Raw genomic sequence first — 120,885 nt, 5'->3', positions numbered from 1 at the left:
TGGCGTTGTTGTTGGTATGTATAATTTTAATGTAGTGTTATTTCGGGCAGGACGTCTTCGCGCTCGAAGGACCACTACAAACTCGTTGGCTTTACGGCCTCGCACGCAATGTAATGCAACTTGCGCGATTTTTCTTGCAAGTCTAATCTCGGCTTAAGGTTTTAAGCCACAGCAACATTTTATCTTTGTGTAGTAAAGTAAAAGGAATTAGTTAGTCGATCGCCTATAGTTACATAAGTGCTCATTATACCCACATTTAAAGCATCGCCTATTATGTATGTGTAGCATACTATATGCACAGTACCTACATATGCCACTAAAATGCGGATTGAGAGACGAGATGACAATTTCAAAATCGTTTGAATTCGAACGCTGACTTGAGAATAACTACATACTTAGTTTCATTTCAAACACAAATTCCATCCAATAATATCTCGAGACAATAGTGCCAAGCTAGGAACTGAACAAGGGTTCAGGTATTTTTAGCTCCTAGACAGCTTTGGCGTTTATGATGAGATGACCCTATACCACAGCCTATACCTACCTATTTACTCACATACGAGTAAATAAACGGCGAGCAACATAGCTACTGCAAAAAATATTTAAACTAATTTTTAATTGAAAAATATTTCAAACTATGCGATAAGAATTATCAGAAGCACCGAATTTAAACTTGGCCAAATAATCAACTGAAAAATCTGATCACCAAGTCTCACATCTATGCTCAAGGAATAAGATTTTAAATCCCCCCTTACTATTTTTCCTACATCGAGCGATCTCAAAGATTGCGTACGATGTATTTGGGATCGCAACCCAGACTCGCGCTGGCTTGCCATTTCAGCCGAAAGCAAAGCGGCCTGCCTGGCTAGAGCGCCACTGAGTCTCTCGCCGCGGTCTTTCTCAGAATCCTGAGACCGTGCTCCTTGTAGCCTCAATGCGTTGCGAGACTTTCGCGAAAGATTCGTTTTTTTTCGGGAAGGCATGGTCTTTCTTGGTTTTTTACCCGATTGCGAATTTTGCCAGTGTCTAGTAGGTTTAGCCGTTGTAGATACAGTAAAAAAAAAACGCCGTGTGATGTAACTACCGGTTGCGGTGCACGTGGACGGGCTCGTTTGCCGGAGCTTCATTCTAGTGTTGCTGAAAACGAACGATATTTTGCAATCGATAATTGTAATCAGAAAAAAGCCATACTGTGGCCTATATATGATAGGTGTCGTAAAAGGCAACTAAAGTATTAAAGAGGAAGCATCTAAGATCTCTATATACCAGAAAAGGAAAACTTGAAATTAAACCCTGCAAACTAGCAGTTACTGCATCCGAACTTTCCGCTGGTAGTAGCGGTCCTGTTCCACTGGGTTACGGGGGGGTAAGGACGAGAGAGCGCATTTGTGGTAGCGCGCCCACTTATGTACTAAAAATGTTCCTGCGCAAATGACGGCTTCTGAATTTAGAACTCAGATCAGGTCATTATTGCTGTCTAATAATGCATAAATTACAGATACTATCGATAATATTGAACATAAAATTACGACTATCGATAATTAAAACTATCGATAGTATCGACAGTTTTGTACAGTCAATAGTGACCTATATTTCAATACTATCGGTTAGTAGGTATATCCAAGATTGCAAGATATAAGGGTGAGTGGCAGAATACCATTTAGTATCCAGTTGTGCAGTGATATTTTTAACGAATTTGCATTATGGGTAAGTTCAGCTATCTAAAAAAAACAAATTATTAAAATGGGCAAGTAATATGTGTGTACATGCAACCGATGTAGATGCAATCGATACTATTGAAATAACGGCAACAATCGATTATTCAAAACTATAGATAGTATGGAACCTATCGATAGTACATTCGTCGTCAAGACCGATACTATCGATAGTATAGTTGATTAGTATTGCACGAAAAAATTGTATCGATATTATCGATTACTATCGCTTTTGCTCAAACTATCGATTGTCTATCGAAACACTATCGATAGCGGACTATCGATCGACAACACTACTTCATTCTACTTCGGACTGTAAGGACGACAACACCTGGCTAATGATTCGGTCGGTTCGTCTGTGGATTAGCTCTGGACATATTCTGATTGTTTTTGTGATTAAATTATTATCGGCTGGTGAAATAAAAGAACTCTGTTCCAAAAGAAGTTCTTATTGAAGCTCTCAATCAAGTACCTACGAGTACCTACATCATGAACGCGTCCTGACGGGGAAACGGAAGTACTCTCATTTCATCAAAGTCAAAGTCAAACTATCTTTATTCAATTTATTCTATAACAAGCACTTATTAATGTCAAAAAAAAGCTACCACCGGTTTGGAAAAAACTCTGTTGAGAAAAATCCGGCAAGAAACTCAACGAGGTAATTTTTTATAAACAGATTTACAATATTATTAAATGATATCTATACATCACAAGTATTTAACACAACTTCATTTTCAACACAGTAGACTTATTATTTGAAGTAGCTAAGGGATCGCTAATGTGGATAGGAATTATTTCCACATATCTCTGTCCGTGATATAATAATCATTAATTTTATAATAGGCCTTAGAATATTAATGTCTTCTTGACAATAGATTTGAATTTTGTATCCGTTTCATTGGTACCTAATATTTTTTATGCAATTTCCCATATATTTTTTTACCAGTCTGTATGGTGGCACTTTAAGCTTCCCTGTGTTTCTAGCAAGCCTTTGGCTTATCGACGTTAGTGGGAAAATCACATACTTATGTTCTTCCTAACATACATGATTATTTCAAAAACATAAAGCGACGGCAGGGTTAAGACACCTGTTTCCTTAAAAAAGATCTTAAAGATTCACGCGCCTTCCAATTATAAAAAGCTCTAATTGCTCTTATTTGTAAGATAAAAATTGACTCAATATCTGCAGCAAATCCCCATAAAATAAGGCCGTACGAAATGATGCTATTAAAGTACCTAAGCAAAATACATTAACAGTACCATCGCCACTTCGGTTAGCTGCCGTATTTTCCCAACTGCAAAAACAGCAGAGCTCAATCTACTCGCGATTGCTGTGACGTGAGGTCCCCACTGTAGTTTAGAATCGAGCGTTATTCCTAATAATACTGTTGATATTACAAATTCATTAGTTTGACCATTTAATATTAGAAACTGAATTCGAATTAGATGATTTATCAACGAGAATTTAATACATTTGGTTTTCTTAGGATTTAGTAACAAACTATTGACAGCAAACCATGCGGATATCACGGACAGGGTTTCATTGGGTTCAATGAAGTCGGTGTCTTTTCTACTAACCTTGAAAAGTATCTAAAGACGTGACATCAGCAAACATAACTATGCCCGGCTTTTGGCTGAATCCATCATCGTCATCTCCTATCACCACGTCGACATACTTAAAACTTAATATTAATGATTGGAATTAAAGTGTGTACCGCTTACCATTAAGTAGGTATATAGCTAGTTTTTCCCAGGAAATTTACCAATTGGCTTCTACATACATAGCGATACGCGTGCAAGTCGCGGATCGACTGCCAGTATTCGGCGCAATACTTACAATCATTATTGGAGGATGATAATTTTTGCTTGTCATGCATGTAGGTATATTCACAACCAATTACAACCTCCAGGTGTAATTACGACCATACTTACCCGATTAAAAGCTAGATCTCTCATCTAATCTCTGATTAAAAGCAATCTACATATCTATGTATATTTTCTGACACTATGGTTTCTTTAGCATTTTATGTCGTAAAATAGTGTCTTCTGTTTGTTGAAAAATATTAAATCCCCATTTTGTGGCCACTTGTTGCAAAAAATTAAATTGTCGAAATATACCGGGTGTGGCCTGTAATACGAGCAAATAATTAAAATATAGATCGTACTCGGCAAACTGAACAACATCAATTCAGCGACTTAAAAATAATGGAGTCTTCAGAATTTCCTTTTTTTTTCATATAAATTAAATACACTGTAAGGACCTACTGTAAGCCATCCTGAACACAACTGACGTCGCGTGTCACGCTACAAACATCAAGTATTTTGCTTTACATTGCTTCTTTGAATTATTTATTTATTTATGATATGGCGATTACACACTGGTTAATACATTTTTCAAAAAATTATCTCATGGAATTGATATTGGAACATAAATTAAAAATGTCAATTTCGCAGAAGATACAACTATAAATAAACTAAAGATAAACTTAAGTGTAATAAAAATTAAAAAACTAATTATTTTTAAAAGTCGCTGACCTAATGTTGTTCATTTCGACGAGTATGATCTATGTTTTAATTATTTGCTCATATTACAGGATACACCCGGTATAGAACTGCGACTGTGATGCTTGTTTGAACAAAAAATATTTTTACTCAGAAATGGTATGAAATGTTGCCATTACGTCATCAAAAACGTCGTAGAAAGTAATGCATCCTGGAGACTAGCTGCTAGTGTCCAGGAAGTAATCTCGAACTGTCCAGGAAATAAGTATGAAATTTACTTCTTGGGCAGTAACTAGTTCCTTTAAAAATTTGGAACCAGTCATAAACAGCGCGCGGGCCGAGCGGCAGTGTTGGGTGTACTTAGTATTTTGAAATGGGTCCATGTCATCATTATCTTATCATCATCATCACCATCATCATCACCATCATCATCGTCACCATCACTACAAACCATTATCATCGCCATTAACGACCATCATCATCATCATCACTAACTATCATCATCATCATCATTATCAATCATCATCATCATCACTCATCAACATCAATCATCATCACCATTAATCATCCTCACTATCATCATTATCTTCATCACTATTATCATTATCATCACATCATCACATCACAATCACCGTCATTTCATTATCACAATCATCATCATCAGATCACAATCACCGTCATTTCATTATCACTATCATCATCATTTTTGAGAAAAGCTCTATACAAGCTTCGACTAGTACTCGCTCTCCTGACCTCGTATCATTTATACTCGTTCAGAATGGCTTAGGTACTTACTGGTCTCTGCAGTAATGTACTATTTTTGACCAATTTTATTTTATTTTAATCGAATTTAAACATGTCAAACTATGTTACGACGCGTGTTATGTGTATGCACCAAAAGTGGATCAAGATCTATTTACAAAAACTTGTGGCTAGTTACTTACACGTATCTCTGAAATCAGTTTACTTACGAAATTTAACACACAGTTACATATCCTCATTGAATACGCAATTACTTGACAAGCTTGTAAATGCGTAATGTTATAAATGATTGACAAATGATTATCATAGTTCAAATAAGGATTTTATAAGTAAAGAGCGCTAGATCAAACCTGATCTGTCTAGCGCACAAGCCGCAAGCTTCAATCCGCCTTGAGCTGTCCACAAGTAGTTACGGTTTCATCAATAAAAAATGGGATTCAAAAAAGAAGTTAAAAAGTAAGTAAAATAGTAGTCCCACTTTATATGCGCAATTATTGCACCAGGTGTGTGTAGAATGCGATTCATATATATCGGTAAAAAATAGTAAGAACGAGTTTATGATGAATGTTTAATTTTTACCTATTGACGATGGCGTAGGTATTATGCTTCTTTACGTTTTAATGTTTTATATTCACTATTATAATGTTATACACTATCTAAGTATCTTTAACTATTTTAATAAAAGTCGGAGTAGCCTGTGCCTGTTAGTATCTATCCTTTTTATTAGTAGGTATTTATATGCGGCTTATTTTTGCGAGTGCGGTCATTGCTTTGTTTTAGTATATGTATGTATTGCCTGTATTTGAGGTTACAGAAAAATATCAAAAAATTTAAAAGATCTAGGATTTTTAGAATTTCACCCGTTGGAACCATTTCTTGCGCGAAGTTTTTAGTTTAATTCTGACTACTACAGGTAGTTCTTTGATTTAAAGACTTCGAGAACCAAAGAAAAGTAGCCTTCAATATTGGCATGCATTTATTGTTTAATTTTATTTCCCATTTTCTTACATGCCATGGTCTTTATTTCACTTTCATAAATCTTATTCAATTTTTACACTTTCTGTCTTGAATTGTCGTGGCGGTAGGTAGATAATGTTTAATATGAATAGCGTGATGAATAGCGAATTATTTTTGTAGTCTTCTTAATTATTTTTATCTTCTGAAATGTTTATGAATAAGTACCTACCAGACTAACTAGAACTATAATTGTTTCAGAGAAGCCGAATACCCAGCAGATGTTTCTTACTTCCAAATTGTAAGCATAGTTGCTAAACTGGCAAAATTTTCTCGTTTGTCGCTCGTGATATAGATCTCATCAAAATTGCCAACAATTGACAGCGATGATAATAATAATAATAATAATAAACCGTTTAATTGAGGCAACATGAATAACATTATTATTATATGATCATAATGTTAACGGCTCTGGAGTACTTATGAGAGTAAAGCATTTTACATTTCCCACCATGAGGGCGAGCTGTTGTCGGTGGTTCGGCGACTTCTGCTTATGGACCCTTATGCCAGGGTTTCCTTCATTGGGGTCAATAAACCTCTTAAGGTTATAAAACTATGTATTTATGTAGGTAAAACATAACGCAATAAAATCATTATCTATCTATCTAATATATATATAGATTATACCTTTAAACGAGAAATTCTTGTATACCTATACATATATATTTCGCTGAAATTTGGTACGTAGAAGTTTTCGGGGATGAAAAATCGATCTAGCTTGGTCTTATCCCTGGGAAAACACTTGTTATCGAGTTTTAACCCGAGCGAAACTCGGTCGCCCAGGTACTGTAAATTATATTACGTTACATGAATACATTTTTTGCAATTTGTTTAATAAGCGTCACGAAAAAATCATAAGCTAGAAAAAAAGCATACGTAAATACTTATACTTAGGTATTATAAGTTACTATCATAAAAGTCTGAAATAACCCTTTGAACTAAAAATAAAAATAAACTTATCTTAATGTCCATAGTTTCGTTACGGGACCTGGCTTGAGATCAGTGCAACACTTTTCGGCTTTTTTGTCGGCCTGCTGAGTGGCGGTGGTGTGTGTTTCAACCTTGTTCAGTTCGGAGAGCTCAGCACTGCATTTGTACAACGCACTGTACAAACGGACCGACTGTCCAGCTACTTGCCGTTAACTGCAACCTTTGGTGGAGGAAGGCAGCTGTGAGTTTCAGTACTAAAATTTTCTGAAAGACCATGACAAAACATTTTGAGTCGTATCCCTTCGGGTGTCAGCACCACCTGTAAAAGTAACCATCATGTGCCGCGGCCATTATGCGAATGTTACAAAAATACCACCAAAAATATTTTAATATTAAGTATAATAAACAATACAAGGTGTTCATTAAATAACTGAAAACGAGAAAGTACTCAAAAATAGAATCGATTACCGTTATTTAATTAACACCTTGCCTTATACCTACTGGTGGTTCAGCATAAAATGGAATATCTGATTATTATATAACATTCCATTTCTGTGAATTTTGTTAGTCATGATCAATCGTACCGAAAGTAATAAGGATTTTTTTTATTTTGTACGTTTTCATTTCCATCGTGTAATCATACATATTGTTTATTTGATAGTGTGAATGCATCTTATGAGGAAAATATGGCGGCTCTTATTGAAGATGCTAACGCCATGGCAATTGGGATGTTCGTCAGTACAGCGATATCGCTAATATTTTGTATAGTCTCCGTAGCGTGCATCAACTGGAGCGCATTAAGACAGGTGAGCCACCTAAAGTCGCATATACAGGGTGTAATTTTGTACGTGATACAAAATTAACGTTTCTAGCTCAGTTCATTCTGGACAATATTATGTATAATGCACTAATTTATTTTTAACATTTGTCAAAATTAGTCAGATAAAATTTACGGTTTTATATGTTATTAAAATATAGAATACTTTAGCCATATATTATTCATTTATTATTATTATGTTTGTTTCTATCATATATTATTCTTATGTTTCTAGATAACACGAATACGAAAAAGATTTCTTGAAGCTGTTCTTGGTCAAGATATGGAATGGTTTGATACTGACTCAGATTTCAATCTTGCTTCGAAAATGTCTGAGTGAGTACACCATTACTCACAGCATACCTACTTAAAAAGAATATAATAGCGGTCGTTTTTATTGTAAGCACCTATTAATTATTTAACATTCACTTATTTAGGAACATGACGAAGATAAAGGAAGGAATGAGCGATAAGTTGGCAGTAGTCGCCAATTTACTAGGAACAGCTATAATCGCTATCTGTCAATCGTTTCCTCTTGGTTGGGAACTCACACTCGCATGTCTCACCGTACTACCATTTTCATTAATAGCCTCAATATTACTATCTGAGGTGAGTATTCTGTATTTGATATGATTATTTTAAGGATGTAGTAATTTTCAAGTACTTTATACATACCTATTAAGTCTTCTTCTTTAACTTGCGATAATTTTATGATAATTCTATTTCACGCACTTCTAGTGATCAAGTTGACACGAAATATGGTGATATTAGTTTTATTTATAATCTAAACAATAAAAAGTTTATTATTCCCACACAAAAGACAATACTACCTAACTAATCTTACAGTGCACTACTATTAAGTACATTTTCCAATTCCTTTACCAAACGCTAAACGAAAACTATATTTACCACACAAACACGATCCGCCCATCTCCTATTAGTAATGATTCAGGATGATAATTTTAGAACAGTCAACGAAATTGCATACAATAAAAAAGCTACTTATGTATAAACTGATACCTAAAATATATTTTTAACGGCAGTACCAATCAAAATCGTCAGTGCGTGAGATGATGTCTTACAGTCAAGCCGGGAAGCACGCCGAAGAAGTATTCAAATCCGTCAAAACTATAGTTGCGTTTGCTGGTGAAGAGAAGGAGATACGCAGGTTTGATATTAAACATATATAATAAGTACATGTTTTAGGTGTCTTGTCTAGACGCTGTGTTCACACTGTATACTACGCAGTAAAATTCAGTTTATTTAAAATTTATCTTACTGTGTATTTAAAAAACAAAATCGTTACTGTACACATTACGCGATAATTTTCTGAATCGTCATCTTATGTCACCCATCTGGCAGTACGGAGACATTTTATTTGTCCAAGTGGACTATAGTGTAAGGTAATTTTGTGCTCTTAATTTTGTTTATCTAAGGATTCAGTTTATGCCTCTTATCAGTATCACGTTATATTTTGACTTTGTAATCAGATTTACTATTTATGACTCACTAATTTTGCTAGACAGTGAACAAATGACAATAGGTAAACATTATAAGCCTAAAAATGGTATGCCTTAAATAATTACTTCTTTTAGAGCTACGGCATATTTTTCAATCTATTTATAATCTATATATATATATATATATATATATATATTTCAAAGATTTCTGACTGACTGACTGACGGACTTATATATCAACGCACAGCCCAAACCGCTGAAGCTAAAGACTTGTTATTTGGCACACCTTAAGTACTGGAACTAAATGGCAAGAGTGAGAGTAGAACATGACGAGACCGAGGACATCGAAATCTGTCGTGGAGTACGTCAAGGATGCATTCTGTCGCCTCTGCTCTTCAACCTTTACTCGGAGGCCGTTATGTCGGCAGCGTTGGAGGGGCTTGAAGTTGGAATCAAAATTCATGGCAAGTGATCAATAATCTCAGATATGCTGACGATATCGTGCTGATTGCCTCTACTTAATCAGATTTACAGGTGATCCTTGACCGGGTGAATGAAATGAAATGAATTGTAGAGCCGGGCTACGTATCAACATCAGTAAGAGAAAATTTATGGTAGTCTCCAAAGACAACGGTCTCAACCCAAAGATAGCGATTCATGGACTTGACCTTGAGCGAGTCCAGCAGTACAAATATTTAGGAGCACTAGTAAATGAGGAATGGGATTGCGATCAGGAAATAAAAACCCAGATCGAAATAGCTCGAGCATCCTTCAATCCTTCAAGATGAGATAAATTTTGTGCTGTTGGAAACTAAACATTAAGCTGCTGCAGTGTTACATCTGGCCTGTGGTCTTCTACGGGTGCGAGGCCTGGACCATAAAGGAAGACACGCGCAAGTGTTTAGTTAGAGGCGTTCGAAATGTAAGTGCTACCGACGCATGCTTCGCATCAGTTGGACACAGAAAGTTACCAACGAGACTATATTACAGCGTTCCGGAAAAACCCGAGAACTATTATAAGCCATCAAATTACGAGATTGGAATTATATTTTCACTTCAAAATGGCCCTATTTCGGTAACTATAATTATTATACACTTGAAATTTGGCATGCAAGTAGGTAATACTAACAGTTAAAAATTTTAAGGATTTACCTAAATTCCCACGGGATAAGGAATAAAGAGTGCTATTTTGTACCAGCCGGCCGGCTGATATAAGTAGAGACTTAATATTAAGTACATAAATTCTTAGAGAGTCATAGAAGTGCACTAAAAAGCAATAGGATTGTATAGGGAATAAAAAGGATATTTTTTAAACGAGCTGCCTAGCAAATATAGGTACACTCGTATAATGTTTGGCATTTGTATTCTTTGAGGGTTGTACATAAAGAAGGTAATGTCAGAAATTCCCGCGGGATAGGGAATATTTTTAGGCTTCCGGAGGCAAAATGGCAAAAACGGAACCCTTATAGTTTCGCCATGTCTGTCTGTCTGTCTGTCCGTCCGCGGCTTTGCTCAGGGACTATCAATGCTATAAAGCTGTAATTTTGTACGGATATATATATGTATAAACTATGCCGACAAAATAGTACAATTAAAACACAAAAAAAAAATTTTTTAGGTTACCTCCCATAGACACTTAACTTCGATTTTCGAATTTAGAGTAGTCCCCTGTATTGGCAGGTAGCCATTATTTTATTCAGTTGTTTTCTTAGCGTCTTTCTTTTGCCGAGCTGTGAAGTGTTTGGACACAAAATATTTTTTTTTTCATTATTTTCCTCGCAATGTGATGAAAATCATTGGGCCGTAAGGGGATTACAAACTCGAGCCATTAAAAGCCCTCCGCCTCCGGCGTCGGGCTTCTAACAGACTCTCGTTAGTAATCCCCTTCTTACGCCCCTTAATGCACAATAAACTATTTCACATAAGTTAAGAACTCGTACGTAAACATCTTTTTTTCTTGATTGTTTTGTAACTAGAACATATCAAAAAACTAAAAAAGTATATCTGGGGCTGGGATTAGTGGCCGTTTAGTGGCATTTCCTTAGTTTATTGGCCTTGGGGAAAATGTTTTAAAATCTGTTCATTTTAGGTATAAAAAATTATTAGAGCCGGCAGAGAGGTACGGGCGGCGACGCGGGCTGTTCACGGGGCTTGGTACCGGCTTCAACTGGGTGCTCACCTACACACTGAATGCCATTGCGGTTACCTACGGCACCCGGCTCGTGCTCCAGGATTTAGACAAAGAACCCGAAGAACAACGATACGTCGTTGGGAAAATATTCAGTGTAAATTCTACTAATATTTTTATAATTTTGCAGGTCAATCCTGCCGTGAAGCAGCAGTGCTTGCACTGTTGTGTTTCGGCGTGGAGAGTAAGACAGCCGGTGAAATTACTGGCACGTGAGGTATCCCATCTTAGGCCTCTAGGTTGGCAACGCGTCTGCAATACCCCTGGTGTTGCAGATGCTTATGGGCGGTGGTGATCTCTTACCATCAGGAGACCCATTTGCTCGTTTGCCATCCAGTCAAATAAATAAAAAAAAAATACTCGTATTATAAAATTAAATGTCAAAAATTGTAAGTGTGTAATCTTGAGACTTTAATTTTTGCACGGATGTTCTTCTTACAAAGTAAATGAATACCACGGTATAATATTTGGGAATTTAGTAAAATCCAAAAATTTCTTCACTGGATCTCAATGGTTCGTGCGAAGCCGGGAAAAGCTCGTATTACTATAATTATACTAAATTGAATAATTCCGTTTAAAACCTGACCAATAACTTTCATGTACTCATGCCCGTGAGAGCAATGTATCATTGACAGTGCACGATACCTACTCGTAGTCCAGTGTCTCATGCATGATTGTTAAAACCGGCCAAATTGTAACTTTTGATGAGAGTCGGAGTTCCTCCGTGCTATTTCCAATCTTTTTATTAAATTTAGAAAGACTCCATTGATACTCACTAAACACCACCTTTCAAAGTAATGAAAACAACCATCAGTCTAAATGAGGAATGACTTTTGCCTTTCTAGATCATGTTCAGCGCATACATGGCGGTTCAGTCAATAACATTTATTGTGCCCCACTCGGAAGCGTTCGCCGCGGCGCGGGGTGCCGCTGCTGGGGTGTTTCCACTCATGAACAGGACACCGAAGATAGACAGCTTAAGCCCCCATGGCATCAAGATTCGCAAACTGAAAGGGGAAATATCCATCGAAAACGTGACTTTTAGCTATCCTGCTAGACCTGATGTCAAGGTAGGTAAATAAATAAATATCACAGAACAATTCGTACCAATTCATCTACTAACATTATCAACATCATATCGGTCTTTACAACCCACTGTTCAAAACAAAAAGTCCGAGGGTGTTGGGGTTTTTTGCCTAGAGAAAACTATTTTCACTTCGAATGCAAGAAAACATAATTATAGCATTTATACATACAAGGATTCAACTACAAAGACACAATATATAGGGGAGACCGAGGGGAGTTGAAACATTTTTGATATTTTGTGTCATACATAAAAAAACTATTGGTAAGAATCATACGAGATTGGTACCAATCGACAGCTTATTTATTCATCTTTTATTTAATTCCGATTAACAAAGCCTAACTATGAGTACTTCTTTAAAAAACGAACTTAGACGAGAAAAGTCACTGTGTTTCATTTCCCCTCATACTGAGGTAAGTTGAAACACGCCTCGAGGGGTGTTGAAACACCCACTTATTATGGACAATTAGGCTTGTAAATAAGAAATAAATAGTGTAGTTTAAAGAGTTTCATTATTAAAAGATAAGAAAGATAATTGAACACTTAACTTAAATTAAATCAACATCACTATCGTAATCATCATCAGACAGAAGACGCCCACTGCTGAACAAAGATGCCCCCTTAGATCACCACAATGAACGACAATTCACCAATTGCATCCACCGGTTGCCCGCAACTCTCGCGATGTCGTCAGTCCATCTAGTAGGAAGACTGCTAACATTTCGAGGACCATTCTTCCCCCACGGTTATTCATAAATATTCCTTGAGCTACCTATGTCGGTAACTTTAGTTCTTCAGCTAATTTCCATATTCCGGATTCTATCCCACAAAGAAATTCCGATCATAGCTACCTCCACAGCTCGTTCCGTGACTCCGAGCCTCTCCAGGAGGCCAACAGTCAAAGATCATAGCCATAGGTCATCACTGGCAATACATACTGGTTGAAAATTGTAGTCTTCAGGCACTACTTAACTTAACAAATTTTCGTCAAAGCCAGCACAAACTTCAGTGGCCATATCTTGTTTGAACCGAAGAAAGACACGTTTTGCTAAACTGCATAACCAGTTTTATAAGTGAAACGCCCTGTTCCCTTGGTTGTTAGACCGCAGTTAACAGTTGCACAACCTTAAAGATAGTCTTGGAGTATTTTCTCCTCTGGTGATGAAAATGTAGTTTTTTTATGGATATCCTGCCGGAAGGAGTTGTTATTGCATTAGCTTAAGCGTATTTTCTTACAATGTAGCTGTAAAAAACGTATGGTTGAGGTTGTAACTCGAAGCAAAACACGATTGCACAATGTTAAGTTCTTCTGAATCGAGATCTTATATTTCACGGTTCGTCATGCCTCTATCTGTCTTTCTTTGTTAACCAATAGGCATGTTAAAACCAAGAAAGCAAAAAAAACATATCAACTTAACGTAGGTACTAGCAAATATTCTGTTTCAAATCTCCTTAGTATCAAAAATCTTCCCATCCGTTACAAAATTAACGTCTTTAGGTAATCTATAAGGCGATGACTTGCATGATAACTATTAATTCAATCCTTAGCTGTTGAAGTTTAGAAACACACGTAACACAAGGCAAAACATCAACAGAGTACCAAAATAATGGAAACCAAAAAAAAAAAAAACTTACTTTTCGAGATGTTTTTGACGCGGGTCATAGAACGCCATAACCGCGTGTGACAGGGCACAGACGCTGCCTGAGGTGTGTGCGGCGGTGGAACGCGGCTATACAGTGCTGTTGCCAGCTCGCTAACGGTTTTAGAATTCGTGAAAATGACATTGTTTCAACTCACCTCTGTTTCAAAACCCCTCGGTCTCCATATCGCAGGGGATAGTGCAAATTACTGTGAGTAGCATTGAAATATTCCGCGTATCTGATAGTGATAGCCGAAGTTCAATTTTTTAACTCAAATTCTTTAAAATTAAACAGATATACATAAAACAATATCTGCACGTAGATACGCGATATAAGCGGATTTGCACTATCCCTGACGCCATGCGCCCGGCGACTTGGCGCCTTTATAAAAATCTGGAACAGTAGGCACATACCAATCAATGTGTTTTGTTTGCTCTCGGAACAGGGGTACCTAAATAATATTAAAATTTTAATATTTTTTTTTATTGACAGATATTAAAAAACTTCTCTCTTCGCGTGAAGCCAGGTGAAAACGTTGCATTAGTTGGATCATCGGGGTGTGGTAAATCCACGATTCTTCAACTTTTACAAAGGTTGTATGATCCACACTCTGGTGTGGTCAAAATTGATGGCCATGACCTGAAGACTTTAAACATTGGCCACCTGAGATCCTCTCTAGGTCAGTACTTTAATCTTCATCCTCCAGCTGTCCAACGAAAGGGTTTTGACTCATTTTGTACCCACAGTTATGTATTATGCAATGCTTTATACCTTTTTCATACTTATCGTTTTAGGTGTGGTAGGTCAGGAGCCTGTACTGTTTCGGGGCACTATTCGAGACAACATAGCAATCGGGCGCCCTTTGTCTACTGATGATGAAATAAAAAAAGTAGCGGCAATGGCATTTGCCCATGACTTTATATCTCTTCTACCTAATGTAAGTAGGTAATTTTCAGCTACAATTTTAACTTAGTAACATATACCATTTCGTAGAAATTAAGGGGTTGTTTAGCAATTTGAGTTAGTACTTGAATTGAAGTTTGATCATTGAATCATGGGGTCCATAAGTAAAACACATGAAACAAAATACGAAATAAAATAACTAAGATATTGACCAGCTACATCTACATAAAGCATACTGCCTCATTTCTTATTTCCCCACATGCCACATGCTCCTCAGTTATTTCAAATAGGTAGGCTTTCGGACTACCTACATAATTAAAAACAAACTAACTTAGCTACAAAGTTCTAACCAGCAATTTTTGCATAAACCCTGCTTGTATTTGTAGGGTTATGAGACGGTTATTGGTGAACGTGGTGCATCGCTCTCGGGCGGGCAGAAGCAACGAATCGCTATCGCACGATCGCTGCTGCGTGAGCCGGGGATCTTACTGTTGGATGAAGCCACGTCAGCCTTGGACCCTCAGTCAGAACGGCAAGTGCAAAAGGCATTGGATATCGCGAGTAAAAACAGAACTACTCTCACTGTTTCTCATAGGTAAGACTTTTTCTGCTCGTCAGATATTGATACAAAATTTAAACAAAAAGTGGTAGGTATATTGAATTAATCAGTGCACTAAAACTCTTGAGATTCAACAAAAACACTTCGCTAGAAGGTTCATAATATTAGATTATATACAGTATTTTGACTTAATTTTTCCAGGCTATCGACAATCATAAACGCAGACCGTATAATTTGCATGGACCAAGGCGCTATTATAGAGGCGGGTACACATCATGAGCTTATGAAAGCTAAAGGTAAGTAGCACATATATCATGAACAGAGCAAAGTCACTTTGAAATAAAATTAAGGCCGAAATCATATTGGTTTTTCCAGGATTTTATCACAAGCTTGTTACTGCTGGTAAGGAAGGGAAAGAGGCAGTCATTATCGAAACTTTACCCGAAGAGGCAGGCGAAGTTCCAGAAGAAGTGCAGGTACCTCGAAATGATATTATGAGGCGATCCACAAAGAAAATGATCAGACGTTTCTCTAATAGAAAAGGTAAATACTTCATTATTTACTTCACGAATCCCAATACATTTGCATTCCACCAATTATAATGGCTCTTTACTGTTGCACTATCGTACGAACCACGTAAAGTATTGTGATTCCTCCAAATCGGGCATGAAACAAACTACCGGACTATCTTAACTGGTCCCATTTTGGTGCATTTTCATATCTCTGTCTAACAACATGTGGTTCTAAAATTCCATTTATTTGATAAGCTAAGAGTACAGACTTAAGAACTCTATAATTTCCAATTAGTAGCTTTATTTATTTAGAAGTGAGTGAGTGTAATACTTTCTTGTGTGCACATAGGCTCCAGTGACTGGATGACACCTCGCAGCTCCATCTGCTCTGTGGTTTCGGCAGGACTGCAAAACTTTTCACGTCATTACGATGAAGTGGAAGCTAAAATTGAAGACGAGGTACAACCTTTTGTACTAAGGAGTTTTACCTATTACGTATGCACGCTGAGACAAACAGAATGCAATGAGATTGAACCATGTACTCAAATAATATAAAACATTTTTTCTACGCTAATATTAGGTACTTATTAGGCTGATTTTAGTCTTTCTTACTCACAGCTATGTAGGACCGCTCAGTCTGTGTGTATTTTTTTCATGCATATTTTGATCTTACTTTAATCAAATAGGTACGTGTTGAATAGAGTTTGCCGTAGGATCCTCTCAACAAACCTTGCCACTGCACTCGGCAGAAAATAATAACTTGACCCTTTCGCTCGTAGGGACTATACGATGTCAGTTGTGTGAATAACCAAAATGTCAATATACCAATTAAATTACTGCAAACGAACGGGTTCGTTCGTGCATTTCTCGTGCGTTTAGAGAATCACATTGTACCGCCCGTTCGATTAGGCCGTTACATTCGTTTGCTTTAGGATTTACACGCTTCAATCGTAGTGTTTTTTTTTTGATTATTTTTCCTGGTCACAGGAAGTAAGGCCCGTCAGTGATTGGGAGTTATTGAAGTTGAACGGGCCGGAGTGGCTGCTGTTGGTTATTGGCGCCATTGCAGCGGTCATTCAGGGAGCTTGCTTCCCTTGCTTTGCAACGCTGTATGGCTACACTGTCGCGGTAAGTATTATTCATATCATAACAAATTAAAAATAAATTATTATTATTTTTATAGCGTATTTTAAACGTCCAGGTGCTGGTTACAGTCCCAGTAGTTGCCATCTCTAATTTTATTTCATTAGCAATAGAGATGACACCAGCCAGGGCTTATTAGCATATTAGGTATAAGGACATTTTATCTTAGTTGAATTCTAGGAACGGCGTGTCAGACGTCATCTGATAGAAAACTACCTATCTTTCATTTTCAGATATTCTCATTGTCAGACAATGCCCGCATCATACAGCTGGCGGATTTGTACTCGGGTATGTTTATAATAGTGGCGGCCGCGGCTGGGATCACGATGTGTCTGCAGAGCGTCACCTTCACCAACGCGGGGCTGCGCATGACTACGCGACTACGAGGACAGTACTTCAGCAGCTTGCTCAGACAGGTTAGACATTTGTAAAGAAAATAACTTTAAAAAACTGTAATCTACGAGAAAAATAAATTTTGTTAAATATTCATTATCAAAATAAGATTGCTTGGTGGCTGTTAATCAACCTTCACTATGAGTGCCAAATTCTAAGTCAATCAGACCATTGAAAGTGGGTTAATTTCTACTTCCGATATTTGACTCAAACACACAATATCACGGCAAGTTAGATAAAAGCTTGTTAAAACGCAAAACAAAAGCATGTGTTTAAAAATCGCATTGAAATCGATTCAGTTGGAATTTATTAGGCCATCAGAGGACCATATTTAAGAATTTTCCCTGACTAAAACCTGCAGCGCCTGTAGCGAAACTTGTCGCAAGATTCAGTAGTTTTTGAGACACCTTTAGTCCAAACGAGTTATTTACTTTCTCTGTTTCGTCATTGGTAGAAAAAACCACATCGGATCAACCTACACTAGAATTCAACAATTATTCGGCTCGCTGATAAAAACCGCGATAGAAGCATCAGTGCGCAAACCCTGCATCAGATTATTTTTTTAAACTTCGATGTAGTCGTCAGTAGCTGCACTCACACGCACTCACCAGCATCAGAAAACCGCATGTAGGTACACGCTGGGGCGTGCCTACCCTGTTGCTGAGGCTGGTGGGAACAGCTACTAGCCCTGACTGCCTGAAGTGCACGCAACTCGGTTCAATTATAAGTTCCGAAAGCGTTGTTACAACTTAAAAAAGTAATTTCTCAGGAAATAGGTTACTTCGACCGGGAGAGCAACACTGTGGGCGCGATCTGCGCGCGGCTGAGCGGCGACGCGGCCGAGGTACAGGGCGCCACGGGGCTGCGCATCGGCCTCATCCTGCAGGGCGTCAGCTCTGTCGTCATCGGTTTCATTCTCGCCATGTGCTACAACTGGAAACTTGGTCTAGTCGGGACAGCGTTCGTGCCAGTCGTATGTTTCCATTCCACCGTGCAAATTTATATATCTTTTTTATCTGATTATTTAATTTATCACGCTTTGGCTTTTTCTTTCTTACCTCAAAAAAGGAACCCTTATAGTTTCGGCATGTCTGTCTGTCTGTCTCTTTGCTCAGGGACTATCAATGCTATAATGTTTTTGTTGTTGTTTCTTTAAAAAAATATGGCTCTGTCCATCGGAGGACAATTTTGCCAGTGTCTAGTAGTTTTTGCCGTTGTACGGTAAAAAAATTCTAGAAAACGAAATATGAGACGTAATGGTGGATGAACGATGACAGCGCGAATCTATAATGTTTTTATCTTATGCAACGGATACTATGATGCCGGCTCAGTTTATTGTGATTGATTAAATAATGACCGCGTCATTTATATCTGTCACGTAAAACAGCAGATACAGTCATAAAGTCGATACAGTCTATTGCTTTTACCGCTGCACATTTTTTGTAGACGAAGAGACAACAACAAAAAGCTGTGGTAGACTGTCGTTTAACCTCGAAGCTCGAACTCATACCTTGGAGTTCTTAGAAATTTAGGTGTGAAATTAATTTTGAGATTTACCAGACGGATGACGCATAACATCGCGAAGAAACATAGACATACCTGCAAAAGCAGTTCTGCTATTATGTTCTGTCGTCCATATTACAGCCCAAGCCCGTTTATTCAGACAGGTTTTAACATCACACGCATTTTTAACAAATACTTAAATAATTGTTATTTAAATAGATGGTGGGCAGTATCTGGTTGGAAGGCATCGTGACGCAGCAGTCGCAGCAAGACGAGCGCGAGGCTATGGAAGCGGCCACCGCCATCGCTACCGAGGCGGTTGTTGGGATCAGAACTGTCCAGAGCTTAGGTAAAGTTAATCCAAAAAACGAATGTCTAAGACAATTCTAAGGCAATCCCCATATGGGGATAGCTTATTTAAAGACAAAACTATGTCATACTTTGGTTCAGTTGGTTTAGAGTAACGTAGGGTACTCAGGGTAGTAGGGTAGGGTACTGCATAAACTGAATTTTGACGCTGATCGGAGACAGTTTACGAACATACCTAGAACAAACTGTGCGCAATCTCAAAAACTTTTCGGAGCTGGTTGTCGTGAACGGAGCTCCTCGATGTTATGAGTAAAACAATAATCAGGCAATACTTCCAGAAATAGATTTTCTTTTATTTATGTATTGTGCAGGTATTGAGCTGAACTTTATGAACAAGTTCGACGCGTCACTGAAGGTATCGTGTGCTGCGGTTGTTAAGAAGACAAGATGGCGCGGACTGGTGCTGGGGCTGGGAGTATACATCCCCTTCCTCGCTTTTTGCAGCTGCTGTGTCTACGGCGCTACACTAATAGCCAAGGACGGAATCGAATATGCTACCGTTTTTTTGTAAGAACTTTGCATTGCAACCATTGCCATAATAGGTACAGAAACTATATAGGTTTTCTAATCAAACCTTTGTTCTCTAATTCTAGGGTGGTAGAAGCACTAATGTACGGTGCTTACATGTTAGGCCAGTCGTTAGTTTATGCGCCTGGCTTCAGCGCTGCTAAAGACTGCGGCGCGAGGGTCCTGTCAGTCATCCAACGACAGCCTTGCGTCATCACAGAACCTGGGGTCAAGGATACTCCGCAATGGGTAAATGATTCCATCTTACAATAGATATGAATGCCGAAGAAAATGCTTCAAGATACGCCTCTTTTTGTTTCATAGTGGTTTTCTTTGGTTTTCCCTCTGCTATATTTAAATGTAAAATGCTTTCAAACCAGCCTCACGGACATACCTACTGCCCCTAATCTGATATTGTTTTTACAGTCCGCGACTGGAAACTTTAGTCTCAAAGAGGTTGAATTCAGGTATCCAACGCGTATGCACCAAAAAATCCTTAACGGCATTGACTTACGAGTGGAGGCTGGCAAGACGGTGGCACTGGTGGGCTCCTCAGGCTGCGGCAAGTCCACCGTGCTGCAGCTTCTGCAACGGCTCTATGATCCCATTTCTGGAAATATCGTAAGTCTTCGGCCTCTTTACTGCCTTTTCCTTTTACAATCGACTTGTCCTAATTGTATATCTTTGATAACAAGGACCAAAATAATGAGGATTAATTCTGATTTAGGAACTAGACGGGCGCGATATCCGGAGATCGCTGACCCTGCCGCGCTTGCGCCAGCAGCTAGGGGTGGTGCAGCAAGAACCTGTGCTGTTCGACCGCACGCTCGGCGAGAACATTGCATATGGCGATAACAGTCGAAACGTGTCCAAGGACGAAATAGTCGACGCCGCGAAAGCCGCTAACATTCACAGCTTTATCATAACTCTACCTCAGGTTAGTACACATGGCTCTACAAGGCTTTCAAAAACTTATAATGTATCATATTATAACTGTATGGAGCTACAAAAATTGCCTATGTACCACTAGGGCTACGACACGAACCTGGGCTCGAGCGGCGCGCAGCTGTCGGGCGGTCAGAAGCAGCGCGTGTGCATCGCGCGCGCGCTCATCCGCTCGCCGCGGCTGCTGCTGCTGGACGAAGCCACCTCCGCGCTCGACGCCAACAGCGAGCGGGTAAACAATAGTACATCGTCAGGGCTACGACACGAACCTAGGCTCGAGCGGCGCGCAGCGCAGAGCAGAAGCAGCGCGTACATCGCGCAAGCTCACCCGCCTGCCGCGAATGTTGCTGCTCGAGAAGCCGCCTCCGCATTCGACGCCAACAACGCGCGGGTATACAGTAGTAATAATTTCAGAGCTACAATTACGAGTACGACACGAGTCTGGGCATGAGTTGCGCGCAGCTTTCATATCGTCTGCCGCAAATCTTATTAACGCTATGATTCTATCAGTTAAATAATCTTAATTTTTTCTAGGTTGTAACCGAGGCGTTGGAAACGGCAGCAAAGGGACGAACGTGTATCACAATCGCTCACAGACTCTCAACCATTAAAGATGCCGATATCATCTGCGTACTGGATAAAGGTACAAGAATGATACCTACCTAATTAAAATGTTTGACTATAATGAAACGCTCCGAGTACAAAAAATGACATTTTGTTAGATTCAATACTACGAGTAGGTACTTTCCATCAATCTGATCTGCTAACAGTTTTGCCATACTTTGGCGGCATCCCAATTTATAGTTTAACCCAAAATTAATTGTACCATGCAGGACGGTATCAGCTTGGCTTTTGGCTTTTGGGGGATTAAGTAGTAACTAGGATAATTATAACATAATATATGTTATTTTAGCATGTTTCGCTATCGACGGAAGAATCCCGCTTTTTGTACTTACTCGAAAGGTTTCAAAGTTCCGCCTTTCCTTAAAAAAATCTGGCAACACTAATGTTTTCAGTTGTGAATTTCCAGTGTCACTTCAGCAAAAAGTATACCAAAATAGAAAAGTCAAAAATATTACAAGAAAATTGATTTTTCGCTATTGTTTGCTTGATCTTTAACGTCTCTACCCACTACATCGTATCATACTATGACCGTAATAGGAACGTGTCAGGCAAAAAAATATATATTTCTATTGACAGTATGACACTGTTCCCACTAGCACGTTTCTTAACCATCGTCGCCGTCGTGAGTCGTGTGCCATCCACGGAGCGTCAAAAACAGTGCCGATACACTTCTTATGGGTATGACACGCCGTTAATGACATGTTGTCCTCCGTGTCGCGCGTGCCTGATACGTTCCCATTACGGTCATAGTATGATACGGTGCAGTGGGTAGAGATCTTTAGTGTGGCACATGTACAGTCGAACAAATTGAATCATGACCCAGGATGGAACCTTTTAATAATCAATTTCATTATGATTTCCTTGACAAAAGTATGAGATGTCAACATGACATTAGTACCTACTCGTAGACAAGGGTTCCACCCTGGGTCATGATTCAATTTGTTTGACTGTACAGTTTGCAACCCTTGGTCCAACTCGCATCAAAGCAGTTTTGGTTACGTTTATAAATAGTTATTTATGTGGCTGGTGCATAATGCCTAATTATGTATAGCCGCATACATAACTTTATCTACATGCATATCATAAGTTTTCTATAATATGTTCAGATATGGCCTGTATTTTGACTTTCACTTTGACTTTGACTTTGACTTTGACTTTGAATTGACTGACTTTGACTTTGACTTTGACTGAATAATAATTATTATCTACATGCATGTCATAAATTTTCTACAATATGTACAGATTTGCATTGTTAAAAAAAGTATTACCGATACTTTAATGAAAACATTAAGATGCACTGTACTTTAATGTGAACATTAAGATGCACCCGCAGATACCAGGTTTCTTAATAAAGGCCATTTGATAGGTAGTCGTTTCTGAACATATAATAGGGAAATCATGATATGCATGTAGATAAATATAAATCGAAACCCGTCTAATATATATATATATATATATATATATTATGTTTACTTAGTACGTATATTCGACTCACGTTCTCCTTTTTGTTCAGGTAAAATAATTGAAAAGGGTACACACCAAGAGCTGATCAACATGCAAGGCTTTTACTACCGCATGGGAAAAGGACAACAACTTGCGTAAAACAGATTTAAATATTAATTCATTCTTTACCAACCTATCTAAATATTTGTGGGCAAACTGATGTAAATAAATAATAATAAATCCGCATTTAATTTTTTTTCTTCCGTTTGACTAAGAGATAGGGTCAGGCTGCAAGCTTCTTCACCGCCAGTCATCCAGTCGGCAAGTTGTATGTCGCTGGTTTTACTGTGGCGTACAGAGCACCTTTGTTGGTTAGGTTATGTGGCGTTGAAGTAGTTAGAATTTTCTGAGGCACTTAAATACTCAAGGGAAAAATATGCTCAACGCCTTCACCTGTGGCTTCACGCGTAAACCATTAGGCCTAGCAATTGAATTGAAACTCTAGTAAGTATTTCGCAAAAAATCCCGTGGGAATTTCCAAAAATTACATCCTGGATTTTACTATTTCCCATGTCCAAGGGAAATAGTGATTAATTTTTGTATACATACATAGCTAATAGATATTTTTATATGCTAACTAAGTGTAAGACCATTTTCATGGTATTGATTTCATTACGATCTAAGTATATAAATAAGTTTGACCAACGCCAACAAGCTAAATATACTACATATTATACTAATAATACGTTATTTAGTAAGGCTGATATCGCCAATCCAAACCTACATAACATAGCACGTCACATTATAATGTGTGACATCGAAAACAAAATTGCTGTAAGTATAGTGTCCTCGATAAATTAGTCCAACAATAAAATCAATGATAAAATGTAACGGACAATTCAGTCAATGAATAGAGACATCGCTGGCATTGGCTATAATAAACCTTAATAGATATTTCTGCATTCTTTAGGTACAGTCGAGTTTATAAACTTGATCAAAAATATCAGAACACGACTCTATTGTTAACGGCGTAGAAGCGTGTTCAGATATTTTTAATAAAATTTTTGCTCACAAGTTTATGAACTCGTCTGTATGTTCCTACCAACTCCCTGCCCTGAAGACCCTCCAGTACGTTAGTACTAGGTATTCTATATTCTGTGCCTCCAGTTACGGTATATATTTTTGATGAATATAATAAAGTTCCAAAATGAGCCAAAGTTATCAAATTATCGGTTCTATAGAAATAATGGGGAAGTACGCTAAACAAAATACCTGTACACCTGTACCCATCGCATCCGTAACAAACTAATATGATTTGTAGACAATGTAACGACTTAGAAATAATAAGAATGAAGTGTCATTCGGCGGGATTCTTGCAGCTCAGTAATAGTAATTCCGTCATAGGCTTTTGCTAGCTTTATAAAAGCTCGTAGTACTGAAGTAGTTCAATATCGATAATTTTTCTGAGTGAATTTTATGTAAATTATTTCAAGGGTAAGTTTTGCTGACGCATTGATTTAAGATACGAGATTTTTTCAAAGTTGTGAAGATTTCTACTTTCTCTCTGTTTGTACCAAAAAACCTCATATTATTATTCATATGTATACATAATACAACACAATACACATACTCTTAATAATACAAGCACGCAGAACAGAGAAAAAACCGGCAAACGAGAGTCGGACTCCCGCACCAAGCCCGCACCGAAGGTTCCATACATGTTTGTAGTTATCTACATATCCAGTGTTAGCAGAGCCCCACTCCTAAGCAAAATGTACGTAAGTACATTTTAAATGATTACTGACATATCAGAACTTTTTATAGTTTATCATCTGTCTATTCTTGACTTTGGTCTGAGACCGCATTTTATTTGAGGCTGGCTGTTTTGTTACGACTTCACGTATGACAATACCCCATAGGTGCAGTCAATGTAATATTATGACATTTACAATTGTACCTGGGTAATTAATAACCCTCATCTAATTATCTATAATTATTCATAATCTACAGTAGCAATATCTATTGAAATACTTTAGAAGAATGGGCCAAATATTAGGGTCATTGACTAGTCACCACCTTGACTTACGTCCAAATCAGCCACCAACCTTCCCGCCCGCGGTTGGGTTCAGCTTCACGAGGAAGCCGCGAGTTATGGTAGCGAAAACTGAGGACCTTGTATCTGCCCGAATTCCGCCGAAATACCGCGACTTCTGTGCGCATCATCTCCTGGAATACCAGGTTTGCCGCCACAAGAATATGCCCTTCCTTCTACGGTGTCATCATGAAAAGCATAATTATTTAAATTGTGAACAAGAAGATTACGTCATCAGAATGAAGGAATTTGAAAGAGAGAGAAGATTAAGGGAAAGGGAAATTAGGATAAAAGAGAATGCGGGCAAGCCCCCACCAAAATGCACTTAATGATAAAACTCAATTGAAGTACTTAATAAAAAAGTACGATTCAAATATTATCATGTTTTCTTTAACCACAGCAATTTCTGTAATGTTTTTGAATTATCCTTTCCTATATTACAATTTTGCTACTAAAAATAAGTTTTTGTTAAAAAAAACATTCTTAATACGAGCCTTTTTGCTGACTGTACTTTTTGTTGACTGTAGGTACTTTTAAATTTCATCCAAACTACATTTCCGTATGTAAATACCAAATTTAAGTCGGTGCCATGAACCATTGAGGAGTTCCATCCTGCAGAGACAATCCTGGCAGAACCACGGGGATGTCACTACCAGATTATTGTATTGTCACCAGATTTACATAATTAAGTAGGTATGCCAAATTTCAAATCAATCCGACCTCTGGAAGTGGGTTAAATTCAACTTTCAAGATTTGACCCGCACGTACAGTCGAACCATTTGATTCCTGACCCACCGTAGAACGTTCTCACAGTAAGTGTCATAATAAATCCCCTTGTCAACTAAGCAATGCGATGTCTTTTGTCTATGTCTTTTCCTACAAAATGGTTCCACAGTGGGTCACGATTCAGTTGGTTCGAGTGTACATACATACATAGCAAGTTAAATAAAAGCTTGTAAAAATCTTACTTTTTACCAGGTATAAAGAATACTAAAGTGGTCGTATCATGGCTTACCTAGACCATGTTCGAGAATGTAAAGCTTCCGTCTTGACCATGGTCCTAGAGACATGCTAACATCCAAAGTATATATAGGCCTAATCACTGATGGCAATATTTTCTTGAGTCTCGGTGCCTTATATTGAACTGTGTTTAGATGGTCGCGTTCAGTCCGGAGACGCCTGCGCATGGCTAGTCTCTCCGGGGTGCGTCTTTTTGGTGCCGTACGGTCAATTTCGTTGTGGAAATAAATATCGTTAAAAATGGGAAATAAAAAAGAAAAGAAGGACACTAAAAAGTAAGTACACATATTATTATTTTAGCTATGCGAAATCTTTTGAACTATAGTGAACTATACCTATGACTATACATAGTAACTTAAGATAATTCGCGGAGCGAATTTGATTTTTATTTCATGTTTTATTTGACTGATGGCTTGGCTCAGACGTACTTAGGTACTGTCAAGGACTTTAATTCATGAGCAACTATGTAACGTTTTCTAAGGAAAAGTCATTACGATTTTCCTTGTTAATTAAAGCGATGTCACTATGACGTTTACTGTGAAATGGTTCTATGGTGGCTCATGAACTAAAGTCCTTGACCATACTAGAATTGATTATAAAATCAGAAGTCAACTTTGTGAAAATCAAGACGAAGAAAAATGACGAGTATTGCTAATAAAATCATGAAATTTAATAATAATAATAATAATCCATTTATTTCAAACACAATGTCCATAGATGGTTAGTAATATTAAATCTTACAACTATGTTAGTAGATTTATAAATAATTCTCCAACATTCAATTAAATTAAATTAAATTAAATTATTAAATATTATATGTCACAATCACAATAACATCATTAACCATTAATTACTTATTATTATATAAAACCGGTCTGGAACCCTTATGAAGAAAATTCCAGCGCCGTACAATAGGACAGTCCACCCTGCCCAGAATGGTATTGAGGAGGCTGTTCGGGCTGTTCTTTAAAACTTAACTCGCACGTGTACGTATCTTTTGCTATTATTTTGATAGTTTTATACGGTTAAAGTAAGTTTATTCCTTCCATGAAACAAGATAACAATGTTGTCTAACTTATTAATCTTCACCCATGGCCCATACGTTAAACCCGTCAAGAAATTCTCAGCAAATTAAAGTTAGGCCACCTTAATGAAAACTTATCACTGAACATTGTACCTATTGACCAAGGAATTGGGCAACGAATGTTCCATACAAATTTGTAGGTATCTAGGTATTTGTAGGTAAGCAAAACGTATGCAGTGTCGGGTAATTTTTGATGGTTTCTGATATAGACAGACATAAAACCGGCCAAGAGCGTGTCGGACACGACCAAAATAGGGTTCCGTAGCCATTACGAAAAAATTAAGTAATATTTTAATTTCGTATTTTATATGCAATCTTCCAAGTTTAGGTAGATTTTATACCTTAGGCTGCTGTTTAAGAGTATAAAGGAATTTTTTAACAAAAAAGTAAAACCGACTCCAATAAAAAAAAGTTATAACCAAAAATAGACCAACTACAAAAACCATGAAAATATTTTTCTAGCAGTATGTAGTCGGTGCCTCAGCACGAGACAGCAGGAATGCTGCATGCGCGTTATTTGGCATAGGTACTCGTAATTACTCGTAATTTCAGGTATTGCAAAATATTCACAAAATTATTCTAATTATAAATAAACCCACGTAGCTCACCCAAAACAGTGACTTTTGACATTTCGGAGACCTCGCGCTATACTAGCGCCTCTAGAGCCCTCATAGGATATACCTAGTGCCATCTACGAAGACGCGTGATTTTGTAAAAATTAGACATTAATGATATTGTAATAAGAACCACAGTACGCGTCATCGTGAATGACTTTACCTATAATTATTTAATATACTACGAGCACTTAATGGCCACGAAGTTGGGTACTTTAAATAAAAGATTATAAAAATAATTGAAACGACTACAAAAAACCATGAAAATAATTTTCTACCAGTCTGAAGTCGGTCGTTGCCTCAGCACGAGCCAGCAGGAGTGGGCCTATATAGTCATCTACCTCACCTACGCACTCTATATTGGGCTATTTGGGCGTCAATCACTCCTGCTGGCTCGTGCTGAGGCTCCGACCGACTTCAGAGTGGTAGAAAATTATTTTCATGGTTTTTTTGTAGTCTTTTCAATTTTTTTTATAAAAAAAAATTCCACACTTTTTAGTGTAAATAATCTAAGATACAATAGTTTAATATCAACTGCTCGTCACCTTTTACGAAAGATTGCTTTTTCCGATGCAGAGACGTTCATTATTGAGGAGTCCTGGTGCTTCACCACCCGTTTTACCATATGTATTAAGAGGAGCATAAATTGCTTAGCAACTGTGTCAAAGTAATTGAAATTCAATCCGTGAAATACTTGTTATTGAGTAGTAACTCAGATGGTCAACTGTGGTCTTCATCATCAGTTCCATTTCACCGAATGATGATTTTCATGAGCAAATGCACGAGTTACTACTGAATATGTATACAATACAATACAAAGACTCTGTATTGTACACCAGACATAGTAAGCGATACAGAAAACAGACACACAGAGAAAAAAATTACAAGGTAAGCAATAGGCGGCCTCATCGCTTAAGAGCGATCTCTTCCAGGCAACCTTTTTTTACAGAAAGTAGGAAGGACTAGTTTTCAACAGGTGGTGCATCAAAAGTAGATAAGAAAATTTAAACGTAACAGCAATACATCTACGAATACATACATAATTATATCGTACATATAATATACGTCCAAAATAAATATAGGTAGTGAGATAAACAGCAACAAATAAATAAATAAATTATAATAAGGCTAATAATTACAAGATGACAGATAGTGCTCCTTAAGCATAGATTTAAATACTGACAAAGATTTTGCGCGTCGTAAGTCAATCGGTACGGAGTTCCACAACCGAATAGCCTGGACAGTAGGTATAAGAATATACATAGAAATTGGAGTTAGATAGAGGCACGGTAAGGAGAAAGTTCTGAGAGCATCGAATAGAAGTTACGTAGCTAAATCGCTCTTTGAGGTAGCAAGGAGTTGCAGGGTTAAAGAGAATGCCGTAAAGAAGGTGTAAAATGTGAGAGTTACAGCGAAAGCGGATTGGGAGCCACTTGAGCTGTGATCGAAAATTAGAGACATGATCGAACTTACGTAGACCAAATATAAACCGAATGCATAGATTTTGAATTCGCTCAAGTTTGTTAAGCTGCTCTTCTAAGAGATCGGGATAACAAATGTCAGCATAGTCGAAAATAGGGTGCAGTAAAGTTGTATATCCAATTTACTATAGGTGTCCCTACAACATTTGAAGAGTTCCATCGATTTCCTTAAGATCCAATCATCAGATCCTGATTTAAAACATTATGGGACCTAATGGAAAACATTCCTAGACAAACGCAAAAAAAAAACAAATCGGTTCATAAATGACAGAGTACTGAGGTAACAAACATAAAAAAAATACAACCGAATTGATAACCTCCTTTTTTGACGTCGGTTAAAAAAGGCATTTTTCTCTGACGTTTGCGGAGTAAATGTCAAACTCATTCCTATGGAGTATTGAGTAAATATCAAAATCTACGCAGACGAAGTCGCGGGCAAAAGCTAGTATAAATATATTTCGGGGATCTCGACAACGGCTCCAACGATTTCGATGAAATATGGTATGTAGGGGTTTTTGAGGATGAAAAATCGATTTCGGTTGGTCTTATCTCTGTTATAACTCTTGGTATCAACATAGAATACTATGTATTGAATACACCACCACTGGACAGTGGTACAGACACGAATTTCTCCTAAGCACCACATATCTCAGCTTGTTTGTTTCGTATTTAGTCACTTAAGCAGCGACACTAGCGACATCTATGCTGTAGCTCTCATCGAGAAACTTTCAGCATTCCATTGGAACTAACCGCTCACCCGGACAAAAGATGTCGTTACTAAGCAATCAAATTAAGATTGGTTTTTGGAGTCTGGTCTGGTTTTTGGTACTTGATTTTTTTGTAATGGCTACAAAACCCTATCTTGGGTGAGTCCGACACGCTCTTGGCCGGTTTTTTCCTTTTGAGATACAGCATCCAAAAAAGATACGGACAGGTACTGAAGTTCTACCACGTAAATAATCATGAACGAACACTATATTTGAGGTCAAAGTGTATCAATATTAATTACTTACGAGTACCTAGTTGAAGTCTGTCATAGGTCACAGATCCTTACCAAATACAATTTACCGCTCAATGTACTGATTATGATCCAGGCTTTATGACTACCTACTGTGTGGTCTGCACAGAAATTTTGTGTCAAAAAATATACCCAAGAGATAAGAAGAAGACATCGCTCTTCTCTTAACCGTCCATACATATGCTGGAAAGAAATTTAAAGTAGTTGTTCTTACATTGCAAATATTTAGTATCAGCACTACCTACCCCACCATTACTAGTTAATGGTAATAGCCACAGTATAATATAATTTTTAATATAATACACTCTAAACGACGAGAATTAGGTACTTTTACTTCTATAAAACTACTACTTGTTTGCCCGCGACTCCGTCCGCGTAGATTTCGTTTATCGCTATCTCGTGGGAACTATGCAATTTTCTGGGATAACAACAACTAAATCGGTTCAGCGGTTTAGACGTGAAGAGGTAACAACAAACAAACTGACTTAAAAGTTTCGCATTTATAATATTATAGGGAGTTCTTTCTGATAAACATTCAGATACAGAAAGAGTACAATGAACAGTCAGGAAACTGAATCAGGTACCAGGGTGGAACATTTTTACAATGTCATGTTGACATCCCATCCATCTGCTAAAGAAATCATAGCGAAAATGGTTATGAAAACCACCCTGGTACTTGATTCAGTTTCCTCGGCTGTAAGTACTTACTTACAAACCAAGTTTTCAATAATGAAGATCTACGTTTTAGAGCCAGTTATTGTTTAGTTAGTACCTCGCACTATTAATTACTTTTCTCGTACCTAAGCTAAAAATATTTCCAAAAAATCAAGTCACCAACTTCAAGCAAATAGATATTTAATTTTAAACGGGTTCGTCTCGCACTGGGCAGCTTTATTTTATTTTCTGCTTATTATTTTTTGATTTATACCAATTTAATACCATAAAATATTATAACTGCAAATATTTAGCTGATCGTGGGAATAATTTTGTTTCAGAGAGGAGGAAGTGGAACTGCCCAAAATATCATACTTTCGAATAGTAAGTTCTTTTACCTCAACTAGCTTCATACGACTAAGTACATAGGATATTATTTTTGATTTATACCAACTAACTATCATAAATGATTATAACTGCGAATATTTAGCTGATCATCGTCATCACCATCATCATCAGTTGGAGGAAGTCCACTGATGAACAAAGGCTTCTTCCTAGAACGCCATAAAACATTTGCTACCTGCGTCTACAGATTGCTAACAACTCAACTTTTTGAAATTCATTTTGAAAAACTCTGCTTCACCTATTTTTATTAAAAGCTTTTATTTAGTTCCATTACAAACTTTAATTTAGTTTCACCTGTCCCGTTGTCTGTCTGTCTGTCTGTATGTAGTCAAATCTTGCAAGTTAAATTAGACTGACTTCTAGTAGTCGGATTGACTTGAAATTTGGAATACTTATGTAATTTGCGTAACAATACAATAATCTTGTAGTGACATCCTGGTGGTCCGGCCAGATCGTCTCCGCAGAAAGGAACTCTTTAACGGTTAATGGCATTGACTTGAAATTTGGTATGGAAATGTAGTTTGGGTGACAATGCAAGACAAGTCGACAAAAAGTACAGTCAGCAAAAAAGCTTGTCTTAAAATGTTTTTTTACCAAAAACTTATTTAAGTATAACGTTCTCTATTGTAGTTCCGCTATGCAACATGTACGGAGCGCCTGGCGACAATAGTGGGGGTGCTATTCGGGTTGCTGAGCGGCGGCGGTGTCTGCTACAATCTGGTCCAGTTTGGCGAGCTCAACACAGCCTTTGTAGAGCGAACCGCATACCGCGAGCAAATGACCAGCTACCTTCCGCTAACCCGCCTGTTCGGAGGTGGAATGAGATTGTAAGCACCCATTCTCTTTTAACCACATATTAATCGGCCAATCAACTTTTTGTTGCCATGGTAACGTCTCCTGCGTTACCTATTAAGGCGCTGTTTCACCATCCATTGATTAGTGTTAACTGACGGTCAAATTTGATGCCGTCTCCGTCTATTCGAACAAAACAAATAGAGACGGCATCACATTTAACCGTCAGTTAACACTAATTAATGAATGGTGAAACAGCCCCTAAATGTATGGTTTTATGGGGTTTTAAAATTGATAATCGGAATACTGTACTTCGGGCTAATAACATTTCGTGTTTTTATTCTTCGGAGTTATAAAAATCGGATATTAAAAAAAACAATATTTTGAAATTCGGAAAAATAAATTTCGTGTTTTTAAATAATCGGAATTATATGTCTTAGGAATTGTGAAAATCGGAGTTTTGAAAATCGGAATTAGCAAATTCGGAATAAAATATTTCGGCGTATTTGGGTGTTCCCAAATATTTATCAACTCTCTTAGAACAGACTTTATACTAAACTATTTCACTTACTTCATACAGACAAAATGGATCTCGCGAGGCGAACATGGAGGCGCTGGTGGATGATGCCGAGGCGATGGCCATCGGCATGTTTGTCAGCATCGCGATATCCCTCATCCTTTGCATGAGCTCCGTCGCGCTCATCAATTGGAGCGCATTGAGACAGGTCAGGAACGGACATTAAACACGATGCATATGTTACATTAGATGCAATATAACAAGGCGCTCGTGCTTAAAACCTGTGTGCAATATACTATTTCAATCTCGTAAAATTTCGTCAAAAATGTTTTAAGTTGGAGAACACTCTTCAACGTGTTGGTTTTCAAGGTCTTAAAATTATTTCCTGCTTTGCATTTTCAGAGACGATGGATTTACAAAATTATTTTAAATCCGTAAATTAATTCAGATTGTTACGATTCCACTTTGCTCTTGCCGGCCTACAAGTGTTAAGTAATGTTAATAATGCAATTGCTAGTACGGAACGGGCGCACCGAAGCTCCGAATGATATTTTATTGAAACGCTCACATCGCAATTGATTTAATTGATGTCCTTGCTTCTGGTTCCACTAACTGGTACTTGCTCATCTCTCTAACCAAAACAATGGCATTATTAATTTAATAAACAATACGTATCAAAGTCTCTGTCATGATGCGACAAAAAATATGTAACTACTTAAATATCACGAAAGCATGGCGTGATGTTCGTGGGTGGGAGTACGGTAGAAAAGATGGCACAAACATAGGTTAGGTATTTTACTTGTTAGGTAGTTACCTAACGTTTATAAACTGTTCCGTTTGAAAACTGGATTTAATGCATTTCACTGAGTCAGGGTTTCTCAAACTTATGGTTCCACGTACCCCTGTTAAAGTTTCTAGATGACAGCGAACCTCTACCTCCCTTGCCAAAGAAAATAATAAATTGGCAAATATACATATTATTTATTTTTAATAAAAGGTAACAAATACAGGTAAGAAACATCTTGCCAGTCGGCAGCCACCATTACGTAAATCTTGTCGCGAACCCCCTACCGTCGAATGGCGAACGTACCCTACTTTGAGAAACCCTGCACTAAGTGATTACTCACCGACACGTTATCGACTTCAATGTTTCTTGTCGTTAGATATCGAGGATCCGGAAACTTTTCCTACAGGCTGTTTTAAGACAAGATATGTCGTGGTTCGATACTGACTCCGAATTCAACCTGGCTTCCAAAATGTCCGAGTAAGTAATAATAGTAAAAAAAATGCCATTTAAGACGTATTTGGTTTTTAGGTTTCCTTAGCCAAAATGGCAAAAACGGAACCCTTATAGTTTCGGCATGTCTGTCTGTCTGTCTGTCCGTCCGCGGCTTTGCTCAGGGACTATAAATGCTAGTAAGCCGTAATTTTGCACGAATATATAAGTAAACTATGCTAACAAAATAGTACAATAAAAAATCCAAAAAAAAATTTTTTTAGAGTATATTTTCCTTTCGTACACTATTAATAAGTACCTAAATAATTAGGTATATATTGAGTTAATAGTCATTGTAAAAGATCAAATTGTAAAAACTTCAACAATCGTTGTTTTAAAACATAAGAAAAACATTTAAAAACTCAGCTTTTAAAACTTGTTTCGCCAAATACTTATGTAGTCAAAAAAATAATAACAATTTAATATTGCGTCATAAATTTGGAACCTTTACAGGTTTTACCTCGCTTAGTAATTTAATTTTAATTCTTGATTACCTAGTACCTACCTATCTTTTAATTAAACCGTAAGAGTTAGAGTACATAGGGGTTAGAGAAATGGAATATTATTAATTGCCATTGCAAATTAAATAAATAATTGCCTATCAATTTATTCTCATCATTTATATACTTTTGTACATCAATGATTTAATAGTAGATTATTGTCGTGGCCTGGAAGTAGGCAATTGCTGGCTAAGTATGAGTATTAAACTCGTCCGTTTAACTAATACGAAGCCAGCAATTGCTATTCCAGCCGAGACTAATATAAAGCTTTTATCAAAAATGGTGAATAATTCTGAAATAGAACAAACTTTTTCTTAAAATATATTATAAAATTTTATTTTATTCCAATATTTTTCTTCTGCTTTCCCGCCTTTTTTCATTAAAAATAAACTGCAGGTGTATTTTTCCACCGAAAACACCACAAACTATTTCAGACCCCAATAGAAAAAGACCGGAGTTCCAACAAAATATCTGATACCGGCCATTAGACTTGGCAACATTTCCATGGCCTTTTTTAACCTTTAAAAAAAGTGACTGATTGCAGGCGCACTGATTCATTATTGTCGAGCTAGCGCGCCTGCAATTTTTTTTACTTTTTAATTTTTCGCTGACCATAAACTATGCACTTCACCTTCTGATATGTAAAGAATAATGTCAACTTTTACGGTCATTTTTGAGAAAATACAAATAAACGAAATTTTTAGCAAAACTACTTAGTACTACAGATAATTTAAAAATATACATCAGCACGACATTACTTTTTCCTCTAATGCGAGACAAACAAACTCTTTTAGGTAAGTTTTAAGTACAAAAATACTACAATCACATCAAAAATACTGACCGCGCAGCAAATAACTAGAGCGTGCGTAGATGATACCTACCTACTCATTCTCATAGCAAAATAACTTTTTTTGATGTGCGTTTAAATACTACCCTAGGGAAATTAATTTCACTTGAACTGTTGAATGTGCATAGTTAACGGAAATTAAAAATAACACGTTGTCGAACAAACTTCCATCTGAACTCTGAACTTTTTGTAACTAAATTCTTTCAAGATACATAATTATTCAGAAAGATAGTTGTACTGTACACCTCCTGTATAGGTTGAGCCACGAGAGTTGAAGTGAATGATTGATTACACACACAGCTACAACGTGTCGTTCGTGTAATGACAGCAGGATTTTGACATTTACTCATTCATTTCGTTCAATCTACTTTTGTGCAATCAGTTATTTTTGTAGCTGTGTGTGTAATCATTCACTTCAACTCTCGTGGCACTATATTTTTAATATTTCGGATGTAAAATGATTCTTTAGCTGTCGTATTCAAGGTAAGCAACTACAAATCAACAACGCTGGAAGGAATTAATGAATCGAACCAATGGAAAACTGTGCGTGCCTCGGACAATTTGGGCCGAATACACTTAACGATCAGACTACGACGTGTAGTGTAGGTACATACTGCTTGCTTGATAAAATCAAAATTGTATTCTTATTGCAGGAACATGATGAAGCTGAAAGAAGGAATGGGTGAAAAGCTGGCTGTGGTCTCAAACCTGATTGGAACTGCTATTATTTGTATTTGCCAAGCATTCCCCCTCGGTTGGGAGTTAACCCTCGCTTGCATGACCGTCGTTCCCTTTTCCATTGGAGCTTCTGTAATTTTATCAAATGTAAGTAAAGCAAAAACGGGCTCCTATTCGTCACTTTCCAAATGATATAGCAGGATCTTCACAAGCAAGACTTTCATCTTACTCTTATGCGCGCGACGCGTACTTAGATCAGTCACGTCACGATCCTTAATTTGTGATCCAATTTGAAAAAAATCCTTTGAATCCTTTCGTACGACATGACAGATTTGATACTTATTCGATCTTAAGTAGGTTCCAAATTAAAGGTCGTGACTGCAATGTACTTGGAACAGGTCCATACGGCATAGGCCTTAGTTTCCGCAGTGAAATCTAGTGTTATAATATCAATCATATTGTGATATTTAACGATACGTGTAACTATTTTGATTATGTTCTCAGTATCAAACTAAGTCGTCCATCCGTGAAATGATGTCCTACAGCCAGGCCGGCAAACAAGCGGAAGAAGTATTGAAGTCAGTGCGAACTATCGTTTCTTTTGGTGGCGAAACTAGAGAGGTCGATAGGTGGGTTAAATGCAGTCTAAATTATATACGCACGTCATCATTATCATCTCGGCCTATATATAATACGTCCCACTGCATAATCTATCAGAATCCCACACAGGCCCAGTATTGGGAGGGTGCGAAGTACTAGGTGGGGGTAATTAAATCTATCGCAGCGCTCATAGTGGCCAAAAGAAGAAATAATGTAGGCTCTGTCATCTGTCATACTCATATGAATCTGTCATTAACAAAGCAATTTGTATAGACTTTAACTACCAAATTTTTTATGATGCGAGCTTAATTTATTGAACACTGTCCCTGTTTTGTTCTTAATTCCTCTACTTCTCGGGCATGTTCAGCAACAATTTTCCTTATGAAACGGTTTGTGGTTGAAATTTTATATTGAGGGATACTCACAAAACCGGTCTTCAAAATGTCTACTCATTTTGATCTGAAAACGATATTTAATTTATTACTAGCGATATAAGAACAATTATATAATTTTACTATTATTCAAAGAAACCAATGAGATAGCTTTATCTTCTAGTTTTACAGTAAAAGTACAACTAAACATGAAGTAAACAAACCCTGACATAACGAAAATAAAACACTTTTTGAATAAATTTTACTTACCTCATTTAATTTTAATGACCAAAAATGAATTCACAACCTTTTGTCCACCCAAATCACGGTAACACAGTTAGTAATTTTGTATTATAAATTAATACGTTATAGGTTTGATTTTTGTCACAATGTCGCGATGAAATTTCAAAACGTCAGAATATCAGAGCCAAAAAAGTTGCGGACGCTAGGTGGCGCTGATGCCGTGCACACAGCCAATAGATTGGGAAGTTCACATTTTTGTTTGATTTAATTTAAATAATTTGTTTAATTAGACGTTAATTTGCGGAGGCCCATATCAATGGTGGTGATAGATGGCTTTGTGTGATTTGTGTGTTCCTTACACGTAAACGTAGCTAGCATAAGGTCGCGGGTAAGCAAAGTAAGTAATTGTTTCAGTTCATTGATTGAATTTATTCGTAGATATTATTCTGTGCAGATTTCCTCACGACGTTTTCCTTCGCTTTAAAGTCTCATAGTCTAATTTCAATGTTCGAACGTTAATTAGGTTAATTCAAATCATTAAAAAATAGTTTTAGCGGTAAAAACAATTCCAAAATAACTCCGTTCTTCCTTTTAAGATACAAGAATTTGTTGGAGCCAGCGGAGCGGTACGGGCGGCGGCGCGGGCTGTTCACAGGGCTCGGCACCGGTTTCAACTGGGTGCTCACGTACTCGCTCAATGCTATCGGCCTCACCTACGGCACCCGACTTGTGCTTCGGGACCTTCTAGTCGAGACAGACGAACGAAAATACGTTGTCGGGGAAATATTCAGCGTACGAATTGTTTACTTTATCAATACAGTGCAATGGTGTGCAGTGAGAGTGAGCAACGCTAACTGCTGCCCTCGCACCAACAACTGGGTAGGCAGGCAGCAGTACTGGCTGCCAACCCTCACTGCACGCCCTGGAGTGTAACCACACTACCTAATATTATGTCATTCATCAGAGTCATGGGAGACAGATTCAATCCGCGACCATGACACTCGCGTGGTCCCATAAGGGCCCTGCCACAAGTTCGTGCGATCGTTGGGTTTGCAAGAGTTTTCTGTGTGCATTGCGCGGCCAACATGATATCTGCAATTTGTTTACCTAACAGCACACGTAATGAACAGAAAAAGAGCTCGCCACAACGCCAATCGCACGTAATTGTGGCCCGGCTCATTGGTAATAGGTTGTTGTCCATTAGTAAACCACTAACTGAAAAACACAACATGATAATGAATATGACATTATAAATACTTTCGTATCTACACAAATTTAAAACTCAAATCAATACGCCAAGCAAATAATGAGTCCCATATTATTTATATTATTTGCTCAAACCGAACTGTAATAACTCGTCTACCGGTATTGTACTTAACTACGATAAAAGATTTTTTCATTCTTGATTCCTTCTTAAATTAGTCATGAAATACTTCTCTTCGGTAATGTACGAAAGATGTTCACTTATGTTGGTATTCTACATTAAGAGTAAAGTTAAAAGAGCGATCTCATTACCTTCCTCATCAGCAACCGGAAGACGCCCAGTGTTGAACAAAGGGGGGAGGCCCTTAGAACGCAACAATGAATGACCACTTGCCACCAGCTTCCACCAGTTGTCCACGACCCTCGCGATGTCTTCAATCCACCTAATGGGTGGGCTTTCAAAGCTGCGTCTTCCGGTTCTTGATAGCCACTCGAGAACCTTTTACTTACCTTATGATCAAGTTCTGTTCTGATACATCTTATAGATCCTGTTCAGTATGTACATGGCCACTCAATCGATCACCTTTTGCGTGCCCCATGCTGAAGCATTCTCAGGAGCCCGAGCTGCGGCCGCCAGCATATTTGATATGATAGAAAGAGAACCTAAAATAGATAGCTTGAGTAATGAGGGTGCTTCTCCGCGGAGAGTTGTTGGCGACATATCCTTTGAAGACGTCAGCTTCAACTATCCATCACGTCCTGATGTCACAGTATGTATATTCGCGTCATTCAATTGAAATTAACCTTACTTTAATGTATTAGATTTTCTTCTTTATTTTTTATTTTTTTTAATTTTTCTTTACTCAGTGCGAAAGTTTGAGTAACATTTGACTGTCTTTTTACTGATTTTCAATGATTTTCAACAGGTCCTGAAAGACTTTTCTCTTTATATCAAATCTGGAGAATGCGTGGCTTTAGTTGGTTCTTCAGGCTGTGGAAAATCTACTGTGCTCCAACTTCTACAGCGGCTTTACGACATTCACTCAGGATCGATTAAGCTCGATGGTAGAAACGTGAGACATCTGAATTTAGGCTGGCTCAGATCATGTCTGGGTAAATATTTATATATTATGTTATTAAAATATATTCTTTGTAGAAACCGTTTAGAAATCTTATTATACCTCCTTTTAAAATTGTTTTTACTAGATTGGCTAAGTTAATCGTGTGTTATGTTTTTGGCATAATATTCTGAAAATTTCATTCATACATTAATCTCGGTCTAAATACATTACCGTCCCATTGCAGAGCGCAGATCTCCTCTCAGAATGAAAGGGCTTGGACTGTAATTCCATTTACCTACTGCATTCTGCTAACGCTAACAATCCTTGTTTGCTTCCTTCAAAGACGAACGAAGAAATAATGAGTGTATGGCGATTTACAGGTGTGGTCGGGCAGGAGCCAGTCTTATTCCGTGGGACTATCCATGACAACATATCAATAGGCTGTCCAGAAGTGGCGAGAGAAGATGTGATCAAGGCTGCAACAATGGCTTATGCTCATGACTTCATTACCAACTTGCCTAATGTAAGTGTATTGCTTACTAAAATTTATATAATTCATTTTGAGAATTAGACATGACAATATTATAATTATGCGTTTATCCTTACTTATTTAAAGTTTTATTAATAATTCAGAAAATTAAGTTAAATCGCTTCGCTTGCATCGAAAAATATCTATTACCTTGTTCTTTTTAATATTTAAAATGTACACTCCTGTCGGGGTGTAGCCGGCGAGTTTGTCTCCATTTTTCCCTGTTTAACGCTGCCTGCTTAACTATGGTTCTGAGTACGGGATTATTTGTTTTTTACTTTAAGGGTTACGATACTGTGATCGGGGAGCGAGGAGCGTCGCTCTCAGGCGGTCAGAAGCAACGCATAGCCATCGCGCGGTCTTTGCTACGCGAGCCGCCGGTTCTACTGCTGGACGAAGCCACCTCGGCCCTCGACCCGCAATCCGAACGACAAGTACAGGCAGCATTGGACAGTGCCAGTGTCGGAAGAACTACGATCGTAGTGTCACATAGGTAGGTATATCTTCATTCATCATTATTTCAGCTTATATATATCCTACTGCTGGGTACAGTCCCTCTCGGAATGAAAGGGCTTGGACCGCAGTTGTGCGGATTGGGAACATCACACACTTCGGTGCTTCGCAGATTTGTGCAGGATTCCTCACGTGTTTTCTTTCACCATAAAGCTCGTCGTAAATTTCAAATGTAATTTCGTACATGAATTTCAAAAAACTCTTCTCAAATACGAACCCACGATCTTCTGTTTGAGAGACCATAGATCACACCACGAGGCCACCACGGCGCCACCACGGCTTAGTTATACCATTGCAAATGTTAAGGTAGACAACACAAGTAAACTGATTTTGCTTGAAGAGCTAAGAACGATTCCACCTTTTACACCGGGCAGTGGAGATTATTTACACGTTTATATGTCCTAGTATATCCTATTGTATATTTAAATAATAATTACCGTGTACAATGTTTTTATGAATAAAATATTTGTATTTGTATCCCTGTCGATAAAAATCGATATTTGAACCGTCTTCGAAAGCCTTGCAACCTTTAATGTTCATATCTAGTTACTACTATTGCCTTTCCTTATAATATTGTCTCTAGGTCCAGCTGTGTCTTAAAAAAACTCACTGTGTTCACATGTGTTACTTTTAATAGATTATCAACAATAGTAAATGCGGATCGGATCATATGCATGGACCAAGGAGCGATCGTTGAACATGGAACACATGAAGAACTCATGAAAGCAAAAGGTTAGTCCTGTTGCCTGCTTTTTTTTCAAATCTTACCAAATAGTTTTCAAAATGAAGGTAAGTAATACCGAATATTAAATTGGTTGCAGGATTTTATCATAAGTTGGTAACAACAGGAAATGAAGGCAAAGAACCGGATGTGATTGAAACTTTGCCAGAAGAAGCAGACGGTGATGGCGAAGGCGAGGAGGCGCTGGCTCTTGCTCCTCGAGTAGACCCAAAAAGACGATCAAATAGACGGGTTCACAGACACCATTCTATGAAAAGAGGTAATTAAGTACCTATCACTTAGTACTTGATACTAATAGTATACTGCCAGACGTCGAAGATAAGAGAGGCTGAAATTATTGCTAAAAAACAGCATTTATCTCACTCTTCTCTTAGCATAATCACAATTGTTTGCACAGACCAGTTTGCCGCAAACCAGTTTCTGACCAGAAAATTAGATGATAAAAATTAAATAAATAAAGTTTGCGCTTTTACTGAAAATCGTTATTCACCATTACTGTCTGTCTTGCATTATTATTTAGATGACAGACAACCCCTTGTCTTCACCACTATCCCACGGACACTGACGGTCTCTTCAAGCTGCGGTCAGCAGTATCTTATATCGAAACATCACGTGATTCATATGATCGTTTTCATTTTTTTCTTTGTCATAAAAAACTTTGCTTATTTATTCCATTTCCATTGGTTTTAGAATCTCATGACTGGATGACTCCTAGGGGCTCTATAAGTTCGGTGATGTCAACTGGTCTGGCAAACTTTGTCTACAACGTTGAGAATGACGGCAGTGATGAAGAAAAGGAAGACGATGTAGTAAGCTAGATACTTATTTAATTAAGCGAAACAATCCTGTTTTTTTAAAGTCCTTTCATTTTTTCTATTTGAAACTCTACGCTTCGTCTCAATATCTAGACGAGGCGGTCGTTGAATCACAGTCAGAATTGTGATTGTCGGTGTAGTTGTATGTCGGTTTAAGTGTCCCAATTTTCTAATGTAAATGCCTTTTCGACTACTATCACTGCACTGCACTAGCTACCATTGCATTGAACCACGTTAGGTCTTATAAATTTATCTATTGCCTACAGAGCAAATTATTTTTCAGGATGTAAAACCCGTCAGCGACTGGGAACTGATGAAACTGAATGCACCGGAGTGGCCTTCCCTGGTAGTAGGATCAATCGCCGCGTTCATACAGGGTGCTTGCTTTCCAGCATTTGCTCTTCTCTTTGGATACACTGGTGGGGTAAGTATAACATTTTCATTGCGTTTGTTTGTTTAGCCGACCGCCATACTTAGTATAAATAACACGGTAACGAGCTAACGAGTAAGTAATACTTCGCCGTACACGGTGCTTTCACTGCAATAGGTAGGCGGACAGACTTATGTGATGTGATGACGATGTTTGTTAGTTATAGTGAGTAGTTTGAAACAAGTTCGTCAGCCGTATTTAAGTGAACGAAATAGTATAATTACCTTAGGTAGAAATGGCGACAAAGCATTTATTGAAATATTTCGACGATGACGACAATTCAATCGCTTAAGTAGTTACTTATTTCTCTTTTTTTACAGATTTTTGCGTTAAAAGATCATGATGAGATACTATACCTAGCTGATTTGTACTCGGGTATGTTTATCGTGGTAGCCGCTATCGCTGGAATTTCCATGTGCCTACAGAGCACCGCCTTTACTAACGCTGGATTACAAATGACGTCGAGATTGAGGCAACAGTATTTTAGTAGTTTGTTAAGACAAGTAAGTCATCGTTACTTTTTTTTTGTCGAAGTGTATTTTTATTCACATAAATACAAGAATTTAAGAAGAAATAACCATATAAAACTTAACTATAAACTAACTACCTAACTTAAAAACTTAATACATACTAAATTAAATCTAAAAAAGGCCCCCGTGGCATGGTGCCCAAGAGACTGGCAGCATTCCCTCGTTGAATGGCGATGGCGATTCTTTGAGAGAGATAGCTGCCAGCCCTTTGGTCTCCACTAATGTCGACCAGGCGCTTTTGCACTTCTTTAAAAAAATTTTGTGCGCCGGGACCCCAAGGACCCAGGGTCTCAAATCCGTCAGCAACGACATTATATGCTGAACCGAGACCCTGGTATTTTAATACTTTCCTGCCCTCGGTCGCTTCAGCCGCTGCGCCAGCTTTTTTAGTTATACCCTGGAGGTGTGAAGGGGCTAGGGTATCGACGCAGGTTGCGTCCCAAACTAAAACCCGACCCATCCTCCAGGGCATCAGAGACATACCGTCCGGCCTTTTGCCATCATCTCGCGCAATGCTATTGGGTTCTAAAATTGACAGCACGTTTATGGTGGCAAGAGACCGGCGGATAATATCATTAAGCGGAGCGTGCCGGGAAAAACGGTCAGCACTTTTTTGGCAAGAAATGAAATGTGAATGCAGCTTCATCTACGCGTATCCTCATTCTCTGCATCCATAAAACTATAATGGTGCATAGCAGTCGCCTAATGATTTTTGCAAGATACTACAGAACCTAGGTTGTCTCTTAGAGCTGTCGGGCCGGATTTTAATTGGATTTTCCAGTGGCAGAACATTTTATATGAAGCTATTCACACTTGCCCGACACGATTTTCTATAGAAATGACCGACATCCGACACAAAACGGATCCGACACCCGACAAGTGGAAACAGGCTCTTGCTGGCAAAAGCTACGGGGATATGACTGTGCTGGTCTATACGATGGATGCCAGTAAAATCGTGCCAGGAGGGCTACTACGAAATTCGAAGTTCGTGTCATTCCGTCCCTCTGACACTTACACTGTTTAATACGAGAGCGAGAGGGACAGTATGATACAAACTTCGATTTTCGAACTTCGGAGTAGGCCCTCAGTAGCATGATACTGTGGCGCTCGATAAATCACTTGTAATTTGTTAAAGCCCCGCGGGTCCATAACAGTATCGCCACCGGACAATCGAAAAAAGAAATTTTCCACAGTCCGGCTGGCCGGACTACACAACCGGACCACGGTTAAGAAGGGATAATGTCTACTGGCAAAATTTTACTGGCATTCTGTAAAATTTTGTTAATTTTCGTAGGAAATTGGTTACTTTGACAAGGAATCAAATACAGTTGGTGCACTGTGCTCTCGATTAAGTGGTGACGCGGCAGAAGTCCAAGGCGCGACTGGCCTTAGGATCGGACTAGTCCTGCAGGGCTTGAGTTCTGTGCTGGTTGGCTTCATCATGGCTATCTGCTATAACTGGAAGCTAACTCTTGTTAGCACAGCATTTTTACCCCTTGTGAGTATTTCAATATACTTAGATATTCATTTTTAGGATTACTTCATCAAGGGAAAGTACCTGAAATATCGTAGATAGGATATTTTGCTGAAAGTAGAATTTGTGTTATTTTTGAAAGTTAGTAATTCTTAAACCATACAATTCATGATATGCCTAGGAATTTCATGATCTGCCTAAACGTCACTAGGCAAATCGCTAAACGGTGAGTTTTGAACGATATGGCGGATGACCCTTAGCCAATTCATGAAATGGCGGCATTTCACGATATGCCTAGGAATATGCCTAGGAATATGCCTAGGAATTTCGTGATCTGGCGGATTTTACGATCGGCCGCCGACATATATATGTAGGAATATCGTCACTACTTTGAAAAAATCTCGTATCTCAAATCAATATGTCAGCAAATTTGACCCTTAAAGCAATGTACATTAAGTTCAGTCGGAAAGATTCGACTTCGAGATACCAGCTTTTCTCACAGTAGTGACGATATATAAGAATTGCTCGTTTAAAGGTATTAGATTAATTAATAGATGAAGTGACGATTCTCTTTTGTATCGAACACAGATGGTGGGAAGCATCTGGCTGGAGGGTATCATGTCTCAACAGTCACAGACGGACGAGCGGAATGCCATGGAATCCGCCACAGCAATTGCCACAGAAGCCATCATCAGTATTAGAACTGTGCAGAGCTTAGGTAAGATCAGTTAGAATGCTAGGAAGTGTGTGCAAATAAGTATATTAGATAAGTATGTGTAGTACCTAAGTCCTAGGTATTTGGGAACTACCTATCTTACACAGTGACAGTGACCCAAGCTGTCAAAGTTGTGATTAAATAGATTTTTCTTTACTTTGTCAGTGCCTACTTTGTATTAGTTGTAAAGTCAATTTTATTGTACCTAACATCATTTTTATTTTAAAATAATGACTTTCTGTCAAGTTTCTTGCGGCGATTTCTTATTGGCTACACTTAATGGACTTTCCGTAAGCGCTGGTAGTAAAAAAAGAAAAAAATAACAAAGAGCCGTTTGCGACTTACACAATCATTTTGATAGAGCAACATACCAAATTGTTGAAGTTATCCGACGTTAAAAAAAAGTGTGTTGTTTGTTGTAGGCTTGGAATCTTACTTCCTAGAGAAATTCAGCAGTGCTTTGGTAGAATCTTGCGCCGCCGTGACCAAAAAGTCGCGCTGGCGTGGCCTTGTTCTCGGACTGGGGATCTACGTGCCTTTCTTGTCGTACTCCAGTGCAACGGTCTACGGCGCCGTACTGGTCGCCTACGAAGGCCTATCCTATAAGACTGTACTGCTGTAAGTTTACCAATCAGACTTCCCAGGACGCGTACAAGCGAAAGCGAATGAGCGTGGAGTGTAACTTAGTCGTAGGCACAGTTTCACTAGCAGCAGGTTTTAATATGCAGTGCGTCCAAAATATGGTACGGTTTTCAAAATATATATTTATAATTTTAATCCTACCAATATCCCACTAATATTATTCTTATTATAGTTCAACGAGTCTTGATTATTTATGTTGTTCTAATAAGCCCTTATTTCTTTGACTAAACAGAAGTAGTTTTAGCAATTTACGTCTTGTCAGCCGTAGAAAATAGTAGATTGTTTAACAAGGGACTAAAACAAGGCATAAAGATACGAGATGTTAAGCCACCCGAACGGAGCTGGGGTGGCTATAGTTCGAGTGTCATTATGGTTGTTTAGTCTAGACTCGCGTTAAATAACACTCTACTTTTCACTTTGAATGCGAGGGATAAAAACGACGTTCTATAGATACATAACTAACTACAATATTACTTTTTTACAACGTACGCTTGCAAACGTACGCAACACGTATTGCAAAACGTATGCAACTTACGCAAAATTAAATGGGAAAACAATTTGTTCCGCGGTTTTTCTTTTTTTTTTTGAGGTAAAGTGGCGCTTTAAGTGCTTGCACATTTAACCAACAGATTCAAACTTGAAAACTATTTTAAAACTAATTGGACTATGCATAATAAAATGAAGTCACCCTTAATATTAATTAAATATTATGTTCATTTTCCTAATCATTAATCGTGGTTCACGAAATTATAACGGTTTTTGTCACAGTTGTCATTTTGTGGTTATTTCCACGCCATAAAAATACATACAATCAATGAAAATGCCGATAATCCTCTATTCACAAACACCGTGACTGGCTGTTTAAGGGTTTCCAGAGTAAATTAAAAAAAAAACTTTAAGCCCTAGAGATTAATAAAGAGCTTTAGTCCCGATATGCAGAGACTAAAGTAACATTTTAAGAGCATGAGAAGTGAAAATAATATTATAGTGTGTCATAGATTGTACACACAGAACAGTAGAAAAAAACAGTTTTGCCAATATAAAATGTATATTATACCAACAATTATGAATGCGAATGTTTGCACGTCTGTTTGTTTGTTTGTTACCTCATCGCGTCAAAACCGCTCAACCGATTTAGATGAAATTCGGTATAAGTACGGATAGTTTTTATCCCGGAAAATTGCAGTTCCCTCGGGATGGCAATAAATAAATCCTACACAGACGGAGTGGCGGCCAACAGCTAGTTATTATAATATTATAAATCCACAGCGTTTATGCATTTATAATTGCTGTAGATTGATCTACGTTACGTATGAAGTACGAGTATGTAGATAGCTGGATCCCTAAAAGCCCTAAAATATCAACCACTAAAGACTACTTAGTACGAAATATGAAATTGGCACTTACCTAGCGTCCAAGCTATGATTCTAAGCAAATATCTGCGTAATGTTTCGGGACATAAAGGTCCGGCTATATAAAACCAAGTAACTGACGCAGCGCAAAGAACATTCTCAATTTTATTCCATTTTATCAGAGTTACCGAGGCGTCCATGTATGGTGCCTACATGCTCGGACAATCTCTGGTGTATGCGCCAAGCTTCAACTCGGCCAAAGCTTGCGGCGCCCGGATCCTGTCGGTGATCAACAGAGAGCCGAAGATCATAACGAAACCTGGCATTAAGGATAGAAAAGATTGGGTATGTCAGCCATGGGTACCACCTAAAGCGGCAAAATTGGTCAAGTGTGAGTTAAATACGCGTGGAGAGGGTCTCTACAAGAGCGTCAGTATGGGGGTGTAAGGGGGTGCACGTGCATCTCCTGGCGTAAAATTCATGAAACAAGACTAAGATTAATGAAACTTTTAAATGCTCCTAGTTTACTGCTCGTTTTACCTGATTCGGAGTGGCACTAAGTAGTCTCTGTGGCAGTATGAGATTAACAGTACTTAATTTGATAAACCCTTCCGATTTTCATATTTTTCCTGACAACTTTCATTTAGGTTCAGTACTTAAGATACTCGTAGAGCTGTTATATTTCAATCAATACTTATATTTTACTAAAAGTTTATTAGTATTATTGCCATCCTACGCTATCATAGCTAACTTTATTTACAAGAATGTTTTTATAGTTCATCAGATCTTTTATCAATTTTATCTTTATAATAAAAACAATATGTCTGAAGAAAGCAACCGGGAACTTCAGTCTCAAAGATGTGGAGTTCAGTTACCCGACGCGTCCTCACATTCGAGTACTGAAAGGCATCGACCTGAAGGCGGAAGCTGGCAAGACGGTGGCGCTGGTGGGCGCCTCGGGCTGCGGCAAGTCCACCGTGCTGCAACTGCTGCAGCGGTTCTACGACCCTGACTCCGGAAATATCGTACGTTAATATGCCTGTTCATGGCTAGCATCATTACCTGCCTGAATGGTTTTTTTTTGTTGAGTCGTCTTAACAACCAAAGACAGGACCTTGCTTTTATTGATTACTTTTTTTTTTATTTATATGAGGTGCTTTATAGGAGATGGCAGCGTGCAGTCGGGAAAAAATCAAAATGGACGACTGGGATGGGAAGGGAGGGCCCAAATAGTGACGGACTCTCACCGGCTAAAAACCCGGCTTCACGTCTCCAACTCCCTCAATATGTTACAATCACCAGACTTTCTTTCTTGGTTCTCTTCTTGGTATTTATTTACCTATTCATAAGTTTCATCATCCATGTGCCGTTTTTAAAAGCGCACCTTCTAGAGGAGTAGTCTAAATATGTGTTCGAAAATATCTGAACACGGACTAGTGTTGCGTGATTGAACACACGGTCTTTTGCAAATATTTTGCAATATCTGGCTGTACCTACATACGTGTACGAGAAGTGTCTGCAAAATTAGCTATACGTTAAATGACGCTACACGAGCTTTATTCTTGTTAGCAGTGGGTAATAACTAGCAACCGTACATTCACCTGCATTAATCTGTCATGGATAGAGCATTCAAAAATATCTGTCATGTTCTACCGGTTCTATAGAGTCGTATCCAAGTCGTATCAGATATTAGTGCACGCTTTGTTATGTCAGATATTAATGCTGGTGGCTGTGCTTACCTACTCACCATCAGTCCCAATAGTCCAATTGATGTTCTCAGGAATTAGATGGACGCGACATCAACAGCTCGCTGACATTGCCTCGACTGCGGAAACAGCTGGGTGTGGTGCAGCAAGAACCTGTGCTGTTCGATCGCACACTTGCGGAGAACATCGCGTACGGTGATAACAGTCGGAAGGTCACCATGATGGAAATCGTCGCCGCAGCTAAAGCTGCAAATATTCATAGCTTCATCGTTTCGCTCCCAAAGGTCAGTTTCAGTTTTTGATTCATTTTCGAAAAGTGCGATTACTTTGATAAGTACATATCTAACCGAATACAATTTTCATGACAACTTGAAATTATAGTGTATAAAATACATATCTACATTTATCCCACGAACAAATGGCAGTCGCCGCGCAATGAAACTGAAACTTTTGGCCAATGGCTGCTGAAGATTTAAGATACTCGTAACAAACGCACTGCCTTATAATTGGCTGCAATATTTACAGCCCCCAACAAAGTAGTAATACACTGAAAAAAAGGATAGCTGAACTAGTTAAGCTACTTGACGTTTAGCCAAAATGTACTAACTAATTAGAAACTAAAATTGTGCTAATATTGCAAAACTGATTTTGGAAGACATCACCTAACTTTTAGCTACTAGTAGGTAGGCTTTGGTTTTGAAGTCACTAAAGTCATGTTACAAGCAACAATTTTTTTTGTTACTCTCCTAACGCCCAAGACAATAAAATGTTAGCAAATCTTTTTTTTCTTCAGTGTACAGAGGTACCTATATCATAGTAATTTATATTTCTTCGACTTTATAAGACTTTATACGACTGACTGATATATAGGTACGTCGATACCTAATTGTATCATAATTATTTTTCAGGGCTACGACACGAACCTGGGCTCGAGCGGCGCGCAGCTGTCGGGCGGTCAGAAGCAGCGCGTGTGCATCGCGCGCGCGCTCATCCGCTCGCCGCGGCTGCTGCTGCTGGACGAAGCCACCTCCGCGCTCGACGCCAACAGCGAGCGGGTAAACAATAGTATATCGTCAGGGCTACGACACGAACCTGGGCTCGAGCGGCGCGCAGCTGTCGGGCGGTCAGAAGCAGCGCGTGTGCATCGCGCGCGCGCTCATCCGCTCGCCGCGGCTGCTGCTGCTGGACGAAGCCACCTCCGCGCTCGACGCCAACAGCGAGCGGGTAAACAATAGTATATCGTCAGGGCTACGACACGAACCTGGGCTCGAGCGGCGCGCAGCTGTCGGGCGGTCAGAAGCAGCGCGTGTGCATCGCGCGCGCGCTCATCCGCTCGCCGCGGCTGCTGCTGCTGGACGAAGCCACCTCCGCGCTCGACGCCAACAGCGAGCGGGTAAACAATAGTATATCGTCAGGGCTGCGACACGAGCCTGGGCTCGAGCGGCGCGCAGCTGTCGGGCGGTCAGAAGCAGCGCGTGTGCATCGCGCGCGCGCTCATCCGCTCGCCGCGGCTGCTGCTGCTGGACGAAGCCACCTCCGCGCTCGACGCCAACAGCGAGCGGGTAAACAATAGTATATCGTCAGGGCTACGACACGAACCTGGGCTCGAGCGGCGCGCAGCTGTCGGGCGGTCAGAAGCAGCGCGTGTGCATCGCGCGCGCGCTCATCCGCTCGCCGCGGCTGCTGCTGCTGGACGAAGCCACCTCCGCGCTCGACGCCAACAGCGAGCGGGTAAACAATAGTATATCGTCAGGCAGCTGCGACACGAACCTGGGCTCGAGCGGCGCGCAGCTGTCGGGCGGTCAGAAGCAGCGCGTGTGCATCGCGCGCGCGCTCATCCGCTCGCCGCGGCTGCTGCTGCTGGACGAAGCCACCTCCGCGCTCGACGCCAACAGCGAGCGGGTAAACAATAGTATATCGTCAGGGCTGCGACACGAACCTGGGCTCGAGCGGCGCGCAGCTGTCGGGCGGTCAGAAGCAGCGCGTGTGCATCGCGCGCGCGCTCATCCGCTCGCCGCGGCTGCTGCTGCTGGACGAAGCCACCTCCGCGCTCGACGCCAACAGCGAGCGGGTAAACAATAGTATATCGTCAGGGCTGCGACACGAACCTGGGCTCGAGCGGCGCGCAGCTGTCGGGCGGTCAGAAGCAGCGCGTGTGCATCGCGCGCGCGCTCATCCGCTCGCCGCGGCTGCTGCTGCTGGACGAAGCCACCTCCGCGCTCGACGCCAACAGCGAGCGGGTAAACAATAGTATATCGTCAGGGCTACGACACGAACCTGGGCTCGAGCGGCGCGCAGCTGTCGGGCGGTCAGAAGCAGCGCGTGTGCATCGCGCGCGCGCTCATCCGCTCGCCGCGGCTGCTGCTGCTGGACGAAGCCACCTCCGCGCTCGACGCCAACAGCGAGCGGGTAAACAATAGTATACCGTAGACATAGTTTAACTTAGATCGACCAACTTCATAGAGGTTCGGTGTTAGTACTTTCATGCAGCCGATCGTTGTATACGTTTAACTGAGTCCGCACGGAGTCCACTCCGCTCGCAGTGAAAATTGGGCTAAATATCTATACCTAGTGTGGAGTATCATTAAATTATCAATCTGATACAACTTTATTGCGAAATTATTATTTTTTTCAGGCTGTTTCGGAGGCTCTTGAGAAGGCTGCCAAGGGCCGGACATGCATCACCATTGCCCATCGTCTCTCCACCATAAAAGATGCCAGTCTCATCTGTGTTGTTGATAAAGGTAACGAAAGTTCCGATTACGAACTGGATATAAAAAGTCGAAGGTTTAAACTCACTTTACTAGCTTTTGCCCGCGACTTCGTCTGCGTAGATTTCTGCGTAGTTATATTTACACAATACTCCATAGATCGTAGTAAGTACCTAATGAGATTTTGTCAGGTCAGACTTGAAATGCTCACAATATAATACAAATATTCTTTATTGATCACCATATAGACAATAGGCGGTCTTATCGCTAAAAAACGATCTCTTCCAGACAACCAATTTCTCAGAAATATTAAAAACTACACAAATATAACAGAAATTATATAAATAAACAAATACATTAAATATAATACTTATACACTACATATACTTAATACAACCGGTGAAATTACTGGCACGTGAGGTATCCCATCTTAGGCCTCTAGGTTGGCAACGCGTCTGCAATACCCCTGGTGTTGCAGATGTTTATGGGCGGTGGTGATCTCTTACCATCAGGAGACCCATTTGCTCGTTTGCCATCCAGTCAAATTAAAAAAAAAATACAAAATATCAATGGAAAAATTTCAAAAGGCCGCATGGGAGAAAAGGAATTTAAAAAGGAAATTAAAGAAACAATATAAACAAAAAACAAAAGAATAGAGAAGGATCAAAGACTGCAATGAGGATTAAGTTAGTGACAAATAGTGAGCCTTTAGGAGGTCTTTAAACAACCGGCCAAGAGCGTGTCAGACACGACCGAAATAGGGTTCCTTAGCCATTACAAAAAAAATAAGTAATATCTTTCTAATGATTTCGTATTTTGTACGGAATATTCCAAGTTTAGGTATATTTTGTACCTTAGTCTGCTATTTACTACTATTTACTACTGTACTAATAATTCTCAAGAAAACTTAACCGTTATAGTTTTCTTTGTAAGTTTGATATACTTACTACCATCCTAAATTTTTTCAAATTTTCCACCCACTGGTTTAGATTTTAGATGGGGGGGGGACGCTCGATTTTTATAAAATTTGCAGTTCAAAGTTGAATATTTTGCAAATAAATCACTGAATGTAAAAATCGTTTTTGCAACCCCCTTTTGGTTTTAAAAGACCTATCCAACAATACCCCACACTACAAGGTACCCTAAAAAAATTTTTTTTTGCATTTTTTTATTGCCCAGCAAGCAGCAAGCAGCATTTTTTTATTGGCTTTTGCCCAGCACTGGGACACTATACAGGCTACTTAAAAAAAAAAAAAAAATTTTTTTATTGTACCATTTTGTCGGCATAGTTTACATATCGTTGAAAAAAAGTTTGCACCTCCTTCCTAAGTAATTTCATAAGATTCAGGTGCAAACTAAACTCAAACGAGTATAGTGGCTACCCCCTTTTAGGGGATGAATTTTTATAGCCTTTAACCTGGCCGGGGATTTTCTCGACAGATTAGTAGTTTGCTTCAAAATCCGTTCAGCCGTTCTCACGCGATGCGCGGTCAAATAAACAGACAAACAGATAAACAGACACACAGATAAAATTTCTAAAAACTGTTGGAGCGTGTTTTGTTATCGAATCTAAGTATCCTCAGACAACTTTTTTTCGGATATGTTTCATGTAGGTACGTACAGACTTTCGACCCTCTTCAGCTTTATTATGTTTACATTTATTTAAAAAACTACTTCCGGCCGCTTTCTGCCGGGAAACGAGAGATTTTTTAGGAGTATTTCTATAATAGGTACTTAACAGCTTACGTATTGGGAACACGCATAGAAGCATTGAAACTTGTTTTCTTTCAGGTAAAATCGTCGAAAAAGGGACGCACGAGGAGCTGATAACGATGCAGGGCCATTACTGGCGAATGAGTAAAGGGCAGCATGTCGCATAAGTTCATCGGCAATTAAATTTGACAGCATCTAAGTATGATTATTACTTTAGAATTGATTTTGAAATCATCCGCACAGCGTGTTACCCAGGAGAAAGTAACTAATCCTTGATTTATAAGTGAAAATTGTGTTGCAACTGCCATAATTATGTAGGTACCTATGTTATATCGACTGTATACCTAATTATATTGATTAATGGAGGATAGGGCCCCGGATCACGAAAGCATTATGAGAGATAAATAAATATTAACAGGTTCCCTTTCCCATGAGGCACATGTGCCTCATGGCCAGTGATGTAAATACATGCAGTTGTTCTTTCGATAAATAATCAATATTACGTATTATATTATATTATTGTTATTTTATTATTGTTTTATATTTTTATTATGTTACTAGCGTTTACCCGCGGCTTCGCACGCATTAATCATTAGATACAGCTGTTGAATTGAATGCCCAGTTAGGTATCTACATACCAAAACTCATGACTCTACGCCCAGCGGTTATTAGTTCGAGATTTCATCCCTATCCCATGGGAACATTGGGATAAAAAGTAGCCTATGTGTTATTCCAGAGGTCGAGCTAACTACATACCAAATTTCATGACTCTAAACCCAGCGGTTCTTATTTAGAAATTTTATCCCTATCCCGTGGGAATATCGAGATAAAAAAATCCTGTTTTAATCCAGGTTATAAACTAACTTCTTGCCAAATTTCATCCCAATCCGTCCAGCCATTTCAGCGTGAAGAAGTAACAAACATACTCACTCACACACACACACTCACTCACAAACTTTCACATTTATAATATTACTAGCTTTATCCGCCGCTTCGCACGCGTAAACTATTCGGTCTGGTAGTTGCAATTGATATTTTCGGGATTTTACAAAATTTCCCTGGAAATTTCCTAAATTTATATCGTGGTCTTCATTGAGGTTGTGGTGTGAATAACTGTACAAAATTCAAGACTAAACCCAGTGCTGAAATTTCAAAATTTCATGACTCTAAGCTCAGCGGTTATTATTTCAAGCTTTTATTCCTATCCCGTGGGAATACCGGGTCAAAAAGTCGGCTATGTGTTATTACAGACGTCCAACTACCTACATACCAAATTTCATGACTCTAAGCCCAGCGGTTGTTATTTCGAGATTTAATCCATATCCCGTGGGAATATCGGGATAAAAAGTATCCTATGTTTTAATCCAGGTTAGTTATAAACTAACTTTTCGCGAAATTTCATCCAAACATACTCACTCACTCACTCACAAACTTTCACATTTATAATATTAGTAGGATTATGATTCTTGAACCACATTTAGATAACCAATGAAAGTTACTATGGGGACATTACATTGGGGATATTACATTACTATGGGGACTATTGGGGACGTGTCAAAAGAACGCTGCACATTGCTTCGGGACAGGTAACCTGTTTATCTAATCGCGAATTGGTAAAGAAAATCAAAGTTAGTTATATATTTCATTGTAACAATCAAAATGGCTCTGGGTCACGGCGAGTGTCTACTTTGTACCTACGACCTGACTGTTATCCATTAAAGGAGGCAAAAAAACACATGTATCTGGTTGTCCAGTTTATTAACCAGTCTTAAATTATTTCTTACATTGTACCTAAACATTTAAAATACCTACTAAAAATCTACTACAATCAATATCACGTAGCTTCTTGAAACATCGTGTTTTTGGGATTACCCTGTATGCAGTCGTATCAGATATTATCAAATCGAGATTAAAATACAATTGAGCACATCGTTTTTAAATTAATATATGAAATGACATTGGCAATGGTAGAGTTTGCAGATAAATGAAAATACATGAGGATTCTAGTTTGGTCGAAAAAATATTATTAGTAAAAATAATAGTTAAATTATATTAAGAAGTTAAATAAAATACAAATGATGTAATTATTATACTCTTAGGAACACTCTTTATTGCTTTACCCCCAATATATTATTACAAATGTATTTTGATAGGTAGGTCAGCGATTCAATAACATGAAAATTATGAGGAAAATAAAGACAAATATATATTATGTCAAATATAGTAATATTTTTTATAAAATAAGTGACACAGCATTCATCAAGAATAGAATTGTTAAATATGTAGTGACGTGAAGCATACTTTGTAAATCTACTATCTATAGATGTCTGCACTCAAACTATGCAGTTATCATAGATTTACTCATGGTTATAATTATTCAGTATAAGTACTGTCGTGCTAACCGTACTTTCGAATTGTATTCTCATCTCGGTTTTATAATAAGAACAATCATCTTCTAATAATAAAATGACCATTTACACATTTGTTAATAAAATTCGATGAACATTAATACACCGTTTTTTATTTTCTTGATATTAGGCTGTGAGAAATTATAGTTAATGATAATTGGTCAAGACACTGGACAGCACAAATGGACACACTGTTTTAAAGAGAAACCAGAAGTGACCTTCGAAGACCGAACAAAAATGACACTTAGATTAATTCTTACTTGTATAGCATAGACACCACTCCCTTGCGGGTATAGACAATTTCTCACAGTTCAGTCCTCAATGGTCTGCAGGGCTACTACGAAACCCGAAACTCGAAGTTCGTGTCGTGCGGTCCCTCTGACACTTATACTATTTAATACGAGAGCGAGAGGGACGGACGAACTTCGAGTTTCGTAGAAGCCCTGCTGGCATGGCTTCAAAATAAATACAGGTACGTAAGTCACAGGCAACAAATGGAACACCTGTCTATGCGTACATATATGTATAGTATATCTTATCTACATTACTATGGTTTTTTAATTTAATTACTATTGTGCACAGAAATTATGTTTACAGGTAAGGTAGCATTTTCATTTTATGATTTGAATTCTCATAAATCAAAATAAACAAATGATAACTTTCATGATCATTGGTTTTGAGATTTTGAGAGAGACCTAGATTAAAGGAGACTGACAATTGACATATTCAATACCTTACCTACATAAATATGTTTTTCAATAGAATACATGGATTTTATGGAGTAACAACTAGTTACTTTACAAATAAAATAGAAGAAGTGCATGACAATCTAAAATATTTGAAGACCATGCCTTTTTTCGCTTTACTCAACGAAAAAAATTACTAAATACCAAAAATGAAAACGTGCGCTAAAAATACAATTTTAAATTTTTGGGTACCAACACCAGCTAATTTAGTCATGATTGCACTTCAAATTATATTTAAAATTACGACGAGTAAATTAATGCGTGTTGCGTTACTTTTCGTTGGGATCTTATTTTGATAGGTTAGGTTAGGTTAGGTTCGAATGAGGGTTTAGGTCTAGTCGGCGCTAGTATAGTGAGGTTCGTTTGACAACTTTGACATTTGTGTCATGTTTGTGATTGGTTAACTAAATAAGCCAATTGCAGCAAGACTATAATGTCGAACAGGCCCAAAACAGACCTTACGATACTAACGCCATCTAGCGATATTTCGCCTGTCAAGAAACCCCTTGTAACGTTACTATTTTTAGTTAAAAAATAAATTGCAGGTCATTTTTAATTGAAATGTAGGTACCTAACATTTTGGGGGCCACATAATTCATTTTTTTTTGTTTCACAATAATGAGTTTGGTATCATTTTCATTCTATAATATTAGATAACAACACATTATAGATTTCCTTAGCCAAAATGGCTAAAACGGGACCCACGTTTATTTTCTGTCTATATACATAACTAGCGACCCGCCCCGGCTTCGCACGGGCAAAATAAAAAAACCGGCCAAGTGCGAGTCGGACTCCCGCACGAAAGGTTCCATAACTATACAACATTAGACATTAGCAAAAAACGGCAAAAAAACACGTTTGCTATATGGCCCTTAAATATTTATTTTATTTTAATTTAATTATTTATCGAAAATACAAACTAAAAACCAATCATAATTTAATTATTTATTTTTCAAGTGAATGAATATACAAATAAATATTCTGTGAATATTTCAAGCAACTACCTGTTTCCGTTAATATCGAGCAAAAAATGGCAAAAAAACACGTGTGTTGTATGGGAGCCCCTATTAAATATTTATTTTATTCTGTTTTTAATATTTGTTGTTATAGCGGCAACAGAAATACATCATCTGTGAAAATTTCAACTGTCTAGCTATCACGGTTCATGAGATACAGCCTAGAGTCAGACAGACAGACGTACAGTTGAGTCTAAGTAATAGGGTCCCGATTTATTACCCTTTGGGCACAGAACTCTAAAAAGGCTCTAATCAAGGGCACTTCACACACATTTTTCAGCTCCATTTCGCAAAAACTACACCCGACACTCACGAAGCCGGGCGTGTCAACGTAGAGTAAATGCATTTTTTGGTTAGATTGATATTTTTAAATTCATAATATCTTTTGATTGGAATGTCCGATTTGAATAATTCAAAAAGAAATCTACAGGTATTGCGAAGTTTTTTGTAGATATTGATATATTCTTTAATATTGCAGGACATTTTTTGTTCTTTCATCAATAGTTTCCACAGCGCATGCGATGAAAGATGTTTTATGGCAACTTTTTTTACACTTTGAGTTACATTATTGAAGTTTTAGTACGGAACCCTTTTTTACTGGTAATAATTATAGCCTATGGCACTTTGGAATAATTTAGCACTCTAATAGTGAAAGATTTTTTTTAAAATCGGTCATGCAGTTTTATCGTAACTTTTTGAATAAATATATTTTGAATAAATAATTATAGCCTATGGCACTTTGGAATAATTTAGCACTCTAATAGTGAAAGATTTTTTTTAAATCGATCAAGCAGTTTTATCGTAACTTTTTGAATAAATATATGGGGGTATATATTCGTTCCCTTGGCGGTGGAGACGGCGGGCTGCTGGGGGGCGGATGCAAAGCGTTTTGTAGGTGATTTGGGCCGTCGACTCAGGCAAAAAGGGGAGGACCCTCGCTCCGAGTCATTTCTGGTGCAAAGGCTGTCCATAGCTATCCAACGTGGAAATGCCGCGAGCGTTATGGGCACCTTTGTGGCGGGAATGGCGAGGGGCGAGTTATTTGAGTTGGTTATAGTTTTCTATTGTTATTATTATTATCTTTTGAATAAATGACTATTTAAAGATTTATAAACTTAATTCCAAAACTCGTGAAAATGCGCATATCATATAAATATAAATCAGGTCATCAAAAAAGATTTAAAAAAAAATAGTAGCAACAATGCGTCTTTTAGTTTTAGAAATATCTCCAAAAAAACTGTCTTTACACAAAATAATTTCAAGTTTCAATAAAAAAATATTATCTTTGTTTTACGTTGTGGCTTAGCGATCATTCTGGGACCAATTTTAACTTCATTTCGACTACTTACAGTATCTTAATTGCGCGTGGTACGACACGCACTTGGTCGGTTTTTTTTTAAGTATTCTTGTACTTAGTTTCAAAATTGAAAAGGTTAATGTTAACTTTTGTACTTTTAAGTTTGACAAAGTCTATTAATAGGATCAATAGGAAATCGTTAAAACGATATATCGGTGGTTAAGTAAAGTTAAAAAAATACAGTCTGCAAAAAGTAGCTGGTCGGTTGTACACCTTGTCACTTTACAGCTATGTACGTAACATCATAAGGTAGATGTATGAATACAAAAGCGACCACTTACTTTTGTAGCTGGCTATACACGGTGTTTTTCTTAATTTCCGTTAACTTCCATAGATAGCTAAGTTCATTGATAGAAATTATGCGGTAATACATTTTTTGCTATTCCAAAAAATCTAATTTCACATTTGTAAAGTTCAAACGAATGAGATTGTCGTGACACTTAAGAAATACAAAAAAACATTATTTTTACCTTATTTTGCTAAATGTCGAGTTTAAAACACTGTTTTACCACTCATCATTAATTATCTTAATTCTCGATTAGGTATCTTGTAACCTGTTGAATGTTCTCTTAAAGTTAATGGAAATCAAAAATAACACGTTGTACATTTCATTAGTAATACGAAGCTGCATCTTTTTATTCGTAAACATATTGATAAAAATATAAGTACTTTCCAATTAAACATAACAACAAAAAATGTATCAGATTACTTATTAAAAAAATAATCATCACACATTATTGGACTAAACCCTCGTACAAAAATAAAAACGTAGACAAAACAAACCACTGACCTAGCTATAACTTTAAAATTAATTTGATGAAACTATACTTGTGTGGTTTTTTAGAGGCCCCGCGACGGTACAGCTTCAAGGCGAATCAAGCATTTTGACCGTTTATAATGATCATTCAAGCAAGCATTGCAAGTGATCAAAATGCCGCTTGATCGTCTTGGAACCTCTTTGCACTACAATAAAAAAAAATGTATTTCGATCATTTGTAAAGTAAGTGCCATGATACCTAATATACGTAGTATGTATGTAGTAATTGTTGAGCATACATGGAATGTTGTCATAGCATGGTGATCGCTAATTAGTGTTTACAAATACGTTGCGTTTGTTAATGTGACAACGTTCCGCCTCTACATTTACTACCTTCAGAAAATCTTGACGGTCACGTAATTAAAATTGATTGAAAATTAGCATCAACTAGCATTATTTGAATACCTAATCATAAATTGAACTGTATATTTTTACAACGATAACAACATCAAATCTATCAGTAAAAATGTATTTATAAATAATAATATCCCCTCTTTCTTATACACAATAGTATGTACAAAATTGGACAACTTGGCCGAAGTGGCAGTCTCACAATCATAATAATTGATACTTTTCCATATTAATTTTATATAAATTAACGAAGTAAACACGTACTTACTTATAATAATAAACTGATTCTCGCTTGATACCACAATTCGTAGAGTATAGGTATTGTATTCTTAAAAAGAAAATATATTTTCGCTTTCCAGCGCAGATACATACTTTATGAAATATAACATCTACATATCAAGTAGAAACATACGGAGACATCATATATTTTTTGCGTCACATGGGAATCAAACCCTCAACCTCGAGCGTTTTAATCAGGGTCACTAACCTCAAGGCTATACCTTCGTTATGCTTGACATTAAACCTGCAATATTTCTGAAGATCATCAAAAAGTGTATAGGCCGCTATGACATTGACTACATCCTTAGACAATAATTTTGTGGTAAAGTAGCAATAAGTATAATAGTCAGATATACAAACGCCACGAAGACAAATTTTTTCAGAAGCGTCCCTTCGAAGCTCAAACCCACAAGTGAGCAACGGCACACTTAGACCCGATTAACAACCATTAAAATGTCCTGTATTAGAGTACGTACGCAATTTTCTTTAAAAACCTACTACTTCGTGACAATGAGTGCAGGCAGGACGAGTTTGAAATACAGGGCGGAGGCCTTTGCCCAGCACTGGGACATTACCACACCCTAACAAAAAGTACACAATTTAAATGTTACAGATTCAAAAATATTATTTCTCCACACGCGCACCCATTGTATGTACTAAATATTGACCGATTTTTTTTTGACTAAACTTCTTAAACAAAATACATTATTTTATATAATTAATGAATTATTAATAAAATAAATAGGTATTTCAAAATTTCCCTAAAGTCCACCCACTGCATCTATTTGCAGTGGAATTACTAGAACACTACTCCAAAAAGATAAAAACCGGACTGTACAGCATTGTTTTGTCAATGAAATTTATTTTTTTGTAGATACGCATGTGCATCACATTTTCGCAAAGATGATGATGAGATGATGAAGATGACCTTGGTACGGGTCTTTTCTCGGCAGATACTAAAATATAAAATATTGCACTGATTGAATAGGCTAGATTCCTAAAAAAATATCTCTGTCAGTTATATTTTCATAAAATATCGGACACGTCTTTTTTCCTTAGTCAATTAAACAAAAAATCAAAAAATGATGAAGATACTATATTAATTAGTTAAAGTTCCGTGTGACGTCATACCTATATACCTACACTTTTTACTACGGACTGACGTCACTAGCTCCCACTCTCGAACTTTGACGAGTTTCATCTTTGTAATTTTTTGTTTCATTGTCAAAATAAAAAATAAGAGTCGAATGTTTTCTGATAGGTAATCTAACTGGCCGACTAAATAGAATACTTTTTTACCCAGGCACTACCTAATTATAAGTACAGTCAAGTGCAAAAATAAGTATCTGTTCGAACCACACAAAAATATGTTACCACCGCCTTATTACGTCGGAATAAGATTCGGTGGTACATATTTTTGAAGTGTTAGATAAGTCCATATTTTTGCACTTGACTGTACACATGCAGTGTCTACATAGTGCCCAGCCTGGCATGCCGATTAATTATTATTATTAGTCTAATGGTTTCTGCCGTAGAAGAGATAAATGTTGCAGTTTAACACCAGACACTTCAATAGAAAAGTTGTCACAACAGGATATAGTCATCAAAAGCTGACATTGGTACACGAGAGTAAGAAAATGTATAAAAAAGAGACTACCTTTTTTAACTTGCTACCGCACTCTATACTAAAAATATTAGTTATTTCTGTTTTTTTACTGTGTATACGTCCTGCACAGTAAAGATGGTTAGCTCACCAGCGGTACGCACAACAAGCAAGAACCATCATCCCCACTTTATCAATCACTAGATCAGTTTCAGATCCACAAGCTTCAATATTTTACTTATCTCCCACACAGACACAGTCTCGCTCACTGCGAAAATGATGTGCATAGATTACATCAAATTACGTACTACCACATTAATTTAGGTACTTAAAAAATTCAGTGAAACCCTAACATTTTCAAATGATCATTAATATGCTATCTCTCGTTATTTTAGAAAGGGTCCTGGATTAAAAATAAAAAACTATAACTTAATTTTTATACAGTAAACTCAAACACCGTAACATAAATATCGTCTAGAACACTATTTGTAACAAAATTTAACGTAATAATAAGAAAAACAAATGCAACTTAAATTATGAATTGCACTCAGTAAAATCAAACAGACAATGTATTTAAAAGTAACAACTGATAAGTTATTCAAAAGATTGTTATTTTGTCACACTTATATTCTATGATCTACAGAATTGCACAGCCTTAAAAACAATAAAAATATTGATTATGATAATTATGAATTATAATACAGTGACAAGATAATGCTTAGGAGTTAACGTTGATTTGAATTTTGGCACTAATTCTCATTCTAAGTAATAAATATTTTTACTTTCATTTTACCCCAATGTTCGTATGCAATAATTAATAAACTTGATTATAGTTGATTCTAGCTAATAACGTATGTATTTCAATTTAGAGGATCCCTCGTTTCCAAAAAACTTGTTGTTTTGATTTTGAAATCGATTAACGTAATATTCATGATCATAACTAATAATGGCGTATTTTTTATAATTATATATTATATTAGACCATAACATAAAAAAATAAAATTACGATGAATAGAAATTGAAAGATTGTTGATGATAAACAGAAATGACGGCAAGTTAGGCTGCGGCTCCATTGAGGCGGAGACGAGCGAAGTGGAGAGGAGACGTGTAGGGATCGACCTATCATATTATATTACATATTGTCTCCGAGATGTGGATTTCAAGTGGATTTTGTTGGAAATATTAATCTATGCCTCTATGGTATGACATCTACGGCAACACTAGCTCGTTGATTGTCTCTGGTAGCTCTTTCCCTTTCTGTCTCGATCTCCTGCCTACGTTACGTGTGTAATTTTGTTCTTAACTTAATCCGTTTATTTAATCAGAAAAACTACATCAAAATAATTGTATATTATATAGTGAAAAATATAAAGGTGCAATTAGATGTTCATCTTTTATTTATATCAAGAAACGCAAACTAATTTCAACTAATATATTTTAAGATTGGTCGATCCTACACATCTCTCCGCTCCGCTCGTCTCCGCTTAAGTGGAGCCGTAAAGTCGGACTTGCAAACAAAGGATGTTACATTATGTTTTTTATTATTTGTGGTTTTGCATAAGAGAAGTTTTACTAGTTAAACTTTTGTATTTACCATTTTTATAATCGAGCAAAAACTTTTAAAAAAATCGAGAGAAAAAACCTTCCAATATCGAACTGTATTCAATATGCTTGACTATATTGATGTGTACCCAAATCACAATGGTTATTACTTAACCACGAACTCTCTAATTTTTACTTTTGCGTTCATATGAACTCTCTGTAGTCATCATTTTACAGACGATAATTAACCAAAACCAGTTAGCTAATGGTTAGCGATGAGGGAGAGAAAAGCGGTATGGGAGCATTTTTTTTTCCTTATAAGATCAGCTATAGGTAAAAAACTAAAGAAGGTGAGCTGCTGTATGTAGTAGTAACGTGTCCTTGTAGATATATAATGTTCATATTGAGAGAAGTTCGCCGGGTCAGTCAGTTCTAAACGTCACGTCACATACATCTCACAGACCTCTTTACTCTAATACCATTTATTACTATTCTGGCTTAAAAAAATCTTCTGATAGTAGTTATTTAAAACTGAGGCCGTATCGTCTAACGCGCTGACTTTCGCGATCGCATTCACCATCACTTTCTATCCCCGTCTTATACCGCGAGACAGAACAAGTGTTGAAAGTTGAAAACGATTGTGATTTGAAGTATGATGACAATAAGGTGTCTGGTTCTGGTACCTAAACCTCTCGTCTTAAAAAACATTCGCAGTATAAAAAAACCGGCCAAGAGTGTGTCGGACACGCCCAAGACAGAGTTCCGTAGCCATCAAGTAATTTTTTTCTAAGGATTTCGTATTGTGCACGGAATCTTCTAAGTTTAGGTATATTTTATACCTTAGGCTGATATTTACTCAAACTACTAATAATTCTCAAGCAAGCCTAGCCGTTATAATTCTCCATGTAAATTTGATGTACTTACTACCATCCTGAATTTTTCCACCCAACAGTTCAGATTTAAGAGGGGGGGACGCTCGATTTTAATAAAGTACTTTAAAATTGAATATTTCGCTAACATATCACTAGGTAAATCTAAAAATCGTCCTAGCAACCAATGGTTTTAAAAGACCTATCCAACGATACCCCACACTATACGGTTAGTTGAGAAAAAAGTTTACCCCCAATAAACGTCTATGGGGAAAATCTTTTCTTTTTTTTCCTCTGTCGGCATGACTGATATGTATTGTAATTCATGCCAAATTAAAGCTTTCTGGTACTAACGGTCTCTGAGCTTAGCCGCGGAAGGACATACAGACAGATGGACAGACATGTCGAAACTATAAGGGTTCCTAGTCGGAACCCTAAAAATCTGCCAAGTAGGACTCAAAACCTAGAAGACGGACTCGCGCACCGAGGGCTCTGTACAAATTTACAGCTGTCTATGAATATCCATTGTTAGCAGAGCCCATCTCCTAAGCAAAACTTTTTGCGAGAGAGAGTTTGATTTATTCACTGCTCCAACATGAAGCAGAACTAAGTATTTGATATTAATTTCAGCTTTATTCCTCCACACGTTTCTGAAAAAAAGGGTCTTGACATACAGACAGACACCTACGCAACTCTTAAAATAGAACATTTTGTCAACCATAATACTATAAGATAAAAAAAGTTTTTATGGCATATAAGACCGCACTAAGTTGTCCAAACATTTATCTAAACTAAAAAAAAATCTAACGTCATGATGTGTTTGCTATGCAAACTACTAAAGAATATAAAAAATATGAGCTATATAACCGGTTATAAATAAATCTGACATAAAATACCGTACATCTTACTATAATAAAAATATAACACTTTATAGAAAAAACTACGAATCAAGTATAAAAATAAAGAAACTATCACATTATGTTTCATTGGTATTGGCACACATGCTGTAGGTACAAGAAGATCGCCTCGGCTATGATAACGAAATAACATCGAAAATAAATCTTTGAAATAGTTCGTCCGTGCAAAGCCCCTATAACAATAGACTTGTGTCATCACCGCAATCGTTTAAAACATTATACACTAAGGCAATTCCTAAATGAAATAAATATTTTGAATTTAATAAACTTTAGCGTATCCCAAAGTAAAAACAGATTAATTTGACATAGACTGAGGCAAGCAATGATTTATTTATAGTAGTTTATGCAACTGTTACGTAATAGGGGTCCTTAAAAACATGAGTGTTTTAAGGCCTAATAACGTATAGTTGCATACAATATTTATCTACATACTTACATATTATAATATAAGTAATCTAAGATGGGTTCAGAAACCGATAACAAATGACCTGCATTGCATTACTGACTTGTTTTACCAGTAACATATCCATAGGTGTTAAACTAATGTACTTAATAAATAAATTAAAACAGATAAATGAATTATTTTTATAAACTTTAAAACACAGCAAAAAACAATAAACAAAATGACAACAGTAATGGCAGCAAGACAAATCTGTCACGAATGTTTTTTTTTTTTCAAGACACAGACAAATCGCTCGAGATCAAATTGTCGTGCGATTTATATTTAAAAACATACCAAAGTGACATTTCGTATCGGGAAAATGTTGTGTCTGTGGATACTGTCTATTCAAAATTTTAAACTCATTACAGTACTATATTTGATACTGTAATAACAGTTGTAATGAACATTACGTAAAGCCCGTAAAGGTGGTATCAGAGGGTTCATTTTTCGTTCATTTCTGTCTTTCATTCGGCATCTTTCACTCGAAATGACACGTCTGAACACAAAGTGAAACAAAAGTGCCGAATGAATTCATTAATGAACCGATGCAGCGATGTTCAATCGGTTGATTCGGCATTATCCATTCCTCTCCGAATGAAAGAAAAATGAACAGTCTGAACACAAGAGAGAACGTTCACTCGCACGACTTCATTCGACGCCATATTGAAGGAAACTACGGATGAATGTTCTTTTTTATGGTATTGGAATACCTAAGCTAAGTTAAGCCGTGTGAACATGGAATGAAAGAAAAATAAAGCATGTACTCGCAAAAACATTCATCCGAGTGAACCGTCTGATATCAATTATCACCTTTACTGCTGTTACCTACTACCACAGACAAGAAAGTTGTCATAGTAAAATCTGTTGTTTAATGCTGGTCATTGCCAACGGTTTTTGAACGCATTATAGAGGACTTATGATATGGGTGTTGTAGATAAAATAATATACGGACCGCTTAGTACGTCGTACGAGTCATCATCTATCTACTCAAACAGTTTTCATGCCGCAACATCACACGCAACATTCACTATAAGAGCCGTTGCGTTCCGACACCGACTTCAGAGCGAAACTAATATAATCTATATTGATTTCGAAATTTACAGTTTTATATTTTATTTTTTCGCTATTTCCAGTACAAATATTTTTCAAAATCATACTGAAACTTAGAAAAATCGGAAAAGTATAGCTGCCTATCTATGGGCAGATCTGTACGATAGCAAACCACATAGATCTATGTTAGCTGATTATGCTAACTATTTATATGGAGGGTAAGGCTCAGTTCCGTCCAATGGTGTTGGTTGTCACTGCGGCAAGTGCGGGTGGTGGGGCGGCTGTTGCGGGGGGTAATTGGTGATGAGCGACCGCCCCGACGGTTCTTCGTACATGATCTCCGCTTGAGTCCGAGACATGTGTTGTATGTCATCGGTCATATACGATTGTGAGACCTGAAAAGCATGAATGTAATTTTATGCTAGAACTAATATTAGCGTTGCGTGTACGTAGTATGCATATTCGCTGTATTTTCCAAATATACAATCGGTGTTTTTCAGTGTCGTATACAAAATGTTGTTGTTATAAGTTGTCATTAGCATTTTACTCATAAATACGACAAACTGATTAGAAAACTCAATCATAATAGAGGAGTTTGTAGACATACGACATCGATAAAACACCGTTTGAATACACATTTGTTTGAATGTATTGCTGATTTTTTTACTTCCTGGAAAATGTTGATGTTTAAACAAGTAGTAGGCCAATATATGGTCTATTCTGAGAAAAAAATCATGAGGTGTCACTACTTGACAACCACATAAAAAATGTATTATTTTATTGTTATTTTTTTATTTGATAATTAGTATTAGTTTTTTGGGTGGCGATGCAAATGTATACAAACATGTATATGCACTTCTATGTATGAAGAACATAATTTAAAAATTTTAAGCGCTTGAATACCTACAACCCGAAAAAAAAATACATTAAAAGAAATCTTTAAAAAAATCATAAGTCGAAAGTAAGATGTTCATACTCAGCATATATTCTTCACTATAAGGGACGACTTACTATGGAAACCCGACTGGACATTTATATATGTAATAGTACTTTATGCAACTGTATCATAAAGCGAGTTTATGACATGAGGCGAAGACGAATGTCATAATAGATACGCATGAGTGTCTCAATGGCTGATTATGAATAGTTGCATACATTACTTTTTCTACGGACTCAAACATAAACAATTAATAAACAATGAATACTTATATAACGGACAATAAATGAATTTTTCGACTTTAAAGGTAGCAAATTACTGCTCACTTCCATTGCCGCCTGTTTTATTTCTGGCGGCGTCATAATTTCTGCATCACTTAATTCCCCAAAGTCACACATTCTCACTTGATTAACTCTTTTATTTCTTTCAATTTTTCAAGAACTCCGTGCAAAAGCAAAACAAATCCCGCTATTTTGAAACGTTTTTTTTTTCACTAATAACAACCTTAGAATGGACCCGGGAACTTTTTCGAATACAAGTCAAATTAAATAATGTTGAAATATTAAAATTTAATAATAACTGTAAAATTCACTTATTGTCCGTTGTGTAAATATTCATTATTCAATAATAAACATATTTTAATTAATCTATAAAGTCGATTTAACAATAATTACATAAATAAAATAAAATGGTTGAAGTTTTTTTTTTTAATTCCCGCCATTTGCAGTGCGAAAAAGAACATTGTGAAACGTTTCACATTGAAATGTCAAAGTTGCGATCACACAATGCACCTCATTGGATTACCGATAGCGATATCGTTAGTAGCACATTGTACTACGCGAGTAGAAAAAAAAATTAAGTCCACTCTTGTATGTGCAGTTTTCTAATTTGGCACGTCAAATTAACGGTCACAATACAGACGTTACTGCTACATGCAACAGGAGATTTTCTTCCTTTATGTATTTGCCCCCTATTTCACCACTCTCTGTTTAATTCCTGCTTTATCTATGATGCCGCCTTTGTTTAATTTGTTCGATTAAACAGGGACAGCATCACAGATAATTCATCATCATCATCATCTCAGCCGTAGGACGTCCACTGTTGGGCATAGGCTTCTCTCATAGACTACCAGTTGCTTCGGTTGGAAGCGGCTTGCATCCATCGTGAACCCAGAACCCGCGAACACAGATAATTGCCATGCAATAAATTAAAATAGTCTTTACATAAATTTCTTCACTTATTTGGATAGCGCCAGAATTGGAGTTCGTGAGGTCAAGGGAGGCCTTTGCCCAGCACTGGGCCACTATGACACGCTATTACGCTATTAAAAAGATCATGTAAAACTCAGTATTGTGAGCTCACTTACGGCGGGCAAGGGCGGGAGTATGCCGAGCCGAGCCAACAGGAGCTGTTCCTTGACGAGGCGCAGTTCCTCTTGCTGCCGGACGATCATCTGCTGCAGCTCCTCGTGTTTCTGCTGCAACTGCTCCTGCCACGGCCACTAGCTCGCATCACATAGGATTAGACACAAGCAATGGTACTACGACGCTTCAGACGCGTTGTATACATTCGATATCAATACAATTCGAGAAGATGAAAAGACATTAAGTACAACTAGAATGTCAATGTCGCTCGGGACTAGTTGGGTTTCTTCGTTTTCCTTAAGATTTATATGAGAAAAAAAAATGAACCCGATCTTTTGATTCGAGTTCCTAAATACATTAGCAAACTAGTTTGAGTGGAGTACGTTGCGTGCGTGAAACTTGCCGGTGACGTCGCTATAGTGTGTTTTACCGGGTCCATATTGGCTCATATACAATTTTTTATTCGATTATTTATAATAATACCGCTTTGTAATCATAATCATCATTTCTCCGAAAATTGTTTCTTATATATTTTAAAGATAATTATTATTACTACTACCTATATTGTTCATAAAGATACATATTTCGATTTTTTTTACTCATCATTTCATTAACGAGATTTAATCTATGCGCATAATCTTATTTGGGAGAATTTCTTTATTTATAAATTTATTTTATATAATCATTTGTACTTATGTGATCAAAAGCTATAAGAATAAGAATAAGAATATATTTATTTGCAAAGAATAAGTAGTTACATAAAATATCATTAGGTGGTGTTGAGACAATAGGCAGCTTATTCTGCTATTTCTAATTATAGTATGCAAAAATATATTAATTTTTTTAGTGTTAAGTTTAAGGGTAAGTGAGAAACTCCTTTACACTATAGTATGTTTTTTTCTGACAGTATGTGTACTAACTTATTTTGAAATTTATTTAGAGGAAGCACTTGTACGCACTGCGGAAGATTGTTAAAAATTTTCATGCACATTACAAAGCAATGTTTTCTGTAAAGTGCTGTCCGAGGCACACAAACATGAACGAGTCGTCCTGAATTCCGCTGAACTCTAAACGAATTTTCTTTTGCTGTTGTGAAGAGATACATGTGCCTTCTTACAAACATGCATATCTCCAGAATATAAAAGCAGGTTAAAGGCAGAATACCAAGCTTTTTAAAAAGTGGTTTGCATGATTCATATGGGGCAGAACCACAGACAGCACGTATAAATTTTTTTCTGTGCAACGAATGCCTTGCTAAAATTTGTACAATTTCCCCATAGAATAAGACCGTATCTTAAGGTCGAGCTAACATAGCCATGGTAGGCAGCCAAGGAGACTTGCAAGCCTGAAGTACGTCTCAGTTTTCGTAATACATAAACAGATCTGTTCAATTTACAAAAAAAAAAACTATTTGCATCTGCCAGTCTAAATGCTTGTCCAAAGCTAATCCTAAAAATGTTACGCTTTTCTTTTCATGTATTTGCTTATTTCTATAATGTAAGTTTAAGGCTAATATTATTACTTCGTTTTGAATTGAATTGTACATAGTTTGTTTTAGTAATATTGATCTGTAAATTATGTCTTTCTAACTTATATTATTTAAACTGAACCTGAACGTATATCGGAACGTACACAGAGATTATGATTTACATTGGAGGGTATGCCTACTTAAGTCCGATCGCATATTAAAGCGGTAGGCTACTAAAACATCACGGTTCGCATTCTTTGTTGTTCCTATGCGTGTTTGTGTGAAATATGTTCGGCTCTGGCACTTCGCCGGCCGCTGCCGCGGCACGCTTGCTTTGCTCGCTCGGCTCGTGCACTAAGGGTCGCAGTTCTACCTAACACTCCTCCTCGCTTCGCTCGTCGTCGTACCTAACCAGACCTGCCTTATAGAATAGATCGAATTAAGGAACCAATATTATTTCTATTTCCATTATTATTTCTTAGGGATAAATATAATAGTTAGGGTATCGCAGTTTCGTGACAAATCTAAATTTAAATGACAGAAAATATAGTTCCCATATTATTTACCCAGATATTTTCATTTAAAAAGTCATCAACTTGTATATATGTATGAATAGATTAGGAATAAACAAAGGTATACTTTAAAACGTACATAAAACCAATTTTTATTACCTAAAATCGATATGTTGAATAATGAGTATATACATAAATTGTCGTAACAGAGGTATTTATATTAAAAGACATTATGAATACAATAAATTCGGAGTTCCAATGATTATTGTCTAAAATAAAAATATATAATGATCATTAGGATGTAAAATTGTATAAGATACATTTTCGAAGTTTCAATAATCGAATTTGCAATGTTATATGAGCTTTGGCGCACCCGTGTTTTACCATAGTAAAAGAGGACAAGTAGGCTCACTACGAACAAAAGTACATCGGGCGGCTTAAATGTATGCGCGCCGGATGGCGCCGGTACGCACGCACACACTGATAATTAAAGGAGGATTAAGTTTTCTTTAGTCAAGGCTGCGCTGCCGTCGGTGCCGTGCGTTTCGATTTTAGTTTACTAGTCTTGCGCTGATCACCTTTTACGTTCGCGTACTCGTAGTTACGTATTTTTTCCGGTGAATTTTTAAAGAATATTTTTAAATTTAGTATTATAATAATAATACGGAGTAGAATCTGTCTAGTTTCTCTAGACACGGACATTAGACAATTTTAAGTTAACTTTCGTACTAAAATTATTTGCCGGTAGGTAATTAATCTAAAATAGACTTCGACAACCTTAAGCGTCCCCGCTTGTGTAGGCAGTTAAGTCTCCTAAAGGGTCGGAGTGGACTTACTTGTCCTCTTTTTTACTATGGTTTTACAGCCTCTCAAGACCTGAGGCCTTATTGTCTAACACACTTGGAATCATAAACGTTTTCAACACTTCTTTCTATGACGCGGTAAAGACGAGGGTAGAAAGAGATGGTGAATGCGCTCGCGAAGGTCAACACGTTAGACAATACGGCCTCTGAACATTATAATTAACTAGTAGTTGCCTGCGACTTCATCTTTGAAGAATCCCATATCGCTATCCCGCGGGAACTACGTAACTAACCTATGTACTTCCCCGGGATTTAAAGCTATTTCCATTAGAGATGGATAAATTCGGATCTGAAGATTCAAAAGAGTCTGATCCTTGAGCGGATCCGAATATACGTTTTCGGCTCCTTCCAAATTTCATTGACTCCGAAGAGTATCTAACTCCGACCAAACTGATGGATCGTGTGGTCCGCGTTCGGCGATTCAGCACTCAGTTCGCTTTCTTTAAATCACATGAATCGGATTGCATATGTTAGGTCAAGTTTTGAGCCAGTACGCCGATAGTAAATCCGAAGTGACTTACACATAAAAAAATATTTATTACAAATAGCTACTTCAGCACATACATGGGTAGAGAACTCAATAAATAAATTAGAGTCGATAAGCGGAGTCGGTTTTGATATAAAAGCTGGATTTAGTGAATAAGATCATTTCTCGGAGTCAAGATCACTCATACCAATTTCCATACCAAATTTCATGTGAATCGGACAGACGTTATTGCATGATTGAGTTATAAACATCTTGACAAATTTTCTCAGTTATAATTTATAATGTAGGATGATAACCTTAATTATTGTTCAGGCCTAAACCTTAACATCAATAGTGGCATACATCAGAAAAAAAGATCAGGTTGGCTTATACTTTGCACGTGATATTCACCATCATTTTTTGATAGTCACAAAATTGTACAGTCGAGTGTAAAAACGTGAACATATCCAACGTTTCAAAGATATGTACCACAGAGTATTCCGATGTAATATATTTTTGAGAAGTTCGAATAGATACTTATTTTTGCATGTAAACTGTAAGGCCGAGGCGATAAAGCGGAAAATTGCTCTCACCTGCGTCTGAGCCTGGTCGGGAGTCACGATAACCGGCAGCGTGGGGATCGAGAGCGAGCCCAAGGCGCCGACGGAGCTCACAGCGCCCAAGGAGGCGACGGAGCCCACGCCCAACGGGGCGACCGTGGCCACGGCGCCCAGAGGCGCAACGGCGCCCACGGCACCCACAGCCCTCACTGCGTTGACGTAGGGCACGGGCTCGAGGTACTGCGCGCCGATCGCCTGCTGCGGCACCAGCGCCGGCTCACTCTTTGGCAGCTGGAACGTCATCATGCTACCATGACCAATTCCGTCAGAGCCATAGGAGTGTATTCGCTTCTAAAAAAAACTAGCAATTAATAACATGTTTGATGGATGGACAATGGATTTTGAGTAATGGATGATTCAATTTACATTAGGGTCAATAAACTTTTTTTTGTTTGTTATTCTGTCCCGTTGTACAAGAGACAACAGTGACAGTTTCTTAAAAAAAACCTGTTTTAATATAATATATGCTACTATGGGCAATAGTCCAAAAAATAATGGGCTTGTAACTACGTCAAAAATGTACGCTCGATGAATTTAAACCACAGAAAAAATAATAGGAACTCATAGCTTCTTGCGCCGCTCGCAAGCAGTCGCCACTGGTCCGAGCGCTGCGTTACGTCAATACCCTCCTAGCATCGGCGCCCCAGTGTGATGTACTGGCTGGTTGTTGGAGAAGAGTGTGCGATGAATGTTTGAAGTTCTGTGAGATGATGGATGCACGTCCGTCCTCGTGTTATTGTTAATTTGTTATAATTGTTATTATTATTACTTAATTGTTTTTTGTCTTACTCATTGCTTTGGTGTCAAACTGTAATGCTGTGTAAGTTTTTACAAATAAATAAAATAAAATAAATAGTTTTAGAGTTGTCCAGGGGACGTAACCATAGCAACGAGGTACAAGAAAAAGTTGATAGACCCGTAACTATTCGAGATTAGTCTTTATTTGTTCTTCCCTTAATAAACCGCAGTTCAAAAGATCTTCGAATAAAGATCTAGTTTAAATTTTAGTGCTGTTTAACCCCATATAAGGCCCCATTTATTGGAACATACTATCACAGAATCAAAAGCAGCTATCGAATACATACCTAGCAAAGGATGTTTTTAAAGCTAGTAGTATTTTCAATAATAACGATGAATATTGTAACTTATCACTAAAAGAATAAGGTAGAATTTCCAAATCAATGCATGTGGTCGCTAAATCATCTCTGCCTTATAAAGGGTTAATTTTGGTGCAATGCAAGTGATCATTGAAAGTTTCAGTTCCTATTGGTTGACGTACTCACCTCTCGCGAGTTAGAAATCTGCGAGTTAGTCATCTGCGAGGATCGTGATTCGCCGGACAGCGAAGCGGTGTCCGATCCGGCAGCATACCGGATTGAGGCGATGTCCGAGGACGGCGCGTATCGGAACGAGGCACAGTCCGAGCCCGGCGTGTAGCGGCCGCACGAGCGAGACCACGAGACAGACGGCGCCGGCGCGGTCACCGACAACGTGCACATCTTGCTCGTCGACACAGGCTACCAAAAAAAAAACAGAACAAGAAAGTGATAAAAATAATCCGGGGAAAAAACTTTTCGTTTCTTTTATGTATTCAGTTGCAATAAAATCTCTTTGTTTGTACTGTTTGTAACAGTCTTGTTTTATTACCATTAAGAAAATAGTTTTCCGCCGTGTCATTATTGTGTGATTGTCCACTAAAATCAGTAGATCTGATAATGATTACTTGATTATGAATCCAATTTTACTACAAAAAATGGTAAAATGAGACAAAAGCATGAATTACAGTAACTCCTGCTCACGAGTCTCGTTTTACATTTATTATTTGTGAGATTTCGAAAATTCCATCTACAATACATGATAAAAGAAGCGCTGTGCAAAGTTTCAAGCTCCTTTTCCCAGTAGTTTGGGTTGTGCCCTAATCTAAATATATCAGTCATTCAGTCAGTTTATTTTACGAATACTAATAGTGATACTAATAAATAAACATGTGTCCGAGTCGATTTGGCCGGGACACAGCCGCCATAATGAAGTAAATGTGATTTTCGTCCCATGGGGTCACATTTTAGGTTTATCATATGTTAAAACGGTGCAAGTTTGACAATATTTATGTACCTTGCTGAGGTCTATATCAATGAATTACAAACAATTACTATGCTCACCCGAGCAATTCAATTATTTCATCGTTTATGTTATGTCTTTACCTGTGCCATAGACTGATAGGACATGGCAAAAGCTTCGCTAGCATCAGACATGTAGGTCGGCGACATGGCTGACATAGACTCCTCGGTAGCGTCTTTCATGGAGGCAGAGGGTTGGGTTGGCGCTTCTTCGCCGTCCATGTCCGCGTCAGCAGTCTCTTGCTTGCCGCTCTTCGATACATCCGAGTAACTACACAACAATAATAATAGGTTATTTCACTTCAATCACAGAGCAGCAAATTTTTTTTTTTTATATCGGGTAAGCTACTTTGGTTCCAGTCTTCTTCGACTAGCTGCCTGCCTCTGTCTTGTATAAACACCTATGGCGGTCTTTAACCGACTTCAAAAATGGAGGAGGTTCTATGTTCCAATGTTTGTATTTTTTTTTAATGTATGGTCACCGATTACTCAGACAATTGTGGACCGATTTTCAAATTTCTTTTTTTATTCGAAAAAGTATTCTTCTGAAGTGGTCCCATTATCACCAAGTCAAGATCTGATGATGGGATCCTAGGGAAATCGAGGGCAAAACTCAAATTTTAGAGGCACACCTATGGCGATTTTGAAATTTTTAGCATTAAGATAAGCATTTACATTCAGAGAGTATCATTTGGTAACCTGGACCTGATGAAGAAGACCGTAGATGACCAATGGAACTCGTCAAAGCTAAGTAATTCTCGCTCGTCTATAAACGATCATGATTAATATACCTAGGTAAGCGACTAAGAAGAAGATTTAAGTTAATGATTCTTTCGAACTGATCTGTTGCTGAAGCCAGAAGGTAGGCAACGGAACTCTGTTATAAAACAACGTAAGTAAGTCGTATTTGGGCTTAATGAAATCGTTGTAAGATGTACTTTGGCTGCGAATCACTAAAAAGTGAGAAATAAAGAAAATTTTCGGTTCGATTCGGTTTTACTTTTTTGTTAAAAAAAATCTTATTTTGAATAAATATTCTACTTTTAAATTCGCTATATTATAAGCTTTCAAATAATATATACATTTCTTATAAGAGGTAAAATAAAAAATATATATTTGTTACAAAGTGTGTGACAGAACTTATGTGTGTGACCTCTTTAATCTGAAATGACGTACATACCTACTTACGTTTTAAAACCAGCCATAACTCCCTTGAGCAGAAAAACTATACGTAAATCCATAATTCCCGCGGGAACAATTGAGGCCATTGCCCTTTAGTATATACTGTATACTGTACACTGTATACTGCCTGTATACTATACAGGCATGGAATAACATCATTAACGAGCATGTGTGATGAAATAGTAGATTGTTGCACCAAGCAGAAAGTTATTCATTACTGCACTGAGTGCCGATTTGGAGCCCGAGCGTTTTTTTTATTATACGGCTACTTACTATTTTTGGTAGTATTGGTAGCAACAATTTTTTGTATGCAATCTGTCAAATTTCATAAGACCGTCAGGTTGACCAACATAACACTAGATTTTTTTACACTATGCAGACTAATTTTATAGCAAAAATACTTGTGTTACCTCTTTGGTCGTGCAATTAAAAATAAATCTAAAACAATGCAATAAAGGATTTTCATACATTTTTTCTGCTCTAGAGCAGAAAAGTCCCGCTTTGTGCTCGGTATTTAGTGCGGTTATGATGAAATTAAAGCATAGTTGGAAGAAAAAGGATATACATACTTGACTACTCGGTGCGTGCATACAACAAATTCCGGTTTAGAATTCCATTGATGGTAAGTAATGTAGTAGCGTGTCTGCAGCCATATCCACTGCTGGCCTTTGGTTAGAAACCTATAGTAGCACGATGTTAGTTCTCCTTTTTCCATCACTGTAAATAAATTCGAAATAAATAACACAATTAAGTTAACAATTATTTATTTGTCGAATACAACGATTTCCCTAGGTTTTTTAAACTATACATTTATTTTACAGATCAAGACATGACAGTAGCATCTCTAATGGTAGCCACAGATGTAGCGATTTACTTGAGCAAGTTTTTACTGTAGTGGGTTAGATAACCTGCGCATGCGCAAGTAAAGTAGTTACAGTATACATGTGCAGTATACACTTGCGTAAGTAAGTCGCTACGTCTGTGACTATTGTCAAATGTTCTATTGAACATATTTTAACCTACCGAACTAAGATTAGGCAGTCAAGTTTTAACAAAAGCTATTTCAACAAAACATATGTGTACTTACGCTCCTCATGGCAATTGACGACTTTTTCGAGATCATCAAAATGGTAATAGTCATAGCCTGAAGTGCCAAGCACCTCGAAAGGCAAGTATCCGATTATGGGCGGCGCACGGTGGTCAAGGAAAAGAAACTTCCACTCCAGACTGTGGCGAGAAGTGAACTCGCTGCGGCTCGAATCGGCTAGCGACACGTCGCGGATCAGCTGCGGGGTGTACAACCGTCCAGTACACACGAACAACACCCTGTGTGTCGCAAAATAGTACATATAGTAGTGTTACTACTTATTATAGCAGAGGCCAGGGTGAAGGCATACATTTCGGCATATTGTATAAAACTCATTCGATCAGACGTATTCCAAGAACGAAAGTGGATTAAAAAAAATCTAAATTTACCTAATATTTCTGAAACTGGCAGCCTTAAAGTGCCAGCTGTAAATGTAGCTAAAATCAGAGGTCATAAATATTGCCCAGCGCGTTCCCAATTACAATTCGAATTCACCAACCCTATCTATCGAAATCTTGTTTCGTTTGACAGATAGACTAGAAATTTTGTGTCCATGCGATTTAATCGCTCTTGGTTGCGTGTTTAATTGCTTGTATGTTTGTAGGGGGTAAATCAATAAATCTAAAGAACCAATTTAAAAAAAACATCAGTAAACTAATCACACCTTGATAACTAATCAGATATATACTAAAATAATTTATATCACACGGCCTAGTTGGTACTTTGCTTAGTTTTAATGTTTTTTAACCGACTTCAAAAAAGGAGGAGATTATCAATTCGGTTGTAATTTTTTTTATGTTTGTTACCTCAGAACTCCCGTCATTTATGAACAGATTTTTTTTGTGTTTGTCTAGGAATGCCTTCAATTAGGTCCCATAAGCACCAAATCGGGATCTGATGATTGGATCTTAAGGAAATGAGGGCTATCGCGTATGAATTCGCCACTAGAGGCGCTAGTGTAGCGTGAGGTCTCCGAAATGTCAAATCTCATAGTTTTTGGGTGAGCTACGCGGGTTTATTTATAATTAGAATCATTTTGTGAATATTTTGCAATATCTGAAATTAATTATGGCAAATATGCGTTCCGGGGCAATGAATGTCTGTGTTTTGAGACAGTTTTGTCTTTCGGAAACCTTTGTCCTCCCTTTTTTCCAAACAAAACGGGGACTATGCAGCACTGTGGCATGCTCGATATTTTTATGGTACGGTTCTAAGGTGTATTAAATATGATTTTAATCTAAACTTTGTTTTCAAGCCCGTAATAACAGACTTTGAAAGCCGTACTTAAAAACCTCACGCAACAGTGCGCCATCTAGTGAGACAAAAAACGATAGCCCTCATTGAGAGAACTCTTCAAACGTTGTAGGAACACCTATAGTACATTGGATATATTTAGTAGTAACTCGTGCATTTTCTTTTGAAAATCATTATTTGGTGAAGTGGAACTGTTGATGAAGACCACAGTTAACCATCAGAGTTACTACTTAATAACAAATATTTCACGGGTTGAATTTTACTACACACACAGTTGCTTTGGTCTGTTTCTTAATTCGAGATACTAAAATGACGTGTCATGTGTTACCTGTTTTTTGCGTCTCATAAATAGTGATGTGCCGCAACCGGTTATCACCGAAAGATTTTGTAGGTATCTATGTACCAATGTATGTTTGTCGTAAAATACTAAGATATGAACGGATCCGTGATGTACTAACATGTAGGGCACTTAGCACATTCTAGAAAAGGTAAAATAGGTCTAATAAAAATGCGACCGTTTTGGAGATATTTCGACTTTTTATAGATGTTGATGTTTAAGTTTCAATTTCATTCTAAGTAAGATCCGCCGGCCGATCGGCCTCTGTGTATACATATTTGTACGTATTTACAACCATACACTTCTTGGCTTTGCAACGTCTCCGTTTTTTCCGAGGCGAAAGTATTTCTTCGCTGCGTCGTCTATGCGACGAACTACTTGGCTGCTCAGAGTCCATGTTTAATCAAATAAAACTCAACAAAAACACGACCAAACAAAACAAAATTAACAAATAAAAAGTCTAACTCAACAAATTTAACAAATAACGTCAACAGCAACAACTACACTAGAAAACGCACTGATCACATCCGATTACAATACGAGTAAAGTAACGAATGTCGGTTGAATACCACTTGAATACGAAAAACATGAACAATGACGTTGTGTGATATCTGAGAACTTCGTTTTTCTAGTTTTGTAGTAGCCCCTCTGTATTATATTTTTTTACCTGTGCTTAGATTATATCAATTTATCGTAGAAGTGCATTTATATTTTCAAAATGGAAAGTAATTTAATGTTATTTATGCTATCGTAAAATATACATTTTATCGATTATTTACGAAACCGAAAGCATGGAGCAGCACTGGTCCTTTTATGCTGGCCACATTATTTTTACGTTTGACATTTCAGACTGTCATTTTAGTATCTACATTTCAGAAATAGACCATAAGCAATTTATGCTCCTCGTAATGCATATGGTAAAACGGGTGGTGAAGCACCTCAATAATTAACATCTCTGCATCGGAAAAAGAAATCTTTCGTACAAGGTGACGAGCAGTTGATATTAAACTATTGTATCTTAGATTATTTACACTAAAAAGCCTGATATAAAAAAAATATAACAAAAAATAGAACCGACTACAAAAAAACCATGAAAATAATTTTCTACCAGTCTGAAGTCGGTCGGTGCCTCAGCACGAGCCAGCAGGAGTGATTGAAGCCCAATATAAAGTGCGTAGGTGAAGTAGATGACTATAGGTCCACTCCTGCCGGCTCGTGCTGAGGCACCGACCGACTTCAGATTGGTAGAAAATTATTTTCATTGTTTTTTGTAGTTGGTTCAATTTTTTGTTATAAAAATTTTTGAGAACACAATTTAGTACTTATGTGAATTTAGTTTTTAAGTTTCACTTTTGTTTCGCGATGCGATGTTTACCTAGGTGATTGAGACACTCAGTTTCAACAGGTTCATACAAGCATCAATTTCTGATGTCTGTTGACAATAGTTGGTGAACCTTAAATAAATAAATGGCTACACTACTTCTTATAAACATAAGCTACTTTTCATCCCGAGAAAGAAAGACAAAGTTGCGGGCAATCGCTACTTTGGTAATAATAAGTACGCGACTTTACCGCACAACGCAGATAAAAACTGCACTATTAAGGCAATAATAATTGACGGTATTTTGAAAAAAACTTGAGTTATTCATACATCGACATCGTGTTTATAAATTCTGCATCAAATTAGGCTTGAGTCGGTCCTGAACTAAAAAGAATGAATTCCCATCGCGGACCGAAAATAACTAGTTCCTCGTAAACGATATTAATCGGTCTCGGTCTCGGTCCACGCTCCTTTGGTTCCGGAGCTAAAACGGAGCGGGAGCTGGGAGTGAGCGAGTGAACCAGGAAACGAATTGGTAAAGAGCGGAGCGGACGGCATGGCGCGGTGCTCGGTCGATGTGAACGAGACAAATAGTATTATTTCAAAGCATATCCTGCTCATGTGCGAGAGAGACGCATTTATTTTAAATTGTACATTGTCCGCTTGTTTGATGATACCAAAGAACCATAATTAGAAACCCGGTTAAACGAAACTACGACAACAAATGAATGATTGTTTTTATCTGATTACAACGTTATATTTTTATTATACTCCTTATTTTTTAACATTCCGATCTTTAGCTAACAGTTCAGTTCATGACCGATTCGAGTCTAAACTCGCTCCCTTCCCTTTCCTTTTCCCTGTTTCGGTCGGAACCGCTCCTTGGAGCTAAAGGAACTAAAGGAACTAAAAGACCGAACTAGTTCATTTGACCGATTGACCGAGATCGGAGCGCTCCCTTTAAAGACCGAGCGGGCGCAACTCTACATCAAATGGTATAAATAACTCAAGTGTTTTTGAGATACCGCCCTTTGCCTTAACAGGTCATAAATTGTGAATTTTATTCCTTAAAACACTGTGGTATTTTTACTTAGACTCGTGTTCTGGCCGATATGACAGGTCGTCGCTATCAATTTCTTCTGTATTCGTACCTGAAACATATAAAAATCCAAATTATAACTATCGGACAAAACAAACAAAGACTGTTTCACAGATATGTATCTGTCGCATAAAAATGATCAACGAGTGGTGAAACAGGGGGTAAACATGTTAACCAAGATAGCATTACAGTGTAATGAGCATTTCTTAAATAGTTTGCATTTTTTGTTATCGCCCTCTAACTTGCGAAAAAAAATGCAGGAAGGTGGTGGATGAATCTGAGCCTAATTAACATAGTCTCCCTAAACGTTTTTTGTACGGATTTTTTTTTTATTACTGCGAATCAGAAATAGTTCGTGAAAAAAAATACTATTTATTTTTGACACCTTTTGTTAACAACTTTTTTTGAGGGTACAACTATGAAAAAAAAACATATAAATTGCAAATAGTATTAGCTACTACCATACGAAAAATCAATTGATTATAATTGGTGCAACATACTGAAAAAAATAAAAACCTAGCGAAAGTATTCAAACACAGCAGCAGTTCAGTAACCTTTTGTGACAGCCATACGTCAAATTCAAAATAATACACTCTTTGTTGCTAGGCAACGAACATGAAACTTTAAAAGCGAACCTTCAGAAGGCTACACTCTTGATACTTGAATACTTTCGTTAGTTTTTTATTTAACCCTATATGTACTTACGAAAATGTCCACTAAAATCAATTAGCTCGTAAGTGGTGGTGTCTCTAAAGTCCAATGTGCCTCGTCGCAGGTGACATTGAAACCTTATTTCGTTATCTGAAAAGTAAAAATTCAAAACATAAGGAAAAACTCCACCTTTGTGACAGAAATAGAAAGTTAAGAACTCTTTTCAGACGGATCACAAAGGCTTTTTAAAGGTTTCGTAAAAAACATTCGTTTAAAAATGTACAGTAAAATTACATTGCCAGTTATTTTAATTCTAATAATTTATTAGTAGATTATTGTCGTGGCCTGGAAGTAGGCAATTGCTGGCTGAGTATGAGTATTAAACGGACGAGCTTGCGAGTCCGTTTAACTAATACGAAGCCAGCAATTGCTATTCCAGCCGAGACTAATATAAAGCTTTTCTCAAAAATGGTGAATAATTCTGAAACAGAATAAACTTTTTCTCAAAATATATTATAAAATTTAATTTTATTCCAATATTTTTCTTATGCTTTCCCGCCTTTTTTCATTAAAAATAAACTGCAGGTGTATTTTTCCACCGAAAACACCACAAGCTATTTCAGACCCAATAGAAAAAGTCCGGAGTTCCAACAAAATATCTGATACCGGCCATTAGACTTGGCTTCGCTGACCATAAACTATGCACTTCACCTTCTGATATGTAAAGAATAATGTCAACTTTTACGGACATTTTTGAGAAAAGCTATTTATAGGCGTGAATTTGGATGTTTTTTATAAGTATAGAAATAGTGTGCTTTTTATCCCGGAAAATTGGATAGTTCTAGCAGGAAAGCGATAAAGGAATTCTCCACGAACAAAGTCGCGGGCAATAGCAAGATAGGTTAAACTATTGTTTGAGAAATTAGTCCTTGTATACATATATATGTATAGTAAATATCGTCGTAAATTGGATACTTGGATCTAAAAATAACATGATACTTATAAATCAACAACTACAGGCTCTAGGGCTAAGTATGTCGTAAAACATCAATAAGGTTACGCTTAGACAGAGACATTTTTAAATGTATATATAAAGATGAAAGCTTATGGAACCATACCGCTACAAAAAGAAATCGCAATGCAAGCTTCCTTATAAAAAATACTGAACATGAATCCATTTGGAATACATTTTATTTGGACTTGATTCTGATGAAATCACACTGCTAGTTCGAATACTGGATCGAAAATTGCATGAGTCCCGCGGATTAGCATAAACGAATTCTTCGCAGATAAAATCGCCCGCAACAGCTAGTGTAAGTACTATAAATTACACTCGCTAAGCATCTGTTACAAATTACGATAAAAAGGAACATGTTAAACTTTTAATTAAAAAAATATACCTAACATGACTACATTTATGTTTTATACCTCCTAACACTCGCTTTAGCTTTAAAACAGAGGGCCTACTCCGTAATTCGAAAATCGAAGCTCGTATTGTACCGTCCTTATCACTCTCGTATTAAATAGTATAAGTTTCAGAGGGACGGACCGACACGAACTTCGATTTTCGAATTTCGGAGTAGCCTAATTGTCTAATACACTTGGAATCACAATAATTTTCACCACCTTTTTCTATCACACGGTATAGGACAAGGGTAGAAAGAGATGGTAAATGCGATCACAACCGTATTATCCCTCAACATCCCGCAATCAGAAAATTAAAAAAAAAACTCCAAACCCACATAAGGTCACTATCACAGCAAATTGCAAAATCCAAAAATAAACAGAAGAACCTTTTTAAGCTGAGAGGAGGCTAGTGTCCATCAGTGGGACTCCAACAGGCTGGTTATGATGGTGAAGCAAAGCACCAAACTTTGCAATTCCAAATATTTTTGTAGAACAAAGCACTAAATTAAATATTGGAACAGGGAATATTACTGCAATTTTCTGCCGTCAGAATGCAGCACTACCACAAACCGTAAGCAGTTTTTTGAATATTTTTCAGACCAAGGGGGGTTGTGTCCAGTAACAGTTTGAAAACCACTGCTCTACAGAAAATCAGCGTTGCTGCACCTACTGCGTAGCAACACATGCTGAATGGAAACCTTTTTTCGGTGACTACGGTATCACTGCCATTACAATGTATTTTGTTGTTTTATTGTTAACTTAAGTGTTTGGTGATGGTACTGTTGGGGTCGTTAATAAACCATTTTTTTTATTTCTTTCTTCACTGTCAAGAATTACCACAATAACATTTCTGCACAAAATATTCCTTGAATGGTTGACCACATCATAATGGTGGAGTTGAATAATCTCAATGTGAGGGTCAGTACTAGCGTAATAATGTAACAGTTCTCACCTGGACCCACTCTTTGAATTGATTCCACTGATGATCCAGATCCCTGAAGCAAGCTGTATAGGTTGGGTCGATCCTCCTCATAAGCAAGGTCAAAGATGCTTTTATTCACCACGTCCACCTGCAAGAAAAATAAAACAAATGAACTCAAATATAAACAACTAGATGAAAACCCGGCTTCGCTCGGGTAAAATGTAGACTCATAATAACATGTTTGAACAAAATGTTTTGCCAGTGTAAAGACTGTCATACTTATCGAAAAATCTGACGTATATTCCCAGCCTTAATATTATCACAAACATACTTTCACAGCTAACCTACGTATCGGTATTTCTTCTAGTAGATATTTCTCCTAAATCTTATTTGCCCAAATAACTATGATGTCTCTGTCTCATAATCAATGAAATTAGACCTAAAGGGCCCCATATACGGTACGATTCGTCTGTACGATCGATCTGATGAAAATCGACGAATCGTACCGTGTGTGGGGCCCTTAAGAGGTCACAATTGAGAACGAAATGCAAACCTGTGACACCTGTGACACGTGATGACGTGACACCTATAGTCTAAGCGTGACACTAACGCCACTTTGATGTGATGACATTGACATTTTTACTTCGCAACGCCATTATATACTTAAAATTCAAGTTTATATTGAAAATACTCGATAATCCGAATTTTCCGCCTACAAGTTGTCGACTCGGATTGACTAATTTTTTACGCTCTTCAATTTGATGTGCATGTCGTTCGAGTCTACCATAGACCGAAACGAAATTATTAATATAGAAAATAGATACTAATATTTAAAGTTACAGTTATACTGATATCAACAGCAATTTTAGTGGTATGTTGTGCTGGATCCACACGTTTGGCAAGCGCTGAGGACAAATGTACAGGATGCTCTAACATATGACTGCGTCCTGTGTTTGTCGGCGCTTACCAAACGTGTGGACCCAGCATAACCCTTTCGAAACCCAGTCGAGTATGAAAAGAGTTACGACAATGGACTTCATGTACAATCCATGTCAAGTTCACAATTCAAATGTAAAAGTTACAACAGTGGACCTTATTATTTATGATCCATGTCAAATCCAAATTCAAATGTAATTAAACCACAGTTCGATCATATCGGCTGGGTTTGAAAGGGTTGAAATAATAATATCAAACAAGTTAAGATATATTACCACATTGTGACCCAGCAATGAAGTGATGCTCTCCGAAACATAGTAAATGCGCCCTGTAGCAGAAAACACCATAACAAAACCTTCCAGGGCTTCCAGAACCAAATAAGTAAATTCTTCATTTGATAAAAATGCTGGTTTCCAGTCTTCCTGTATGTCATGTGCCCGTGACCTTACTGTTATTTCTGAAAAAAAAAAGTGTGACAAATTTAAAGGGCAAACAATCACAACCAAAACCAACTATTGCATTACATATCCTCAGGAATCCTGACATTATAAATAACAAATTACACTTAGGGGCTGTTTCACCATCCATTGATTAGTGTTAACTGACGGTTAAATGTGATGCCGTCTCTATTTGTTTTGTTCAAATAGGCGGAGACGGCATCACATTTAAAATCAAGTGGGCCGGGCAAGTCATGCGAGGTCCATATAAATGGAGTAAACTTGTAACCGCATGGTATCCAAGAGATGGGAAAAGGAACAAGGGAAGGCAAGTTTGTCGCTGGGAAGACGAAATAGCCGGAGCGGCTGGCAGAACATGGGCGAGAGTAGCTGCATGCGAGAGGGATTGGAGACTGCTGCCTTTGCCAACAGGCACACAGATGCTGAAGATTGAATGGGAAAAAAAAAATATGTATTATGATTTAAGTATTTTGTATGTTTGCATCTGAATAAATAGGCTTAATAAATAAAAAAAATAAAAAATAACACTAATCAATGGATGGTGAAACAGCCCCTAAGAATAACATGCAAATGTACTTTATAAAGTGCAAATTTAACAATCAATAAAAAAAATAAGAATGTTCTTAATAATATTAATGTTTTAAGTACTACACCTGTTAAAAAATGTTAGGACTCAAGGAGGTTAAAACAAGGCTAATATATTTACCATTGTGATTCTTAAGAAATGATATTGTTGACTTTAGAACAGTTGATTTGTCCATCTTACGGTTACTGGCAGAAACCATGGTGCTAAGTTCATTAACAAGCAAGTTGAACTGATCCCGTCGCTTTTTCTCACTCATGTTTCTAGTTCTCCTAGAAGTTTTAAAACATTAGGAATGCGGAATTAAAATTACATATTATTAGAACATGATGAGTCTATGGATGGAAGTTACAGTTCTACGTACAGCAACTTGCAGGGCTACAGGGCTAAAGAGTTTAGTAGTGCCCACTTGTAAGGCAATTGAGTGCTGCAATGTAATGCTACTGGAATGACCTTACTGATGTTGTGTAAATAATCTGTTCATTATTCCAAATACTTTTGTCAATAAGCATATAACATGACAGGTCTTTTAATCCTATTCATGTCATGATCTAACAACTTTTGTCATGTCTTATACATAATATATGCCCAAAAACTGGATAAGTATGTTATAGGTTTACATTAGGTAGTGACTATATCATAATTATCGAAGGAACATGCCTATGTGGGTATGTATGTGTTAGTAAATGGGTCTGAATAACATTATACCTATGCCAAGTGATGACAATAAAGACATAGCTAATACGATTAAATCATTGCACTTGCCTTTTAGAGTCATCTTTATCATCCCCGTCGTCTTCCATTTTGATATCTAGGAGCAGACCAAGGTATCCAGAGAACTCAAGATCCTACGCCATTGCATCAGTAGAGCAGTTGTTACGATGTTTACTGCACAAAACAAATCTTCAACGATCGGACTTAGTTTTATTAAGAAAATATTACAAATATAGCAAGATAAAAGCTCGTATTTTAAGTAATGCAGGTGTAAGATCGTCAACATACCATTTAACAAACAAATTGCTGAACCCAATCTATCGATCCCTGCCCACGTACCATCAGTCCAATCAACACCTAAAAGACAGGTTTGGATTAGAACTTGCTTGAAATAAAACACATCACATCACAAATAAATCTTATATCCAAATATCCCACTGAACTCGAGTACAAACTGGTAGGTAAGGTTTGGGTAAGGTAGGAAAGTTAGTAATATCTACATACAATACATATGTATATTTTATTGTTTTTTTTATATATATGTTCAGGGGGGCTACTACAAAATTCGACAATCGAAGTTCGTATCGTATCGACTCTTTCACTCTCTTATTGAACAACGTAAGTGTCAGCGAGACGGCAAGAGACGAAATTCGAATTATGCACTTCGTAGTAGTAAAGGGCCTGCGGGGCTACTACAAAATACGAAAATAGAAGTTTCAGTCGTTCTGTTCCTCTGGCACTTATGCTATTTAATACGAGAGTGAGAGAGATGGTAACTAACTTCGATTTCGAATTTCGGAGTAGGCCCTCAACACTCATGATGGAATCGTGGGGATCGTGCTTTGGGATCGTGCGTTAGGCTAGGCAAAAGAAATATACTCATACGGCCGAGTGCCAACTTAAATCTCGGTGCACATTATAAGAAACCAATTTGTGAAAGAAGCGTCGGAAATCCTGGCTCCCATTCTTTTCATTTCTTCCATTTCTTTTCCTCCCCTCTAGCGCCGAACTGCCAAAATGGGGAGAATAAAGAAAAGAGAGAAGGTAAAAGTGCGTTCTACATTAAATAATATTTCTGCCCGAAAAAAACTAATGCTTGCTTAAAATTCTGTAAAAATATTGATGTAAGTACTGAAGAACATAATTATTAGGAGATTAAGCCATAGAAAGAAATAATCAGAGGCCCTGCTCCGAAATTCGAAAACCGAAGTTCGTAGCATACCGTCCCTCTCACTCGTATTAATTAGTATAAGTGTCATAGTGACAGAACGCACGAACTTCGATTTTGGAATTTCGGCGTAGTCCGCTCATTAGATCTTTTACATTAAAGACATATAGTATGAGCTAAGTTTCTTTAACCTTTACACAAGAGGAAAAAATAAAACTAAATAATGACACTTAATTCGTGTTGCCAGCTTATCCATTTCGGACGAAATTTAAGAAAATCTAGAACTTATGGCATTGTCCATTGCACTTAAACCAATATTATTTCATTATAATGGATCTTCTCTTCATGGCACTGACTTTAGTCTGTGCAACATGGGAACTTCGTATCTTGTCGTCCGGTACCGCGTGTGTTATTTAATACGAGAGTGAGAGGGGCTGTACGATACGAACTTCGATTTTCAAATTTCTTAGTAGCCCCCTGCCCTGCATATCCCTAACTTGTTTAACGTGGGGCACCACTATACCGGGGGTGGCCTGTAACACGAGCAAATAATTAAAATATAGATCATACTCGTCAAAATGAACAACATTAGTTCAGCTACTTTTAAAAATACGTAATTAGTTGTTTTTATTTTTATTACACTTTAAAGTTTATTAGACGAAGCAATGTAAAGAAAAATGTTTGATGTTTGTAGCGTGACAGGCGACGTCAATTGGGTTCTAGGATGGCATACAATGATAACATTATAATTAATTTGTATGAAAAAGGGAAAATCTAGACCATTATTTTTAAAAGTCGCTGCAGGGCTACTACGAAACTCGAAATTCGTATCGTGCGGTCTCTCTGACACTTATACCATTTAATACGAGAGCGAGAGGGACGGTACGATACGAACTTCGAGTTTCGTTTTTCATATTCAAATTCAAATGTCTTTATTCGCATAAAATATGGTACAATAGGTGATAAATTAACATTTCCAGTACAAAAACATATTTTGCTACATAATAGCATGCAAAGTTATCTTAAAACTAGACTAATTAGAATAATTAAACACAGGCATAAGTAAGCAGAACACATAAAGTAGCATAATTATGTGTTTGTGTTAAAGAGTGCATTTGTTGAATAAAACATTTTTTCTTTGAGCCATCTATAAAGTTTACTTTTAAATAAATTTAAAGGAAAAACTTTGAAGTCGTCTGGGATTGCATTAAAAATTTTGATGCACATGTGGTACTTAACTATTTTTCCTAAAAAGAGTAGCAGGGCATAGCAGCCCTGCTGAACTAATGTTGTTCAGTTTGACCAGTACGATCTATTTTCAATTACTTGTTCGTGTTGCAGGCCACACTCGGTATAGAAATATCTCTTAATATGGATGTGTCTATTAAAATTACTGTCAAACAAACAACCAAATAAAGTGCTTTATTACATTCAGGTACTAATTTGATCTTTTGTCAGGATAAACTAGTTAAAAACATATTTCAGAAAAAAAACGAGTACTTATCAAGTTTTGCCATGTATGTATGTATATATATAAACACTTTATTGTATATAAAACACAAAAATAATAGAAAAAAACAACAAAACATAAAGAATACCTATAAAGGCAAAATTGACCCTAAAAGGGATCTTTTCAAACTAACCTAGCATGAAACGGAAAACTTAAAAATAGGCGAACAGTAGTTTATGTACAGAGAGAAGAAAGGAATATAATAAGATATAAATAAATACGATTTAGACGCGTATGCAAGGGATTGTCCTGACATTGCGCTGAACCGGGAGGTGTGGAGATCAAGAGGAGAGGCCTTTGCCCACCAGTGGGACACTATTGTAGGCCAGTAAAAAAAATACACAAAATAAACAACAATTACTATGACAATTATACTTAAGTATAATAAACAATACATATAGAAAAAAAACTTACTTCCACAGTTTCTTCAATCAGCAGTAGGGCTACTACAAAACTCGAAACTCGAAGTTCGTGTCGTGCGGTCCGTCTGACACTTATACTATTTAATACGAGAGTGAGAGGGACAGTACGATACGAACTTCGAGTTTCGAGTTTCGTAGTAGCCCTGCTGTCCCTGAACGAGACCACAGACAGGGACTCCCTAGCGGGACGGGCAAAGGCAACTCGTTCCATAGCTTCACGGCATGGATGCTGAAAGATTTAGCATATGAACGCGCATTGTTCGGTGGGAAGGCAAGTGTGAGATTAGAGCTGGACCGCAAGCGGTGCCCGCTTCCAGCGGCCAAGTAGCTAAACCTTTCAGATAGGTGTACGAGCTAGAGGAAGGATTAAATAAGACATTGAAAAGAGACACAGGATGTACATATCCTTCCGCCGTCTAATAAGCAGCCAGTGAAGCTGCTCGCGAAAGTGGGAGACGTGGTCGTACTTACGCAGGCCAAAACACGTATCGAACGCACACATTTTGCACCCATTCAAACTTGTCAAGCAGTTCCTCCCTCAAGTCAAGAAACACAATGTCCATAATCAAGAGGAGGCAAAAGTAGAGAGCGGGAAAGGGTAAGTTTTGTATATAAGATTTGAAGTCATTTGGATATTAAACTGCTGTCTGTCTGTCCATCCACGGCTTTGCTCAGAGTCTATCAGTGCTAGAAATCTGTAATTAATATTTTGCACGGATACATGTAGCAATTATAAATGCCGAAAAACTGAAAACAAAATTCTCTTTTTTTGTTACAGTCAAACCATTTGATTCCTGACACACCGTAGAACGTTCTCACAAGTAATAAGTGTCATAGAAAATTCCCTTGTCAAGCAATGCGATTCCAGTACGACTTTTCTAAGAAAAGGTTTCACAGTGGATCACGATTCAGTTGTTCGAGGGTTGGATTTTTTTTCTTGTCTAACCCTATAGTGTGGGTAGGGTATCGTTGGATAGGTCTTTTATTTTCATTGCGAGGTTGTGGACACGATTTTTCGATTTAGTACTCTGTTTGTGAAATATTCGACTTAAAGTACAAACTTTTATTAAAATCGAGCTAATTATTAGTAGTTTAACAGTAAATAGCACAGCTAAGGCGATATAAAACACAGGGTTAATGCTGGGTAATATAATGAATTAACTCTTTTGTTGAAATAAGTCCGATGAAATTTGCGGTTTCCATACATTGTTCATGATTTCTTATTTCAATAATGTATAGAAACCACAATTTTTTTCAGACATTTCAACAAAAGAGTTAATGCGTTATAATACCCAGCATTAACTGAGCATGAAACACTAATTTTGTATTACGTCCTAGATTCATCCTGAATATCTAAACTTGGAAGATTCCCCACAAAATAAAAAATCCTTTGAAAAATATTACTTGATTTATTCATAACAGCTACGGAACCCTATCTTGGGCGTGTCCGATACGCTCTTGTCCAGTTTTTTTAATTTACATTAAGTACTATTATTCTTCGCTAATTTTATATTTTATTAACGTTTTTGTAACTAAAAAGGTATTATGATTTTAGTGAGTTGGCAACATTTACTTTGAATTCCCTCCCTCTATTTTTCTTGTCTTGCATTTCATTCAGTTCAGTTCAGATCAGTGTGTGGTAGTTGGTAGATGTGTCTGTTTTTAAATAATATCAGATTTATAGTTTACTAAAATTTTGGCTACTTAGTTAAAAGGAGATTGGACCATGTGGCCACCGGTTAACGGGTGCCTAAGCCCGTTGACAATTACTACAACTGAGGTAACAAACTTTAACTTTTGATTTCCTCCCGAAATCCCTATCGTTCGACTAGGTAATAGGTATCCAAGATGATTTTACGTTATGGAGTGATGTTACGTAATTCTACGTGGCTTTGGACTCCTGGTAAGTTACTAGGTACTTGCATTCTTGTCACGTGGTTGTTACGTAAGAAAATTATATAAGGATGAAACTTGGGGATGATTTTTTACTTAGCCGGCGACGTCGCGCAACCGTTAACGTTTAAATATCATGTCTCTTGTTCATATAGTGAAATTAAATTAGTAGTTCCACGTGTAATGCACAATGTAGCATCTCGATTATAGTTAATCTAATTTGTTTATGATTATGCGAAGAGGATTCTAGCTTGCCCAAGATTCGAGCCGGCAAAGCGGCGCGCGCGTCGTATTGTAAACAAGTATGATAGCGTAAACATAAATATCTTTCGACGCCGCCGTCACAGCCTGCCACCCCGATCTACCTAGGGGTAGGGAAAGAAGTTAAATAAACCTCAAGACTAAGCAAGTTTAGGGAATTGCGTAATTTATTATGTAATTTTTTAACCGACTTCAAAAAAGGAGGAGGTTCTATGTTCCAATGTTTGTATTGTGTTTTTTTTTTTTGTACATTTACTGTTTAAAATCGGTAGGATAAAAACACCGGTGTTTAGATAGTTATAAGAATTCATTGTAGTTTTAAAAGCAGAATACACATTTCCAATAGAGCTAGGTAATGTCCATAATAATGAAAAAATATTTTAAAAATGTAACTGGTTAAAATTGTTTCAGCAGAACTTGAACTTGAACTTCAGCAGTTCTATACCATATATCATTATAATTTAGCTATTTGTGGGTGCAAGTGCTCCTGATCCAACTTACCACCATTATTTCTTCTTCTAGACTTCTAGAATTAAGCTGTTTCAATCCCATTACCATCTTTTCGTTATGATGGAATTATTTGTATTCTCTTAAAGTTGCACCATAAAAGTCATTGTAGTTATTGTATCAGCGGTGGCACAACAGTGAGATGGCCTGTCACACAGCCTCTGGTTCCTGGGGGCCTCCAAATATCCACAAGTTCTGATGAAGGCCTGATCAAAGCTAAAAATATGCTAACTTCTAATACTAGAGTTTATTGGGCTTTTCGCTCCCAGGAGTCAAACAGGTATAGTTTGTTACAGAATATCAGTGTCAAGATTAAAACACAAATTTGAAGGTGAGCTGTAAAAACCACACTTTTTTTCTTTTAAAGCAATATTTAGGATCTGAGTATTCTTATAATTATGTATACTGAAATGATATCATAGTATTTCGATGACTGCTGAAAAACAAACCAAGAACAACAAAACCATGACTAATTGAGCGAATGTGTACTTATGGAAAGATAAGTCTATTCTTAGAAATTACTTTTTTAATTGAATGAAATGCATAAAAGGACTTTATTGAATATATTTATTTTTGCTACAAAGTTGGGCTATATGATCAATGGCAGAAGTGGAAAGCACCAACCCCTTGGATTGTGACAAGAGAATTCAATGCCATATAGATTCTAAGTATAAGTCTCTCCTAATACTGGGATTTTCAGTATAAACCAGACAATTTCAACCGTAGTGCCGCATTACATGTGTGTGCCGCGTATATTTTCAGGGTTGCCGCGATTGTCGCGAAGTGTATGCTGCATTGAATCATGAATAGCTATTTTAATGAGAAAATAGTACGAAAACAACTGACGAGTGGTGTGTGCGATTAATAAGCCTCCGCTGTCCATTATGTTATACATATAATGGGTATACTGTACGGAACAATCTATGCGACAGTCCGATTCGCACTTGGCTATTTTTTACTGGTGTTCCGTAAAACTTTGATAACTGTGATCAACTTTGAAATCCTTACATAGAAAATGTAATTCTGATCAGATGCATCCTTAATATAAAAAGTAAAAAAAAACCAGTATTTTAATATTTTTTGACTGAAATAATACCAATCTTACAGATTAAAAATAGAAATACAAGAGATTGGCTTAAATACCCCAGGATACACCAAGAGACACTGAACTCATCATTGGATTAAAAAAAATCATACACATACATAACACAGATAGAATTTGGATCAGTTTAATTGTAAGATATAACTTTTTTATTATATTTATTTTTTAAACCAACTTAAATCTGCTCAGTTACCTGAGAAGTGCACCAGCCACAAATGTTTGTTCATATTATTGAAACTATTTTTACTAACAACTTTTGATTACCAAACTAAAGCCAGTTAGCTGTTAACAATGTTGACATAATACATGCTTACATGAGTTTGATATTTATAAGTCTGCCTATACGGCTCCATTTCAGTGTGATTAAACTATATTAGTTCAAAATTGAGTATAGCTATATCTGGGACACTTATGCTATAATGCCCACAATACTGTCTGTGTCCCTTGTAATTTGTATGGATATTTTCTTGGGTTATAATGTTAATTGAATAAAATCAGGGGGAAGGGGTATAGCTAGAGTTGCTAACCATATAATAAATTTATTTTGACTCTGTCTTTTTGTTTTCTGTTGAATAAATATATCTCATGCAGTTTGGGTTGGCTGTTTATAAATATATATACTCTACAAGGTTTATAAATGCACTTTTTTCTTCAAAGTACTATTATATTTTTATACCTGGGGGTCGAAAATAATGTATTTTCTCAAAAAATAGTTGGCATCCTTTGATGTAGCTTTATATTAGTGAAAGAAACTATAGAACCAGTTCACTCATTTTAGAGATCACCTTCTAGGCTACTACTTACAAACAGAACTAAGTTTTTTCTTTATTATTTTAATGTAGTACAGATAAATAAACAAAAACAATTTTACCAGTTTTGTAAGGGACGCTCATAAATTGAATAAGTTTTTGGTAAGAATTTAATTTTTAATACAAGCTTTTTTTGCTGACTGTACCTTTTGTTGACTTAACTTGCATTGTCACCCAGACCAGACCAATGCCATTACCCGTTGAGGAGTTCCGTCCTGCGGAGACGGTCCTGGCCGGGCTACCAGGATGTCACTACCAGATTATTGTATTGTCACGCAATTCACATAAGTATGCCAAATTTAAAGTAAATCCGACTACTGGAAGTTGATCGAATTTAACTTGCAAGATTTGACTACAGACAGACAGACAATGGAACAGGACGACTATTCTATGCCCTTCTCCAGATCGGTGTAGTGGTTTGGACGTGATGAAGTAACAAACAAACAGACTTACAAACTTTCGCATGATATTTTATTCCGAATATTTCAGCAGATGGTTGAGTTACTTTGACTGAACATCCCCGTAAATGCTTTCCGCTATTTGACCAATGTTTCCATATTATTTAGTACTTAGTTATTTTTGAGTATTTTGAATACTTATGCACTAAAATGTGCCTATTACGAGCATCGAAATATCCCAGTGAGTTGCTTGGAGCGTTTGTACTGTCCTCTACGGTACAGTCACCAGCACCAATATCTGACACAACAAGCGTACATAAATATCTGATACGACTCTTTTTCTAGGGCCGAAAGGACGTGTCAGATATTTTTGCACGCTCCGCTATGGCAGATATTAATGCATACGACAGTACCCACATACAGCTTACCGCTGAAAACATCTGCTGAGGCTTCTATTACGGACCTAACTTGCTTTGATGAACAAGATTAAAACTAGTCCATATGCTTTTGTCCGCAGAACGTAGCGATGAATATGATAATTACGAGTAATATGTATACATATATTTCAGTGTTTCTATGAATGTAGTTGCGCCCTGATCAAATAGTCATGAAAACTCAAGAAATACAAGACTAACACGTAACTAACACCTCCACCTAAGTACAATTTGTAAATTAGTCAATAATCCGGAGTATTATACTTTGATATTCTGTTTTCCCATTACACTTGATTTTACAAAATATGTTACAACAGATAGTAAAATAAGTTTTTGTTAAAAAAATTTTTTTTAATACAAGCTTTATTGCTGACTGTACTTTTTGTTGACTGTACTTGCATTGTAATCTAAGTTACATTTCCGTACCAAATTTTAAGTCGATGCCATAACCGTTGAGGAGTTCCGTTCTGCGGAAACGATCCTAGGACGATCACCAGGATTTCACTACCAGATTATTGTATTGTCACCAGTTTTACATAAATATGCCAAATTTCAAGTCAATCGTAATACTGGAAGTGGGTCAAATTTAGCTTCCAAGATTTAACCCAATTATTTAAACAATCGAACAAGACAAGTTGAATAAAAGCTTGTAAAAAATTAACTGTGGCTAAATACATCCGTAATACCGGCAGCTAATTTGTATTATTATTTTGTAACTTATTAAGTTGGTAATGTAATCAAAATGTACATGTTATTCAAATAATTTGATTTGTGAGATTAGGACCTGGAATTTTCTTTAAATAGATATGTACTCGTACATACCTCCAAGCAATAATTGATAATTGCTGCATAAGTTTTTGAATGTGAATTATTTGTTACTGAAATAACACAGTCTACTTTTTATCTCAGAAAACAGCATAGGTCTTCGCAGACGAAGTTGCGGGTAACTGCTAGAAGCCATTGTTAACTTTTGATGACGATCGTTATTGTCTGTTACATTGATTACAGTACATAAATTATACGTAGGTAGAAGCAGTGCAACCGCAGTACAAGCGTGCGGTACAGAGTCAGTGTGCCACTAGGTCGCGTTATATAAGAACCGCTTACTCGTTCGCGGGTTTGCGTAAGAGTCGTTGCGAGCAACACCAACCCCAGACGATGATTGTGTTCAATGCCGTATTTTATGTAAGAGTTTACTTGACGTTACGGTGACGTTATGCATGTACGGTTTCTCAGATTTATACTGCTCGATGTCATCGTTGCATAGGTTGCAGGTGAGATTAAAATTAAAAAAAAAAACAATATGACAAAAAATTGAACCGACTACAAAAAACCATGAAAATATTTTATTTTTCTACCAGTCTGAAGTCGGTGGAGTGGACCTATATATAGTCGCCTACCTCACCTACGCACTACATATTGGGCTTCAATCACTCCTGCTGGCTCGTGCTGAGGCACTGACTTCAGACTGGTAGAAAATTATTGTCATGGTTTTTTGTAGTCTGTTAATTTTTTTGTTATACAAATTTTTTTTCACGCTTTTTAGTGTAAAAAATCTAAGATACAATAGTTTAATGTCAACTGCTCGTCAGCTTTTACGAAAAATTGCTTTTTCCAATGCAGAGACGTTCATTATTGAGGAGTCCTGGTGCTTCGTCAATCATTCCATTTCAACATTATGCATTACGATGAGCTTAAATTGCTTAGCAACTGTGTTAAAGTAATTGAAATTCAACCCGTGAGGTACTTGTTATTGAGTAGTCGCTCCGTTGGTCAAATGTGGTCTTCATCATCAGTTCCACTTCACCAAATGATGAATTTCAAGACCAAATGCACGAGTTACTACTAAATATATCCAAATTACCATAGGTGTCCCTACAATATTTGAAGAGTTCCCTCGATTTCCTTAGGATCCAATCATCAGATCCTGATTTGGTGCTTATGGGACCTAAATGAAAGCATTCCTAGACGATAGAAAAAAAAAGTTTTGAAATCGGTTCATAAATTAGAGTTCAGAGGTAACAAGCATAAAAATAATAATACAACCGATTTTTTTGAAGTCGGTTAAATAAGAATACGAGTGATTTAGATTCATGCTTCTTACTATCCCGTTTGTCCGTGTTTTACAGCCAATAAACGTACCTAATATAGAATATGGACACTGCGTCTGTTTTTGCTGCTACAAAATTGACTAACAAATCGTAACTCCTACGCATTTGCTTATATGTTTAATTGTACATTTTGCAGTTTTAGCTGGGTCCACATTTGCATCATTTCGCCGATCACGATCACGCGTATCGTATCGAGCTCGCGAATCCTAAGTATGGACGCTCACTTTGGGCTCACCATGTCACTAGCATCGCCGCGTGTAAAAATTCGTCCATACTAACCGTAGCGTTGCAGCGTATCGTACCTATCATAACGCCGTATCATTAAATTTGGACGCTATCCGTATCCCCTTTGATGGTCGGGGAAAAACCGCCTCGAGAGCGGTCACGGCGTATCGCGTATCAAATCATAACTTCGTATCGTGATACAGTGTCAAAACACGTCCATCTTACCAATCTTGATACGCATAAGTAAAATGAGCCAACTTAACGATTTAAGGTATTTTCCCAGGGCCCGACTTATTTTTCCGCATCCTGAGCTATCACATACGGCCCGCCGGCCGCATGATCGCCCTGTTTTTGCGTCCACTCTAGCGATCTTGATACGCGTCGGTGCAAAGCGACTTTCTTTATTGAGGAGTCCTGGTGCTTCACCACCCATTCCATTTCACCATATGCATTACGAGGAGCATAAATTGCTTAGCAACTGTGTTAAAGTAATTGAAATTCAACCCATGAAATACTTGTGATTGAGTAGTAACTCCGATGGTCAACTGTGGTGTTCATCATCAGTTCCACTTCACCAAATGATGATTTTCAAGAGCAAATGCACGAGTTACTACTAAATATATCAAAATTACCATAGGTGTCCCTACAACATTTGAAGAGTTCCCTCGATTTCCTTAGGATCCAATCATCAGATCCTGATTTGGTGCTTATGGGACCTAATTGAAAGCATTCCTAGACAGACGAACGCAAAAAAAAAATCAAATCGGTTCATAAATGACGAAGTTCTAAGGTAACAAACATAAAAAAAACAACCGAAAAGATAACCTTCTCCTTTTTTTTTGAAGTCGGTTAAAAACGGAACCCTTATGTATTATAGGATCACTTTGTTGTCCGTTTGTTCTGTCAAGACCCTATTTCTCCGAAACGCGTGGATATCAAGCTGAAAATCTGCTACCTTATGAAGTTTTTTTTTATTTGACTGGATGGCAAACGAGCAAGTGGGTCTCCTGATGGTAAGAGATCACCACCGCTCATAAACATCTCCAACACCAGGGGTATTGCAGATGCGTTGCCAACCTAGAGGCCTAAGATGGGATACCTCAAGTGCCAGTAATTTTACCGGCTGTCTTACTCTCCACGCCCAAACACAACAGTGCAAGCACTGCTGTTTCACGGCAGGTTTAGCGAGCAAGATGGTGGTAGCAATCCGGGCGGGCCTTGCACAAGGACCTACCACCGAAGTGAATAAATTAAACTTCTTAGTCAACCAAACGAAAAGATACAATAATTAAAAAAGGTATTTTAATGACACTGCTCGAAAATGTGGGCATAGATAACCTAAATCCAGTACCCAAAACTGCCTATATATGTACATTTAACAGCTGACTCATTTATGGTATGGCTCGCAAAACACGATAGAAATGTAACACATAACGAAAACAGGTCGTATCAATATATGTATTTCATAATACGATACGACTTTTTATAATATAATTTCTGAATTTCATTCCTGGCGTGCTGAAACGACTATTGGGCCAATCAAAAGTTATTGTTTGCTGCATGTGAAATTAAATTGACCAATGAGAATGCGTCATTCATGACTTTTATGAGGTGCTTGTGTGCGTGAAACTCGTGTAAAACTGACATGAGTTTCTATGGGCGGGCGGGTATTAAGAGTGTCACACGGCGGGAGCAATGCAGTCATTTCATTAGATTCTTAGTGTTTGTTTTGTGATAGATACCTATTTTTTATTTCCCCGCTGTGATCGTGAAAAGCACAATGTTTTGTCTCGGCCAAAAGTGCAATAGATGAATTTGTATTATCGAAGGCCTCCCCTTTGAGTCGGCCTTCAAACAAACTCGTTCATTTATTGCTTACTTTTGTGCCTCTACAACAATGTTCTATTCCATACAAATTGCTGTAACCGAAAAACCTATTCTTCAGGTTGTCCTACTATGAAGGTATTTAGCTCTTATAGTACCTATAGCACTATAGGATAACTCGGGTAGCCCTTAGGAACTGCCGGCTATCACTTGGGCTGTCTAGCAACCAAAAAACGCTGTAAAAAAATTCTTCTATGACTCCTCTTTAATTTTTAACTTTTTTTTTTTTAGTATTAGTTGTTATAGAGGCCACAGTAATACATAATTCGTGAAAATTTTAAGTAGCTAGTACGGCTCCAGACTCCAGAGATAGAGCTAGCCCTCTGAAAGTATAGACAGACAGACAGGGGAGTCTCAGTAAAAGGGTCCTGTTGGCACCCTTTGTATTGTAGAACTGGATTTAAACACATATTTAAGTAAAATATATAAGCAGAGTTTATTCAATCACAACACAAGAAAACAAGAGAGAATGACAATAAAAATCAATCAAATCTGTATAAAAAACAGCAAGAACATGGAGTCGGCCAGGATTACAATAAGGTTTAGATTCCATGTATAATGAAACCTACAACACTTTGGGTACGGAACCGGAAAAGTTAAGATTTTAACGCTTTTCTTACTGGGTGTGCTACTTTGGTAACCAGGGGCATAAAGTACAGTCAGCAAAAAAAGCTTGTATTAGATTTTTTGTCAAAATCTTCTTACTGAACTTGTTTTTAATACATTGTAAAGTGCTACATGGCGTACATTTTGCTTAGGAGAAGGGTTCTGCTAACACAGGATATTCATAAATACTTACAAATTTGTGCGGAACCCTCGGTGCGCGAGTCCGAGTCGCACTCAGCCGGTATTTAAAAATAAATGCTATGACGAAACAAAGAACTGTTTGGTTTCTTGTGGGCCTCGAACATGCGCTGCGGTTCAACCAGTCAGTCTGTGCCTTACTCTTTCCAATTGCGCTACAGGTGGGTGACTCCACAGGTTGCCGGCTGGAGTAGTGCCAAAATACTTTTTCGCTTCTCATGCTCGTAAAGTTCGTGTTTATGCTGGATCTAGGCGACATAAAATTACTTTTTATGCTTCGTCTAAGAACAAGGTAATCAGGTGTAAACAGCCACAAACAAAGAAGTTTCTACATATTTTTTTAATATTTTTTTAGTAACTTATATAAAACTAATATAAATCAAATCAATCAAAATAGATCAATAAAACTAAAAAATTATAATTATAATAGTAATGCGTGTACAATAAAAGGTACATAGTAAGTGACCAATTGTTTCCACTGTTGCTATTCCATTTCCTCGCCATCGAGGTGAAAAGCAGTGTAAAACTCGAGCATCAAACCTATTTTCCCCTCGAAAATATATGCTATATGAACGTCTTGGGTAAAATGGCTCGTTTATGCTCTTGTTGTACAATCTACTATTTTGCCGTGTTCATATTTTTTTCATAATAAAAACTTGATGGTAGTAAGTATATCAAACTTTCAAGGAAAACTATAAAAGCTAAGTTTGCTTGAGAATTATTAGTAGTTATAATAATAAATACTAAAATATACCTAAACTTGGAAGATTCCGTATAAAACACGAAATCCTTAGAAAAATATTACTTAATTTTTTCGTAATGGCTACGGAACCCTATTTCGAGCGTGTCCGACACGCTCTTGGCCGGTTTTTCACTCATAGAAAGCTGTACTATTTCTGATTGAAATAGGTAATTTTTGTCCCGAAAAAGTGTAAAGTTCCCGTGGGACAGAAATTACTATTTTAACCCCATTTTTTTTTTTTTTATTTTTTATCAGTCTGTAGCTTTCTATTAGTGTTTTTTTTTTAAGTCAACCTCGAAGTTGAATTAACTTATTTCCATCCCGTGGGAATTTTGCATTTTCCCGGAGAAAAAGTAGCCTACGTGAGTGAGTGTGGTTTTCTATTGGTAAAAGAATTTCTAAAATCAGCCACGAAGTTTAATTTACTTACTTCTATCCCGCTGGAATTTTGTATTTTCCCTGAAATAAAGTAGCTTCCGTCAATCGGGGATAGTGCAGCTAGTTGTTGGTGAAAGAATTATTAAAATTAATTCTAAAGTATGTAATTTTTTATTTAAAATAAATTTCTAACAATAACTTAAAATTATTTAAATTAAGAAAAAAAAGAACTATATACAAAAATTGAAAGTAAACTAAAACTAACCTACTTACAAATAAAAAAAAACCCACCAGATCACCGTCGCTGCTTATTGTGCCCAGAAGGCTGGCAGCATGGCCACGTTGGATCGCGAGTCTGATCCTTTGCCCAAAATAGCTGCCAGCCCGCTGGTCCCCCGTAGCATCTATTAAGCGCGTGGATAGTTGAAGTTAAAGTTGAATTCGCTTATTTCCATCTCGGGGGAATTTTGCATTTTTCCGGAGAAAAAGTAGCCTATGTAAATTAAGGATAGTGTAGCTAGTTGTTGGCAAATAATGTTTAAAATCAACCCTGAAGTTGAATTCACTTTTTATGTACGTTATGTAATTTTACGTTTTCTCGGAGAAAAGTAACGTATGCCAATCAGAGATAATGTAACTCCCAATCGGTAAAATATCTTTTTTTAATCAACTCCAATGATGAATTCAGTTTTTTCTATCCCATGGGAATTTTGCAATTTCCCGAAGAAAAAGTAGCCTTTGTCATTTGGGGATAGTCATATCACATAATGTAATTTTTTTAAATCAGCTCCGAAATTGAATTAATTTATTTCTACAAAAAGGATAAAAAGTAACCTTCGTCAATCAAGGATAGTGTAGCTTACTAACGGTGAAAGAATTTTTAAAATCGGCTTAATAGTTTCAGAGATTCGAATACAAACAAAGAAACGAAAAAAGTTTAGATATTTCCCTATCCCGTGGGAATTTCGAAAAATCCTTCCTTAGTGCACCTCTACAACACTCGGAAGTACATGTATGCCAAATTTCAAGTCTCTAGCACCAGTAGTTTAGGTTGTGCGTTGTCAGTCAGTCACGGTACTGTTTTATAGGTATAGATTACATGTAACGTGCAATGGGTAGTATATTTAATGTTTATTGTGAAAATCGACATTTAAGTTGTGTAGGGAAAATCGATAGCGTGGCGGGGTTGATGTCGCGTCGAGACTGGGAGGTTATTCGGAGCAAGCAGGTGGCTACCTGCCTGTTGCGAGTAGCTATATAGCAAGTTGTAAATCTTTTTGCTGTATCAGAATAAATACGTACCTACACAAAGGTTAAGGTTACGACCCCACTAGGATACATAACGTGTTCAATTTCAGTGATTTATTTGAAACCAAGTAATTATAGTACACACAGCAATATATCGAGGAATGGTTAAAAATATATCTGAACACAAACGCCTTGACATTAGGATTAGGATTGTGATAGATACTCCATTTTTTTAAAATCTATAACTACTAATGTATTCGTCTTTCCAATCCAATTAACTATATAAAAATTAAGAAATATTTTTGTTATAGGTTCCGTTGAATATTCAGGCAGGTCATGGAGGCACATTACAAACCTTAAACTGTAGTGCGAGAGAAATACGTGACCAAAGGCGTTCTATGCGTCGCGTGGCTCGCAGTGAGCCGCTCTACAGACGCGCCGACATCAGACAACAACCCTACGTAATTTCAAGCAATCAGCGACACAACAAACCGACACACGACCAAGCTCCAGATCAACAAGTGTCATTGGATTCACGGATCACAAACGACGATATTCAAGCGGCAAACATATTGATGCTTTTCGCTAAAAGACACTTGAACATCTATAACGACGAAGCTCGCACGAATACCTCTGCAACGGAGTGTGTCGCAAACTCGAATAACAACAATACGTCAAAGAACTATACAATTCCGCACAAGTTGTTGCTGCGAATTGTAAAAAGTTTGCGAATCCCTGCATTTGCCGGGCGCGCTAGGCAAAGATGGAAGAAAGACTTCACTATGAAGTTGATGGTGTCGTGTATGATGGTGAGACACGTCGTGCCAAGTATGCCAATGCCTCTGTTGTTGCAACAGGCAATGCATGTGGCAGAACAGCTGGTAAACCACGCGCGTCTCAAAAAAATGCCTGATGAACAAGACATTTGTTGCCTGGATTGTGGGATGCTGCCTGTGCTGCCCGTTACCGGACAGTGTGGCCATACGCGGTGCCTCGAGTGAGCATTAACTTCATATTTGTTATTTTCTTTAGCACTTTGAAAGGTCCTATACTTAAAGCTAAAATCAACAATCGTAGTAATTTCTCACTTATGTTTCATTTGTTAGTTAGTTAGAATATACAAACCTTTAATTTGTTTACATTAACCAAGACCACAAATCACTGATGACTCATATATATAGCTTATCTTTATTACGCTGCACTTTATCTGCCATTTCTCGGAAAGGCGACGTGTATAAATAAAAGAAATAAATATCACGGGACAATTCACACCAATTGACCTAGTCCCAAAGTAAGCTTAGCAAAGCTTGTGTTATGGGTACTAAGCAACGGATAAATATAATTATATAGATATTAAACACCCAAGACCCGAGAACAAACGTTCGTATTTTTCATACAAATATCTGCCCCGACACGGGAATCGAACCCGGGACCTCAAGCTTCGTAGTCAGGTTCTCTAACCACTAGGCCATCTGGTCGTCTGGTGTATGTGCTACAAACAGCATACATACATCTATGTATTGCATACTCTAGTGTTAAAATTAGTTTAGTTTTCAAAACACATACCAAAATTAAACCGTCACATAAATATTAAACAATGTTTCTCATGTGTGACCAAGGTAGTCAGGTACTTTGACAGCGGGGTAATTCGCGTTGCCTGTTCCTGTCATTAATATTTTGCCGGCTATGTGGTCAAGTTTAGAATCCCAGGCAACATTTGAAACTTTCTGACTGATACCTACATTAAAATATGAATTATACAAAAAACGCAGGACGTCTGTATAGCCATTGTATTGTTATTTATAGATGTATCAGAAACAGCGCTACGTGTACATGTGGGACACCGGCGCCACAAGACTTGTACGTGGACACTTGCGTACAGTACCTCATAGGAAAGTTACTGGCCAACAAGCAATCGTCGAGGTAAGTGATCCTTTCTTTAATTAAACGGTCTAGACTCTAGAGAGACCAAAGACCTCTACCAACGCATCCCCGCCTGTTGAGTAGTCTAAACTTGGGTGGCCAACATTTCTACCCAGTTTTAATGTCAACAATTTTACGAAAGTTATGGCAACAGCAAAAGGGATTTTAAGTCTTGAAATATTTAAAAAAAAACTTCCTTTTAATGGCGATGCTACGAGTAAAACTCGCGTACACACAATATAATTCCTATAAAATCATAAATATACTTGAGGGTACGTTGGCGGGCCGTATTAAAACCTTTCTCGGGTTACGAATTAACACCTTAGGCCTACGCATTAGCACGTATTTGGACGAGCACAATCAATATCAAATTAGTTCACGACTTGTCCCGACGAGTTTACCTAGGTACATATTTAGTATCAGTCTGAGAAAAATACTATGTACATTTTTAAGTAATATTTTCTTTGGCACAATATGATTTACATGTTTTATATCTGGATTATTTCTGTAGGTAGGTCATTGGATAAATTTGTAAGTAAAATTTGACTAAAGATATAACAGGAAAAGCGCGAGCGTAGAGCAGCCATAAGACATGGGTATAAATATAATAAATATAATGGGTATCGTGTACATTTTCACGTATAAAATAACCATATCTCACGGTTGAGCGCGTCAATCGATATTGAGTTGTTTGAAATTTAAATAGATCATGGCCGACGTGCAACAATGTTTTTTTATATTGTTGTTGCGACGTTATCAACACAATACAACATTGAAATTGGGAATTGAATTAGGAACCCTATTGATATTCAATAAACACCTATTTATATTTATGTAAAAAGGCCACTGTATGACGCCTCAGTATAATGGTGGTAGGTGTTTTTCTTAACATACTATTAAAATGATCGATCATTATCGAATGGTAAGTTTTATTTCTTTCTCCGTAGGGTTGCTTTGAGAGCAACGGAGCAACCACCTGTCAGAGGGCAGCTACTCCATGACTTTGTCTGCGCAATTCTCGGCAGAGTTATACAAGGTCAGTGTATGCGCCAAGAAATAAATATCGTGTTTTCACCTGTAGCTTATCTATTTACGTATATAATATTCATAATACTATGCATGTTTTATGTATATGCTCGATAACGTTATTGATTAATTTTATGAACGCTTATTCGTCTTAGTGTAGGTATTACGATAATTCGGTTTGGCTGTCGAAGGCTTTCAAAAAGTATGTTTGTCGTGCGGTACACTCGGAGACCTCGTGATTATTATTCATAATCTTACTGTTGCACTTAAAGGTGTCAATTATTCCTAACTAAAAGAGCTACATAGTTTTGCGGTTTCTTCGATAAAATAATCTTTGTACTTAATGCTCACTTTAGAGAAGTTGTACAAAATGAATAAAATATTTCGCCAAGAACGTTAGGCTGGGCCCTCAGAAGAAAGATCCTAGGAAATTATAAATATACTGAAGAAATAGTGCATTGTGCATTAAGGGGCGTAAGAAGGGGATTACTAACAAGAATATTAGGCTGGAAACAGTGCTCGACCGACGGTCAGCGATGACTGACACAGCCCCTAAAACTTGTTTATTTTTTTTGCCTTGTATTAACCACCTTAATGATATTTGAGCGGCTTCTAACTAACAACCACGACGTATGATAGGTGCTACAAAAGTGTAAAGGTGATTTGTAACGTATTCTATTTAGGTATAATGTTTACGTGTGAATGCCCCTCTGACATTGAACAACATGACTCCGCTCACTCTTTATCTAGACTCGCACTACGTCACCCTTAAAAAATGTCTCTGACACATTCAGCTACGTATATATTTGTATTTATAATGTCAAGTCATACTTAGTACTGAAAGCAAGGGCCATCATTCTTAGGAGTGACACGACGTTGAGTTGACATGAATCAGCCCCTCTGATTAGTCTAGCTAGGGTGAACGACCTTCTTTGATGAACGCATTTGTGTTGCATTCGAGACGCATCTTTCTCGCGTTTTTGATTAACGACCGGCCAAGTAATGAAGGTGTAGCACTTTTCAAATTACCTACTAAAGTAAAGTCGCGCAGTCCTCCCCCGCTATTATAGCTTACTGACAAAGCCATTATGTAAATCGTCCATTTGTTACATAGCTGTTATGTAATCACATTGTAAGCGAAGCAATCGAGAGCGCCTCCTGGCCGCACCGGGTCGCAGGTTACGTTACTCGTCTAAAGTACAGCACGCCCACGAGATGATTCATAAAAGTTTTGGTGTAAGGTATCTACTCACTAATAAAACACCCATGAACAATTCGCTGTTTACGACAGACTTTTCTAATATGTACAAGAGCATGAAAGCAACCCCCGTGGTAACATTGAAAGCTTCCATAAAGTTACGCTGTATTTACGAGTATATAAAGCCTTTGCATAAAGGACGCCCTGTAAACTATAAATTACAAAAGTACTGTATAATTAATTACACAATCATGGAAACTGTTATGGAAGTTTGTTTTAGAAAAAAAAAATCGGCTACAAGAGAGTTAAAATCAATTAAGTTGCGTAGTAAAGTCAGATTTAAGTCCCAGAGCTGCGTGCAACTGCGCAGTAACAAGTTCGTCGCGAATATGCCGCCCCGCGCCCCGCACCCCCAGGATAGCTCTCCCAACTCGCTCGGCTACCTAGACTTCAGTTCCAGTTTATGGGTCACCAAGACCGGTTGAGAGCTCTTGGTCCCTTTTAACTGGCTCATAAAACTATTATTACACACATGTCCTTAATGTGTCGTGTGGGTGGCATTAAAATATTTACGAGCAAATGCCGATATTCTCTCTACCTTTATTGGTTATTCATTGTTTAATACATATTAAACTATGTCGGCAACGAACTTGAATGATAGCATTCTCAAGCGTGACGCTGTGGCCAAATCATTAGCGGTAGGCGGTCAGAGGGGTCTTACGTGAGCACGAAGAACTTTTAAACGTTTTAATTAATGTTAATTCCACGCCTTGACCTAGCATCTCTAGTGAAATGGCTTTTTCACTTCGCCTACGTACTCCCAATTGAATCTCGTTATGTTAACCCTTATTATTAAGGGCCGCTTCTATCATTAGCAATATTTATTACGTTAGATACCATATTATAATGACTCGTCAAGACACGATCACATAAAATGAACATTGACTAATACATAACTTTTAATGTACATGCAATGTTAAAACTTGTCTTGGCTAAATGATGACGGAACAGACAATAAACAGAAACCGTGTCTAATTTTACGCTATTAGTACCGTATTATTAGCAGATGGTCTCGAACTACCAAAAAAGATAAGAAGTTAACACAAACTTCTCAAGGTTACCAGCAACTGGGTTGTTCGAATTATTTATGCTTAGCTGAATTACTAATATTTGATTTTTGTCAAGAAGGGGCTCAGTTGCATAGTAGGTAAATATAGGCACTACAGTAGAAGGTATTATTATATTCTCAACGCCGTATTTAGATTCAAATAAAGTTACCAAAGATGGCCGAATGTCACTGTCACAAGTGTCATTATCATTGTGACGTTCCAGACGTAACCAACCCATGCACTAAAAATATATTCTTATTATCTTGTTTTTATTTTGACCTTAAATGGGTACCGGCAACAGAAAACTTAATAGGAAACAAAAACTCAAGAACTAAAATTACCACGAGTATAGAAAGCATTCGATCAATCCGAACGTCAGGCCATACTACGAAGTGCAAAATTCGAACTTCGTAACTTGCCGTCCCGCTGACGCTTGTAATTTTTAATACGAGAGTCAGAGGGACAATACGATCCGAACTTTAATTTTCAGATTTCGTGGTAGCCCCCCAGATGCCGAATGAAGTGACAATTGGAGATGTCATGGTGGCCCTGTGGCCGCCATGTTTACCATAGTTTCCATACGTGATTTTGTTGTCAATATTTTTATGTGCATATCAAAAATATTTATAAATAGTAAAAAGTACCTATATACGCAAATTGTGAGATTAATAGTATCCAAATGTTGTTTAAACCTGAAGTATTACCACTGTAATAATACCTACTGAAGAATAGTTGCGAATTGTAGAAAGTCCTGTACCCGTTGATTATGTTCTCGAGGATAAATCGGATGTAAACTTAGAAAGTGCAACATCTGGTAGCATGGTGAACGATTGTGTTGCTCTGAAGATGAGGTGTGGTTGAGTTCGAAACGCGTCAGTGTAGTGTGGTGGTGGTGATAGAGGGTTTGTGTGATTTGTGTGTATTCTTACAGTGTGGAGGTGGAGCAACTGCATGAACACACACTTCTTGCATAAACGTAGCTAAGATATGGAACTCCGCAAAGTAACGTATTGATAGTTCCCAGACCGAGTGCTTTGACATTCGTCTTGGCGCCGAAAAGGATATCGGAAACTGTTAACGGGAATGTTGAGACAACCTTTTTCCCTACTCATCAAAAATTCTTACTGCGTAATTTACTACAACTCACAGAAAGGTTGATTAAAATAAAGAAAGCGGTTGAAATGTTGTTGAAGTAGGATTAGTTACTTTAAGAAAAACTTGAGTACAGAAGCACCACAAACTTAATTTAACTAACAAATTCTCATTGTGTAATACTGGGGTATTGCTTATTCGTCAATAATTGTGTGACATAACCATAGCAGTCCAATAAGTCCAGTTCGAATCAAAAGTACCTACCGCTCTGCGCTTGTACCTTGAACTGAGCGTTACATAATGAAACACAACTCTGACTCCATTACGAGTTATGTAATTGTTTTATGCGAATCGGGCAAATGTCAGAGACGAATTGGGCCTGAATAATACCTACGTCCTAGCGAAATGTTGCTAAGTCGATATTTGCTGTCGTACCCATGCAGACTGTTTTTGAAGCATCCTGCTGCTAGCATTACTGCTGTATATTATGACACATGGTGCCAATTCCTGGTGGTGAATATTATTTGTACTTTATTTGAGTCGACCGCAAAACATGAAATTTTGTTAGTTTCGATAAAGCTTTTACAATTACAACTTCATAATACATTTTGCACCAGCACCTACGTACAAGTAATTGGATTCGGCGGCCTAATGTGAGAACCATCAAAAGATGCGCAACGCGACATTGCGTTTTTTGCTTGAGTTTAGTTGTGAAATGATTTTCGTACGAAATGCCATGCTCGTATTGCGTCGCTTATAGAACCGCATGTACTTTCCTACAGGTTAAGCTACGGTTAAGCAATGCTACGAAATATTTTGAAAATAAAAGCCATTACTTTTATTTTGACTCGGGCCTACTTGCAGTGAATTGTCATTTTTGATGAAAAGACTTATTGAGTTGAACAAAAAATTAAGTAGTTATAGGTAGTCATCCACGATGTCGCGTGCCGTGGTTCTTATTACAATTTCTTTCATGTCTAATTTTGATAAAATCACGCGCCTTCGTGGATGGCTCTAGGTATAATCGTAAAAAAAGAGAAAAGAAAAATGTACGGTAGTTGCACCGTAATATAAATGCCCTTCGAATAACTCCCGCAGTTTTGGTAAATTTAAATGACTACGGGATAAGCGTAACTATCGCCAATAACAAGTACCTACCTCATTATTGATCGCGCGTTCCACAATAAATCAAAATATTTATCATGCTCTGCGATTTTTAGTTAGTTTATTGATTTGCGCATTCTCACCAGGTTTTTTTTTTAATCAACAGAGAATTGTCAAGCATTGGCACGCCGCCGTACAGTTGCACAACGCTTGTCGCGTGGCCTTCGCGTCTCGCTTACCATCTCTCCTGATAGCTTCTCCGCGCCCGATGTGCCGGCGCGCTTGCCAATGACCCCTCAGGTGAACTTCACACCTTTTTGCCACTTCCATATCAAACATACGCTTATAAAGTTATTGACATTAGTCATGAACGCGTGACGGAGAGCTAGGCACGATCCTTCCGCGAGATTTCTGCTGCGAGAGGAATTAACTTCATAAGGACTCCTGTTAGCTCGCAACTGCTTAGTATTTTTGTAATCCTTACCTTCACTCGTTACAATAAAATCAAATTTTGTAACTCCATTTTACTTACTAATACTAATCTTGACGAGACTTTTTTATTGAAAAACGTTTAAAAAAAACACTATTACTTATGATACCATGCTAATTGCTACATATTTTATCTGCTGTGTCTTATTTTTCGAAAGTGTTTTTCAATAAAAAGATGCGGCAAGATCGCTTACTTTCTTTCTAATGCAAAAAAAACGAAGTATACAATGGCTCGAATGATCGAAATTTGTTGCACGTATATTAGAGCTCCGTTGATAATGCAATAATCAAGTACCATCAACAAAAAATAATTTATTGAAAAGGATAATTTTTCATAAAAAACTTATTATGCAGGTAAATTTTGCGAGTTTAACGGAATCCTTGCCATCCCGCTTTACATTTTGAAAAACTAGCGTCAGCCTCCATATCACACATTCATGACGGCCGATATTAGTTATTGCTAGTTTTGCAACTTACTGCTACGTAATTTTTAGCATGTAATCGATGGGTTTGACCCAGCAAAGGTACAGTATGTCCTGCACACTTCACAAACGACGCAACACTAAAGTATAAATTAAAGACAAGGCTGTATGGTGTCGTTATCTGCAAGTGAACTAACATTTAGCATGGCGATCATCATGTTAATATTTATTTTAATTCTAATCTACTTTGTATTTTTGGCAAATATTATAAATTTGTGTTTGCTTGGCGATTTTAACATTGTTTGTTCTTGTTGCCTAATGAAAACGGAATGAGTTGATTTTTAAACCTTGTGCGTGGCTTTATCCTTTTGTAAATTAACTTTTAGGTGTATTTAACGCGACTTCAACTTTCGTGCTAAATGGTCTACGAAAATTGAAACTTGTCAGTCGATCAAGCTGACTTCTAACCTAGACCTAAGCAGTCTCCAAACAAATTTAGAAGTTGACTTGATCGGTTACAAAAATATACACAAACTAGCTTTTGCCCGCGGCTACACCCGCGTGGAATTTGGTTATCGCGCGCTGTTCCCTCGGGAACTCTGCATTTTTCCGGAATAAAAGTAGCCTATGTCACTTTCTGGCCCATAAACTATCTCTATGTCAGAAATCACTTTGATCCGTCGCTCCGTTCGACGTGACGGACAAACATAGAAACATACAAGACGACCAGATGGCCTAGTGGTTAGAGAACCTGACTACGAAGCTTGAGGTCCCGGGTTCGATTCCCGTGTCGGGGCAGATATTTGTATGAAAAATACCAGTGTTTGTTCTCGGGTCTTGGGTGTTTAATATGTACTGAAGTATGTATCTATCTATATAATTATATTTAGCCGTTGCTTAGTACCCATAACACAAGCTTTGCTAAGCTTACTTTGGGACTAGGTCAATTGGTGTGAATTGTCCCGTGATATTTATTTATACAAACACACAAACATACAAACACACACACTTTGGCATTTATAATATTAGTATGGATTTCACCCCAAATAGAGGTTGGCCAAAAGTCCAAAAGTTATCTGAATTAGTCTTGTATACATAGTAATCATGATAAAAAATGTTCTATAAAATAAAGAGGTTAATTTTGTTTCCCTTTGTGTGAGCTCTTGCATTACGAAACGGATTCTATGCGAATATTTCACTAAAGTGAAGTCACATGATCCCTATTTATCAAGGTAACTTTGTAACCTTGGAAAATGCAAAATGCCCGTGGGATACAGATGAAGTGAGATTTTATATGAGAGTTACTTGCCTAAGCGATTACACACATTATATAAGTAAGTTTGTCTTTATTCATTGCTGATACACGTAATGCGACGTATGATATAAACTGTTTTGCAATGGGGATGTTTCGCCATAAAACTTTGTCTGCCGCCGCATATTATGACGACCGAAACGGAAATGATTTCTTCCAATCAATTTGACTTTAAACTGAAGAGTCACAATGGGTGTTACTGTAAACACCGGTGTATTTAGCGGAACGGAAATATATATTTATGTGTATTTCCGTTTTTACCCACGATAATGCTCCACTAAACATGCTTATATACTACTATTTGTGCCAAATAACATTAGGACTATTAAAATGTCATGTTGTCTCACTCTCCAACTCATTGTGGACAGTTTATAAAACAAAAACTTCTAAATAATATTACGTTTTAACCTTCGTTTTATGATCAGGGACTTTAGGAAGTATAAAATGTTACCTAAATTGTTCATTTTATTTTAATTCTTCCTCCCTGCTTAGAACTCCATCGGCTGAACTCGATTTACAGAAAGATCTAAACCTTTAGTCAAGTTATATCCAATAATATAGTTTGAAAGAACAATTAGCTAATTAAACAGAGTCGGCAAATTCAATTCTTACGTTATTTGGAACACATAGTATTTGGACTACTCCTTGTTGTCTGCACCTCTTTGTTTGCATTGCGAAATATTGAATTTTTCCTTGTTATTCGTACTGTGGAAGTGAAAAAAAAAGTTCTATATACTGACCTCAGTGCCAATAATTCACACCCGCGGCATTTAGTGCCAACTACTGGTATTTTTCCCCCGCTTATCCGCAGTGCCAACGAAATATCGCCAGATGGCGTTAGCATCGCGAGATCCGTTGGACATTACAGTCTTGCGATTGGCTCATTTATTTATTTAACCAATCACAAACGAGACGCAAATGTCAAAGTCGTCAAACGGGCCTCACGATACTAGCACCAACTAGTCCGCGTCACAGAAACGCTCACTGAACAAAAATCCCAGTAGTTGCAAACAGGTCAAACCTAGGATTAGTCATGTTTGAGTGAGCATCCCTATTGGGTTGGCTGTTGACGAATTGTATCCTTCAGGCTCGTGTGTTGCACGCCTGCGAGCTGATCCGGCGGCAGTGCTACCTGGAGGCAGCGGCGCACCTCGCCCGCGCCGCCACGTGCACAGACTTCTATCTCGCCAGGAGACTGCTAGTGCAGGTCGGTGCCTCGTCGCTACGTACGAGTACGCACCATTCAGCTAGCTGCGCGGTTTTAGCGCACCGTCTCTTTCTCAAGCGATACTCTGAAGAGGGAGGGAGCACTAACACCTCATGGCTAACCGCTTAGTGCGTTGTTGCATTTAGGGCCTTTGCACATTGCATGTTTTTCATTCCATAGAACATCCATTCCATATACGAGTAGCATGTATTGCATTAGTATTGATATAAACACGTGTGGCGTGAATAAAAAACGCCATGCATGTGCTTATGGGACGGTACAATTACTACATATTTTTCTTATTTTTTTTAATGTGTATAACAACCAATACGACTGAATTTATCATCAGAATATTTTCATAAGACAAGAAAATTTCTTGGCGACATACTTGGTATACCTACCTGAAAGTAAATATTGTTTTGCTGTCTTATTAATTAATCGCTTATCAAGAGGATAATCTTATGTTGATGAAAGCAACCTTCAACCTTCAACTTAACAAGACTGCTTTGTTTATTGTTTATCTTAAAAAATAAAGTATAGATAGTACAATTAGATATTCTCTGGTTGCAGACTATAGCGATACTGCTAGAGGATCGCGAGCCGGAGTTAGTAGCGCGCGAAGTAAGCGGCTTCGTGGGCCAGCAGGCAGCAGAGTCCTGGCTGACTTCCAGCGACCTGGAGTGCGTGCTGTGCCGAGACACCCTGGTCGCGCCCGTCACCACGCCCTGTGGCCACACTTACTGCCGCCGGTGCATCGAGCACTCCATGGACTATCGGAGAACGTGCCCGCTATGTATGAGGGACCTCGAAAACTTCAATCTCGCACTGGTCAGTCAAAAAACAAAATCAAAACGTTTATTTCATATCTATATACACTCCAGGATGCTGCTGTTTGAATGTTATCCGTGTACATCCATTTCGGCGATTATTTATACTGCCCTTCTCCCTAAGCCAAAAGGCGCAATCGCAAAAAAAACATTGAGTTGTAAATACCATTGTGTACCTTAAGACATTCTGCATCGCATGGTATAAATAACTAAAAAGCGTTTTTTTTTTAGATAGCGTCTTTTGGCTAAGGAGGGCAGTATAAATAAAGATTCGCCGAAATGGATGTACACGGATAACTTCCGAACAGCGGCACAGCGGCATCAAATTAGATAATTATTATTTGTTCTATTCGTTATTGTCAGGAGAAGGTTTGTGTTAAAGAAATTAAAAAAAAACCTGGAACGGGAGCGAAGCCGCGGGCAACAGCTAGTTTATATATAAATGAACTGCAGGTGTTTATAGTCAGCGTTAGCGGAGATCGGAGTTATCGTAGCATTTTTCAAGAATATAATTGTTTTGATACAATAGAAGTGAAGACAACACAAGAAGATTAAAAGTATTTTTAAACAACAGGCTGTCTTATCGCTAAAAAGAACCGGCAGATAGCAGCAGATGCGTTCTCAGGTTAAAAATATCTACATAAATAACAGCTTAATCCTGCGGCTTCGCTCCCGTGGAATAATAAATAATTAGCCAGCTCTCTATTTCATGGCAATTTTGTAAAATCTCTTCTTTGCGCACATCTATAGACCTCAAGGAAAATGTTCACTAAATTTTAAAACCAGCTATACTATACTGGTTTAAGCTTTGCGTAGTCTGTCAATTAGTCACGTTCTGTCACGTTACTCTTATAAAAGTTGAAACTTATGAAAGATAAAAGTTATCTGTGATTTAATTTTCAAACGTAACGATGTATTAAATAGAATTTTTAATATTTCTACTTGTGTATGTTTCAGACGAAAAAAACGCAATTTGTATGCGCGGCGCTAGCTTCTATCAACATTCTGCACTCACCGCCACCGCTCGATCCCAGCGTCGTACCGGTATTCGTCTGTGTTACTGCATTTCCTAAGTAAGCTTAGAAACATTATTACACTTGCTTCTGCCCGCAACTTAGTCCGCATAGAGTTACTAACCTACATTTATTTCCTAATTCATTCTAACCTATTGTTACTCAGAGAATACTTAATCTATCTCCATTCAAAATTTAATCCAAATCCATCCAACCTTTTTAGTAATGATTGTCTTAATCAACATACAAACTCACATATTTTCAGATTCATATTATTGTTGCCATTATAAATTCCCACTAGCACATTTTGGACCATCCTGTCCTGTAGTTTTTAACCACCAGCTCAAAAAATGAAGTTGGGTGTTGGGTGGTGGTTGGGGTAGGAGGAGGAGGGTAGTTTGACCGCCATGATTGTGTGTATCTTTCTGTGGCATTATACCTTCCAAACGTATAGATCGTTTTTGATGCGTTTTTTTAACTATTATAAATCATTTATTCTAAAGTGTAATCTCTTTAGTCTATGTATACGGCTATTGTACAGGGCACCTATAAGGACAACGAGAGATGCTACCATCAATCAATATACAAACTTCGCTACTTATAGGTAGATGCGCATACTCCTTGGATTACTAATCATAACATTATTACAATTTTAGAGTGCCTTGTCCGCTCATGATATCGGATCCCCGCTACCGCGTGTTCATCCGGAGAATTCTGGAATCCGGCACGCGGCGTCTTGGCATGGTGGCGCGGAACGAAGACCACTCCGACTCCGACTACGGCACGGTAATATACTTCATACCAATAATCGATTGTTTTGACCACTCGGTTAAACATCATTGCCATCCCACGTTTATTAGAACAACGGAAGGACGTGTCGCGAGAATTAGATTTAGCATCGCTATTGTCTTTAGATGTTATAAAGATTTAAACCTATCATCTCTTAGAATAATACTTGCCGAAACGGTAATGAGGATAAAAAACGCGGAATATTTACCCACCAACAATTTTGATCATTTTCAGACAGTGCCCTTGTTACACTTATTACTATAAAAATAACAATTATTTTGTTCTTGTGTCAGAAGTCGCCAGAACCCCTTAATGTGTGACGTAATTTATGCATAGCCCTAACAACAAATTTGACATTAGCATGATCAAACACAAAAACACTCGCAGCAGCAACTCTCGCCTTTTATACAAAACGCTTGCAAAAACAGTTTTTTTTTGTTTTTTTACAGATGCTAGAAGTACGCGACTGCGTGGAATGCCATGACGGGCGGATAATCTTATCGACGATTGGTATTTCGCGGTTCAAAATTGTAGAAAGAATCATGGATGGGTGAGTAAAGTGAGATAACATTATTAACTAACATAAAAAAGGAATTGACAGTTTTTTTGTATGTTAGAAGTCTATCTCTTCGCCTCCTGTGAATCGATTTCAATGACGTTTAGTGTGGAATGTCTTTGAGGTGGTCCAGTATAAACTTTATTCACATTTCAAATTTGTCTATAAAATGAAAAAAAAAGTGTAACACATAGCGAGAATCCTATTTAATTTCTAATTAAATTTGTTCGAGTTGCTTATTGCAATAGGGCTCTCGAAATGATCGTCACCTGCAAAGCGCCAAAAGCGAATACAAAACGACAGCATTGGCAATGAAACATTGTTTTTTTTTATTTTTAGGTGCCTTGCGAGAGTAGAAATGCTGACTGATAAAGTACCTACAGACCCAAACACTATACAAATATTGCGGCTGATCGGCACCGAAGTCGGCATCAAAGCTTGCGTATGGATAAAGAACTTGGAATATTCCGTGCGTTCAAAAATCGAGCGGGCTTTTGGCAAGATGCCGTACACTGATGAGGAATGGTGGAAAAACCCTGATGGGCCCGACTGGCTGTGGTGGCTCATTGCCAGCCTGCCCCTGGCGCCCGAACTAAAGGTGAGATTCAGCTGAGACTATTGTGAAGGCTCAGTTTCATTGGTCGATAGGGCCCTAATGTGGGGTACGAGAGATTTACATATCGCATGCCATAAGGCCCGCATTCGGGGAACCGTTTCCATTGGTCGATAGAACCCGCATGCGAGGTACGGGAAATTTCCATAACGCATGCCATGGAGCCTGCATTCGGGATTCACTATTCGCTGTTCGTGGGGAGTACGTTTTATGTCGACAGAGTTGTCGACCAATGATACTTGTCCTTGAAGGGGTTTATTAGAAATCCGGGGTAATGGGTTATTGCTACCTAGTTAAGGCAGCATGCATAGACTTCGATGACTTTAAGGTAGCGTTCTAGCCGCCAGCAGGCAGTAAAACGACGAGCACGTTTTCTGTTTACTACTCGGCCGAAGCATTCACCACTTATTAATTGCCTGGCAAGAAGCACAATACACAGAAATAACGCTCGACGCGCCGCTGCCTGTTTACGTCCAGTTCGATCATCTTTGCCTCATCTATACCATAGGTTCTAGACCTTTTTTACCCACCACTCCCTTTCGAGGTTTTTTCTAAGGCACCCCCTTCTCTTTTACTAAATAAATAACGCGTCCTATTTTTCTCTGAACGTTCTCTACTTCCACTACTCCCCTGAAAGCCTTTTAAGAATCCATGGTCTACTATATGATGACGTTATAACCATTTCATGGCTGACCACGAACCTTCTTATATACACCGTTCTTATATGTTTAAACCGAGAATTTGACCGCACTAATAGGTTGACAGTACAAAGCGAACTCTCGCATCATCCGTTGTGTTGTGTTCGGCAAGGCTTGATGTATTGTGATGATTTGTCGTGTTTGACAGGGCATGATGATCTCAAGCAGCAGGCTGGTGACGCGTCTCTGCGCGATGCGCCGCTCGCTGCAGTTGGTTCTCGACGCCGCCGCCTATGGGCATTGCATGCGTGACGACACCCAATAACGACCGCTCCGACCTAATGCTCGCGTCCTTACCTTCGCAATTGACAACATTACATTTTAATTATAACGGAAGAAAGACCCGATTAAAGTCGCTATTTACTGCACATGTGTCATGCGCCTCGGGTTTCTTTCGTTCCTCGACTGCAGTTTATTTTGACTGAAATACACAGTTCTTATTTGAGGTCATCAGAAGAAAAGCCTAACCTTAGGGAAATAATTGTAAAACTTTTGCGATAACGTTCTTTTCAAATCTTGAAGGTTAGGCCCTTTGGTTCTGACAGTCTCGCTTATAAAGAATTTTCAAGTTTCTGTAGTACCCGGCCAAATTACTTCATTAATGTAGTTATGATTAAAAATGAATGTTGACAATTTTCACCATAGTACAGTACAAGCAGAATGTCAATGTCGCTCGGGACTCATCAGTTTCTTCGATTTCCGGAAGATTCTAATGAAAAAGAAAAAAGATCTTTTGTTTCGAGTTCCGAACGACATTAGCAAACTAGTTTTCAAGTGTACATCTGGATTGCACAGGTAAAATGAACGTCGAGTTTCGCATCATCTGGTGGACACTCATCTTTAGGAGCTGTTGTGTAGAGGCCGTGTAAATTCATGTGAATAGCATTATATTGCGGGGCTCTGTCGAACTCAACATAACTTGCATGCTTTTGTCCCCGCATTGCAATGTAATCAGCATGATTTATTTCTGCGACGTGTAAACGGGCCCTTCTCTTGACCTATTCGCGTTGGGTCTCGACTGAATTTAAAAATCAAATTTGCAGGGTTGTAATTGTGATTGTTATCGTACCAAGTTTTGATAGTACAGCAGCGCTCACTTATACATTGGCATTTTAAGCATTCCATACCAAGTGATTTACATCTGTATCACTTGATGACCGCGATACATTTCGCTTGTTTCTTATTGCGCCTGACACCACATTCCGATTGGTTGGCACATGTTGTAATTTCCGTTTGATTTTTGCATTGTAAAGTCGAGGAAACTGAAGCACATACCTTTTCATATACAATATAACAGTTTTGAGCAATATGTAACCTAACTATACTTCGTTTTTTTTAGCATTAGAAAAGGGGTAAACAATCTTGACGAGTCTGTTTATTGAAAAACGTTTTTAAAAAAACTGAAACTATTACTTATGATACCAAAAGCATATATAAATGATCATATGTCCTTGCTAATTGTTCCTCTTTGCTGTGACTTATTTTTCAAAAGTGTTTTTCAATAAAAAGACACGTCAAGATCGCTTACCTTCTTTCTAATGCTAAAAAAACGAAGTATACAGATTACTGATTGCGGTTATATTTTGTAGTTAGTAATCTCAGCAAGAGATTACAAAAATAACAGTAGTGTAGTTAAAAATTTCGGTTACTAACTACAAATTGTAGTTGCAATCACTGTTACTTGATTACATTTTCTGACTACATACTTAGCGAAGTACAAAACGATTATATCAATTGAAACGACCACAGATAACAGATCTACCTAAATAAGCCAAGTTTCTCAATCTGTATGAAAATCAACCGTCTCTTTTTTTTACAAGCTTACAAGCTTTTATTTGCAATGTATTTGTGTATGTGGGTCAAATCTTGCAAGTTATATTTGACCGACTTTCAGTGATCGGAAAGCAAAACAAAATATTCTTAGAACTAAAGTAGTTATAACTTATTAATGTAGTTAGGTAACATGTAATCTTAACTACTCGTACAGATAGTTCAACTCAGTTGTGCGCGCGGCCCTATGTGTGGGTAAAGCGATAAGAACACTTCTTGCTCGGACGACGACTGCCGCGTCACGTGAAAGTTGTATATTTACAGGCGCACGCACACATAGGGCCGCGCGCACAACTGAGTTGAACTATCTGTAGTTAAGATTACTTGTAGTTAACTACATGTAATCGTAATCTAGATTTCAAAATGTGTTTAACTACGCCCTACACTGCATTGTAGCTATGATTTCTTTGGCAAATGTATGGGATGTCAACATGACATTTGTAGCACAAACGTTCCGCCCTGGTGCGTGTTTCAGTTTCTTCGACTGTATGTAGGTAAGTAAATAAATACATCCGATTTTTGTAATGTATAATATTCTATAGATATATTACGTTACGCTATTTCCTAGTAATTGCGTTTCACAAGTTTTAGCTATGCTAATTGTAAATCAATAATTAAAAAAAATAGTACCTAGCATTAGAAGTAATTGTATGATTGTGAAGTTATAATACTAGATGATTTTCAATTTTCATTGTTCATTGTATATAATTACGTATATTTTATAGATAGCGACCAATTTGATAG

At 37.6% G+C, this 120,885-nt stretch overlaps 5 protein-coding genes and 1 pseudogene across 11 annotated transcripts in view; 5 read left to right on the top strand and 1 right to left on the bottom strand.

Annotated features, from left to right (window-relative positions):
• The first annotated feature begins 5,343 nt into the window (after window positions 1–5,343).
• On the top strand, window positions 5,344–23,260 carry LOC141434255 (multidrug resistance protein homolog 49-like). Of its 2 annotated transcripts, XM_074096649.1 has the most exons (26): window positions 5,344–5,435; window positions 6,195–6,234; window positions 6,968–7,164; window positions 7,585–7,729; window positions 7,976–8,076; window positions 8,178–8,349; window positions 8,784–8,908; window positions 11,290–11,485; window positions 12,234–12,458; window positions 14,606–14,792; window positions 14,908–15,050; window positions 15,403–15,611; window positions 15,777–15,871; window positions 15,951–16,118; window positions 16,437–16,546; window positions 17,075–17,215; window positions 17,464–17,646; window positions 18,393–18,596; window positions 19,346–19,475; window positions 19,807–20,002; window positions 20,089–20,251; window positions 20,429–20,623; window positions 20,730–20,939; window positions 21,033–21,179; window positions 21,482–21,590; window positions 23,085–23,260. In XM_074096649.1, the coding sequence occupies exons 1-26, from the start codon at window positions 5,410–5,412 to the stop codon at window positions 23,171–23,173; spliced, it is 3,906 nt and encodes a 1,301-aa protein (XP_073952750.1). In that variant the 5' UTR covers window positions 5,344–5,409; the 3' UTR covers window positions 23,174–23,260. The 2 variants fall into 2 exon arrangements, with proteins under 2 accessions (XP_073952750.1, XP_073952757.1); XM_074096656.1 differs by lacking the exons at window positions 20,730–20,939; window positions 21,033–21,179; window positions 21,482–21,590; window positions 23,085–23,260 and having other exon boundaries at window positions 20,470–20,591.
• Window positions 23,261–25,054: 1,794 nt separating this feature from the next.
• LOC141426706 (NADH dehydrogenase [ubiquinone] 1 beta subcomplex subunit 7 pseudogene) lies at window positions 25,055–25,435 on the top strand (annotated as a pseudogene).
• An 810-nt stretch (window positions 25,436–26,245) lies between these two features.
• LOC141434213 (multidrug resistance protein homolog 49-like) lies at window positions 26,246–55,851 on the top strand. The gene is made up of 26 exons (XM_074096580.1): window positions 26,246–26,401; window positions 31,319–31,361; window positions 32,013–32,209; window positions 32,755–32,899; window positions 33,855–33,955; window positions 35,968–36,139; window positions 36,497–36,621; window positions 37,803–37,998; window positions 38,955–39,179; window positions 39,336–39,522; window positions 39,851–39,993; window positions 40,284–40,492; window positions 41,150–41,244; window positions 41,334–41,513; window positions 41,945–42,063; window positions 42,353–42,493; window positions 42,820–43,002; window positions 44,324–44,527; window positions 45,092–45,221; window positions 45,641–45,836; window positions 47,395–47,557; window positions 48,043–48,237; window positions 48,993–49,202; window positions 49,827–49,973; window positions 51,554–51,662; window positions 53,421–55,851. Exons 1-26 carry the CDS (start codon window positions 26,367–26,369, stop codon window positions 53,507–53,509), a joined length of 3,939 nt encoding a protein of 1,312 aa, XP_073952681.1. The 5' UTR covers window positions 26,246–26,366; the 3' UTR covers window positions 53,510–55,851.
• LOC141434247 (uncharacterized) lies at window positions 50,837–51,240 on the top strand (the record flags this gene model as incomplete). The annotated part of the gene is made up of 1 exon (XM_074096636.1): window positions 50,837–51,240. A coding segment is annotated over one exon (333 nt), but the record flags the coding sequence as incomplete, so codon positions are not given.
• On the bottom strand, window positions 55,084–87,542 carry Clk (circadian locomoter output cycles kaput protein Clock). Of its 5 annotated transcripts, none has more exons than XM_074096600.1 (14): window positions 87,326–87,542; window positions 87,089–87,226; window positions 86,447–86,595; window positions 85,558–85,739; window positions 84,377–84,494; window positions 82,072–82,167; window positions 81,358–81,418; window positions 77,356–77,594; window positions 76,838–76,985; window positions 75,171–75,357; window positions 74,253–74,486; window positions 72,943–73,260; window positions 69,043–69,177; window positions 55,084–67,134 (listed from the first exon to the last, which is right to left on the bottom strand). In XM_074096600.1, the coding sequence occupies exons 2-14, from the start codon at window positions 87,124–87,126 to the stop codon at window positions 66,991–66,993; spliced, it is 2,049 nt and encodes a 682-aa protein (XP_073952701.1). In that variant the 5' UTR covers window positions 87,127–87,226; window positions 87,326–87,542; the 3' UTR covers window positions 55,084–66,990. The 5 variants fall into 5 exon arrangements, with proteins under 5 accessions (XP_073952701.1, XP_073952693.1, XP_073952708.1 ...); XM_074096592.1 differs by having other exon boundaries at window positions 87,089–87,211; XM_074096607.1 differs by having other exon boundaries at window positions 69,043–69,165; window positions 87,089–87,211.
• Window positions 87,543–91,765: 4,223 nt separating this feature from the next.
• LOC141434189 (LON peptidase N-terminal domain and RING finger protein 2) overlaps window positions 91,766–120,885 on the top strand; it is a 33,065-nt gene continuing 3,945 nt past the window's right edge. The window contains exons 1-12 of one of the 2 annotated variants that reach the window (XM_074096551.1): window positions 91,766–91,917; window positions 103,245–103,930; window positions 104,740–104,856; window positions 105,804–105,892; window positions 110,552–110,685; window positions 113,696–113,815; window positions 114,386–114,643; window positions 115,600–115,715; window positions 116,312–116,441; window positions 116,894–116,994; window positions 117,340–117,598; window positions 118,460–120,885. The exon at window positions 118,460–120,885 is cut by the window's right edge and continues 3,945 nt beyond it. In XM_074096551.1, the coding sequence (XP_073952652.1) occupies window positions 91,864–91,917; window positions 103,245–103,930; window positions 104,740–104,856; window positions 105,804–105,892; window positions 110,552–110,685; window positions 113,696–113,815; window positions 114,386–114,643; window positions 115,600–115,715; window positions 116,312–116,441; window positions 116,894–116,994; window positions 117,340–117,598; window positions 118,460–118,576 (2,181 nt within the window). In that variant the 5' untranslated portion in view covers window positions 91,766–91,863 and the 3' untranslated portion in view covers window positions 118,577–120,885. The remainder of the gene's footprint in view (window positions 91,918–103,244; window positions 103,931–104,739; window positions 104,857–105,803; window positions 105,893–110,551; window positions 110,686–113,695; window positions 113,816–114,385; window positions 114,644–115,599; window positions 115,716–116,311; window positions 116,442–116,893; window positions 116,995–117,339; window positions 117,599–118,459) is intronic. The other variant, XM_074096559.1, reaches the window with a different exon arrangement.

Source organism: Choristoneura fumiferana, chromosome Z, assembly GCF_025370935.1.
Source record: "Choristoneura fumiferana chromosome Z, NRCan_CFum_1, whole genome shotgun sequence".
NCBI lineage: Eukaryota > Metazoa > Arthropoda > Insecta > Lepidoptera > Tortricidae > Choristoneura > Choristoneura fumiferana.
The sequence above is the reverse complement of the archived record's forward strand: the minus strand, read 5'-3'. Positions and strand labels throughout refer to the sequence as shown.

Excerpts from the sequence above, each read along its gene's own strand:
- LOC141434255 (XM_074096649.1), top strand. The coding sequence starts at position 5,410 with ATGGGATTCAAAAAAGAAGTTAAAAA. Across the intron at positions 8,909-11,289 it reads GAAGAGAAGGAGATACGCAG|GTATAAAAAATTATTAGAGC; the intron begins GTTTGATATTAA and ends TGTTCATTTTAG. Across the intron at positions 17,216-17,463 it reads TGTATGGCTACACTGTCGCG|ATATTCTCATTGTCAGACAA; the intron begins GTAAGTATTATT and ends TTTCATTTTCAG.
- LOC141434213 (XM_074096580.1), top strand. The coding sequence starts at position 26,367 with ATGGGAAATAAAAAAGAAAAGAAGGACACTAAAAA. Across the intron at positions 32,900-33,854 it reads ATTGGAGCGCATTGAGACAG|ATATCGAGGATCCGGAAACT; the intron begins GTCAGGAACGGA and ends TCTTGTCGTTAG. Across the intron at positions 39,994-40,283 it reads TCATTACCAACTTGCCTAAT|GGTTACGATACTGTGATCGG; the intron begins GTAAGTGTATTG and ends TTTTACTTTAAG.
- Clk (XM_074096600.1), bottom strand. The coding sequence starts at position 87,126 with ATGGAAGACGACGGGGATGATAAAGATGACTCTAAAAG. Across the intron at positions 82,168-84,376 it reads AATTCAAAGAGTGGGTCCAG|ATAACGAAATAAGGTTTCAA; the intron begins GTGAGAACTGTT and ends TTTACTTTTCAG. Across the intron at positions 75,358-76,837 it reads TGCACGCACCGAGTAGTCAA|TTACTCGGATGTATCGAAGA; the intron begins GTATGTATATCC and ends ATTGTTGTGTAG.